At 36.0% G+C, this 144,179-nt stretch overlaps 4 protein-coding genes across 6 annotated transcripts; all 4 read right to left on the bottom strand.

The window, feature by feature from the left end:
* Nucleotides 1–17,537: 17,537 nt before the first annotated feature.
* On the bottom strand, nt 17,538–23,815 carry LOC140158518 (peptidyl-prolyl cis-trans isomerase B-like). Its single transcript, XM_072181637.1, has 5 exons — nt 23,644–23,815; nt 22,203–22,509; nt 20,603–20,696; nt 19,888–20,072; nt 17,538–19,478 (listed from the first exon to the last, which is right to left on the bottom strand). Exons 2-5 carry the CDS (start codon nt 22,500–22,502, stop codon nt 19,302–19,304), a joined length of 756 nt encoding a protein of 251 aa, XP_072037738.1. The 5' UTR covers nt 22,503–22,509; nt 23,644–23,815; the 3' UTR covers nt 17,538–19,301.
* A 7,408-nt stretch (nt 23,816–31,223) lies between these two features.
* LOC140158517 (peptidyl-prolyl cis-trans isomerase B-like) lies at nt 31,224–36,597 on the bottom strand. Its single transcript, XM_072181636.1, has 5 exons — nt 36,446–36,597; nt 35,019–35,325; nt 33,595–33,688; nt 32,429–32,613; nt 31,224–32,178 (listed from the first exon to the last, which is right to left on the bottom strand). The coding sequence occupies exons 2-5, from the start codon at nt 35,316–35,318 to the stop codon at nt 31,966–31,968; spliced, it is 792 nt and encodes a 263-aa protein (XP_072037737.1). The 5' UTR covers nt 35,319–35,325; nt 36,446–36,597; the 3' UTR covers nt 31,224–31,965.
* Nucleotides 36,598–42,009: 5,412 nt separating this feature from the next.
* LOC140158515 (peptidyl-prolyl cis-trans isomerase B-like) lies at nt 42,010–47,524 on the bottom strand. The gene is made up of 5 exons (XM_072181635.1): nt 47,406–47,524; nt 46,100–46,437; nt 44,974–45,067; nt 43,982–44,166; nt 42,010–42,726 (listed from the first exon to the last, which is right to left on the bottom strand). Exons 2-5 carry the CDS (start codon nt 46,412–46,414, stop codon nt 42,541–42,543), a joined length of 780 nt encoding a protein of 259 aa, XP_072037736.1. The 5' UTR covers nt 46,415–46,437; nt 47,406–47,524; the 3' UTR covers nt 42,010–42,540.
* Nucleotides 47,525–61,272: 13,748 nt separating this feature from the next.
* LOC140158514 (arrestin domain-containing protein 3-like) lies at nt 61,273–134,295 on the bottom strand. Of its 3 annotated transcripts, none has more exons than XM_072181632.1 (10): nt 133,900–134,295; nt 125,294–125,402; nt 91,132–91,210; nt 89,443–89,590; nt 79,682–79,784; nt 76,644–76,900; nt 75,407–75,572; nt 74,485–74,544; nt 66,925–67,073; nt 61,273–62,302 (listed from the first exon to the last, which is right to left on the bottom strand). In XM_072181632.1, the coding sequence occupies exons 1-10, from the start codon at nt 134,170–134,172 to the stop codon at nt 62,240–62,242; spliced, it is 1,407 nt and encodes a 468-aa protein (XP_072037733.1). In that variant the 5' UTR covers nt 134,173–134,295; the 3' UTR covers nt 61,273–62,239. The 3 variants fall into 3 exon arrangements, with proteins under 3 accessions (XP_072037733.1, XP_072037735.1, XP_072037734.1); XM_072181634.1 differs by lacking the exon at nt 74,485–74,544 and adding an exon at nt 68,272–68,286; XM_072181633.1 differs by having other exon boundaries at nt 75,413–75,572.
* Nucleotides 134,296–144,179: the final 9,884 nt, after the last annotated feature.

Raw genomic sequence — 144,179 nt, 5'->3', positions numbered from 1 at the left:
ATAATTTGCTTGAAAAACAACCGGAGCCCAATACGTAACAAAAAAATGAATAGAGCCCAATACGTAACAAAAACCACTACAGAGGGAGGGAGTATGAATAAAGTAATTTTAATCAAATTTTAGTTTTGTTACGTATTGGGCGGGATGAATTATTTTTTTTTTTTTTTGTTCTAGGTAGAAGAGGTTGAGCCCAATACGTATCAAATTGATACGTACTGGGATTTTGTTACGTACTGGGCTCTTACAGACGTGTCTGGCACGTTCTAGACTTCTCCGTAGTCCACTTGCCAATTGTGCACTACTCTGGCTATTACATTAAGCTTAAAACTCTGATTTAATTAATGAGTGCACAATTGATCCACCAGTCCTTCAACTGCTTACGCACAGTCATCGGGTTGTGCTTGCAGGTGAACGGCCATTTTGTTCCGCCATGTTTAATAGTTTCGTGATCGGGGCCAAGGGACTTAGGCTATGTTTTGTTGTAGTATGTGTGCATTAAGGCGCGTGGGGCACACAGCTAAGGTAAACCGTCTGTGTAGTGACAATAATTATGTATACATAGGGCCATAATGTATACCCTATGTATACAATAATTATGTATACATAGGGCCTAATGATTTTACATTTAGATAATATCACAATGTTTAAAAAATGTAATGTGCTAACCTAAAATCTCCAAAAGCTACAATAATCTGCTGCGTATGAAAAAGACATTATTTTAAGATTGCCAAGCTTTTGTGTGTGGGAATGGTGGCTGAGCACTCTTATTTAATAAGATAAAAGTCTTAGAATACTAACCATACTAACCATAAGACAATAATGTCCTTGATTGAATTCGTTTTGACGAACCTGGATTGGTACTCATCTGAGTCATCTCAGTGGTTCAAAATATCGGATGGACATGAAATAAGGTCTGATTGGTCGGCTGCATTCCTTGTAAGGCATATAACAAAGAGTACAACCAATCATGATGCTTCACGTGACACATTAAACATTGGATACTGACAAACGACATGCTCTATTATTGTTGGTTCTCCAAAATAAAATCAGTTTGATTCACGCGGGCGGCGATTGGCACATGCATCGTATGCGAGAACGCTCTATGCAAAATCAGGCAGCCTGGTGTAAAGTAACGATTTTTTTGCGAGAAAAGACACTACGCAGAGCGTTATTGTTTAACGCATGTGACGACGGCAAATTATAACATTTGATTCAGTTCAGCTGTTGGCAAAGCAAAGATTTTCAATATTAAAAGTCTTTATTCAACGTTGAGATAGAAACTAAGATAGTAACTAGTAAATTTGTTTGGCAGAATGGTTATCAAAAACTGATTAACCTTAAATGTACGAGTAAAGGTTTTCGTGTCTCCTCAAAATCAGACGAAAGGATATCACTGCTTTGGGTGGGTGAAACATTGTATCAGTCATTATCATCATCCGCAAGAAAGTTAGTCAACATACGTAAGTAATCGTTTACCAAAACCAGCATCGTGAGACAAATCGAAAGGTATAACGGTGTCTGAAACAGTCATTATGGATTCAGAGGATATTTCGACACAGTGCCAGAAGTACTTGCCATTAAACATCTCCATGTACTTCGCAACTTCGCCAGGGAAAGCTTTCTTTTTCACAACCATATTTCCTATTGTTACCACCATCGGTGTTTTGGTCAATTTCTCGTTTTTCTTCGTCATCTATCGAATCAAAGAAATGCAAACTGTGACCAACTTTTATCTTGGTAACCTAGCCGCTGCTGATGTCGCTCTTTTAGTTACCTGTGGAGTCCAGTATATCGTAACGGGTATAAACTCTCCGCGATTCACGATTAATTACTCATCTCGAACCTCGGCTAGCTGTATTATCACGACCGTACTCGGGTATGGATCTTATTTCGCATCGGTGTTTTTCGTCACCACAGTAATGTTTGAGCGATACATGGCGATATGTCACCCCTTAAAGCATCGCATGATTCGGGGCAAGGGAAGAGCTCTTAAGACGACCGTATTGACTTGGTTGATGTCATTAGCTATGGGATCATTTGGAGCTTTCAACTCCAATCTAACGACGTACTGTGCAGAATGGCTCGACGATACAGGTAGTATCCAAGTTGATGTCATCCCAGTTTGTGATCCGTATCCCATTGCTTATATCATGAATCGCGTCCTTATTTTCATGGATTGTGTTCAATTCATCGTAGCTCTTGTATTAGGCGGATACATGATGGTTCGTATTATACAAACTTTAAGCAACAGAAACGTCGCAGGAGGAGATAGCAAAGATGCAGCCGCCGCTTCAATTGAAAAAGCCCGAAACCAAGTGGCAAGAATGCTCATTATCAACGCAGTCATATTTTTCATATGTTTGGTTCCATTTGAAATCTATAACCTTGACTTCTTTTATCAATACTTCAATCCAGACCAAACCTATCTCATTCAAAACCCAACTGTGTATTTGATTATTGGATGGGGAGGTCGTACAACAATGCTGTTGAATTCGACCATCAACCCGATTCTGTATAATATGACGAATAGCCGATATAGAGAATCATCGAAGAAGGCTTTTGGTTGTGGGAGCGCGCCGATTAAAAAAAGCAACATACAAACTGTAGCGACAATAAAAACTGATGTAAAATGAGCACCATTCGACCATTAACCCGATTCTGTATAATATGACGAATAGCCGATATAGAGAATCATCGAAGAAGGCTTTTGGTTGTGGGAGCGCGCCGATTAAAAAAAGCAACATACAAACTGTAGCGACAATAAAAACTGATGTAAAATGAGCACCATTCGACCATCAACCCGATTCTGTATAATATGACGAATAGCCGATATAGAGAATCATCGAAGAAGGCTTTTGGTTGTGGGAGCGCGCCGATTAAAAAAAGCAACATACAAACTGTAGCGACAATAAAAACTGATGTAAAATGAGCACCATTAAGATACACGACACCTTTTATTTCGTGATATATGACCTAGGTCTGAGATGGAAAGATTTAGTATCAGGTTGAATAATAATATTAAGTAGTAAGTCTAGCCTATTGTTTTTAAAAAGTAATTCTGTTTGTAATTCCATTATATTCAAAGTGCTTGGTTATAGCGAAGGTAAGCCCTCATCAACTAAATTATCTTAATAACTTTATATTGTATATTAGAATTATTAAATTATTTGGACGACTTTTTCGTTAATTGCGTAACACACACCCTCCATGTTTCACTTGAAGTGTACTCACGAATTGTTATTATACACACACACCACCCACCCCACCCCACACAAACACCTCCCCCCGCACTCACCCCACACACCCACCCCCTAAGCTGCATCCCCTGTTTGTCAAAATATCGTAAATATCGACAAAATATACACCCATCCCCAACACCCACGCCCACCCGCACCCCAGCCACTTCATAATACACACACAATACAAAGAGCTAGCACGCAAGGTAAAAGCAATGTTGCAAGTAATGAAGACTTTCCATGTTCCGGATCGCCTGCTTATCAAAATCACTGAAGTACGTACAGGTGCACTAAAAGTCTCACTACCATTTCTTACGCTTAGAACGATTGTACATGTAGTTAACAACAACAAACAAGGAAGATTTAGATACTAGTATTTGCATTGTGTTTAATTATTGACATAGGCATATTAATAGTTTCTTTTTTAACCCTCCCATTATTTTCTAAAATCAACATTTCTGTGGAAAGTAAATGATTAGTATCTTAAAAATTCAAATGTTTTTATCAAGCATAGAAAATGATTGGTTTCTTGCTGCCAATTTCGTCAAAGTGACTTACTTCAGTAAAACCAATCTTATAGCTTCTTATGTAACTTATACCTATAGCAGTAATCTTTTAAACTCAGCCTGTGGGGGAATGATGATCGAAAGTGCACATTTGTTGATAAAAATACGATTAAAGTTGAAGTTGAAGCCTTTGACACATTGTACGGCCATTAATTTTTTCCCATTAAAAAATCTGCATCATCTGACAATTTCGAGGTTCACATGTAGGAATATAATTTTTGTGTAACTTGTAGGCTATCAAAAGATATTTATGACTTCGCATTATTTTATTATCTATCACCACCAGTTTTCGGTATTAAACTGTGACTTTTCTCGGTTTTAATACTGCTTTCGGTTTGAGCATATCACCCTCTGAGCTCCTCTGTTCAGTGCCCTCTGTTATGGTATTGAAACGGGGGGAGCTGTAGGCCTCAATCTAGATTTTTAAGCTTACCTAATTTATTATGTCGTCGCATTGTATTCGTTTATTGGGATTTCCGTCATGCAATGTCAGGACTTCCTGGCCCAAATTGATGCCAAAATCGCATCGTTTATTTAATTTCCATGCATGTACGAAGCTAAATTGTCCACGTAAACAGTCCGATCCAAGGAAAATGGGGTTCTATCGGCACAAAATACGCCAATTTTACCTCGTGGATCGGCTGACATTTTGGTCCATTTCCAGTATAAAACATGGTTCAAATTCTTAGATTTTCTATATTTTTATTCTTCAGCAATTCAGGTTTCTGCTGATATGGTGCCCAATTTTGGAGGTGCAACCATTGTTTTAAAATTCTGCCAAATTTCAATGTTTACTTTTGGAAAAGACGCCATTTTCGTCCTTTTCGTCGTCGTGACTTCTTCACATTCGGCGAGGGGTTTCCCAAATAACAGTGCGAATTCGTAATACTTTGTTTCACATTAAATTATTATATTCATAAGAAAGCAGCTTCTCCCCAGTTTTGGAAACTAGGTCAGTTTTATAGATTAATGAAGAATTAGTAAAATTATAGTTAGAAATAAAAGCAATTTAAAGAATTACTAATTACTAGGATTACCAGGAATTTTCAATCATAAAAACACTTAATACGTCATAACAAATTATTGCCCAATCAGCTTTCAGTACGTCATTCCTCCAATTTTTCTAGGCCAATCAGCTTGAGGCATTCTCAAAAGAAAGAAAATTGTTCACTGTTCAAATTACTTTCGACCAGAGCAGACGTGTAAAGAGCAAACTCGTGAAATTTATCGTCTGCACTCAAATTTTGATATACTGTATTTTCCAACTTTGAGGTTAGCAATTTAGCATGTAGGCCTAATCCCCAAGCTCTTGTTGGGTGATTCGAGGGAGTCTTGGAATGGTATGGATGCTGCAGTCCCGCCGGTTTACGCCGGTGGGGTCTCTGGGGAGAAAATACCGTTCCGGGATTCCAGCTTGACTCGATATGCCCAAATCCCTGAGCTTCGGGGTCATAAGCCACTCGGCAAGAGCTTCTTTTAGGAATCAGAACGACGGACATTATCTTTTTATACTAGGCTATTTTTATATCTATTTCATTTTCCAAATTAATCATATTGTAAGTATTTCCTGTGCGATAGAGTCACAGGAAATCCATTCGGTAACTTTCTGAATCGTGTACAGAGTTCGCCATTTTGTCAAATGGTACCCGGTTCAAGCAATGGCTCCTTTAGCTCGTACGAATTAGGTCGGAGCCTTGCGAGGTTAATTGCTCACGGGGATCACCCAAGTCCCATGGTTACTGAATGGTTTATCATAGAAACCGAGTCCGTCGTTCTCTCCTGTCCCATTCCCAAAGTAAACAAAGAATAAGATTCCCCAAAAGAAAGAAAGAACAATGAACAATTCCAAATAAATAAATAACTATCACATGAATTGCAAGTCAGTTTTTATATCAACTTTCCCCTTGTTATGTGCTCATTCGATTGAGAGAATTTGCGACTTGTTTGCATACACTTTTGGTATGTTATTTTTAGAATGTGATTCACGTGATATGAATCAGCTGATTGAAGCTGAAAAACAAGCCAAAATAATCCCGTAATGTTCAGCTGATAAGCAGTGACCCACAAATATGCAATTTAAGTGATATTTATGAAAGTTCTTATTTCTTTACAAAACAACAAGAAATAAGGTAGCGGCCTTCCCCCAAAATTCTAAAAGTCATGAATTGACCTTTTATTTATAAAATTGGGCAATAATACATTAGTGTTATGACAAAAACTCTTCTTGTGCAGTCAGTCTCTGTAGAAATTGAAAAGGCGAATAAAAGCGTATATTTCACATATTTATCTTTCACATTATATATACGACAACCGTATTACGGTACGTAATCTCAGTTGTCAGTTACTTCGTGTTAGTGTCAGGTAATAAAAACAATAAGTGTTATAAACCAACAAATTAATGGTGTTATAAAACAATGAGGTGTTATGAACCGAAATAAGGTTCAACAAAGGTTAAATGTTACGTAATCAGGTTAAAGGTTTCATAACAGGTTTCAAACAGTCAAACTAGGTTATTTAAACGAACAGTTCAATTCGAAGTGCCGTGCAGATTAGATCTTCGATTCGCTCGTCCATTCGTTCGTACCTGTTCCAGAACTTGGAGATTGCTGATTCGCCTGACGCTCGACGGTTTGTATGATTTCTTTATTTCTACCCCCAAAATTTAGGCCAGGTCAATTCCATATTTGGTTATCTTTTGCATTGGGTCCTTTATGGCCGCTACCAAGAAACGCTACCCTGTATATAAATTTGAGCCATCGAAATGTAGCTTTAAGATTTATTGGTTTATTTTATTCTATTTCCTGTTTAGGTCACATACTTGCCAGGCCTATAGAGGCGCCCGTTACTTTCATTACAGTATCGTCTGACTGTTTCATTTTACCTGGACACTTGATTCATTTTTCACGGAAGCTTTTATGTTTCTATTCACTCATGAAATATTGGTTCGTGTTAATTTATCATTAGTTATGAATTTCTTGATTTTGTTTACAAGTGAACTCAGTCATGTGTATCATGATTGAGGGGAGTTTGACCAGCTGTTTTAAGTAGGTCAGACCTCTTCAATCATGATATCCATGGCAGGGTCCTCTGGCATGGTTTATGAAAAATTATAATTTTATATTATTTGATTTATGTTATGTTATCTCATAATGCCATTGGTTTACCTGACAAGTTGTGGTTTATTTTACATCCTTATATAACTACCTTGTTTGACATGGTCTCTTATGCTTTCATGTTTCAATTCACTCATGAAATGTTGGTTCGTGTTAATTTATCATTTGTTTATTAATTTCTTGATTATAAATATAAGTGAACTCAGTCATGTGTATCATGATTGAGGGGAGTTTGACCAGCTGTTTTAAGTAGGTCAGACCTCTTCAATCGTGGTATCCATGACATGGTCCTCTGGCTTGGTTTATGAAAAATTATATCTTTATATCATTTGATTTATGTTATGTTATCTCATAATGCCATTGGTTTACCTGACAGGTTGTGGTTTATTTTACATCCTTATATAACTACCTTGTTTGACATGGTATCTTATGCATATGTTTCTTTCAACTCATAAAATGTTGTCAATTTTATCATGAGTTTATTAATTTCTGGATTTTGTTTACAAGTGAACTCAGTCATGTGTATCATGATTGAGGGAGTTTGACCAGCTGTTTTAAGTAGATCAGACCTCTTCAATCGTGGTATCCATGGCAGGGTCCTCTGGCATGGTTTATGAAAAAAGTTTATTTTATATTATTTAATTTGTGTTATATTATCTCATAATGCCATTGGTTTACCTGACAAGTTGTGGTTTAATTAACATCCTTAAATAACTACCTCGTATGACATGGTCTCTTATGTTTTCATGTTTCAATTCACTCATGAAATGTTGCTTCATGTTAATTTATCATTAGTTTATTAATTGCTTTGATTTTGTTTACAAGTGAACTCAGTCATGTGTATCATGATTGAGGGGAGTTTGACCAGCTGTTTTTAGTAGGTCAGACCTCTTCAATCATGGTATCCATGACGGGGTCCTCTGGCATGGTTGATGAAAAATTATATCTTTATATTATTTGATTTGTGTCATATTATCTCATACTGACATTGGTTTCAGGATTGATTGATGATTGTCATGCTGTTTTATGTATGTCAAGGTATCCAGAGCTTTGTCACATTTAAATTATTTTGTGATTTTGTGATATTGTGAGCTTAGAGCAATCCTTCGTTTTTCATCACTTGGATTGCTCATCCATAATCTTTGTAAATTATATTATTTTGGATTATATTAGTACTTTAGTCCAAATTGGTTTACATTATTTGTTTGTTTTGTTATTCTTTTTTGTAATATTTTTGGTGATAACAATAGTGTTTAATAGCCTATATTTATATTTTCTTATATATATTATGTCAAGTGCACATAATTTTTGTATTATTTGTTCCAACTGTATTAATATAAATGATATAAGTTTTTCTTGTACAATATGTAACTCATTTGGTCATGATGAATGCATTAGAAGTGATAGACAAGACCCAGCTTCAAATTACTGGAATTGTAGGGAATGTATCATTCGAACTAGTTTCCCATTCAACCATTTCAATAATGATGATGACTTCAATAATGCTATTCAAGGCTTTGATTCAATTGCTGAACATGATCAAATAGATATTGATATCACTAATAGCTTTGATCACCTCTGCTTTAATCCACTTCGACAAGATGATGATTTTAATGCGGCTAGTTGTGATATAGATCCACCAAAAAAACGTTGACAACGTAAAGAAAGCAGCAAGTTTAAAAAGCCCCCACCTCGGCTCACTTTTTGAAACTTGGTCCCATTTGTAAAAGATACTGATTTAATTTTTGTCATAATTATCAACTTAAATTATTTCCAGAAGTGTTATGTATCTTTAATGTGCCGATGCGATATTAAGTTGTTAGCATAATTCTGGAACGATCAGAAAGGTTATTATGTTGTTCTTGGCCAATATCCTATATATGTTTTCTTTTATAATAATTATTAAGTTCATGGCCAATGATTGAATTAAACGAATAACAAAATAATAGGCATGTTAATGGCAATGATGCTGTTGTTTAAACGTTAAAACCACCGATTTGCTGTTGATATTCAAAATGGGACCAAGTTTAAAAAAGTGAGCCGAGGTGGGGGCTTTTTAAACTTGCTGCTTTCTTACGTTGTCAACGTTTTTTTGGTGGATTTTCTTTCTTTTTATGAATGTAGCCAAGCAGCTCTAAGCTTGGAAAGTCATCGGGTTACGAAGTACTCCATAAAACGAATAAAACGAAAAATAGATGTTTGAAATGATGTTATCCTTGATTTATGACAGTAAATAATTTAATAAAACTTTATCAGCCGTTTATTTTTAAAACTTGCTGGTCACAGCTACCGCGTGACTGTAATGTTAATAGGGATACATACATTTTAATATACTTTAATTATTCAAGGCAACTAAGAAATGTAAATATGAACAACACATACCCAATGTTGACGATGCCAGCGAGACACAGAGTCAGTCAGATTTACTTAAAATTGAAACTATGTAGCAAGGCTTATACTACGGAAGCGTCTTAGTGCCACGACTTAGCAAGATAATTATGTTTTAATGATTGTGGTTTTTGTAACCATGCGGGGCAATCTAGTTGGATATCCAAATTTCGCGGTTGATAGTTCTTTGTAGCCCTAGTTGGATTCCCCTATTAAGCGGCGGTTGTTGGCGGTCTTTCGCGGTTTGTAGTTTTAATTTCCCTCATTCTTCGCGGTATGTGGTTTTTGAAGACCTGCGGGGGCAATCTAGCTGGATGTCTCTATTGAGCGGCGGTTGTTGGTTGTCTTTCGAAGTTTGTGGTTTTAATTTGTATGATATCCAAATTGCGCGGTTTGTGGTTCTTTGTAGCCCTGCGGGCCAATCTAGTTGGATATCCCTAGTGAGCGGCGTTTTTTGGCGTTCTTTCGCGGGTTGTGGTTTAAATTTCTCTACTTGTTAAGGCCCTGGCCTCTATCGGTGGCTAATTTGTCTTTTAAACTGGTTGGATATCCATATTTCGCGGTTTGTGGTTCTTTGTTGCCCTGCGGGGCAATCTACTTTGACATCCCTATTGAGCGGCGGTTGTTGGCGGTCTTTCGCGATTTGTGGTTTTTAATTTCCCTCATTCTTCAAGCCCTGCAGTCTCTAGGGGGTAATTTGAATAAACAATTTCACCGAGAATAAAACATCTTGCTTTGATAAAAAAAATAATATCACAATAGCACCAGATGTTTAAAATTATGTTATCCTTGATGAACGAAAATTAATTGTTTAATAAAAGATTGTAAAAAAAAATATGTTGGTCATCGGATTTCGAACTCCAGTCCCCGGAATAGGAGTCTAAGTCATTTACCATTAGACCACGGGACTCGGCTGTGAAATAGCGTGTCGATGTACAATATTTATTATATGAATTGATGTGTCGTCCGAAAAGAACAAAAGAATTGTGAAAAACTTGGATTTTTTGGCGAATGGGGTTCGGAATTTGTATGTACGGTATTTCAGAAATTGCTAGGGTATAATTGGAAGTGAATCTGAAAAAGTAGTGTGAAGGTGATAACCAGGTAGACCTGTAGTAGTGTCTAAAAATTCTGGATCAGTATGATTTGCCACTAATTTTCGCTATGAAATACCGCGTGAAATGGAAGCAAAAATATTAGAGTAACGCGGTAGCCGTGACCAGCAAGTTTTAAAAAAAAAAAGACTGATAAAGAAGACTAATAACAGATGCTCCCGCGAGACTATATTTACAGCTAACATTAAAACACTTGACATCTATTGTTCGATGTTATTTTTCGCTGGGTACAAAATGCGGCTATTAAAAGAAGTAAATGTTATTTACTGTCCCAGGTGTAATATCTTGACAACTCATTAATTCAAAAAGGGCCACCAATCCTACAGTCAATCATTGTTCGTAATAAACAAATATTTTTGCTTCCATTTCACGCGGTAGTTCATAGCGAAAATTAGTTGCAAATCATACTGATCCAGAATTTTTAGACACTGCTACAGGTCTACCTGGTTATCACCTTCACACTACTTTTTCAGATTCACTTCCAATTATACCCTAGCAATTTCTGAAATACCGTACATACAAATTCCGAACCCCATTCGCCAAAAAATCAAGTTTTTCACAATTCTTTTGTTCTTTTCGGACGACACATCAATTCATATAATAAATATTGTACATCGACACGCTATTTCGCAGCCGAGTCTCGTGGTGTAATGGTTAAGGCATTGAACTCCTAATCCGGGGACTCGAGTTCGAAATCCGATGACCAACTTATTTTTTCAATATTTTACTAAACAATAATTTTATTGTCATTAATCAAGGATAACACAATTTTAATCATCCAGTGCTATTAGGATATTTTATTTTATCAAAGCAAGATGTTACCAATATTTTTCTCATTTTTAGTTCTGTCCTACCACGGGGCGATTCGCATGATAATAGGACAATAAAACATGTGATATGTATGAATGGTTGTTGAATCGATCTAGAGACCTGTCCCTTTGTCATCTTCAGCTATCGTAGAACTGTATTCCAACATGACTGTCATTTCAATTGTTATACCGTTCTGGTTGGTTTATTGCATACACTCTATAGGTGTGAAAAATTATTATAGTATGGAAGGCCAGCAGGGACAAAAATGTATCCAAAAAGATACAACCAAATATGGAAGGCCACTAAAGTCATAGTTAGAATTAGCAAAGCGGCAAAAATACCCAAATGCCTATTAAAAGGAGGGACTGTCCCCACCACAGACACACGGACCCCCCGATAGAGAGCAGGGCTTGAAGAATGAGGGAAATTAAAACTACAAACCGCGAAAGACCGCCAACAACCGCCGCTTAATAGGGAAATCCAACTAGATTGCCCCGCATGTCTACAAAGAACTATCAACCGCGAAATTTGGATATCCAACTAGATTGCCCCGCAGGGCTACAAAACCACAATCATGGTTGGCATGAAGAATGAGGGAAATTAAAACTACAAACCGCGAAAGACCGCCAACAACCGCCGCTTAATAGGAAATCCAACTAGATTGCCCGCAGGGCTACAAAGAACTATCAACCGCGAAATTTGGATATCCAACTAGATTGCCCCGCAGGGCTACAAAAACTACAATCATTAAAACATAATTATCTTGCTAAGTCGTGGCACTTAGACGCTTCCGTAGTATAAGCCTTGCATTTCTCAGCTTCAATTTGAAGTAAATCGCACTGACTCTGTGTCTCGCTGGCATCGTCAACATTGGGTATGTGTTGTTCATATTTACATTTTCTTAGTTGCCTTGAATAAAGTTTATTAAAATGTATATGTATCGCTATTAACATTACAGTCACGCGGTAGCTGTGACCAGCAAGTTTTAAAAATAAACGGCTGATAAAGTTTTATTAAATTATTTACTGTCATAAATCAAGGATAACATATAATTTCAAACATCTATGTTTCGTTTTATTCGTTTTATGGAGTACTTCGTAACCCGATGACTTTCCAAACTTAAAGCTGCTTGGCTACATTCATAAAAAGAAATAAAATCCACCAAAAAACGTTGACAACGTAAAGAAAGCAGCAAGTTTAAAAAGCCCCACCTCGGCTCACTTTTTGAAACTTGGTCCCATTTTGAATATCAACAGCAAATCGGTGTTTTTAACGTTTAAACATTAGCATCATTGCCATTAACATGCCTACTTATTATAAAACAAAACATATATAGGATATTGGCCAAGAACAACATAATAACCTTTCTGATCGTTCCAGAATGCTAACAACTTAATATCGCATCGGCACATTAAAGATACATAACACTTCTGGAAATGTTTTAAGTTGATAATTATGACAAAGTTTAAATCGGTATCTTTTACAAATGGGACCAAGTTTCAAAAGTGAGCCGAGGTGGGGGCTTTTTAAACTTGCTGCTTTCTTTACGTTGTCAACGTTTTTTTGGTGGATTTGTTTATTACGAACAATGATTGACTGTAGGATTGGTGGCCCTTTTGGAATTAATGAGTTGTCAAGATATTACACCTGGGACTGTAAATAACATTTAGCATGGTTTTTAATAGCCGCATTTTGTACCCAGCGAAAAATAACATCGAACAATAGATGTCAAGTGTTTTAATGTTAGCTGTAAATATAGTCTCGCGGGAGCATCTGTTATTAGTCTTCTTTATCAGTCTTTTTTTTTAAACTTGCTGGTCACGGCTACCGCGTGACTCTAATTGTCAAATTTGTGAATCAAATTTGCAATTTGACTTTGTTGATCCTGAGAATGGTGACCTAACTGTAAGTCCAAATTAGTGAGCACTTCAGAATTGTTCAATTTTACATTATACTCTTTGTGCTCCAGCTCCTGTGACATCAGATCATCTTTATTCTTGTCTACATTGGCGATTTTGTCTACATCGGCATGTTTGTCTACATTATCAGCAGGTTTTACTGTACACACAGGTTTTCAAATGCCACTGTCACTTCTTTCAACATACTCTTTGAGCATATTTACGTGGCATAACTACCCGCTGCTCTTGCATCTACCAGGAGTCTTGATAATATAGTCTACTTCACCCACTATTGAGACTCTACCTCACATGGGTCATGATATCTATATAGCTTGTAATGGGTGTGCTGGAATTGGAAACAGTACTAGAACTTTGTCACCTTGTTTGAACACTCTTCCTCTTGCATGTTGATCATAGGCCTACCATTGTTTCATTTTGGCCAGACCCTGTTTCAAGTTTTCTTTGGCGATATCAGTCGCTCTGTTGAGGCGGCAAATTTAAAACTGAGATAAAGGCAGATATATGGAGCAAAAAACAATGTTTGTATAAGGTAATAATTAAAGTAACTCAATTTTCAGAAATACCTGCTTTGGCCTCCACGGACCAGAAACGCGCGAAAATGTTCACGGTTCTACAGTCCATGCTCAGATGAAACAAAGTGCGATCCTAATAATTTAGTTCAATCTATTAAACCAGGAATAAAAGTTTTAAAGTAATAACCATAAAAGTTAAACAGAATTTGTAATATCACACGTCGTCATCAATTTCCAAGTCAATTAATTAATAGATCTTATGTAATATGAAACTTTACAATTTAATTTTACATGTCTAGAATGTTGACAATAGGCTTTTATCAGTGTTATCACCGGCATCATGGCCAATGAAAAACGGTGCATATCTTTCATCAAGCGCTAAATCCTTTAGTACTGTTTTATTACATAGTCATAAACAATAGCATATAATTATAAAAGACTGGCTCTGTCTAGGAACACTAATGCATTAGGAATTAACTGTTTGGATAAGAATAAGAGAAATACATGTATTTGATTGAATGATCTCCGCATCCACAAAAACATTTCATCTATTAGATGAAATTGCAATGAAGTTACAAACATACGTTAATAAATGTTTTTATAACATAGGATTCCGTGGTCACATAATTAGTCACCGGCCTTCAATGCATTGGTCTTTTCAATATTTTTTCTTCTCGAAACAGAAATGCTTTTTTTTTGTTTTTGTTCCATTGTTAAGAAAGTATTTGTCATTTTGAAAAAACATTAATGTTTTGGTTTTTTAGCAATTAGGCGGCATGTCTTTCAGTGTTTTGTAATGCAATCGGCCCAATCACTCAAATTAAAATGAACAAAAATAGAGATAACGTACCCGCAGGGCAATAGGATTAATGAGATTGGAAAACCGAAAGCTTGAAAAGCCTCCATATTATCTTAAAACTCTTTCACAAGGAAAGATTCCCCGCATCAATGAACATGATGTAATCAAAATGTATCATCAAAAGGAGTTAAAATATAAACAACGCCATTTGTCATAACGCCATAATCTTTTTTGATAATGGGCTATTCCAGAAAATAGATGTACACCCCCTATATAGAGGAGTTCGGATTTCCGGACTTTTTGTCCAATCGTGACTGATGGAAATCCAGACTTTTAAAGTGTCCAAAGGTTAAAAAATCCGGCAGAAAAATTGTTCAAAATCAGAAATCCTCAATTTTCATAACCTGATTATGTTTGCAATTTTGGAAAGGTGATCATTAGCGTAGACACAACTAAATTCCTGTGCTCTATATAACGGGGGAATCCCCAAAACATAAAATAAATAGCGCCATTAATTGGTGATATATATATATATATATATATATATTGGAGTATTCATCAGATACATATTAGCAAAGGTACGGTGAGGGCAATCCCAAAATGAATGATTCTCATGCAGAGGTGTTTTCTGGAACGATCAGAAAGGTTATTATGTTGTTCTTGGCCAATATCCTATATATGTTTTCTTTTATAATAATTATTAAGTTCATGGCCAATGATTGAATTAAACGAATAACAAATAGGCATGTTAATGGCAATGATGCTGTTGTTTAAACGTTAAAACCACCGATTTGCTGTTGATATTTAAAATGGGACCAAGTTTTAAAAAAGTGAGCCGAGGTGGGGGCTTTTTAAACTTGCTGCTTTCTTTACGTTGTCAACGTTTTTTGGTGGATTTTCTTTCTTTTTATGAATGTAGCCAAGCAGCTCTAAGCTTGGAAAGTAATCGGGTTACGAAGTACTCCATAAAACGAATAAAACGAAAAATAGATGTTTGAAATGATGTTATCCTTGATTTATGACAGTAAATAATTTAATAAAACTTTATCAGCCGTTTATTTTTAAAACTTGCTGGTCACAGCTACCGCGTGACTGTAATGTTAATAGGGATACATACATTTTAATATACTTTAATTATTCAAGGCAACTAAGAAATGTAAATATGAACAACACATACCCAATGTTGACGATGCCAGCGAGACACAGAGTCAGTCAGATTTACTTAAAATTGAAACTATGTAGCAAGGCTTATACTACGGAAGCGTCTTAGTGCCACGACTTAGCAAGATAATTATGTTTTAATGATTGTGGTTTTTGTAACCATGCGGGGCAATCTAGTTGGATATCCAAATTTCGCGGTTGATAGTTCTTTGTAGCCCTAGTTGGATTCCCCTATTAAGCGGCGGTTGTTGGCGGTCTTTCGCGGTTTGTAGTTTTAATTTCCCTCATTCTTCGCGGTATGTGGTTTTTGAAGCCCTGCGGGCCAATCTAGCTGGATGTCTCTATTGAGCGGCGGTTGTTGGTTGTCTTTCGAAGTTTGTGGTTTTAATTTGTATGATATCCAAATTGCGCGGTTTGTGGTTCTTTGTAGCCCTGCGGGCCAATCTAGTTGGATATCCCTAGTGAGCGGCGTTTTTTGGCGTTCTTTCGCGGGTTGTGGTTTAAATTTCTCTACTTGTAAAATAACATGTGTTGCCAAGACAGTGGTCTCTTTTGCCATGTATCACTCTGGGCTGGTACAAGTAACTTATTCCACTTGTGGCCTGAAGGCCACTCGTGGAATAACTATTACTTGTAATCTTTTGGCCATGGACCAAAGTACCTACCAAGTTGTTTTGCTCCAAGATTGTCCTGCAATAAATATGACTGAGTCTGATATACTGTAATTATCTAGGATGATAACAGAAAGTACCCTCCTATAAGATCTTTGACAGTTCACTGACATGCACATATCTTGGATTGACAGGCTCTGTCACTATGAACCACAATGGCCTCATCCCAATGGCATAGTTCAATAACCTCAATTAAACAATCATAGTGCAAAATTTGACCTCAGGTTGCAGAGTATGAGTTTTGGTACCCACATTTTCAAAGTTCATTCAATGAATGTACAAATGTATTGGGGTTAAAGAACTGTACCCCTGATAGATGAGCATGTTGTGGATCCTAGTGTGTGGACGAATACCAGAGCCAATATTCAGTCCTAACCCGAGCAGAATTTCAATCTTCAAAAGTCATCGTACTTGTAAATAAGACACAATTCAAAATAAAATTGTTGTTGTTTCTTTTTCTTTTCGTTCACAAAATTCACAAAACTAAACTGATAACTAAAATGAAAAGACTACAACTAAAAGTACACTCGTAAATCTCTATTTAGGTATACTACGGGGTGTAGAATGTAACACGAACAAAACATAGGGATATATCCGGGGTATATATTAGCACCCTAATAAAATGGATGAAAAGGGTTCATTCATTGTCGATGAAAAAGCAGTTTGCGTCTTTAAGAGCCGTTGTCACATCTCATCAACATGACCAATGGGCATGATGGAGAAACGTTAACTTGGCGAAACGTCCACAGTAATTGAATTTCTTGAATCAGAAAAATTGAACTTCGAATGCTTCAGTTGTTGTAATCTACATGATTTTCATTTCTTTATTGATCGATAAAACTATTTAGTACCTTGTCTAAGTTTGTAAAATTCTATACCCTATGTTTTCGTGCGAGTGCCAATCTACTTTAAAATTCTACAACAATACATCTAGCTACATATTATTTCTTTGGCTTCGCTGCATATGGCGTAGTCTGTGAAGTAATGGTATGAAACAAGGAAACAAACAAATTGTTGCTTGTTATATGTACTGTAAGGACATTATAGTTAGATTTGTTTTCAAAAGGACCTAAGTGGCATCAAGTCAAGTTTGATTGAAACCTTTGTAACTATTAAGAAATAGGCAAAGTGCGTTTTTACGCACCTTCTTTTTCCGCAGAGTAATAAGTATTGCAGAACCATAATATGACAATTCAATGCAGAACTCTATCATGTCTATAGCAAAAAATTAAAAATTTCTCGGTGCATTCAAAGGTGATTATTCGTAGCTTCCCAGCAAACACAAAACATTTTCGACATCATTCGCAAACGGTTATAAAAGGTTGTCAGAAAACGTTTAAATGTCGGGTTATATAAAGGGTATATTAATGGTATAAAACGTTTTCATAACATTAAATAACATTTGTTGGTAATTTACTGCACAGCAAACACAAATGTTTTACAGGAAACATTTAAATGTCGGGTTATATAAAGGGTATAAAAAAGTTTTAATAGCATTCCAAAAACATTTTTGAAAACTCATTCTAAACAGAATGTTATTTTGGGGTTGAAAAAATATTTTGCAACAAATGTTTGCCCAAAATATTTACAATAACGTTTTTAAAATGTTTTCACGACCTTTATATAACCCGACATTTAAATGTTATTAAAACGTTTTGTAAAAAACATTTTAAGAACATTTCTGTGTTTGCTGGGTGCAAATATTTTAACATAATGCTATTTAAGTGTTGACAAAATATTTGGCCAAAAATGTTTGCAAAAATCGTTTACAATGACATTTCGAAAACATTTTAAAAATATTGTTGTAGTGTGTTTTCATACAAAACGTTTTAAAACGATTTCATGACCTTTATATAACCCGACATTTTAATGTTATTAAAACGTTTTTACCTAAACCAAAACCCAAAATATAACTTATTTAAAACGTTTTAAAAACGTTTTTGTGTTTGCTGGGTTAATTGTTGAAAATATATCCATTCATTGTTTCAGCAACGTATAAATATATAGTTGTATCTCGTAAGCTGTAATTAATCCAGTTTTGAGTATATTTCCAACATTATTATCGCTTACTTTATATAAGGATGTTTACAAATTACAATATTGATTCTGTGCTACAAATGGGCTATTCTCGTTGAAATTCATACGCCCCCTAACTAATACATCTTAATCTCCCACACATGGCTGTAGATTTCAAATGGGGTCACCCATTCAAGTTACCCCATTTGAAATTCGCACTCCCTAAGTGGGAGATTAAGGTTGAACAAATTTTAATCTTTACCCAGAGCATAAACGTTGAAAAAACCCAGTGCATCTGGCCGGATTCGAACCGGCGACCTTCGTATTACTAGCACGAGATTAAGGTTATATTTTCCATGGGGGGTGTATGAATTTCAAATGGAATAGCCTATTGACTCATTTTGTTTGATTGCGGGTCACATTTTTTGGGAGAAATGAAATGAATTCTTTCATGGTTGCAGACTATTTTGGTCTTTATAACCACTTTTATTGGGTCTTAAATAATTACTAAATTCAATCGAAGACCCCAGTGGAAGAAGAACTCAAGTGTTCATAACATAGTTGTAACATAAATATGATTCCAGGCTTTTTTTAAATACTTCAAAAAATGAAGTATTTAGAAATACTAAATTAGCTTGCATACATTTAGAAATCAAACTAAGTTGGCCAAAGTAAAAGTATTATGAAGACTGAACAATTATCACTACTTTTCAAACACAATGAATAGAACATGAGGTTTCTTGGAACAGGACCTCTTAAAATTAACCCGACATTTTCAAAGAACTAAATATTTACACTTGAGTACTTCTCCCGCTAGACTCTTCAATTTGACATTGCACGTAACTTTATCTGATACAACTGGGTTCGATTCCCGGTTAAGGATTCGATCCCGAGATTCGATAAAATTCCGTATATCCATGACCTTCGTGTACAAAGTCTGATAAACTCAGATCATTATGTTCACTTCGAGCTCTTCTTTCCCTTCTTGTCTTTGGTCATCTTGCCTTTCTTGCCTTTCTCTTTTCTTCTCTTTTCTTGCTCTCTGTTTCCTCAGGATTTTCTAGCAAATAAGGCTCTTTCACGGACATGACTCCGCAATTGACAATTTCAACTGGAACGGTCGGGAAGGCAAAATCATCTGTTTCAACTTCTGCAATCTCTTCCACTACATCCTGTAAAAACATATTAAGATAATAAGTGAGCGGTTGATTGATTTATTTATTGATTGGTTGGTTGATTGATTGATACTTGATTGAGATTGATTGATTGATTGATTCGTTGATATGTTGATTGATTGATTGATTGATTGATTGAATTGGTGTTTAATTGATTGATTGATTAATTGATATTTTGATTGATGCTTGATTGAGATTGATTGACTAACCGATTGACTAATTGATTGATTGATTGATTGACTGATTAATTGATTGATTGACTAATTAATTGATCGATTGATTGATTGACGGATTGATTGATTGATTGACTGATTAATTGATTGATTGATTGACTAATTAATTAATTGATTGATTGATTGATTGATTGATTGATTGATTGATTGTGTATAATATTTACTGTACTTACCATTCCTTCCACGACCTTGCCAAAGACAACGTGTTTGCCATCCAACCATCTTGCCGTTGTCAAAAGAATGATGAACTGAGAATTGTTACTATCGGGTCCAGCGTTAGCCATAGCAACCCATCCAGGGCCCCAGTGACTGAGGTAGAAGTTCTCATCAGCGAAGTATTGACCATAGATGCTACGTCCTGTAGAACGGAGAGATTTGCACGAATTTATGTTTATGGTTTAAATTTTTTTTAAATGTAATATTTTATTGCACATAGACCCTAGAAATTCCTTCTCCTTCTAGAATCTACGGTTTGACTGGTTGTGTTGTAATGGGCTATTCAATTTAAAATCCGCACCCCCTGTTGAAGATTTGACAGCTATCTCAATTCCAATTGTACCCAGTTGGAAATATTTGCTACTTTTATGTTAATTTGTTATTGAAATTGATCAAATCCAGTTTAATTTTGCCCAATCACACATCACATTCGACAAATTTGTTTGGAATTCCAAAATAGTCCACACATTTCCCCCTTTTCTTGACGGAAAATGGTTGGATCTGGAATAGATAAAAGGTTGGTCTTAACCCTGGAATTATGGAAACTTTTGGGCCTCATAACTGCTAAATTGTTGGTCTACAGCATATAAAAGTATACATAATTAGAATGACAAAGAAATTTTTTCTAAACACTAGATATAAATTTAACCAGTTTTGGTAAATTTTACTTACCTCCTGTGCCATCATTTTCCACAACATCGCCCATCTGAATGACAAAATCCTGCACAATACGATGAACTATTGTGTTGTTGTATGTCAAAGCTTTCTGCAAAATAATCAAAAACAAACAAAAAAAACAGTGACTTTCAATAGTTGGGATTTTTTTTGCATCATTTCCTTTCTGAAAATGATACTTTTATATACTTCTCATCATTATATTTAGAGATACAACAATATCTAAATTATTGAGTCAAGGAAGGTATGCAGACTTTAGTAAACATAAATTTTCAATTTGTAATAAATTGGAAATAGTTACACGGGTATTTTGTTTGTCTTATTTCACACACAAACACCCCCCCCACCCCATCCATACACACACCAAATAACATGTGTTTTTTTCTACCCGCCACTGAGTACAGTCTAATATCTTAAAAGAGCTCTGCTCTGGATTCGGTAAATCGACTTATCGGTTTATCGACAGGCCTACAGGATCGACTGTAGCACTATTTTAATAAGTTACAGTGATATTTTTTCTTGGTAGAGAACGTTTCAAAATTTCAAAATGATATTTTGTTATTTACTGTACCTTATATCAAATTCTTTATTCCCAGCAAACACACAAACGTTTTTAAAACGTTTTAAATAAGTTATATTTTGGGTTTTGGTTTAGGTAAAAACATTTTAATAACATTAAAATGTCGGGTTATACTAAAGGTCATGAAATCGTTTTAAAACGTTTTGTATGAAAACACACTACAAAAATATTTTTAAAATGTTTTCAAAATGCCATTGTAAACTATTTTTGCAAACATTTTTGGCCAAATATTTTGTCAACACTTAAATAACATTGTGTTAAAATATTTGCACCAGGCAAACACAGAAATGTTCTTAAAATGTTTTTTACAAAATGTTTTAATAACATTTAAATGTCGGGTTATATAAAGGTCATAAAAACATTTTAAAAACGTTATTGTAAATATTTTTCGCGAATATTTTTTGCAAAATATTTTTTAACCCCAAAATAACATTCTGTTTAAAATGATTTGCATCAAGTTTTCAAAAATGTTTTTGGAATGTTATTAAAACGTTTTTATACCATTTATATAACCCGACATTTAAATGTTTTCTGTAAAACATTTGTATTTGCTGTGCAGTAAATTACCAACAAATGTTTTTTAATGTTATGAAAACGTTTTATACCATTAATGTACCCTTTAACCCGACATTTAAACGTTTTCTGACAATCTTTTATAACCTTTTGCGAATGGTGTCTAAAACGTTTTGTGTTTGCTGGGTTAACACCTAACTGTAAATAAAGAAAGCAATAGGCATATCCATTCAACTTTGTGGTGAAAATGCGTGTTGTTGTTGTTGTTGTTTTGGGTGTTTTTGTTTTGTATTCTTAAACAATCAAGTTCAAAGACTTGTATGGTTTAATTTCAGTCGATTCATTCTGATTTTTGACGAAGAACTCTGTTATTCTCTTTCATGATAATGGTTTGAAAATTAATGTTGCAGTAGTTCGAAAAGGGGATTAGGATTACCTATTATTATTCATCAGATTAATGAAGTGCTGATTTTCCTAAGAAGTTTTTGAAACAAATAGACTCACATCGTTTCTGAAATTTCCTCGTGCCAAAGCTGCAAAATTCTGCACCGTCACGGGACAAGCTTCACCAAAAAGACCAATAACAATCCTGCCAATTGGTTCATCATCGATGGCCATATCAAAGAAAACTTTCTTGGTGACAAGAAAATCATTTTCTTTATCTTGGTCGGATCGGTTGTCGGATTTACTCTTTCTCTTCTTTCCACGGCGTGTGAAAGGCATAGCGGGGTATTGGGCGGCGCCCAACTCGGCTAGCGCGACGAGCAGGAGGAGAGAAGTCCCCAGAATGGAAATAGTCGACATTTTGATACTGTGAAAAAAAAAATCATAAAATATACAATAATTCAAAAGGTTATTTTATAATGATTATAATATACACACAAACTTGTAAGTCATTCTTACCTCATATACCTTTCCCGGTACTTTTCAGATTGCACTATAATTTATTTAATCTCCCTTCGAAAATGTCCGGGAATTCCCCATACGATGACCATCTGATTTGTTTATATATGTTTGTTTGTTTGTTTATTTCTTTTTTTGTTTTGTGTGTGGTTTTTTTTAACGCTGACAACATTTAATTCTGTTTCACCGTTCGATCAAAATTTGTTCATAATTTGATCGAGCAATCATCACTATACAACTACTGACAAATAATTACAGTTAAAAGAATCTAAAATTAGGCTGTGTCAAACTGTGAATTCTTTTCCAAATATAAAATCGATTACATGTTACACACATTAATGCAAAATTTGGTTTTTAAACATAACACCTAAACGTACTCTTGGAGTTACTTTGAACTGTTTTTGTGCTAATTTTACACTTAAAAGTTTACATTTTTTATCGAGGGAGTCGCACCCGCATCCCCTCCCCCTGGACTACGGGTTTGAGTGAATCACAACAATAAACGATCCTTGCCCATCTGAAACTCTGCATATTGTATTTCCTAAAGCTGAAAACCTTTAAAAATCACACCATGAATCGGATTCATTAAGGGCTCAGATAGCGACGTCTTTACGTATTTTTGTGGGAACTGAGCGCACATCACACCAAATTGCATTTTGAATACGAGAATATGATATCAAATAATTTTGATTTTTTTTTAAATTTGCGATATAATACTACTTTGAAGAGTATTGAAAATTGACATTTTTGACATTTAACAGTCCTTTTAAGTTCATGTAGCTGGGAGGAAAAGCCGTCCATCAAAAATATCAATTTTTAATAATATGCCATAGAATTTGTATTATTATATCGCGATTTTTTTTTTTTAATCAAAATAATTTGATATCAGAAGGACATATTTCGTATTTGCAATTCTGTGTGTCTGATGTGCTCTCAGGGCCCTTAAAAATGTGCAAAGGTGGATGACCGCCCCTTACATACAAAATATATATTTTTAAGACATCAAACCCCGGCATCAAACACAAACATTATATAGACTTACCTTGATAAGAGAACTGTGCTTATATATCCAAATGAGAGAACTGGTAGAAAAAGATGAAGTGAGCACAGTCTGCTACAAATCGAAGCTTTTATTTAGAAAATTGACTTAATGAAGCAACTAATCATCGTCGGTGGAGAGCCAACAAAAGTCCTCCAAGCTGCCACCAGTCTCATCATTGGGTAACATCTTGTCTAACAAACAGTCCTCGAAGTAAACTTTATAAATCTAATGATATGTACTTAAAGATGGAAAATTTTGACCTTTCGTATATTAATTATTGTTAAAAGACATAAAATTGTTCAGGTTGTGTTCTGTACCTATCACATTGAGGCCCGTATCAAAGTAATAGACGAGCCAATTAAAGTAAAATAATGGGTGCATTTGGACAAAATTGGAACACCAATGTGTTTGACTCTAACACCCTCCTGAACAACATATTCAAAAAGACAAAAAGAGAATGCTGGAAAAATTCTAATTTCCATTAAACAAAAGTGGCCGCTAATGCAGGGCTCAAATTTCAAAATTTCATATTCTATGTGAAAAAAACCATACTAATGTAATCCACTCATTATTAGGATTCAGAAAAAGTATAGTTTGATCTATCTCCAATGTACAGTTCTTAAGTTATATGCCTAAAGGTCAAATTTCAAATCTTGGTCCCCACCATTGTCCACAGGGGTAAAAAAAAATCAAAAAATGCTCCGATTTTTTGATCAAAGTTGTCTCATATTATTCCGGATATTACTATATTCTACTCACAGTTATTCAAAATTAATTATACACTTTTTTCTCTTAATTGTCCTTTATACGTTTTCCTTAAGTTGTATAATAAGTTGTAACAAAAGTATTTATAGTATTAGGTAAACATGTCACTTATTAATTGTATTAAATTTTAGTTGGTCGTCAAGGTAATTTCTTATGCTACTACATAAAGCTTTGTTTCATTAAAATCGGTGGTCTACAAGCGAAAGATATGGCCAATTGTCTGATTATGTAAAGTAGTCCTAAAACAGCTTGGGCCCCTTTTCTGTCTTTATGTAGAAAAGTGACTATAAGTGAATTAAGTTGAATCATGAACCATCTGGTCGGTGCTCTTATAAGATGGGTAATTTTAAACAATGGGGCATTGGAAGTGATATTTTAATTTATGATTTTGAAATAATTAGCACACTAAATTAGTAAATTGAAGGGTAGACAAAATGAAAATAAAACAGAGCAAATGCAAAAAACAAAGGGACTAAGATTCCACAATTAAATGAGGCTTATGAACTGGTTGCCTTTAATTAATAGGTGTTCTATCGACTTCTATCCGGATATCCCTTATACTTATATAGGGAAAACATGAAGGCAATGTCCTAAACTTAAGAGAGAAAGTAAAGGGAATGTCTTAAACTTAAAAGAAAATAAACTACTAGTAAAGGGATGCTGTTATATGGGAATGTCTTGAACAACTTAGGGGAGACAGTTAGGGATCCTAGCATCCTCTTTTTATGACATTTTTCAATAGATATCCACGAAAAAAGCTTATTACCAAAATTTCAGTTGATTCCGATTTTGCGTTTGCGAGTTATGCATGTTATGTGTATTACACTGCTCCATAGGCCACTGTTGTAATTTCGTTCTGGTATACCAGAACGAAATTCAAATTTCCCGATATCTTTGCTAAACGAATTAATCTGCAAGAAATATTTTGTACATAAACATCATGTAGCCAGAGGTTTCCATTCCAGTGATATAAAAATCTCAACATTTTTTTTAGAAAAGTGGGGGGATGATGCTGTGGATCACGAAATACCCTTTTAAGGGACTATAATCTAAACTTGATAAAAGAAGTCAATTGAGACTGAAGAGATTAAATTTTAGTGTGATTTAAAATGGAAAATCTAGGATAAATTTCAATCAAGAATATAGCTAGAATGAATCACGGTATTTTGAATTATGTCATCTGAAGTCCTTATAAGATGTTTCAACACAAGGGACGTTTTTTAGTTTTATATTCATTTATACTGAAATCTTAATATTTCTGTTATATATATGACATACAAGATGAACCACTTAGTGAAATATTTGTTAACTAGTGGCAAATGGTGGTCATAGACCACAAACCTAGCTGGGGCGTGTTGGTGTTGTGGGGGTATCTGACCCCTGCAAAATGTTCCAAAAATGTTCCCCTGGTCATGAGGTCACCGAGTTTGAGTCCCATACTCCTTACAGATGTCCAGAAAATGCAATTTTAAGATTTGACCCCAGATGACCTTTGACCTGACCCCTGCAAAGTGTTCCAACATGGTCCCCTGATCATTAAGTTTGTTGTCACCAAGTTTGAGCCCCGTACCCCTTACAGATGTCCAGGAAATGCGTTTAAAAAATGTGACCTCTGCATGACCTTTGATCTGACCCCCGCAAAATATTCCCCTGGTCATGAGATTTATTGTAACCGAGTTTGAGCCCCATACCCCTAATGCAATTGAAAGATTGACCCCAATTCTGTGTTATATAGGCGTGTGGTATAGCTGATGCATATGTGCAAATGACGTCATTGTGCTATTTAACAGTTTAATATGTGGCAGAAGAAGCATTTTGTTTTGAAGTTATTTGGTTAAATACCAGAAATGCCCCTTTAATGATCTTTGACCCCAATTCTGTTTAGACCCTATGGGCACTGGACATAGTCGATACATATGTGCAAGTTCATGAGTTACGTCATTGTAGGGTGTAATATGTAGGAGGAGAAGCATTTTGAAACAGTACTGAGCTGGGGGTGTAAAAGGTAATAATTTCAGAAAGTACGGAGTGCAAACAAAAATGAAATTGCATCAAAAATTATTGCGAATATTCGCAATCTGAAATGTTATTGTGTTTATTCGCAATGTTATTGCGAATATTTGCAATAATTTTTAACACATTTTTTTTTTTTTTGGGAGGGGGCACTAATATGCTTCCGTAGATTTGTGTAAGTTTTATACAAAAAATACATTTAGTTTTATCATACTTATGTCATGAACGTTTGAAAATAGGAATCTAAGTTTTGTTTTGTTTTGAATTAGATTGGTGTAGAAGTTTTTGCAGGTATTAAGGGTGGGGTATGAGCGTTTGGACAGTATTTTTGTGGGACATGAGAGCACATCAGATATGTCGAATTGCATTATGAATACGAATGACCTTTCAATATCAAATAATTTAGAATTTTTGAAATTCGCGATATAATACACATTTTATGATTCAAATTGATATTTTTGATATTTAACAGTCCTCGAAGTAAACTTTATAAATCTAATGATATGTACTTAAAAAGTGAATGTAGCTGGGATGAAAGCCGACGATCAATTGAAAATTTTGACCGTTCGTAGGCCTATTGAAAATATGGAATTTTTTCCCAAAATCACCAAAATAAAATTAGGTCTTTTGGGGACAAAAATGTATATCTTCAATATGAAAGGTCAAAATTTTCAATTGATCGTCGGCTGTTCATCTCAGCTATACATACACTGGTAAGTACATTTATTTTATTTAATAGATTTATTAAGTTTACTTCGAGGACTGTTATGTTATGTTATATATCAAAACTTGAAAAAATATATAATTTGATTATTTTACATCATCAGGACATTCTTCGTACTAATATTCAGAATACAATTCGATATGTCTGATGTGCTTCATACCAGACAAAATATCCTGTTTTTGGAGATTTTTTTTAAATTTGGCTAAAATCATGTAAAATCAGTCGTTTTGGGGCCAAATTAATGAATTTGGGCTGAAATTTTTTTAAATTATCTTTGAAAAAAATCTTCGGATTTTTTTTTTTTTCAGATTTGTCAGATTTGGGTGAAAAACGCCGACCGATTATTTTATATCATCAGGACATTCTTCGTATTCAGTATACAATTCGATATGTCTGATGTGCTTCATACCAGACAAAAACAATCCCGTGTTTTTGGAGATTTATTTTTTAATTTGGCTAAAATCAGTCGTTTTGGGGCCAAATTAATTAATTTGGGCTGATTTTTTTTTAAATTATCTTTGCAAAAAATCTTCGGATTTTTTTCAGATTTGTCAGATTTGGGTGAAAAACGACGATCGATTGACCCTACTTAAAGGCCCATTCAGATTCAGTGATGCAAATTGTAATGCAAAATTTGGCACAAAAAAAAAAAAGAAGAAAACTTCAGAATTGACTAAGTTGACTAAAGTAACTACCAAATTGTTTTGCTCCAAAATTGCCCTAAAGCTAAAAACAAACCTATCACGAAAGTAATTTACTTACTCTCTTTGTTTTGGGAGTAAAAACTGATTTTATGGCAGTATGAAACATTTTTATTCATAAGCTTTAAATAAATATGGAAACGAAGTGCATTTTTTACAGTACACTACAAAAACAGTGTTTAGAAAGTGATGGCAAGAATGTGTTTAGAAACGTTATGTTTAGAATATGAATGTCAGATGTTTAGAAATTAAGCACAATTACTGACCAACGTTCAGAAATTTGACACATGAATGTCTTTACAAAGTGATGGCAAAAATGTGTTTAGAGAAGTGTTTAATCGCTAAACAGTGTTTTTGTAATGTATTTAAAAATGAAATTAAGCAGTAACAGTATTAAAGGAATTCCTTTTTTTTTTCTTCTTCTTTTTTCCATTTTTGTTTGCTGCAAACTATATGATATGTAACGATCTATAATTATTTATTAATTTTACGTGGTTATACAAGCTTGATTCCCTCGAATATGATGAAAGTGGCCCAATCCTCTTTCTAGACCCTTTAGATAATCGGACATAATTTTTGAACCCGAGTATTAAATGAATCCAACGAAACTGCTTCTGATAGCCTGAATTACTTATTAAAGCAGGAATAATAATGTCAAATGCGCTTTCAGTTAGTTTTGGTCGAAAGTACAATTGTATACTTTTTTGGTTACAGTCTGTGGAAAAGGTGCCCTACAAATGTGTGCCCAAAATCGTTTGTCCTCCTTTTTGATCTGCTAAAATTTTGGGTCTGCAAAAAAGTGCTCGACACTCAGAATATTCTTCCTCGAGCTACACTCCCACTTCGAAGGTGACGCGTATCTGTCTTAAAATACCCCCTATTTCAGCGTCGCCGTCACCCAAAGACCCATATTCGTTTACGAACACATGCTCGGTCACCCTAAGAAATTTGAAGCCATTTAGAACTAGAAATTCAATGTTCGAGGTTTCTTTGGCACTGTTTCGGCTCTCACCCAAAAGTTTCATTTAAAAAAGTCATGTTTTCACCCAATGACCCCATATATTTTTACATTTTGCTCTCACCGATGCCAAAAATCATGCTCTCACCCAATTACTCCATATTTTTTGTTCTCACCGAATGCCCCTTGCATTTGCCATGCTCACTGTGAAAGTGTCAGCCCTACACCTATATCACACTTATATATCCATTTCATATTGAAGTGCCTCGACTGCCTCCCCCCGGTAACCGTCTTATAATGGGCTTATAATACAACAAATTAGGGAAGTGAATCGAAATTCCTAAAAATGAGAAATATTACCGTTGACCATTCATGATAACAGGACAATGACTGTATTTTTAGGAAAGGATATCCACCCACGATATCAACATACTACGCAGCTCCGTCGTATAGCTTTTAATTAACACGAACTTGTAATCTTTTGGCCATGGACCAAAGTACCTACCAAGTTGTTTTGCTCCCAGATTGTCCTGCAATAAATATGACTGAGTCTGATATACTGTAATTATCTAGGATGATAACAGAAAGTACTCTTCTATAAGATTTTGACAGTTCACTGACATGCACATATCTTGGATTGACAGGCTCTGTGGACGAATACCAGAGCCAATGTTTCTTAACCCAAGCAGAATTTCAATCTGTTCATAAGTCATCGTACTTGTAAATAAGACACAATTCAAAAATAAAATTGTTGTTGTTTCTTTTTCTTTTCGTTCACAAAATTCACAAAACTAAACTGATAACTAAAATGAAAAGACTAACTAAAAGTACACTCGTAAATCTCTATTTAGGTATACTACGGCATGTATAGAATGCAACACGAACAAAACTCCATAAGGTATATATTAGCACCCTAATCAACTGGATGCAAAAAGGTTCAATCATTGTCGATGAAAAAGCATTTTGCGTCTGTAAGAGCCCGTTGTTACATCTCATCAACATGACCAATGGACATGATGGAGAAACGTCCACAGTTATTAAATTTGTTGAATCAGAAAATATGAACCTCCAATGCTTCAGTTGTTGTAATTTGCATGATTTTCATTTCTTGATCAAACTATTTCATGATTTAGTACCTTTTCTAAGTTTGTAAAATTCTATACCCTATGTTTTCGTGCGAGTGTCAATCTACTTTAAAATTCTACAACAATACATCTAGCTACATAATATTTCTTTGGCTTCGCTGCATATGGCGTAGTAGTCTGTGAAGTAATGATATGAAATAAGGAAACAAACAAATTGTTGCTTGTTATGTACTGTAAGGACATTATAGTTAGATTTGTTTTCAAAAGGACCTAAGTGGCATCAAGTCAAGTTTGATTGAAACCTTTGGAACTAAAAAGAAATAGACAAAATATGTTTTCACGCACTTTCTTTTTCAGCCGGGTAATAAGTGTTGCAGAACCATAAATTTGTTTCAACAAAATATGACAATTCAATGCAGAACTCTATCATGACTATATAGCAAAAAATGAAAAGGTTCTCGCTTATGTAGTGCAATAAAGGCAAGGGAGATTATTCGTAGCTTAACTTGTTGAAAATATATGTCTATTCATTTTTCATTGTTTCAGCAACGTATAAATAATTGTATCTCGGAAACCGTAATTAATCAAGTTTTGAATAAAATTCCAACATATTATCGCTTACTCCCAGCAAACACAAAACGTTTTCGACATCATTCGCAAAAGGTTATAAAAGGTTGTCAGAAAACGTTTAAATGTCGGGTTATATAAAAGGTATATTAAGAGTATAAAACGTTTTTATAACCTTACAAAACATTTTTGATAATCTACTGCTCAGCAAACAAAAATGTTTTACAGAAAACGTTTAAATGTCGGGTTATATAAAGGGTATAAAAACGTTTTAATAACATTCCAAAAACATTCTTGAAAACTTGATACAAAACATTCTAAACAGAATGTTATTTTGGGAGTTGAAAAATATTTTGCGAAAAATGTTTGCCCAAAATATTTGCAATAACGTTTTAAAAACGTTTTCATGACCTTTATATAACCCGACATTTAAATGTTATTAAAAGGTTTTGAAAAAACATTTTAAGAACATTTCTGTGTTTGCTGGGTTCAAATATTTTAACATAATGTTATTTAAGTATTGACAAAATATTTGGCAACAATGTTAACAAAAATAGTTTAAAATAACATTGTTTGAAAACATTTAAAAAATATTGCTGTAGTGTGTTTTCATACAAAACGTTTTAAAACGTTATCATGACCTTTATATAACCCGACATTTTAATGTTATTAAAACGTTTTTACCTAAACCAAAAGCCAAAATATAACATATTTAAAACGTTTTTAAAACGTTTTTGTGTTTGCTGGGCTTTTTATAAGGATGTTTACAAATTACAATTTTGATTCTGGGCTACAAACGGGCTATTCTAGTTGAAATTCATACACCCCATATCATCTTAATTTCCCACACAGGGGTGTAGATTTCGAATTGAGTCACCCATTCAAGTTATCCCATTTGAAATTCGTATTCCCTAAGTGATTGAAGTCATGTCTTCCATAGGGGGTGTATGGATTTCAAATAGAATAGCCCATTGATTCATTTTGCTTGATTGCGCGTCACATTTTTTGGGAGGAATCAAATGGATTCTTTCATGGTTGCAGACTATTTTGGTCTTTATAACCATTTTTGCTGGGTCTTAAATAATTACTAAATTCAATCGAATACCCCAGTGGAAGAAGAACTCAAGTGTTCATAACATAGTTGTAACATAAATATGATTCCAGTTTTTAAATACTTCATTAGCTTGCATACATTTAGAAATCAAACTAAGTTGGACAAAGTCAAAGTATTATGAAGACTGCACAATTATCACTACTTTTCAAACACAATGAATAGAACATGAGGTTTCTGGGAACAGGACCTCTTAAAATTAACCCGACATTTTCAAAGAACTAAATATTTACACTTGAGTACTTCTCCCACTTCAATCTTCCATTTGATATTGCACGTAATTTTATCTAATACAACTGGGTTCGATTCCCGGTTAAGGATTCGATCCCGGGATTCGATAAAATTCCGTATATCCATGACCTTCGTGTACAAAGTCTTATAAACTCAGATCATTATGTTCACTTCTTGCTCTTCTTCTCCTTCTTGTCTTTGGTCATTCTTGCCTTTCTCGCCTTTCTCTTTTCTTCTCTTTTCTTGCTTTCTGTTTCCTCGGGATTTTCTATCAAATAAGGCTCTTTCACGGACATGACTCCGCAATTGATAATTTCAACTGGAACGGTCGGGAAGGCAAAATCATCTGTTTCAACTTCTGCAATCTCTTCCACCACATCCTGTAAAAATATAAATATTCAGATAATAAGTGAGCGATTGGACGATTGATTGATTGATTGAGTGATTGATTGATGATTGCTTGAGATTGATTGATTAGTTGATTGGTTGATTAGTTGATGTTGATTGATTGATTGAGTTTGTGATTGATTGAGTTTGTGATTGAGTTTGTGATTGATTGATTGATTGATTGATTGATTGATTGATTGATTGATTGATTGATTGACTGTGTATAATATTTACTGTACTTACCATTCCTTCCACGACCTTGCCAAAGACAACGTGTTTGCCATCTAGCCATCTAGCCGTTGTCAGAAGAATGATGAACTGAGAATTGTTACTATCGGGTCCAGCGTTGGCCATAGCAACCCATCCAGGGCCCCAGTGACTGAGGTAGAAGTTCTCATCGGCAAAATATTGACCATAGATGCTACGTCCTGTAGAACGGAAAAATGTGCACGAATTTATGTTTATGATTAAAATGCACTTATATTAGACAAATCTGTTTAAATTCCATAATAGTGCACATATTTTCCACTTTTTCTTGATGAAAAATAAATGGTTGGATCTTGGATCTGGAATAAATCAAGGTTGGTCTTAACCCTGGGGTTATGCAAAATTTTGGGCCTCATAACTGCTAAATTATTGGTCTTAAAGCATATAAAAGTAAATGTGATTGAAAAATGCTAAATTTTGCACACAGAAAAGACGTTAAAAAGCCTGGTTTTTGCCAAAATTTCAACCATTTTTGTTGAAGTTTATCGAAGGTAAAATTTCGCCCAAATTTCAACCATTTTTGTTGAAGTTTATCGAAAGTAAATAAATGAACGGGTCCTAGATATGTATTATCTAGTTTTTAAAAATAAATGCAAAATTAATGTGTTGGATTTTTTTATCAGTCATTTTGCCCAACAAAATTTGGGTAAAAAAACCGGTTTAAATCTGGGAGTTTTTTACAAAACCGAGCATTTTTGCCCATATTCATTGTTTGACCTCACAATTATATAGAATCTTTGTCTTTGACATTCTAAATAGGCCTAAGTATACTTTTGTACAATTTACACTAACAATTTAGAAGTTATGAGGCCCAAACGTTTCCACAATTCAAGGATTAAGACCAACTTTTAACTGTTCCAAATTATTCGACAAAATGTGTGATTTTCAAATAACATGGCTGTTAATAAAGTAGTTTTAAGAAAACTCAACAGAATTGAGGTGTGAGTAGTACCTTAATTAGTGAAATAAATGCATGTGTTGAACTTTTCCCAATGTTGGTGTAACTTTTCAAAAAATATTATACTGTTTATGTACAGAAATAAAGTTGAAGTCAAAATTGTTTAAAAGAAATGTTTTTTGTCTTGGAATGTATTATTATTTGAGGTAAATTGTGACACCGTGGTATGGTCAACTTTACTTACCTCCTGTGCCGTCATTTTCCACGACATCGCCCATCTGAATGACGAAATCCTGCACAATACGATGAACTATTGTGTTGTTGTATGTCAAAGCTTTCTGCAAAATAATCAAAACGGAACATATTTGTTATATTTCAATTTAATTTCTGGTGAAAAATACAACAACCCAGTGACTTTCAATTGCAAGAGCAGCTTTACACGTATGGAATAAACTAGACAGCAACATAAGGGATCTAAAATGAGCGTTTATTGCGTTTCGACAGTATTTTTGTAGACATGAGAGCACCTCAGACCTATCGAATTGCATTCTGAATACGAAGCATGTCTTTCTGATATCAAATTATTTTCAATTTTGAAAATCACAATATAATACAAATTTTATGACAAATTATAAAATTTGATATTTTTCAAATTTTGATATATAACAGTCCTCGAAGTAAATTATATAAATCTAATGATATATTCTTAAAGTGTATGTAGCAGGAGGAAAAGCCGACGATCAATTGAAAATTTTGACCTTTCATATTGAAGATATGGATTTTTTCCCAAAAGACCTCTTTTTTTTTGGTGTTTTGGGAAATAAAATCCATATCTTCAATACGAAAGGTCAAAATTTTCAATTGATCGTCGGCTTTTCATCCCACCTACATACACTTTAAGTATAAATCATCAGATTTATAAAGTTTACTTCAAGTACTGTTAAATATCAAAAATATCAATTTTAATGATTTGCCATAAAATGTGTATTAAATTGCGAATTTCAAAAATCAAAATTATTTGATATCAGAAGGACATTCTTCGTATTCAGAATGCAATTCGATATGTCTGATGTGCTCTAATGTCCCAAAATAAATACTGTCCAAACGTTCATACCCCAGCCCTTAAGGTATCAGTTATTTTCACCCCTATATGAGGTGTTAAGTTAAATCAGAGCTAAAGGGTATTGGCTGCTGGTTTTAATTTTGACATTTTTTTTTGTTTAGGATAGGGATGAATATAACTGCTAATTATTTTACTGTCTGTAAGAAGAACTATGCATACTCTGTACGCACCCTAAAAGTGACATCGTTTTAAGTCACAATGTTTTTAACATCTCTACATCCTCGGGATCGACTGCGGCACTATTTTAATAATATACAGTGGTATTCTTTCTTTGTAGTGAACATCTCCAAATTTCAAAAAGATACAGCACCGGTTTTGTTACATCATCAAATTCTTTATTTACACCTAAAGCAATATCCATTAAACTTTGGGGTGAAATGCGTGCTGTTATTTTTGTTGTTTTTGTTTTGTATTCTTAAACAATCAATTTCAAAGACTTGTATGGTTTAATTTCAGTCGATGCATTCTCTTTCATGATCATGGTTTAAAAAATTAATGCTGCAGTAGTTCTATTATTATTCATATCAGAAAAATTATAGACTCACATCGTTTCTGAAATTTCCTCGTGCCAAAGCTGCAAAATTCTGCACCGTCACGGGACAAGCTTCACCAAATAGACCAATAACAATCCTGCCAATTGGTTCATCATCGATGGCCATATCAAAGAAAACTTTCTTGGTGACAAGAAAATCATTTTCCTTATCTTGATTGGAACGGTTGTCGGATTTACTCTTTCTCTTCTTTCCACGGCGTGTGAAAGGCATAGCGGGGTATTGGGCGGCGCCCAACTCGGCTAGCGCGACGAGCAGGAGGAGAGAGGTCCCCAGAATGGAAATAGTTGACATTTTGATACTATGAAGAAAAAAAAATCACAAAATATACATTAATTCAAAAGGTTACATTATAATGATTATAATATACACACAAACTTGTAAGTCATTCTTACCTCGTATACTTTTCCCGGGTTTTTTTTTCAGATGGCATTTGGCACTATATTAACTCTCCCTTCAAAAATATTCGGGCAGAAGACAAAAAAAAAAAGACAGTCATACCATCTGATTTGTTTATGTATTTACTTGTTTGTTTTTGTTTATTTAATTCTGTTTCACTATTCTATTAAAATTTGTTCATAAATTGCTGGAGCAATCATTATACACAACTAGTCAAAAATAATTACAGTCAAAAGAATCTAAATTTAGACTATGTCAAAATGGGAATCATTTTCTAAAATACAATTCGATTACATGTTACACATTAATGCAAAATTTGGTTTCCTTTTGTAAATTTACTGTTTCTAATTTGGACCTTCCTGGGTACAATGTTACATTTTACCCTGAAAAGTGAATCTTTTTTTTTATCGAGGGAGTCACAGTCGCACCCGCATCCACTCCCCCTGGACTACGGGACTGAGTGAATCACAACAATAAACGATTCTTGCCCATCTGAAACATTGCATATTGTATTTCCTAAAGCTGAAAACCTTTAAAAATCACACCATGAATCGGATTCATTAAGGGCTCAGATAGCGACGTCTTTACGTATTTTTGTGGGAACTGAGAGCACATCACACCAAATTGCATTTTGAATACGAGAATATGATATCAAATAATTTTGATTTTTTTTAATTTGCGATATAATACTACTTTGAAGAGTATTGAAAATTGACATTTTTGAAAACAGTCCTTTTAAGTTCATGTAGCTGGGAGTAAAAGCCGTCCATCAAAAATATCAATTTTTAATAATATGCCATAGAATTTGTATTATTAATATTATATCGCGAATTTTTTTTATTTTTTTAATCAAAATAATTTGATATCAGAAGGACATATTTCGTATTTGCAATTCTGTGTGTCTGATGTGCTCTCAGGGCCCACAAAAATGTGCAAAGGTGGGTGACCGCCCCTTACATACAAAATATATATTTTTAAGACATCAAACCCCGGCATCAAACACAAACATTATATAGACTTACCTTGATAAGAGAACTGTGCTTATATATCCAAATGAGAGAACTGGTAGAAAAAGATGAAGTGAGCACAGTCTGCTACAAATCAAAGCTTTTATTTAGAAAATTGACTTAATGAAGCAACTAATCATCGTCGATGGAGAGCCAACAAAAGTCCTCCAAGCTGCCACCAGTCTCATCATTGGGTAACATCTTGTCGGGAGGGCACTTACTACTTCCACGTTGTTAAAAACACGATGGTATTGATTCGATATCCTGTGGAACAAAGAACAACGTGGCATCAAGAAAAACGTGTACATTAGAACACAGATAATTATACAAAATATTGTTGATGATAAATTTAGTATGTTACAAGAACACATTTTTTACTTGTACATAGGCCTATGTGTGCGATTTGAGATATTCATTCACTTTTTAAGTGATCGGATAGCGACGTTTGCACAGTATTTTTGTGGGACTCGAGAGAAATCAGACACACCAAAATGCATTCTTAATACGAGGAATATCCTTCTGATATACAATCATTTTGATTTGTTGAAATTCACGATAGAATACAAATTTTATGGCAAATTATTAAAAATTTATATTTTTGACATTTAGCAGTCCTCGAAGTAAGCTTTATAAATCTAATGATATGTACTAAAGTTTTAAAATTTTGACCTTCTGTATTTAAGACATAAAATTGTTCAGATTGTGTTTTGTACTTATCACGTTAAGGCCCCACCAAAGTAATAGACGAGTTAATTCAATTAAAATAATGGTTGCATTTGGACAAAATTGGAACACCAATGTGTTTGTTTGACTATAACACCCTCCTGAACAAGTTAACAACATATCCAAAAGGACAAATAGAGAATACTGGAAAAATTCTAATTTGCATTAAACAAAAGTGGCCGCTAATGCAGGGCTCAAATTTCAAAATTTCATATTCTAGGTAAAAAAAACCATACTAATGTAATCCTCTCATTATTAGGATTCAGAAAAAGTATAGTTTGATCTATCTCCGATGTACAGTTCTTAAGTTATAGGCCTAAAGGTCAAATGTCAAATTTTTTTTACAGGGGTAAACAATTTTTTTAAATGCTCCGATTTTTGATCAAAGTTGTCTCATATTATTCCGGATATTACTATATTCTACTCACAGTTATTCAAAATTAATTTACACTTTTTTTCTCTTAATTGTCCTTTATACGTTTTCCTTAAGTTGTATATAGGTTGTAACAAAAGTATTTATAGTATTAGGTAAACATGTCACTTAATAATTGTATTAAATTTTACTTGGTCGTCAAGGTAATTTCTTATGCTACTACATACAGCTTTGTCTCATTAAAATCGGTGGTCTACAAGCGAAATATATGGCCAATTGTCTGATTATGTAAAGTAGTCCTAAAACAGCTTGGGCCCCTTTTCTGTCTTTGTGTAGATAAGTGAATTAAGTTGAATCATGAACCATCTGGTCGGTGCTCTTATAAGATGGGTAATTTTAAACAATGGAGCATTGGAAGTGATATTTTAATTTATGATTTTGAAATAATTAGCACACTAAATTGAAGGGTAGACAAAATGAAAATAAAACAGAGCAAATGCAAAAAACAAAGGGACTAAGATTCCACAATTAAATGAGGCTTATGAACTGGTTGCCTTTAATTAATAGGTGTTCTATCGACTTCTATCCGGATATCCCTTAAACTTATATAGGGAAAACATGAAGGCAATGTCTTAAACTTAAGAGAGAAAGTAAAGGGAATGTCTTAAACTTAGAAGAAAATAAACTACTAGTAAAGGGGTGCTGTTATATGGGAATGTCTTGAACAACTTAGGGGAGACAGTTAGGGGTCCTAGCATCCTCTTTTTATGACATTTTTCAATAGATATCCACGAAAAAAGCTTATTACCAAAATTTCAGTTGATTCCGATTTTGCGTTTGCGAGTTATGCATGTTATGTGTATTACACTGCTCCATAGGCCACTGTTGTAATTTCGTTCTGGTATACCAGAACGAAATTCAAATTCCACGGTATCTTTGCTAGTAAACGACTCAATCAGCAAGAAATCGTTGGTACATAAACATCATGTAGCCAGAGGTTTCTTCCAGTGATATACAAATCTCAACATTTTTTAGAAAAGTGGGGGATGATGCTGTGGATCACGAAATGCCCTTTTAAGGACTATAATCTAAACTTGATAAAAGAAGTCAATTGAGACTGAAGAGATTAAATTTTAGTGTGATTTAAAATGGAAAATCTAGGATAAATTTCAATCAAGAATATAGCTAGAATGAATCACGGTATTTTGAATTATGTCATCTGAAGTCCTTATAAGATGTTTCAACACAAGGGACGTTTTTTAGTTTTATATTCATTTATACTGAAATCTTAATATTTCTGTTATATATATGACATACAAGATGAACCACTTAGTGAAATATTTGTTAATTGGTGGCAAATGGTGGTCATAGACCACAAACCTAGCTGGGGCGTGTTGGTGTTGTGGGGGTATCTGACCCCTGCAAAATGTTCCAAAAATGTTCCCCTGGTCATGAGGTCACCGAGTATGAGTCCCATACTCTTTACAGATGTCCAGAAAATGCAATTTTAAGATTTGACCCCAGATGACCTTTGACCTGATCCCTGCAAAGTGTTCCAACATGGTCCCCTGATCATTAAGTTTGTTGTCACCAAGTTTGAGCCCCGTATCCCTTACAGATGTCCAGGAAATGCGTTTAAAAAATTTGACCTCTGCATGACCTTTGATCTGACCCCCGCAAAATGTTCCCCTGGTCATGAGATTTATTGTAACCGAGTTTGAGCCCCATACCCCTTACAGATGTCCAGATAATGCAATTGAAAGATTGACCCCAATTATGTGTTATATAGGCGTGTAGTATAGCCGATGCACATGTGCAAATGACGTCATTGTGCTATTTAACAGTTTAATATGTGGCAGAAGAAGCATTTTGTTTTGAAGTTATTTGGTTAAATACCAGAAATGCCCCTTTAATGATCTTTGACCCCAATTCTGTTTAGACCCTATGGGCACTGGACATGGTCGATACATATCATGATATGTGCAAGTTCATGAGTTACGTCATTGTAGGGTGTAATATGTAGGAGGAGTAGCATTTTGAAACAGTACTGAGTACCTAGCTGGGGGTGTAAAAGGTAATAATTTCAGAAAGTACGGAAGCATTATTAGTGCAAACAAAAATGAAATTGCATCAAAAATTATTGCGAATATTTGCAATGTGAAATGTTATTGTGTTTACTCGCAATGTTATTGCGAATATTTGCAATAATTTTTAACACATTTTTTAAATATTTTTTGGGAGGGGGCACTAATATGCTTCCGTAGATTTGTGTAAGTTTTATACAAAAATTACATTTAGTTTTATCATACTTATGTCATGAACGTTTGAAAATAGGAATCTAAGTTTTGTTTTGTTTTGAATTAGATTGGTGTAGAAGTTTTTGCAGGTATTAAGGGTGGGGTATGAGCATTTGGACAGTGTGGGACATGAGAGCACATCAGACATGTCGAATTGCATTCTGAATACGAATGTCCTTTCAATATCAAATAATTTAGAATTTTTGAAATTCGCGATATAATACACATTTTATGATTCAAATTGATATTTTTGATATTTAACAGTCCTCGAAGTAAACTTTATAAATCTAATGACATGTACTTAAAAAGTGAATGTAGCTGGGATGAAAGCCGACGATCAATTGAAAATTTTGACCGTTCGTAGGCCTATTGAAAATATGGATTTTTTCCCAAAATCACCAAAATAAAATTAGGTCTTTTGGGGACAAAAATGTATATCTTCAATATGAAAGGTCAAAATTTTCAATTGATCGTCGGCTGTTCATCTCAGCTATACACTGGTACGTACATTTATTTTATTTAATAGATTTATTAAGTTTACTTCGAGGACTGTTATGTTATGTTATATATCAAAACTTTAAAAATATATAATTTGATTATTTTACATCATCAGGACATTCTTCGTACTAATATTCAGAATACAATTCGATATGTCTGATGTGCTTCATACCAGACAAAATATCCCGTTTTTTGGAGATTATTTTTAATTTGGCTAAAATCATGTAAAATCAGTTTTGGGGCCAAATTAATGAATTTGGGCTGAAATTTTTTAAAATTATCTTTGCAAAAAATCTTCGGATTTTTTTTTTCAGATTTGTCAGATTTGGGTGAAAAACGCCGACCGATTATTTTATATCATCAGGACATTCTTCGTATTCAGAATACAATTCGATATGTCTGATGTGCTTCATACCAGACAAAAACAATCCCGTGTTTTGAAGATTTTTTTTTTAAATTTGGCTAATATCAGTCGTTTTGGGGCCAAATTAATTAATTTGGGCTGATTTTTTTAAAAATTATCTTTGCAAAAAATCTTCGGATTTTTTTCAGATTTGGGTGAAAAACGCCGATCGATTGACCCTACTTAAAGGCCCATTCAGATTCAGTGAGTCCAGTGATGCAAATTGTAATGCAAAATTGGCACAAAAAGAAACAAAACGAAGAAAACTTCAGAATTGACTAAGTTGAAGCCCCATTCAAATACATGTAGCTAATTTATAAATATAAATTACAGATTCATGTAAAATGCCTTGTCTCAAATACATAGCTTTCGACTGAACCACTTGCAGGTTATTATTAGCACATCTATGCTTTGAAAAAGGTACCAAAATCAGAATTTTGATGATTTTTACGATCATCCAGATGACCAAATCACAGAATGGGCCTTTAAAAGGTCCGCCCGTAGAACAGGGTTTTTTTCGTCGCCTTTAAGTTTTTTTTAAGTAGGCCTAGATTGGTGTAGGTTTCAGAATAAGTTGACAAAATGTAATGTAGCTTGTAGGTATTCAATCTTAAACATGTCTACAAATAATCCCTTTCGTAACCCAAACCCTAGAGAACATCTGAAGTTCACATAAAACTACAGTTTCACAAACAACGCAAACACAAATTCTTTTATAGTCAAATAGCCATTTATTTATTGAAGCCCTGCTTATCTTTTCATTTCATCTTGCTTCTATACAAATTGCATCAAAAATGTTTGTTACATAAGTAAATTAGAAAATTACATTAGAAAATTTATTTTAAAACATTGCTAGTATTCTAAACTTACTCCAAATATCATGTAAATTAAACCCCTTTTATCATGTGAGCATCCATGATGTATAAAATAATTCGGACATGAAATGCTTACATAATTACAACAATTACATGATCTTTATACACGATCTGATCTGTTCAGAATTCTAACAATTATTATTTATTATTATTGATACTAAAACCTATAAAATATATATTAATCTTATTCAAATACATATAGCATATTCTAATGGTAATCATTGTTAACAAACACCAATATGATCATGTTGATATAAATAATTCGGTATCATTTCTCTTTCTCTGATATCTGATGGTGGCGGTATAAAGGTTTTTTATAAGGATATCAACCAAGACCAAGACCAAGACGTATCCAAGTGCACGCATGACAATATTGATGTATTTGTTGGTAAAATTTGTCTTTTAAAAAAAAAATTTAATGTTGATGCATGGTCAAACACGGTAAACACCTATTTCAGATATATTACCAAAATTTACCGTAAAAATAATACACTGTAAATACAGTTTCACAGTTTCTAGAGATTAACACTTTTCTTTTAATCGATTTGTAAAAAATTTCAGAACTCAAGTTTTGATGGTTTGTGTTTAGTAATTCAACAAATCGATTCAAGAAAAGTGTTTAATCTTTATAGACATTGTTTTTACAATGATAATATCCTTAATCCCGTCATGTGTATTTTTTACATTCTTTTTATATTTAGCATTGAGAGTCGCTTTGAAGTTGCACTGAGTGATTTCCTCAATTGATTAATTACAAAAAGTTGCTTTAATATTAAATTTATTTGAAAAACAAAATATTAGCTTATAGTTCTGAAAGAATCAAATCAAATTTTAATTTTAAGAACTTGTTTCATTAATTAGTATTAAACATATCTTTCAAAACAGGTCAAAATTTATTGAAAACAATTTTCAGCTTAACCTTAATAAATGACTATAAGTTTTTATTCCTTCTTGTTTGCCTTTCTTTTCGATCTTCTTTCCCTTCTTTCTTTCTTCTCTACATCATCAGGGTTATCGAGTTTGAATGGCTCCTTTACTGATATGATGCCACAGTCGACTATTTGAATGGGTACCGTCGGGAAAGCAAAATCATCGGTGTCCACATCGGCCATATCCAAGACAACATCCTAAAAGAGATAAAAAGAAACCAGAACAGTCGATTTTATTTTTAAATAACCGATTATCTATGGTAATGGTCTGTTTCTCACCCTTTCTTTACAACATACTTTGAATAAATGGGTCGTCCACGGCTGATAAAACGCAAACAGAACACATTAATGAGAACACTTATTAATATTTGAGAGAAAATGAATTTTGTCCAAAAGGCTTTCTTAAATAAAATTCTGATTCTGATTCTGATTTTTTAAATATTTACCGCTATGAGGAGCTTTAGATGCTTGTTTCTTGAAAATCAAAGGACTGAATATATGCAGTGCACGTGTTTGACGATATCTCCATGGTTTGACCATAAATATGAATGTACACTCTCTTAAGGGAACTGGAATGAGCGTTTTGAGCGTTTCGACAGTATTTTTTGTGGGACATGAGAGCACATCAGACCTATCGAATTGCATTCTGAATACGAAGAATGTCTTTCTGATATCAAATAATTTTCATTTTATGAAAATCACGATATAATACAAATTTTATGACAAATTAATAAAATTTGATATTTTTCACATTTTTGAGATATAACAGTCCTCGAAGTAAATTTTATAAATTTAATGATATATTCTTAAAGTGTACGTAGCTGGGAGGAAAAGCCGATGATCAATTGAAAATTTTGACATTTCATATTGAAGATATGGATTTTTTTCCCAAAAGGACCTAATTTTTTTGGTGTTTTGGGAAAAAATCCATAGCTTCAATACGAAAGGTCAAAATTTTCAATTGATCGTCGGCTTTTCATCCCACCTACATACACTTCAAATATAAATCATCAGATTTATAAAGTTTACTTCGAGTACTGTTAAATATCAAAAATATCAATTTTAATGATTTGCCATAAAATGTGTATTAAATTGCGAATTTCAAAAATCAAAATTATTTGATATCAGAAGGACATTCTTCGAATTCAGAATGCAATTCGATAGGTCTGATGTGCTCTAATGTCCCACAATAAATACTGTCCAAACGTTCATACCCTTCCTTAACTATTATCTTGCTACATGCAAAAGACCTTATCAATAATAATATGTTCAATGGTTCTTTAACTATTTTAATTTCCGAGTGTTGTTGTAGAAACTAAATGTAGCTACAAGGACAACACAAATTTATATACACCAACTTTTAATAGTCATTTTAAATACAGTTAAGAGCAAGATTAAAATCCAAACAAAAAGTAATAATGTACAATGCACATGTACATAATGTTTTCCTTACCATTCCTTCCAAGATCTTTCCAAAGACAACGTGTTTCCCATCCAACCATCTGGCTTTGCTTAGAAGAATGATGAACTGGGAATTGTTACTGTCAGGTCCAGAGTTAGCCATGGCAACCCATCCAGGGCCCCAATGACGAAGGTAGAAGTTCTCATCAGCGAAGTATTGACCATAGATGCTACGTCCTGTAGGAAAGAGACAAAAAAAATAGAATAAATTAGCCTACTTGGAATGTATTTTTGAATTAGAGTTTTCCTTTTACCGCGATAGCTTTTGATACATCATGTTCCAGGAGGATACAATTTTTAGCGAAACAGTGCCTCAAATTCGGAGGTTGAAAGCAAGCTCGTTCACATCCCAGCAAACACATAATATTTGTAACTCGCAAAAGTTTAGAACAGGTTGTCAGAAAAAGTTCAAATATCGGGTTATATAAAGGGTATATAAAGGGTATAAAACGTAACATAACATTAAAAAACGTTTTTTGAACTTACTGCAAATATTCTAACATAATGTTATTTATGTGTTGACAAAATATTTTTGCCAAAACTGTTTGCAAAAGATATGTAACAATAACATTTTGAAAACATTTAAAAAATATTTTTGTAGTGTGTTCTCTTTCAAAACGTTTGAAACGTTTTCATGACCTTTATAACCTGACATTTAATGTTATTAAAATGTTTTTACCAAAGCCAAAAATCCAAAATATAACCTGTTGAAACGTTTTAAAAACGCTGTATATTTGCTGGGATAATAGTCGGGACTCGAGAGGTCGGGACTGGGAGTGATAACTCTTAGTCTAGTTTTCTGATCCGCTCTCCTTCAATCATTTCTAAATGCCCCCATGCATGATGTAGCAACAACATTAACAACAGTAAGTCATAGATTAATAATAAGACGAGCTATAGGATTGTGTCATTATACATCCAACATTAAATAATTTCCAAGATTTTGATTAATTAGGCCTAAATGAATATACATCATTTTCTCACCTCCTGATCCGTCCATTTCCACGACATCGCCCATCTGAATGACGAAATCCTGCACAAGACGATGAACTATTGTGTTGTTGTATGATAATTTCTTCTGTAAAACAAAATAAAGATACATGAACACATGATTCTCGCTGATATTGCAAAAAAGAGATATCACTAGAAATGGCAATATCTATAGTTAACTATTATAAAAAGAAGAAAATCTGTAATGTGTAGCTCAATGTTTTTGTTTTTCGACTTAATAGTTTCAGAAAATATCGGGAATCAATTAGATTTGCTTGGTAAAATCACACAGCATAACGCTTTAAGACCATAATGTGCGATTTCCGTCAAATTTTAATTGTGGTATGCTTTACCAAAATGCTGCAATAATATAGTAATAACTACCGGGGCTCGAACAGCGACGTTTTCACGTATTTTTTGTGGGATCTGAGAACACATCAGACATATCGAATTGCATTTTGAATGCGAGGAATGTCCTTCTGATATCAAATAATTTTGATTTAAAAAAAATTGCAACATAATACACTTTTTATGGCAAATGATTAAAAAAATCCAATGATATGTACTTCAAATGTATGTAGCTGATGGGATGAAAAGCCGTCCATCATATGAAAATTTTGACCTTTCGTATTGAAGGTATAGATTTTATTCCCCGAAACACCAAACAAAAAATTTAGGTCTTTTTGGGAATTTGCCATAAAATTTGTATTATATCGCGATTTTTAAAAAAATCAAAATTATTTGATATCAGAAGGACATTCCTCGTTTTCAGAATGCAATTCGATATGTCTGATGTGTTCTCAGGTCCCACAATAAAAGTAGTGTGCAAACGTTGCTACCCGATTCCTTAAAGTCATAACTTTCGGTGTAAGTTGAGACATGTGTTAAGATTGCAAATATGCCAAAAACTCATAATTAAAAAAAAATTAACCAATTTCATATTATACGATCGTACATTCAATCTTCATAGATAAATAATTTTGCAAACGATACAATTTTCTGCTGCTATGCTATAGGCTTGAGACTTTGCTTCAAGTTGGGAATTGGCCAGACCAGCAATTATGTGCAGAAAATCGTTATTCATTCTACTTTCTAAACCAATCAAAGTTATGGCACTTACGTCATTTTTAAAATTCCCTCTTGTTAAAGCTGCGAAATTCTGCACCGTCACAGGACAAGTCTCTCCGAATAAACCGATGACAATTCTACCAATTGGTTCATCGTCTATAGCGATGTCAAAGAATGCCTTCTTGGTGACGAGGAGGTCGTTTTCCTTATCGTGTCCGTCATTCCAGGGTTGCTTCTTCTTACCAGCTCGCTTTGTGGCATATGGCATAGTAGGGTATTGGGCGGCGCCCAATTCTGCTAAGATCATGACGACCAGGAGAAAGGAAGTTCCAAGAATGGACAAGGTGACAGTAGTTTTGTTGGCCATTGCGTAGACCGCTGTTTTCTATCCTATAATATAATAAAACAAATCGGTAAGGTTATTTTTTATTTTATAGTAAGAGCGATAAACGAAACTTCAACAACCTAAGTCTATGTGATTGAACATAAACGTGCATTTGGCACTACAGGGTGATTTAAAATGAACTGTACCCAACTTAACCCATTTTTTATATATATTCGCGGAGATTGTACATATCAAAAAACTATCATAGAAAGCAGTGATAAGCGTTCTGTAGTAGAAATTTTGAATCTTGATTATAAGTGGTTTTAGTCAGAAGATATCGCATTTTCAATTTATCATCTCATTTTTAGACCAACACATGGAACTAAGTTTATCCGTGTTCTCTACCGCAGTAACAAAATTTGTGTGTTTTAAAAATGTACTTAAAAAAAACCATTTGAGGTAAAGACATGATTTTTTCACCAATAATAAGAAACATACTATCCTGTTACAGCTTACTAACACAAATTATTTAAATGTCGGTAAGTATTTTATTTTACTTTTTGAATTTGGGTACAGTTCATTTTAAATCAACCTGTATTCTGTCTTGTCAAATTATAAAGTGTCCTAACACAAAAATGCCAATTAAAAAAGAGGAGTTGTTCAAATCTGCATATATCCTGCAGGTTAATTTGAGTGACTTATTTTACCATACATATTAAAATGGACTAAACTTTTATTGTATAAAATGAAATATATAAACAACCAGAATGAGTATTTCAATTTGTTGCTTTCTACCGAAGACAGCTAATAAGAGCAATAGATAAAACAAAATGTAATAGACCTATATCGGTACTTAACTACGTAAAAATGTGGAACTGGATACTAGTTTTAAAGTAGCTTTATGTTTTAGTTTTTTTAATATGTTTTAGTTTTTTGATATACGACTTCAAACATTCAAATCAGACTCCATTACTTTTTAATACTAAGCAGTAACGTCCCTTACGTTAAAATAAACCAGCAAATTGCGACTTACCTTGAGATGAAAGATGGATAGATATATAAGTATGAGATTGGTATGACAGCAGAAGAGCGTTACCGGCTTCCACAAATGAAAGCTTACAACCAAGTGCCACTCCTTGTCCCACGCTGCAGCTTTTATGGCCTCTCAGTGCCAGTAATTACCGGTCTTCAGATGTAGTGTTTCAACCAACTGAAGCCATGACAGCTGTCGCCTCGTCGATGAGACAAGCGACATCTTGTGGGGATTGCTTACCACGTTGCTGAAAACACGGTGGTAAGATGAACGTGGCTTTGTCCTCAAAGATAGGATAATTCTACTATAATGAGTTTCTTATGAATCAAACGTGTCCGGGGTCCACTCTGTAATCATATTACACTTTTTACAACAAAATTAATAATAATCCACTTATTGTTTCATTTTTTATGTTTACATTACACGAAATCGTCCTCAATGGTATACCATGATGGTATGGTGAACGTGTTTTTATTCTCAGCCCAAACATGTTGGGACATTTATTCTAACGTAACTAATTTTATTGTAAAATGGTATTACGATCTTATGAAATTTTTCCTTGGTAGTTTATTGCCCTTTCTGGACATACCACTACTTGATGAAAAGTGATGAAACTAAAAGTGTGATGCGATCAAGCAAAATCCGTCGAAACTCGGAAATATTGGTTTTGAGATAGCCAAACAAAGGAAATATTTCCTTCTGTTTTCTGTTGTTTTGGAAACTCTTAAGTTGCTCATATCTTTGGAAATGGTTGTTCAATTTCAATGGGGTTTTCTGCAAAATGCAGCTTTGTAAATACTTTTTACTATCCTATTTAGAAACTGAAAATTTAATATTTCCAAGTTCCGGCTGATTTTGCTTGATCGCATCACAAATATGACACTTTACTCGTGAAGTCTTCGAATGCGTGTTTTTTTTAAAACATTTCAAGCAACATCAAACACAATGACAGGAACAGAACGGATATAATAGGAGACAGAGAGACAGACCGATCTTATGGTGAAAGAGGACAAGAAGTATTATCCTGTTTTGTCACATAAAATGTAAAATATAGAACAGGCAATAAAAGTGAAATCATAACATTTGACAAATTTTTGGAACTAAAACATGCGTTTTGTTGGGTATTTTTGCAGGCTGTGACAATCAAGACTAAAGACTTGTACAAAGTCCAATCAGTCTACCACTCTCAATTATTGGCAAACGCATTTTTGATTCCATTTTATAATCAATTATTGAAAATTAACCTAAAATAGCAACATTAAGAATAATATCTTAGCATGAAGGGCTAAAAATTTTGAGTGCTGGGTCTCTTTGAATTTTGTGACTGCAAATATTGTAAGTTTTAGTGCCCTCTGCTCCTAAAATTCCAAAATATAAAAACAATTGACTTACACTGTCAGTTAGTTTCAACAAAGGATCATGATTGGGCAAGGTTTTATTTGGCAAAACAGAATACTATTTTTAAAATCTCAAACAAGTAGTGTTGCATTTTTCTAGAAATCAGGAGTAGAGGACAGATGAAGTGGGGTAAGCTCAACTGGGCAAAATCGTTTTTCTTCAACAACCATGTGTTTGCAATAGCTTTGTGATGAATATTAAAACAATTAAATCCCTAGATATAATAGATCTAATACAGGACTTTCATCATACAGGACTTTCATCATCTTTAAATAAAACACATACAACTAGTATTTATCATATTATTTATTTTATTTTGTAAACAATTGTCATCATACTAAAGACTGTACTTTGAAACAAGATAACAATTATATAACAATAATATTAAATATATGGTATATACGTATACAAAAATTAAAGGCCCCATACTTCATCTTTAGAAGTCTTATTAGGGATGTATATATATTAGATCTATCTATACAAACATACTATAATAAAGAAATTGACACAGAATTCCAGTTAGTTACCATGACTACCAGATACCACTTAAAGGAGTATTTTGTAATCCTATCATCCTCATTTTGTGATATTTTTCAGTAGATATCCACGAAAAAAGGCATCCCAAAATTTCAGATGATTCTGATTTTGCGAGTTATGTATGATTATGTGTATTACACTGCTCCATAGGCCACTGTTTTGTAGTTTTGTTATTACTACATATTTGACAATATTTTTTCTGAACGAATTAATTTACAAGAAACTTTTTTAAGATAAAGGGGGTGGTGGGTGGGATGAGGCTGTGGATCACGAAATACCCCTTTAATTAATACTACCATGTACAGGATATGTGTAATACTTGTGACAGTGCAATAAATGATTATTTTGAGTGATTAATTTCCATGACAATTGAAACATACTGTATTTTTTTGTGTATAAGACACAAGTTATCTGAGTTCTAAAGCAAACCATTGAATTATAGACCAGGAAAACTCACACTCTGCCAAGACAGGAGAAATAGTACACCTACAATTTGTTTTGCTCAAGCCTGGCCAACTTTGAATTTTTTTAAAGTACATCCTTGTTTCCAATGGGTATATAATGCCTTGTGCAAGTCAGTGACAGATGCTCAAGGTGAGTCTGTAATATCAGTTTGCATTTTATTGGACACATCTTTAATTGATGTTTATATACACACATGCATTTAAAGACACAGCATAAAATGCCAATTGCCAGATGTACACTATTTTGTTCCCCTACTTGACAATTCAATATGGCAGACTTCTCATAGCATTACATGTATACAGTTAAGAGGCTATGGGGTCAAAGTTCTCCTGGCCTACATTCTTTGGTTCATATGTGCTCTTAGAAAATTGTGCTTTGCTGTCCTCTATGTAGAATCCTTCAGAGAAAAGGTTCTTAAAAAAGAATCCTAAAATAGTTCTCTCTGGCCTTTCCTAAAACTTTGTCACATCTAAAATGGTTCATTTTGCAGTTCTTCATAGACCCACTTAAGGTTCTATATACAGGACAACTCAAAAAGTATTTTAGGTTCTACTTACAACTCTTTCTAAGAGTGTGTCATGTATGTGCTGGTAGTAAATATCCAAATAACTGACTTTCATTACAAATTTTGAAAATCAAACATCTTTGCTCGTATTTCAAACTAAAGTCATTGTTACAAGCTGCTTAAAACAATTTCATCTGAACATATTTCATATCAAAGTTGACTGTTACTGTGCAGACAACATGAAAATCAATCGAGTACAAAATGTCCACTTAATAGTTAGTACTTTAACATTAAACAGACTACTCATCTACTTCATAACATATATCAAGATAATAATACAAAATGGTACTTCATCTTAGAAATTCATTGTGTACAAAAATGGAAAATTTTGCTAGACATTTAAATGAATAAAGCTCCCAAAATTTGGTTTATTTTCAGATAAAAGATGTTACTTGTAAATTATACAAAACAAGTGGATGGATACAACAAAATCATATGTCATTCTTGTAAGCACTAACATGATTGTGTATAAGGAAGGTACTGTATTTACTCTGTTAAACCCTGCCCCATCAATTTTCCAGCAAAAATAGATCAATTTCGGCCATACAATGCTGAAATTAAGCTTGCGATGGTCCACACATAGTAATTGCCGCAATATGCCATAAATGACATCGCAAAATCTTGAAGTGAACCGGACGTTATTGACCCTAAGTTTATAGTCCGTCATAACGGTATGATTTTTAAGCTTACCCAACAATTTTTACAGCAATTAGCGTTGTAAAAAGACTTCTTATAAACACCCCCTATTTAAAAAATTGCCACACCCCCGGGAAGTTTAATAGAGTAAATACGGTATGTCCCTAATCAAATAAATCTACATTTTATATTTTTATGTCACTTATATCACAAAGTTCACTCATAACGTCCTACTTGCAAGATGCAACCAGACCTCTAACAAGTAACATATTTGACACAATTAGTCTTTAAATTAAAAGAGTTAATTACATTAAATTGAAAAAAAAAAAATGGTTGTACCAAAAAAATTAAATGATCAGAAACTGCATTTGCATTCTTTCTTTGTCTGTTCATGCAGGTTTTTTCACTGTCATCGGCAGTACAAGTGTGCAGTTGCCTGAACATTACTGAATAAGAAGATAATCATATGAATTACAAATGCCTATATAATATTAACCCCATGAGAACTACCTGCTGATTGGCCTAAAAGAAGTTTTCATTATTAATTGGACCAATCAGCAAAATTATCAGAATAATTTCACCACACAAAAAAATTGGGTGAATTTTTTGCAAGGCTCCATTCTGATTGGTGATTAAAGTGAAGATATCATGTAATTGACCAATCAGAGACAATGTTAGATCGGCAGGTAGTGCTCAGGGGTTAAGACAGTTTTAACGTGTGTCTTACGACTGATTTTTTGATCTGAGGAAGCAATATATTAATGCTTTTTTTTAATGTCAATAAATAAGTCCAATCATTTAAATTTTTGAGTAGTGTACAATTCTATCTATAATAAACAGAACAAAATGAAACATTAACACAAAATAGCAACTGTTTAGACCCAAAGAAACAAAGTTACTTTCTAGCACCAAAATGAGCACAATGTGCACTTAATTATTACACTGCATCATAACAACGATACCAATTGAACAACATTATGTTGTCTTATTAAACATAAAAATGAAACATATAACTTGGTTTAGCACTAAACATACTCTGGTATATACACTCTCTATAGCAGCATTAAAGTATAGCAACATAATATGGTTCAGTACTAGCCATAAACTTGTACAGCAGTAATAATCGAATAATTATTGAAAATGATCTGATTTAGGTATGACACTAACTTTATCTGGTTCAGTGTTAATTAAACATAACTAGGTTTCATAGCTTGGTTTCAAGTTGGTTTAGCACTAACTGTAATCTGGTTTAGTGCTTCACATAATTTGTTCCAAACTAAACCTGATCTGGTTTAGTATTATTATGAACATATTGATTTAGCACTGAACATTTTGCTTTAGAACTAAACAAAGTAGTTTTTAGATACACTGTACATATACAATGAGATTAAATATTATATCAAAATTGTGTCCACCAAAGGATCATAATCACATCGTAACCAGTTGCATTTTTAAAGCAGGGCAAAAAGAAAAAGGAAAGAAGATAACTAGCTGCACAAATAATATGGTACAAAAGTCCATCAATATAATACAACTATAAACAGTGGTCCCATAGAAAAAAAAAAAAAATACATGTATATTATATGAAATAATGAGTACAATTATTAGATTACCAACAAAATGTATCAACCATTTATGCAGATATTTCAAATAAGCTGGTTCACTGAATATGCTACACAGCTTGCTGCTGCATACTAAATGCTCTCTGCATGATGTAGTGTCTGTCTTTGTTATGCAAATTGTCTTCAGCAATTTTCTAGATTTTTACAGAACACAATTTATTAACCAGCCTTTCATGCAACAATCTTATGCTCATTATGCAAAATATTTAAAACAAAATGTCTCAATGCTTGAAAATAAACTGCACAACTAAAATGTTGATAAACATTTGTGTGTACACAGACAATACACAATGACAAATAGAATAATAATGCATGCAACAATCTCATCCCCTTCAAATGTTAGCAAACTTGAAAATTGAGTTATCAAATCAAATTGATTTTTTCTTACACACCAAATTGCATTCTGAATACAAGGAATGTCCTTCTGAGAACAATTCGAGATATAATACAAATTTCATAGCAAATTATTATCATTAGGTATACATATGGCTTCATTCCTTTGTCATACATGTATGTCTTCTTTAATATGTGACCCCTCGGCACAACTGAGCCCTGAAGTCGCCAATCATCATTTTTGAGATATTCAACCAAAATATTCTGCTTGAAATTAGCTTTAAAATGATGTATATCATGTCTATAGTACTTGACATTTAAGTAGTGAAAAATCAATAAAACAGTCAATAAATCCTTTGTTTCCTATTGTTTATTAATAAGTTCGATGGAGCATATCTTAATAGTGGCACTGGCGACATCCGGGCTCAGTTGTGCCGAGGGGTCACATATGGTATTGTTTTTCCACTCAATGAATTCTTGTTGTTTCTATCAATTAGTGGCAGCATCAAATACCAGAATCTACAGATGAATTTTTTTTAAACAAGTATTACCTGCTCTTCATGTAATAAATAATACTCATAAGCAAAATATGGCGTGTTCTCACCAATTGTATGTTGGCCTACAAAATGAAAACATTTTACCTCGAGATGGTATTATTTTGTTTCAATGAAAATAAAGTAGGTAGTTTTTTAGCACCTCAATTCAAATTGTTGTTTTTTGGTACCTTAGTACGTTTTGGTTTTGGAGGTCTATAATATCACTGATTGACTAATTCATACACTTAATATTTTGTATTTACATAACATGACATGTTAGGATGGGAATGCAATCTATAATCTACTTATAAACTTGGCAAAAGATGTTTGGTCATAGGAGTTTAGGCAAGGTCTTGTAATTTGCATATCCACACAGACTGTGCCAGATGTTGGCAACATCTTGCTCATTTTAAACAAAGTTAATGATGGCACAATCTTAAATTATGTTAATTGAAAGCCCAAAAGGCTGATTTTAAATTAATTCTGACTCTTGAAATATACACAAGAGCAGCTAAAGCAAAATTTGCATATTGCTTATTTTTATTGCAATAATCAATTGGCACAAAATAAAATTCCATAGAAAATATTTCTCCTTTCTTAAAATGAGCAAGATGTAACTATTATGTCTGTAGCACAACCTGCGATATTGGCTGATCCAGATGAAATGCTGAAAAATGTTGTATATCAGAAGCTACTAGTGAAAAGTCAGCAATTCTACTCTTGTTTATAAAGACATTGTGTCTGGAAACATTTACATTTTACTGGCATCGAATGACCATTAAAATAATTATTAGCGAGTAATCAGACACAAAATTTCGGAATTCTCATCTTTCTATTCAAGTTATTATTATTATTATTATTACAATATCATTATTATTATTATTATCTGGAATAGCCAAACATGGAAAAGAGGGTACAAACAGGCAATGTTGGCACAATTAAAATATAGTACATCAATATTACACACTAAATATGGCAAGTTAGTATACTTGTACAATTAACCCCTGCCACCAGATGGGTTGCTAGTTCTGTTATTAGGAAAAAAAGAGGAAAAATAAGAGAATAATGTCCCTGGCATGGTACCTGGTTTCTCACTCTCATTTTGTATACAAAAATTTAAAGTATTGTTCTCAAATAGGCTGACCAATCTGGTTTCAACTGGACACAAACCCAACATATTTTTCTTCTCAAGTCCTTTGTTAAAATATACAATTCTGTCAAGTTTGAATAAAGTAATTTTCTTGGTTCCATAAAATATTGTCTTTATATTTTGGATTATGTATATGTGTTTTTGTACAAGATATTGAGGAACAATATATATTTTATTATGAATAGTTTATCATTTAATTTGTTACATATAACATCATTGGGCAGGAAAAAAACACATGTGTGTCATTGGCCCCTGAACATGCTTAAAGCAAAACCTCCTATGTAACTGGTTGGCAGTTTTGTTTTAAACATGTTCAGGGGCCACAAACACATCAGAGATTTTTCCTGCCCAATGACCATAATCAAGTTATAGTCATGGAAATGAATAATTCTCAATCAGCTGCTGGCCCATTCCATGTCAACTCCAGGGATGTGCACCGCAGCACCTCTTCAATTTTTTTCTTTTTCTGTGTGGTGGTAGATATTGATGATAAAGTACAATCCCGAAAATTTGAGCTTCATACTCCATTTAGTTTTCCCGGGCATCAATTTGAAATTTAGTTGAAGTCATCGTAAAACTAAAGTGTAATATCTTGAGAAATGTTGGAGGTCCATAAATGTAAAAGGGAACCCTTTAAAACTGTGAAAAGTATGTATCCTGGGGTACTTTTTAGTGTAGAATCCAAATCTGCTATCAGAAAACTTGTAAATCCTTTACTTTAAAAGATATAGGACCCTCAATAGGCAACGTCGTCCATCCAGGACCAACTTTGGGGGGTCAGAACTCCAAAAGTTGGTTTTCCAAAAATTTTAAGCGTCAATTTTTTGCCAGTCAGAGCCCTTTGGTAGGACATTACTCTTATCAATATTGGTCATATTAGAATTGCATTTAGCTGAGCCCTATACCCATTTTAAAACCACTTTTTTTACAAGTTTTCTGATAGCCTGAAAACCAATGTCAGACCAAAAAGTACCCCACCATCAACTTTTCAAAGTATGTTGAAGATATGTTCTTGGACAACATTTATGGACCTCCAATTGGCTTTAGTTCTTGATGGCTTCAACACATTAGTACGCTTGCCTTCTCCATAAAGTTGTACATGAAATCATGATGCCATGGAAAATCAAAATGGAGTATGAAGCTCAAATTTTCAGGTTTTTTCTTTCACGACACGGCCTCCCCCCACATATAAAAAGAAAAAAATTGAGGCGGTGCTGCGGTGCTCATCCCTGGAGTTGACATGGAATGGGCCTGCTTTGTTGTATTCCTATTGCTGGTTTATATGCCAGAATCCTTTCCAGAAGGCCCTTGCCATTTTCAATAGATCTACCAATTGTGCTATTCCATTTAAAATCCACACTACCCCTGTGGAAGATTTTGGAAATATCTTCCACAGGTGGAGTATGAATTTCAAATGGAATTAGCACATTAACCAATTCTATTTGAAACTCACCCTCCCTCTGTGGAAGATTCAGCTTGAATCTTTCTCAGAGGGTGTATGAGCTGTATGAGCTGCCAAATGTGCTAAATCTATTTGAAATTCATACTCCCCCGTGGAAGATATTTCCAAAATCGTCCACATGGGTTGTGTGGATTTTAAATGGAACAGCCCAATTCATCCTTTTCAATGCATCAATAATACCAAAAACTATAAGACAGTTTCGTCTTTCTCCATGTTACTGCAATGTTTTCACAAAACCCAGCAAACAACTTTTGCTATAAAATAAAACCATGTTTCATGATCATTTATCATACAAACATAAACTGTTCATCATCTACTTTGCATATTATTATTTTTTCAATGATCACCATAGTAATTAACCACACTGCCACACACACAACATATTCTGAATGAAACAGCTTATAAATTCAATAAGCTTTATTACTTCAAAAAAGAAGTAATTTCCACACAAGCTGTTTTTGATCAATATCTGCTCAAATCTGGTATTCTTGTGAAGCTTGCAGTTTATGACCATATTAAAGCTACTATGTACAATCTCAAAATCATGAAATTGGTTAATTTTTTCAAACCAGATTTTTTTGGCAAAATTGTAATGTTTACACATGTCCCAACTTCACCTAAATGGATTTGGCCAAATTTGTTGATGTTTGCAGATAAACAGAGCAATTTTGACATACAATGTCATAATTCACACATTAAGTCCCCCATAGCACTCCATGTTTAACGCAGCAATCTGTGTAATTCATACATGTAGTATATCAGATGTCTTGCTCATAACATGACTATTCACTGTTACAAAGCTTGTTACCATGGTTACACATCTAGAAAACACAAACCAATATAGTACTTATAATATATCACTTGTAGTACACTTGATAATACTTATAAATAGATAAATAGATAACATATAAAAGACGACCACCATGACTATATAACTCCTACAAATAGAAAACAAGATAACCCAGATACAAAAACCATATCATACTAATATCATTTCTGGTAACCAGCCAGAATTATGCCAATAAAAAGTATTTACAATGAAACTTTTCCCTCTCAAATATGAGAGATGAGATATATTAATTAAGGGCAAGTTATTCACAAATCTTATTCCTCTCTATGTTTATTTACAAACTTCACAGACATAGTATTCATCTATGGATATAAATTAGTATATAAATATCTATATTTCAGTCTCTTTTGTCATTTTTACACATTTTCTTTTGTAACTTTTCCATTTCACCTGCTTTTTTACTTCAAATCTTTGATATAAATATTAATTTATGTTATTGACACGTTCCTTCCTTGGAAGATTAAACCACTATGGGTCAGCTAAAGCCTTAGAAACCATGCATTGTCAACAAAAGACATATAATGTCCTGATGCTTAACAGGACTCAACTTGCAAACGTGGACTAAATATTAAGAAACTGAGTTGGGTAAATTATGCGATATTAGCTTATCTGTTAATTCAGACATTCATAAACATTAAAGTTGTGAGTCGTCATCTATATTTCTGTACTAAGCATGCAAATAAAAGAAAACTTCAATGAGTCGCTTTCTGTGGAAATAAATCACCAAAAGTCCACCTTTTAATTTTGAATCAATTTCAGTTTGCAATGTCTCAGATTACAGAATGATGCAATACTACATAATTGACCCATTTCAGTTTCTTCATCATTATGCCTTGAGGGTGTATAACATAGCCTTGAAAAGTAATTGGAACTGTAATTATTTTTTTTTTTTTTTGCTTGCCGTAGTTTTATGTTTCATGCCCTTCTCTACTGCTGATTCACTTCAAATATTGTTTCTTCTCAACAATGAAAACATCATAGTAGATGATGATGAGCTAAAAGTCAATAAGAAATAAGGCATGTTGGCGATACATCACAGGTAATCCATAATGACTGGTTCTTCCTTGAGTGAATTCTGCACTATTCATTATCAACATCCAATGTTGAATAAATTTAACTTTGAAAGTTCTTCCCGATGTCTACCAGTGCAGCAGGCCATTCCACTTTCCATTTGTTCAAGCAATTTATTTCTAAGAAACAGTGTCAGTAGTTAACAGTTCAACAGAATTCCTACCTTCCGCTCATCTAAGCTTCATATGTGTCTGTTTTTCCATATATATATAATAAACTCGCCTATTTATGTCCATATTATAAGCACCTAGTATTTCCCAGTGTCTTTCCTATAGTTACAGTTTGTTGCTAAGAAAAAAATTAGCACACACAAATAATACTAAATAATATTTAAAATTAAAACTTGCATCACATAAATAACACAAATATATATGGTGTGATCAAGCAAAATCAGTCTGAAGTCGGTCATATTCAATTTTCTTGTTGGATTGTAACAAGCATTTGCAGAGCTACATTTTGCAGCAAACCCCGTAGAAATTGGACAACTGGTTCAAAAGATATGAACAGTAAATGGGGTACTACACCCCTGTCCAAATTTGTGCCTATTTTTGCATTTTTCTTAAAAATTATAGCACATTGGGGGACAAGTAAGATATGTATATTATAGGGGCAAGGACTACAACTGCTGCACTGCCAATTTTATTTCAGCACAGACAACAGTTGTAGAGTTACAGCCAAAAATGAGGGAAAACCAATATTTGATCAATAAATCAATAACTACTTGCTTTGAGTTGTTGAATTTTCAGTACAGTAGTTGTAGTCCTTGCCCTAGTATAATATGCATATCTTACTTGTCACCAATGTGCAAAAATAGGCACCAAATTGGCCAGGGGTGTAGTAACCCCTTAAAGAGTTTCCAAAACAATAGGAAACAAAAGAAAATATTTCCTTTGTTTGGCTATACCTCAAGATCAATATTTCCGACTGATTTTGCTTGATCACATCACATATAGACCTCAGTTTTAATATTCAGATGATATTGTTTAAGGGACATGCATGTATTTGGCACTACTGATCTAACTTTTCATTTTTTTCCATGTTTAAATGATTACCCTCATAGTTTATCACTCTTTTAATAAATACATTACAAAACTATTTTCATCAAATCAACCTATTTATGCCCATTAGGCAGTGAGGCAATATGATCTTGTACAGAAAATTGAAAATCTCTGCAAGTCCCTTCAAATAATATCAAACTTTGAGGCTAAATATGAACACTAATAAAATCAAGGTATTGATGTTACAAAGACACTTAACAGTACAGCAATATAATGTAACAAAGTACAGCATTGTTCTTGAGTACAAAATATGATGAAAAACAAGAGTAGTAAACCTACACTATAATACAGAATAGACCATTTCAGTAATTCCCAAAAGCTTTGGCAAAGCCCAAAATACTTCATCATCAACATACTTAACACCCTCATGGTTACTGTGTATTATAATGTATGGAGGACAGGTAAGTGTAGTGGTCTTCTCACTCACTTCTCATCGCTGTGGCCTGGGTTCAATTCCCAGCATTGCCACATGTGAGTTCTTCCTCCTGCTTCTAAAATCGACCTAGTCCCATATCCCTGTCCCATCATATTCGGTTGGCATCCCTTTAATATAGTAGGCTCTGAGCATTATTGGGCTTTGTCTGGCTTCGGCCGAATGTTATAAATAAATGAAGTAGACATAGTTTGCAAAGGATTCTGACAATTACTGAAAAGGTCAATTGGCATCTGGTATAAACAATGTTTAAACATCAAATATTTGTATGCACCTGGGTGACATTCCATCCATATAAGATTATGTATGGGTGAATGTATCGTTTTTCAATACCATATGTCTGTACAATATCACACATAAGCCTTCAAAGAAATATGTACACACACACACCCACAACTTCCTCATTTTGTATCATTGTATTACAACAAATGCACATTCAAAAAACAAACAACACATCACTGATGTACCAGGGGCTTCTTAAATATGTTACAACCACAGAGGAGAAAGAAACAGAGCGCGGACAACCAGTCAAAGTCTCAGCATCACCCGATAATGAGGGCAGATTGTTCCATGAAATGCGACAGGTGAGACTGCTACGCAATTACCGCATATTTTCACGGTCTATCGCGTAATCGCAAAAGCACACAATTCTATCGCGTATACGCGAAGGCACGCAGCGCTGGCATAATTGTTAGACACGGCACGATCGAACAATCGGCCCTCATGAATATGCGAGAACTTACATCATATAATACACTGGGACTTTGACTGGTTGTACGCGCTCTGTTTCTTTCTCCTCTGTGGTTACAACCACTAAAATGTGATGCAGCATATCAAAAGGGGGGACTTTGCAGGTGAAGCCAATTTTGAGTTCAGTATTTCTGCTTTGAAAGCATTTTGCAAGCTTTAAACTGACACCTCATTTGCTAAAATTGAACACAGCATTCATATTTTATAAGTGAAAAAGCACCCCAAATTCTTATTATTTTCCTTATATTTTTCTCTCTTCTTCAATATATATCTTGAAAAGCAATGAAAAGTACCCCTTTTGATATGCTGCATCACAAATTATGTAACATATACCTATCAGGGAGTTGAAGACTGCCCCCTGGAGTTGAATAATTTTATGTGAAACAGCTAAATACCAAGCAACATGAGTAATGTTGAGGGCAGTATTATCTCTCGTTGTTTGAAGTTGCACCTTTGCTTGCTCATACTGTTTTTGTTTTGTTTCAATGAGTTGCATATGATCTATGTAGACTGTGTAAATACAATAACATTGATTTATTATGCCATCAATGTATTTGTTATGGATTGGTGCATTGGGATGGGAGTAACATTGCTCTCAATTTGGCAAATTAATTTGTACAGTACATCTCTGAATATCTTCTTGATTATATATATCAACTTATGCAGTACTACAATATGTTGCCACATCAATCCCTGCTCTCTTCTCTTTCTTGACATGCAGCAATTGGTTTCATTTTCTGCAGCTGATACCTACTTTACAATTTGACAGTTGAACACAAGAAGGTCTGTTTGTTATCACTTACAACCTCCTTCCACAGGCGTAGATCCCGTGGGATAAATCCCCAATATTTTGCCAGGGGGATGGTCCATACAATCATCCCCAATGTTGACGCCTGAATATGGGTTTCTGACCAAATTAACCTCATATTTGCCCATTTTGGACTCCAAATGTTTCGCGCGCTTCTCACACATTTGTACCATAAACTTATTTGATCGCCTCCTTCCATTCAACAGATGAATTCAAATTGTCAGGAAGTATCTACTGATTGTGAATATAAGTACAAATGCCTAAAATCTGAGACCATTTTATGGCCTCAGCCTAAAATAATAGATCAAATGTTTCTGTTTACAGATGATTAAAGAAAGAAAGATGATTCTCACAGGATTTATGAAACAAATGTCTACGTCACTTGTAAATAAACAATAACAATAAATAAGAAAATACAAAAATTCATTGAAGGCATTTCCAATATCATTTGGGAGTTATTTGCTGTGTGCAGAGCATATGTATGACCTATGCATATGAACTTTGGCCTGCTTAGCAATCACAGCAACATGACCAAGCAGTGCTAGAAATAAGGTGGACCTTTGGGCACATAACTGCAATAATCACCACCAGGCCCGCTGATACTCTACCAAGCTGACCAGGTCAGGCCCACAAAGTTCTGATACCGAAGTCGGCAAGATATATTATAAGATATTCATAATAATATTAGGCAGGCCACTGCCGACACACCTTAAGAATATCTACTTGAAAATTCCTGAAACTGTGTTTTTTCCATTTATCAAGTTTTATTCGGGCCCAACAAAATATAAGGTCAAGGGCCTGCAGAAATTTGTGCTTATTTCTAGCACTCTGACCAACTGACCCTTTACAAGTACATCTGATTTTCAATTCCACAAAACCTAGCATATTTTCATGTACATTGTGTATGGTTACAGACTCATGGCAACCAGCACATTGGCAATCTCTCAAAGATTATGACAATTCTGTAATTGTTCAAATAATCATGCAAGAAAGTCTAGCCATTAATGTTGCAGTAACCGAACAGGTGAATCTCTCTGGTAAGCAACAGAGTCATTCCTCTGGTATCCTGATGCTGTACTTCTAGCCCCCCTGTGGTCCGAATCAGAATGGGTTCTTCTCAACGGCAAACATGATGTTGTGGTTGCCGAGCTCCTTCGTTGTCAAGAGACACCAACAGGTGTGTAGGTCTCTATACCTTGTGACAAGGATGCATTTGGGTCCATCTGAAATGAAATAAAATTGAGCATCAAACAGGATTTTTCATTTGAGATTGGCTGTACATTTACTGGCAAGAAAAGAACACGAGAAATAAGAAGAAAAATCCTCCCTCCCTCAAATTGGCATCCCTTGATACCTTACCATACCTGGTAGTACATCATTCATAGACACTATACCATTTTTGTGGCAGTGCTGCCAACGCCTTAAGGCAGCTGTTTCACTTGCACATCTATGCGGTGCCTTTAAGCTTGTGCGAATGCTAGTGATTTGAGACTACACTCAAATAAATGTGCACTGATGTCACTGCACAACAGGGTGGAAAATGGTATGCATATCGTTGTTGGGCAGGAAAAAACCTCCTATATGTACTTGTGGCACCTGAACATGTTTAAAACAAAACTGCCAACAGATTACATAAGAGGTTTTGCTTTAAACATGTTCAAGGGCCAATGACACACAAGAGGTTTTTCCTGCCCAACGATGATATGCAGATCCTCCATCTCCATTGAATAAAGTTGGAAAGGCATCCGATGAGGCATCACTCATATTACTGGCCATAGGAAAAAAGTCACTAATATTATTTGGTAACATTTTTGTAATAAAAGATCCAAAAAGCAGTTCTATAAAGGGGATAGAAAGGAGAAAAAATAATATTCAAACATAGTATCCATTTTCAAACTTTTACCAATTTTAGTGAACGAGGCTTAGTGTCAAAACCACTTCATGTACAAAGTCAATGGGGTTTCTTAATGATAAAAAATGGCATCACTCAAAAACGCTTTGTTGGCTAAAATTAAAATTTGGCAGGCAAGTTTTTCACACACAATTACACATCCTGTATCATTTTAAACCAAATCTGTGCATGACACCGTAGCTGCTGTTTCTACCTTAATGCTCCAAATGCTTTGTTGAATTTGTTAATAAAATTGTGTGCCCCCTTTTGAAAACAATTCTGGCAATGCTACAGCTCATTGTACCACTATGCTCAAACATCTACTTAATTATCATACTTTTAAGCTGTATAAAAATAGTGTGGAAAGATAAGAGTCAACTCTGAAGTTCAAAGTGAAATCAATACATAATTGCTAATAAAGTGTAACTTGTGACATCATTTTACACCGATGGTATTCTGTTGGTCAGAGTGTTATCATATCTTGGCTATTCCATGCTATTTCTCAACCTCCCTCTGAGACTGGAGTGAAAGATTGCTGTTGCGGCGAATGAGAAAGTTAACAGAATTTGAAACAGCAGCCTAGCTAATCTTTTCATGAAAAAGGTTCAACTTGTAACATATCTACTTTGATATTCTCTCAACTTCTGCTCAAGAAAATGTAAATTGATTGTGTCAAACTGAAAATAAACAAAAACTGTAATTTGCCTATACACGCCAATGCAAAGTCTCACTCCAGATTCGGGGAATAAGAGAGATGGAGCAAAAGCCAGATGTCCAACCAACAGAATACTAAAACATATAAGCGACCATTCTTTAAGAATAATGGTCTATATCTAAATGTGTGATCTACCTAAACTGTACTGAAGAGAAAAGAAATTAGGCTGACAAAACTGAAACACAAACAGGGTACACAAGTCACAAAACAAATAATCTACATATAAAACATTACTGAGCTCAAAAGTTGCTTTGTTAAAATGGGGTTCTTGAAACTTAAGAGAATAAATATGCACCTGTGTTGGTGGTCGTTTTTGCGTTTGGCAAAATTTCCAACATAAAGGACTTTGGTGGTGAAATTTCTAATGATAATTTAAAAAAATGTTTTTATTACAAAACAAAATATATTTGTATGTTATTTTTCATGACTTCAACATTTTTTTAACTTTGTTGGGAAATAATTCTTCTTGGAAATTACAACTAATGTAGCTGATTGAACTCTTTCAATAGTTCATTACAAATTATACAGAACTGCATTTTTACTACCATAAACAGAAAGTCAAAGTCAACTTTAAAGCTCTTATTGTGCAACAGTTGGATGTGTTGAAAGTACAGAAAACAGACAAAGGGCCAATAAACCGTGGGGTTACGTACACCTGACGCGTAACGCACAGACGATGGGGGCTGTTGTAAGCGGGGCTGGAAAAAACATACATGGAAACAACATTACATAAACATTTTCAAAACAACAGGAATGTCTTGGTGGTGAATTTACGTATTGACATATCTATAGAGTGCACAACTTATAAGTTCCCCCCTACATACTTTTTAGAATAAATCGAACAATACTTGACGAAATGCAACTATGTAAAAAGGTATCGGTAGCCTTATTTGTTTTACACATGTGGACCAAATTATAGCGTCACACGTCATTGCATTCAGTCACAATGGGTTATTATGTAAAAGAAAAGACCGTTTTTAACAGTGTTAAAAGTTGCATCTGAGTCCATAGGAGTCAACTCTCAAACAATACAGTAGGCCAGGAATATTCATGTGTTTGTTAAAGAAAAACTCAATCTTTGGTTTTCAAAAGCAAAGCAGTTGTTTAAATATTTTCTTTTTTAAATGATAAATGGCTGAATTAGGCAGGATATGTACTGCAGTGAGAAAAGACCATACATCGCCAGTTCATCACTTAAAAAAAGTCACATTTTAATCATGCCACGCTTGTCCGATTTCCTTCAGGGTCGAGCAATATGTTTGCTGGATAAAAATGTACCAGTGAAAGAAATTGCTCATCGTATGGGAGTTGTGCCTAATGCAATTCGAAAATTGAAAACAAAATTTCAGGTGACAGGAGAAGTAAAAAATCAGCCGAGAGCACCTCGCTGACGTGTCACGCCTGTTCGTCAGAAGATATCAATAGTAAATCTGGCTGAAACCAGCAACGGATCCGGACTTTCGTAGACAGCATGCGCTGACGTTGTAATGCACTTGTTAACAGTGTAGGAGGACACATTTCCTACTGCACATCTTAGACGTTGAGTTTTATTTCCATTATAAACTCATGAACAGGCCTGACATACTGTATTGTTTGAAATTTGACTCCTATGGACTCAGGTGCAACTTTTAAAACTGCCTTTGTTTTTACATAATAAACCATTGTGACCGAACGCAATCATGTGTGACACTACAAATTGGTCCAGATTTGTAAAACAAATAAGGTTACTCATATCTTTTTACAATTTTACATTTCGTTAAATAATTTTTGATTCATTTCAAAAAGTATTAGGGGGAACTTATAAGTTGTGCACTCTATATTATAATTTCCCAAATGGGCTATATCAGTTGAAATCCAAACACCCCTTATGGAAGACATAACCTTAATCTACCACACAGGGGGTGTAGATTTTAAATGAAGTCACCCATTTAGGTAACCCTATTTGAAATTCACACTCTCTGTGTGGGAGATATAAAGTCATGTCTTCCATAGGGGGTTCAAGGGTTTATTCATACTCAAAAAATGCTCCTCCCCCTTTTGACATCATAATTCTTCAAATACTAAAATCAAAGCTAAATACTGAAAAGCAATACTAGTTGCTAATTGGCAGCTCTGTACACCCATTAACCAGTGTATTCATGTAGCAAACATTTTCATCAACAATGCAGTTAAGTCTTTGTGACTCTGAGTCATACACAAATGTATGGCAGCTAAATGGACATATGTCTTTGTGCCACTGAGCCAATCATATTCTAGCTAACATAACATGCGTGCATCTTTGTGCCACTAAGCCATTAAAATAATGCAACTTTGCTGATAACACACAATAGTATTCCAAATTTCAATTATTTTATTACTCTATTTCAGTCTAGAAATCAACAAACTATAATTTCATTATCAAAATTTATTTTTAATGCTCATAAAATCAGGCAAACTCTTTTGCCCCCTGGTGATGGGTAAATATATTGTACTGTACTTTATTGTATTGTAAGGCCGAAGGCCTATATATACTGTGAAATAAAATCTCTCCATATGGAGAGAACTGAACTGAAGTAGGTGCACATTTGCTAAGATGCCATGTATTGGTCCATTTGTACATTTGCCAAGTAATGCCACAGATACATTATTTCCCATATCCATTACAGGATTTCCAACAATAAAAGTCTACATTCAACCCTGTGAAATATTCATGGCATGGTGCTAGAAGTCTACATTTCTTCACCATCTTTACTTCATACTTCTAATTTCACTTTCATAAATGGTGAACTACGGCTATATACTGTAGAGATTCATCAGGTTTGTTATTGTTCAAATATTACAGATTGTTTTTTACAAAACCAAAAAATTTGTGGTGAAATGATGGTAAAAACTCACCAACTGACGATTCATCCGTCTAGGTCAGTCGGATTTCTTCAGAGTTGTGAAGCTCTGCTACTGTGCGAACTAGTGTTGCCAATTCTCGAGTCGCTTTGTAGCAGAGGGTTGTAGAGATTGCTCAGGTTGTAGGTGACCTTGTCTCAGTTCATGGTGTTATTCATTCATCTCCACCTGATCCATATGGATTCCTTTATCCATCGCTTGATACGTACCTCCTCCTTATCAATAACTCTTGACTCCCTGAAGAAATCCAACTGAACAAGACGGATGAAACGTCAGTTGGTGAGTTTTTACCATCATTTCACCACAAATTTTTTGGTTTTGTACAAAAACAATCTGTAATATTTTACAGCTATACTTACAACTGAATAAGGTGGTGGTGGTTGCCTGAATTCGTAATTCGGGACGTATGTGTACATAGGTGTAAAAAGTGTATCACCCATCATATCACCCGTTTCGTCGTCTCGTATATCCACAGCACCAAAAACACATTCTGCATAACTAGGGGGCGCTGTAAAACAAAAGATATGGTAGAAAATTAGCAACTTTTAGGACATCTAGTTTGGTGAGAGTCATTGTACATTACAGACGATGACAAAGAGCAATAAGATACCAACCAACCATCCAAGAATTGAATCAGGCACCTTCACATAAGATTCTGACCAAAGCTGTAACAATTTGGGAAAACAAAGGTTGTAAACAATAACTATCCCATAGCTACATGTATGGTGCAGATATTTAGCAATAAATATTTGGATTGTTAGGCCAATCAACAATTACAGAAACACTTGTAGAATCAAATTCAATCACATGCTGTGTAAGACCAACTGCTGTAAAGGATGCAACAAACTGAGTGATGCTACAAATATCAAAATATTTCAAAAACCTGGGCTTGGGCATCCTAAAAAGATAAAGTTGCACATTGAATTCTCAAAAATATTTGCATGCAACACACCAGAATTTCTGTTAAAATGTTTTAAACTTGATCAAATTTGCCATCACGCTTTCAGAATGCACCCACATATTAATAAGAACCATATTCCAAGCAAATTTGCAACATGCCTGCCCTTTGCATGGAGACTTGCTTGTTGCATATGAGGGCATGTTGTTCTATTGTTCATGCCTATCAAATCACATGTGGTAACGCATGCCCCTATATTGCCACCAAAGTTACCACAGAAATCAGAATACAAAGTTCATTTTTCAAAACCATTTTGATATTTTTCACTGACCTGACACTTTTGAGTTCTTCAGAATGAGCTATGTCCACACACCTGCTCCGACGAATTTCAGCCTGTAGAGGGCACACTACTCCCGGAGATGATTTTGTCATAGATGTGACTTAGAAAATGGGCCCCCTCGTCTCTGTTCATGACTTGCGGGGATTTCTTCTTTATCCAGATGAATTCTATGTGTGGACATAGCTCACTCTGAAGAAGAATGTCGCCCATGACGCTCGAAACTGTCAGGTCAGTGAAAAATATTGGTTTTGAAAAATGAAATTTGTATTCTGATTTTCTGCAAACCTGATGAATTTATATACGGACTTACCACAGAAATGGTATAAAATGTGTGGTGATGGAGAGTGAGCGTGGAAAATTTGAGGCAAAAACACCCAGTATAAACCTTGCTAAGTGGAAGAAATTGGAAAAAAAGTACAGGGAGATGGAAAATTTAATGTAGCATGCATTTTGTGTGAGAAAACTTACCATAATTTGGTGGTACTGATGTGAATAAAAATGGAAAGAGAAGAAGAGAAAGATGAAAATAGGGTGAGTATATATATATATGAATAAATACAAGATGTGTGCATGAAGAGAGATGGGTATATATAACAGAATTAGAGTAAGAGAACCAGGACTCCCTATACCGCCACACACAATCGCGCCGTCAGATATGGGTAGAAAATTAGGGGTATTCGGGTCCTTGCCGATGGTGCTCGGAGAAGCGTCTTGGTCCTCGTGTGCAGGTCGTATCAAGTGTGTCTCTCAAATGCTCTCATCATCCATGTCACGCTTGCATGACAACGAATGCCTTGAGTACATTCCAAGGGAAAACAAATACCCCAATTTTTACTCCATGTATCAAGATGAAGGTTAAGTTCTGGTTCTCCTTCTCTAATTCTGTGGTTTATATAAACATAGATAAGGTAAGCTGACAATATTATTTATAAAGCCTACCCAGTCGCACTGCAGTTTTTAGCGGGATCCCGCAAATGGGGCGTACCTCATCCCATTTTTTCACACTTCTGTAAGTAGCAATTAGCACCTCTTGAGTTTTCCGATAAAATCAATGGTCACTGATAGTAGTGGCACCAGTCGCGGTACACCGCAGTACGACGGACTTCTGCACTAGTGCACATTGAATAAACAATGTTCATTGTTTACTCTGGTTTATAATCATGGGTCAATATAACTATAAACAGATTTTAGGGAGTGGTGGTGAATGTGTGATAATGGATGAATATAACTGTTTACTGTTACAGTATTAACCAGCTATTGTTGATGGTATTGGTAGCTAGTGATTTTTGCTTTACGGGCGGCACTAGTATTGTGTTAGCATGGTGCTGTGTGCGATGTATTAAATTCGTGTTTTAGCTCTGTTTTGGCATGTTTGGGGGTTTATAAGATATGTCCGAAAATTGGGTTTGATACTTTGAATTACCGGTTGTATTAATACTACTAATACAAATATATGGGGGGGGGTCATAATTTTTTGGAAAGATGACCAAAATTAATGGAGGGAGTCACAAAAAGACTGGTTTCAATACAATTGTAACCTGTTAACATGGTTATTGGGGTAAGGAGTAGGCCTATCGGTGCTGGTTGGTGGGGGTCATTTTGCCGAAATAGGGGGGGACGCAATTTTATTGACGCTAACTTTTGGAAAAGTTGGGACAACCCCCCCCCTCCCCCGAAGAAAATGATAGCCTCTTATCTATGAGCTGAACAATAATAATTATGAGCCCGAGGGGGGATTTCCAAACGGCTTGCCAAAAATCAACCCCCCCCCCCTCAGCCTGCCAAAAATGCTTGCCTTTCCTCTCCAATTCCAATTTATTTTGCATCTATTTACTTTCTCAATAATAATTTCAATTTTTATGGGCCTTATAAATGATAAAGATCTGATAATTAATCATTATTTACAGATATCGGCACGTGCATGCATCTCCCGAATTTTATATACACGCATGACCGTTATCACAGATTTATCAATATTCAGTTTCTTCTTGTTTCTTTTTTGTACAATATTTTTCCTGTTTGTCTCACAATATCGCCAATATCATAACCAATAGGCCAACCAATATCTAGAGCATTCGAATATGTGGATTGGAATTAAAATTTAGAGCACAAAAAAGAAAATTTCGAAAGTTAACGTGTTAATACATATTTTGCGGGAAATGGTGCCGACAGGCATGATTAATAATTAATGAGCTCTGAAACTTCTAATCTCTACGCAATAACATCGCGCTATGAGTTTATTTTTTCTCATTCATTCATCAAAAATGACCACGTGACCATTAATACGCCGTGATCTCGTGTTGGAAGCATGTTTTGGGCGGGGCCTGATGTAGTTGGCCCCTGGATTTTTTTTAAATATACGAACAGGTGGAACTTTTTGTGACTGAAGTAAATACTAGTAAATAGGTCTAAGGAATCTAACTGTGCTTCTCAAGCATGCGTTTTAAAATAAAGGCTCTGACATTTCGATTGCGGCCAAATATAATAATGTCATTGAAAGAAAATCGAATTGGCCAAAATACTACAGATTGTAGGCTAAATGTTTTTGATTTGAACTGGCCGGCAAAACGAAAATCGAAGTGGCAAATGCAATGCAGATTATTATAATATTATTGACTTGTGGCTGCCAAATCCAATGTGTGAACTGCCAAATCCCATGCAATTGATTTAATCTGGCAATTAGGATAGAGTTGTAAACACGGCTGCCAAATCCAATGTGTGAACTGCCAAATCCCATGTAATTGATTTAATCTCGCAATTAGGATAGAGTTGTAAACACGGTCGCGTGCCCGGTCAATCGAGAACAATTCAAACACTTCAGTGGTAAACAGAATTAACAGATTAGCTCATTATACCATTGAATGCTCAAACAATGTTAATTGGGGCGGCGATTCAATCAGGAGGTGTATCGGCGATCAGATCTTCACAACCTACGAAATGGATAATTTGAAAAAATACTGGAAACAAGGAAATACTGTACATTGTCACAAACGTTTTCAGGACTATAATTATTTTTATTAATGAAGCTTGGTTGATCATATACATGAAATTGATACGACTCGATTAAAGAAGTAAGACTTTGAAGCATGTTTTAGATCGCCCAATGTTTTCATTTATCATGTAAAGGGGGAAAACCCGACTCTGTGCGAAGCGCTTTTCAAATATACTAATTAAAATTTTAATAAGTACATTTTAAGAAGTTTAAGCGCATATAAAATTATATAAAAAACAGATTTTTCTCTCTTGGGAAGATTTAAGAAACTTAAGAAGTTTAAGCGCATATAAAATTATATAAAAAACAGATTTTTTCTCTCTTAGGAAGATTTATTATAAATATGGACTATACTTTTCAGCATAACTTCTGATTCTGATATCGTAGAAAAACATATGCAGGGAATGCTTGCACCCTCCTTTCTAGAAATACCGCGAAACTGGGAAAGATTGCCCTTTCGCACGTGTAGTGGGGTGTATGAAAACACGAGGCGATTGTGCAGATTTTTAATGCGGAAAAGGGGATTGCCGTCATGCCGTGTATTGCATGCGACGAGCGACTAATGTTTTCAGGACAGTTATCTGAAGTTTTCGCGGTATAAAAACAGTTCTATAACCCATGCAACATTACCATGAGGAATGTTATAATTATGTTACTATTAGGCTCATTTATTGGTGTGTTGAGATCGAAAACCTTTCTAGATTATACCCAGGGTCTATGGTTAAACCATTTTTACCAATTTACCAGCGATTTTAAAATGAGTCATATTTTCAGTGTCATTTTTTAATAAAGAAATCAGTAGCCCAGAATGGCTCCCAATCGGCTTTTAAAAAGCTATAATCCAAAAGCTTCAACCCCGCCAGGCCATATCGCCTACCAGTTATATGTTAATTAACAATATAAACATGATTTAAGATAAGAGTTTCAAATCAGTGACTTTAGGTAGGCCTATGTAAATAGATCGGTGCTGGAAGCTTACCGCGGTAGGCTTCGTATTGAGTTGATGCGATGGTGTTTATTGATCAGTCTCACACTTTTCGGTGATAAAACAGATTAGCTGATAACAACTAATTGTGTCGGCGGCTGCGGTATAAAAACAATAGATGCGGCGCGTCCGTTCTACTGCAGGAAACCTTATAAATAATATTGTCAGCTTACCTAAGTTGGCTACAATTAATGAGTTTAAACAACACAAATGCAAGCAACATGACATAGGAGCAACATAATTATCATAATCAATTCATTCATATGTGTCTGGTTTATCACCATGCAAATTTAAGAAGTCAAGAACATGTCATAAATTGCTTTCAAATGAGTATCATGAATGAAAAAGGACTTTACATAAAATGTTAGAAACCTTGATAGTGTCTCAATCGCAGGAATTTGCCCGAGATCATGGTATCCAAGGCTAAAAACGTCTTGTGACAATCAGAAAGATTCTGTTGGGCACAGTATGACAGTATGTGATTACATACTTTGATGACCCCATTAACAAAGTCTAGCTCTGCCCCAAAATTTCCCCTAAAAAGAATACCTTATGGTATTAAGAATAGATATGGTTATGTGCTTCTGATGAGTGAGGCCCTATGGCCTTATGAAACAGATCTGTCAAGTAATATGATGTAACTGTATCAACACAAGTCCAAATTAATTATTTAGCTCCCATTACGGTTGAGCACTTTACCTTTGGATGATTTCAACCATCTTGGGTGTATATCTTGGATTTATCTATTTACCTTATGGACTCAAATTAAAAATATATGTTGAAAAGGTTACCCAAAATAAGTTCAACACAATGAAATAACTAATATTTTTCTTGAAAATCAGTGTTTTGTCACCATTAGATGCATATAGGTTATGGTACTTCTTGCTTTCTCAGTCACCAAACAACATCATCTTTTCATTGTTTTTGTTTGCACGTATGCGTAAAGTTTACTTCTATGTTACCCAAAACCCCTGGGGAAAATTACATCCCTGAGGATACCAAAATTCTTGTGAAAATCTTTGTTAGTTACAACAAAAAAGGGGTTAGAAATTTATCAACTGTGAGGAGAAATTACAGCTTAAATGAATTAAGGAAACGTTGGGTCAAAATACCAATAGACCATTTCAGTAGCTGCCAAAAGCCTTTGCTGCAAATTTAACCCACTCCCAACTGCATCATGCAATATGGTCGCAAAGCTGCTACACCTGCTTTGAAACAATTAGTGAACAATTGGATAAATTTGCAAATGCTTTTGGAATACCAAAAAGGATGTGTGATATCTATGGCAGCCATCTTAGTGGTATACCCAGGGGTATGTATGAGTGACATAATCCCTACACCAAGCACAAGAGTGATATGTATGACTCGGTATGACTTTATACCGGTACTAAGGAAAACATAGTTGCCCTATATCCCTAATATAAACCATGTAGTATTTGTAGTGCACCAAACTTTTGATTATGGGGATGAGAGAAATGAAAAGGGAAATATGCTTTGTCATTTGCAACTCACCAATAAAGTGGCATGATTTGCACGTGTAATAATAGAGGCTGCCAAAATATTCACCCCTTAAGATGACCATGGAAAGAAAAATGATTGTTGACCAGGTCTGGAGTCCCAGAGGTCACAGGATGATTAATTTTTCCTTGGCCAACTGAACTGATTGAGGGAACAAAAATCATTTAACCTCCACTACAAACCTCTATCAAGCAATTTAGTGATTACTGACAAGTCAGTGCTTCATTTTAATTAAAGCTGGCTGAAACCTTCACCGAACGCACAAAGATGATAGAAAGTGTCAAATGAAAATAGCTCATTTGCTAACTAAAGAAGTGTTTTATTAGTTCAATTAATTTAGACACTCATTTTCATGATAATTAAAGACAGCTTACGATAAAACAATTCAAAGCAAGTGTCTTTAGTTAATTGAAGCCAAAATAAGATGAAATTGTATTATAATGGATATTAAAAAGTTTGATCAAAATACACATTTTGTTTTACTAAATTACAACCCACATGTGTTAATATAATAAACATATACTGGTGAAATGCAAAGAATAAAATTGTGCATGATTATAATAATGATTTTGATTAATATATACAAAGATATATGACAAGCGAAAGTGAAAGTATGATAATTTAATTTAAGGAGGAAATAAATGAATGGATAAACAAATAATAGTCAACACAGCCAGAATCCTTACTGAAGGGGTTACCATTTTTGCCTTGAAAATTAGTATTAGATGCATCCATACCATACATAGCCCTAAATTCTATAAATCAGTCAAAATTACACCGTTCTTTCAAAAAATATTTTTTAATCACAAGTTAATTCTTTTAATTTGGTAGTCTTAGTTGTAATTGCAAAACAAATAATGACATCTCTTTGTTTCCGCCAATTACTTTTTTCTGTATTCTGGACTATCAAAATTTATGCAACGAAAGAAACTTTATCCATAACTAAGAAGCAAAAATCTTGGACTCTATACATATTATAATGTGTCCCAGAACAGAAAACCAACAAAGGCACATGTCCTCTCCCTGCTGATCTCCAATAATACTAAACTCCTAAAATTCTGTTTTTAATTTTGTAAAACTTGTAAAGAATTGGTAATAACTATAGTGTAACTGAGTAGGCATTGGTAAACCCTACATGCAAGGAAACTGGTTGTGCTTAATATAAATCTGCATATAATATACATACAGGACTGGGATGGTGGCTGGGAAGGTTGCTGGGAAGGTTGCTGCGAAGGTTCTTGCTCCGCTGCAATTCGAAAAATTAAAACAGCATTAAAATTTGTTTTAAATTAAATAATATAGAGGTTTTATCATTTTGGTTTAATCATTGTTTTGCTGGTTTATTAAATTATATTCCTTTTACAATTCAATTTTATTATCTTTTTGAGCCACGTCAATATAAATTTACAATTACTTTTCAAATTAATGACTTTTATTTTACAGCAAAAATAAGAAAATAATGAGGAACATAGCAATATTTTGGTTCTGTTTATGGCACATAGTGGTTGTATCTTTCACATCTAGTGTTAAAATCATTTCGTAGAAAGCTTTGGGGAACACCTGCAGTTGAAGAAAATTACACATTGTTCACAATTTCGATATTATAATTTTACATAATTTGCAGTTGCAATTTGCTTAAGTTGCAAGTTAAAGACCCATTCAGTGATTTGCTCATCCGAATGATCGTAAAAATCATCCAAAATTTTGGTATTTTTGTCATTGACATAGAAGCGCTAACATATCCTGTTAGTGGTTTATCTGAAAGCCATGTATCTAAGACAAAATAAGGCATTTTACATTTATTTTTATTTTTTTAGAATGGGACTTCAACTTCGCCAATACTGCTGTTTTCTTCGTTTTTCATTTAAAAAATACCAAATGACAATTTAAATGACTTATCCTTCACTTTTAAGCAATTTATAAATGAATTTATTTTTTACATTAAGCTGGGATCACTGAATGGGGCTTTAATTGTATCGTAATGGAGTTTGGGTTTCATGAAAAAGAGGTGCAATTGGGGAAACTTGAAAACTATGACTTAATGTTGAGGTCCAATCTGAAGGGGCATTTCAAATTATTTTACTTTTTGTTGTCAAATATATCATTACCTTCACCTATTGTTGTTCCTCCAAACATTGCAGAGAAATTAAGCTCCATACCACCAAGTGACATGGGGTCAAAGGGTGTGTAAGGGGGCGCTCTAAGCGGTACCGTGCCAACCACGACAGGTAGATGGAGGTAGAGGTTCATTGCACCAGTGATGTCCAAGCATATCTGTAATGATACAATGTAACTGTAGTAGTGAGTATTGTGGAGTTTGTCAATTGAAAAAGTGAAACCATAAGCATCAAGGTAAATGAAAAATAATAAAGGAGACAGCCAGAAAAAGTGACCTGCCTGCGAATCGAACCCAGGACCTCAGGTTTACGAGACCTGTGCCTTAACCACTTGGCCATGAGAGCTTCATGATTAGGCTGGTTGTAATTCGAATCTATAAATTATCTCCTCCCCGCAAATAGCCCATAGTATCTAGGGCTGTAAATGCGAGAAATAAATTGCCATCCTCCCTGGGAGGAAATATAATACGGAAAAGAGTGGCATTTATTTATTCATATTTTCCTAAATCAGTTTTTATTGAAATTTTTTTTTTCAACCAAGATGTTTAAAAAATGCTGAAATTTCCATGCTGTCTTGTGTAAGTAAGCTTACAACTGTCCACCCGTGATCGGTGCTGGTCAAAAATGACATCACAAAACCCGGAAATGAGCCAGTTCAACCGAAAGTCATTGATCCTACTTATATAGTTTGTCACTTCGCCATGATTTTTAAGTTTACCTAACCATTTTTTCAGGATTTATTATGGTAAAAATTACCTCTAACAAATGCCCCCTTTTGGAAAATGTAACGCCCCGTGGTGTTTAATAGAGTAATACAGTACTTCAAAAAAGTTCAACAATCCTGTTCCCTTGAAACTCCAATATTACACAAATGTCGTCACTGGGCGGGAAAAACCTCATATGTACTTTTGGCCCTTGAACATGAATAAAGCCTTGTAGGTGTAGACTTTATATTGAAGAGGTTGTTTCATCCATGTTCAAGGGCCAAAAGTACATGCAAGAAACACCCCATATTTACTTTTGGCCCTTGAAAATGGATAAAGCCTTGTAGATGTAGACTTTATATTGAATGGTTTGCTTCATCTGTGTTCAAGGGCAAAAAGTACATATGAGGTTTTGCCCGCCCAGTGACGATGTGTAGCTTCTTACAATCTAATTGGTAATTTCAATATAAAGCACAACATTGTAACACTGATGTATGCTACAAACACTACAGAAAATAACTTACAGTAAGAAAGTATTCTAATTTAATGATGCCACAATTGGTCAGAGTTGGGGTGATAGGAGGTATTTTCAATAGCTTGTTGCTCCAAGTTTCTGTCCTCCTCCCTCTGATTGTGTTTCCTTGTAGCGTAGCTACGGCATTCCGTACGGATCTTGATTTACCATCTGCAAAGAATGTGGTCCGCTGATAGAGTGTGGCTCTTGGTTTAATCCGCCGGCCAGATTGGTTTTGAAACTCTGATGATATAGCTATTGATTCTCCTACATAAAAACAAACAAACAAACAAATATTTAAGTGGCAAAACATGGAAAAGTAGTTCATAGAGACATGTGTTATAGGCATATATACAAGCCATTACATCATCTGCCCTCCTGATAACCAAAGGGAATTCATACTCCCCCTGTGGAATTCCCCAAAATCTTTCACAGAGGCAGTGTGGATTTTAAATGGAACAGCTCATTGTACATATGTATATGACTTTGTACTTGGTAAGAAATTCATCATCTTGTGATCCAGTAAGTGCTTTTTGTGTCCAGATTTTCTTATCTGGGATTTGAATCTTTGCTTATTGAAAACATGTAGGATAATAAATATATTACCACCTTGTTCTAAAGGTTAATTTATGCCAAATAACATCTTAATTCTCTGAAATAATTGGCACAATATCATTACCATGATTATATCAATCCTATAGGAAAGAAAAGGTAACATATTCACTGCAGGTGAATATGACAAAAACATTTCACATTGTTCGCGAACAAAAATGCATTTAAAGTATTTCCCCAGGTTCCAACGTTCATATACACTTTTTGAGTTGAATGACAGCAAAATGTGTGCCATCCTGATAAATATACCAAGTGAGTTAATTAAAACAGAAAAGAAAATTTAGCATTGCGTAATTGATAATCCATAATAAGACCATTTTTCTCATATGAATTAGTTATTTCAAAAGAGGCTGCCAAAGTAATTTAGTGAAATTAAATAATACAAAATTAGAGGTAAATTAAATCAAATTGGTTTTTGTCAAAACCATTTAGAGCCAATTGGCATTGCATAGAGCCATCTAAATAACTAATCCACATTGACTAAATAAATTTCGGATTTACATTGCTGCTGGGTTTTTTTAATAAAATTTGAGATTTTTAAATTTATTTTAAATGATGATTTGGATTAAAATTTCCTTTTTCAAAATAAGAGTATTTGAAACCCCATAATGTGTGGCTGTGCAGTTGCTTGTTTGGCTGAAAAGGGATTAAAGGACCTGGGGGGGGGCACTTAACACAAATGACCATACGGGTATGCTCCCCCTGAAAGACCCCCCCCCTTTTGGATTTCGCTGCTCCAAAAGAACCCCTATATTTGACCAAAATAGAGCTCCTCATATTTCTGGGTTTTTTTAGGTGATTTTCAACCAAAAAGCCAAGAAAGACCCTTGATTTTGACTGTTCGCAGCTCCAAAAGTCCCCATTTTGCTTGTTCGCAGCTCCAAAAGACCCCCTTTTATCGACACGCCGTCAGCTCCCAAAGACCCACCCCCTCAAAATTCCGGGGGAGCATACCCACCAAAAATTTTTGATGTGCCCCCTGGGTTAAAGGAACCCATATTTCTTGCTTTAACTCATAATTATGCAAGTTTACCAGAGTATCTCTGATGTATATTATGTGGATCAATTCAGATAGAACTGGATCAAAATGTATTGTATTGATACCTCATATCATCCTCCATGAAAAGAACCATGCAGTATATTAGTGACTGGCAGTCAACTAAGGCTGTCTGCTTATTGCATTAATTCATTTAATCTAATTGAACTAAAATTACCTAGGCCTGCATGTATATATACATAAGTGCCCTGAGATATAAGCAGGTGAATCAGGGCAACCACATTACAGCCATACAATATTGCATGATCTAATAAAAGATCGCAAGTAATCGTACTAGAAATTTCTAGTCAAGCTGAAATGTAGTGATCCAGGGTGAAATGGGGGAGGGTGCTCCGATTTGGAACTGAAGCTTAATGCGGCCCATGCACAATCAATTTGATAGATCAATATTGGGGACCCTAGATGCAGGACTGGATACAAAATAATATTTCTCTTCAATATTATTGAAGAGATCTAATCTAGTTTGATTTTGAAAGATGGTTGGACAATAAAATCACTGCTATTGTTCATGTATACTAACAGTGCACAATGGTAGATTTTGTGTCCACTCTAGTATCCAAGTGTTTTGATATAGTGTTTGATATTGATCAATCAAATTGATTGTGTATGGACAGCATAAGGGACAAAAAGTGCTCAGATAACTGATTCTGATGAAACTAAAAATCGTGAAAATTAGATATCCAATTAAATACTGTATAAGTGGTAATTTTCGCGTACAGTTATTTTCGCGATTTGGAGTGAGAGACACATTTTCGCGAATGTTATTTTCGCGATTGCCCAGTCCTCCCCTATACTTGTAATACATTATTGCATATATTCGCGGTTAGAGCTCTAAACGCGAAATTCGCGAAAATAAAACCCTCGCGAAAATTACCACTTATACAGTATTCCAAAATAAAAGTTAAAGAAGTTAAATAAAACTGAGTGGGGGTCTTAAAAAACTGCATCATGCTCTTCTGAGGTCCTTGCAGAACTGTCAAAAAAGTATGAACTGGGGGTTTGGACTAATACACCTACCTACCCTTTCGATATCATTGAGCGCCTTTCTTCTTGGAAAATGTCATCATATCATGCACGTATGATATTACAAAAGAAGTTAGACTCGAGAGTGCGGACTTCAAATAGCTCTATACCACCATATTAGATTGTCACCCGTGGGGACCAAATAAGTGTAACTAAGGCATTTATCAACAAATGCCTAAACCTGAGCATTACAAAGGTCTGTGTATATAACACTTGCCACACATTATCATCACAATGTGATACACATGGAGCACAATTAAGCATTAATGTTAGCTCAGGAAGTACACTGTTTTGGTCTGGGTGATACCCAAATATGGCAGGCAGAGCATTGACTCTCAAGCCTTAATCTTCCTTACCAGGGCAGTAGCCTTTCCTATCTGTCTTGATGGACATACTTATGTTGCCTGCAACACAAAGTCCACAACACACTGTCTTCTCTTGGAACCCTGTCTGTGGAGCCTGTAGAAGAATTAAACAAAAAATAAAGCTTATTCAGTCATTTTATAGGAACGGAAGGAAGGAAGACAGGAAGAAGAAGAAGAGCAAAAGTTGTTTTTCCTGCTCTGGTTTTGAACCACCGACCCTCAGCTGCCAACAACCAGACTGGGGACAGCAAACCCTGTGTGTGGACGTTGCCCAGCTAATAGTTTTGTACATTATGCAGTTTGTGAGGATTATTCCTTCGCCTAACATGGGATGCATAGTCTCGCAGTTGTTTCATGAAATAGTGTCATGTATGGTCCTAGTGGCATGCGCAGCACATTGAAAGTGGGGGGACCAGGTTGTTCAGTTCCCCCGAATGGAGTCTTGATTAGGAGTGTAAGGTGCGGGCGAAATCAGTCATTTCGGGCGCCGAAATGACTGATTTCCCCCGAATTGCCAACAAAAGTGGGGGGCCGTGGCCCCCTTCCCCCCCTTTGCGCACGCCACTGTATGGTCCAGTAGCATTAGGGTTAAATTAGATTGAGCCTGTCGGGTTTACTCTACCAGTGAATTTGAAGCCATCCACACAGAGATTTGATTACAACTATTTGTACCCCTTTACACTATAGTTAAAGCCATAATGTACGATCTTATAAAATAAAATTGGTAAAATGTTTTCAAACCTGATTTTTTTGCATATTTGTAATGTTTACACATGTCCCAACTTGCACCTAAATGGAATCTGCCAAATTTGTTGTCTTTGTAGGTCAACAGAGCAAAGTTCGACATATTAACATAATTTAAAAATTATGATAATATGTCCTCCCATAGAACTGCATGTCAAATGGCCAAAATAACCAGTGGGGTTTCTTTCACTTTACCTTGTTATTTCAACTTAAAATGGACAGCAACCATTCCCGGCAGTTATTACTAATATTATTTCAATATTTTGAATGAAGAATAAAAAAATTAAAATTTGATGGAAATCGTATATTAAGGCTTTAAATCAGTATCAAATAGGCATGCAGGCCTCATACCAGGATGAACTGAAACCGAACAACACTAATGCAACAGATGCAGTGATGTGTGACGCATGCATATACTTAAAAAATGAGCATAAGCCCGGATATTACATTTACACGGAGAAGGAAGTAAAAACTAACAATTGCCAGCTATCTGGAGCTGATTACACTATACCTCTGGTACTAAATTGGATAGCGGCCCAGACAAATTGATTTGGCCACTGCAGAGTTTCATTCTTGCCAACTTGGTAATGAAGTTACATTACCACATAGTAGTATTTAGGGCACTTCCAGGAATGACCTTAAATTACCTGTACATTATTTAGCCCCTTGTTATGCTCACACCTCCCTATCTCTACAGCCTAGAGTCATCGCATTCAACTCTGATCAAAGAATGTATAAGAATAAATAGTGCAAAAATGTTTGCAGATAGAATGATAAATCAGTATCACACTATAGGCTCAAAGCCAACACTTACAAAGCATAAATATTGGAAAGGTGTCAAAAAGCCAAGCCAGGGGAGCTAAATCCTGTAAATTCTGAATTGGAAGTCAGTGTGTTGAGGGTTCACTATATTATTATCATATTATTTTGTTCCCTATTTCCAAAACAAAAACACTTGGTAATAGCATAAATATTGGAAATGTGTCACAGTACCAAACCAAGGGAGCCATATGTGCCCTGCATTCTGCATTGAAGTGTTACACTGTTTAGAACACCGAACAAACTTTTATGGGGGTAACATTAGGTTGGGTAAACTTTGCCCATTATTATGTTTTGATGAATCCAAGTGTGTGAAAATAGTGTATCCAAAACATGATAATGATAAAATTGGATGCTTTATGCCCAATATTTATTGGTCTCGCTATGAGTTTCAATTATTGGACTCGACTACGTCTCGTCCAACATTTTTAAACTCAGAGCTCGACCAATCAATATGGGCTCAATCAATCCAATTTTATATCAACATTGGGTAAAAATACACAGGTTGAGTAAAAGGAAGGGATGTCATCCAGCAGTTGGGTCAATCAGATTTACTTATTAGTTGAGTAAAAAAAAAGTAAACTTTGTATTCTCTGTATAAATTTGCATGTTTTTAATTGTACAGCACTTTGAGATATCCTTTTGTAAGAAATAATTTATTAACATCACAGAATGTACATTCTTAATTTTTTGATGCTATATAGAAGTTGTGAATGTTGAATTGGGTAAAGACAATATATTACCAAAAAAAATTGACAAAATTTAACCCCTTAATGTAGTAAAATAATTACCAAATATATTGGGTAAAATAATGTTACCCAACAAATTGGTATTATTTTTACCCCAATTCTGGGTAACCTTTACCCCACTGGGGTTGAGAAAAAGTGATGTTCATATAGTACCTAGTGGTTCGGTAAAGTAAAAATTTGCCCAAGTTGTGTACAAATTTACCCACCCATTCTAACAGTGTAAGGGCTCATTGTATATTCACTATCATAATGTTTTGCTCCATATTTCCAAACTGAAATTTCAAGCTGTGATATAATATTATGCAAGTCTTTTAGCTTTGGTAATATAAAGTTCTTTGAATTGAAATCATAAATAAAAATAACTCCCTGCATACATAGTAGTGTTACACTTACAAACAATTAACTTTTAGAAACATACACACAATAGAGAGAGAGAGAGAGAAATACAACCCAAATTATAAAGTTGCAAATTGCAATAATATTATACTATAGATATTACAAATTAAATTAGTTCTAAATGACAATATGATTTTTGTTTATGTCGAGCATATCTAGGCATTAACAGCTGAAATCTAGGAGATTACATTGACGAAACTTCGGCCAGGCACAAGTGACCTGGTGAAGGGGGTCGCCATAGATAGCTGGTTGGGGTATTTCTACAGGACAGGCAAGTGTAGCCGACAAATGGGCATTACCCGGATCGGAACCGACTGTAACGATGTTTTTTATCATGGATCATCTGCCCTGCCATTACCAGATGAACCACAGGGAGAGCGGAGATTCTTTTTTTGGTCCTGCAGGGAATTGAACCCAGGACCTCATGCACCTAAGGCAAAGACCTTAACCAGTGTGCCATGCTGCACCCTATTTGTAACATTTAATCATGTGTATTACTAGTATAGGGTTGTGGGTTAGGGTTAATAATTTCAAACACAATTTTATCCCAGAAAATTTGAGATTCAAAATCACTTAATGTCCCTTTAAGCTGAATTAATTGGACCAACTGAGGTATCGGAATACACAATATATATTTCCTTTATTATATTAAGAGCTCTTAATTTCTTATTGCGTCTAAATTTGTCAGTAATTGCCTCTATTTTCAGTGCAACGGTAGACTTTTCATGGGCATAATATTACTTTACACACTGGGAAATTTGAGAAGGCTATGGATAACACTACATGTATATTTTATTTATGTCACCAATGCATCTTGTTTGATCTGAAATAAATATATATTAAAAGAACTGGTATAAAGATAAGATGCAAGTTCAAATGAATCCGGTCCATGGAGATGATATAAATTATTGAGACTTTGCCAAAGCTTTAACGCCATAGCAACAAGCCTGCAGAGAATATGGCATTGTGGGAATATTTTTCACAAGGTATAGCTGTCAAATGTGGAATGCACCATAGGGTGTGATCTGGCTATCAAAGATATTTCAATTCAATATTATCAACTCTTTCATTGGTTTATTTTAAACTTAATTTATATCAGAATTAAGGAATCTGTGTAGTGTTTTTTGATAAGAATGCAAATTCTGAGAATTGTGCCTCTTTCTCTTTCATGTGCAGAGACTTGCAGGTTTAATCATCATCTTTATTTCTTTAGGCCTATGCATTCAATTCATTTAGACAGAAAGTTTTTAATTGTTTATCTGTCATAATCATGAACTAAAGTCTTTTTCATATGACTATGTTTTCTGGCAAATTCTAAATTTGAATATTTATGTCAAAATCTATTCCATCATTGGCCAATTTTTAATTGAGTCACCAAACCCCATTTCTAACAGTGTTTGAGCTCAAATAGGGTTCAGAAATTTGATTTGATTTGAGTTTCAAAATAATTAACACTAGTCAATTTCATTTAAAAAACATGCTCCCTCTGTGGAAGATATTTTCAAAATCTACCACATTGGTAATATGGATTTTAAGAGGAAAGGCCTATTGCTGAAGGCCCATTGCTAATGTTTAACCTGCTTTGCCTATGCTGTTATACACCATTTTGATGTCTTGTATTACGCTTTAAAATTAGATTGGTTCAAGTCATCACTGAACACGAATCCATGTTGCTAAGCAACCACAGAATCATGGCAGGATGATTTGACAATATTGTAACCTATTTCCATCATGGGAGGAGGATTTGACACCATTGTAGCCTATTTTTACACAACATCTTCCTACAAAACTTGTTTTCCCTCCAGAATTTCAGCAATAATCATTACATTTCTTACATTTCTCATTTTGCATGTTTTGTAAAATCAATAACTGTTTGTCATTAATCAACCTAGAAAGTCAAATCCAATTTCAAAATGATCAAAATAGAATACTACTAGGACCACAGGATGTTATAAATATCAAGGTCTTGTGTGCTGCTGTTAAAACTGACACTCCTTTCTGCTAAAAATAACCACCAAATTGTTACAAGACCTGATAATTTTATCAGAAATATTAGCATGAAAATAATCTCAATTGAAATGTCAAGGCCTGTTAAATATCACACAGTATACAATATAGTCAAATGCATGATTATTGGACAGGAAGCCATTTTTTCATTTTAAAAATCAAATTGGACTGAATGTCTGTCACCATTTGAGTTAATGGGATGGTAGTGGTGACACGTTTGGTGCTGTGCAAAATTGTTAATTCTGTAATTTCTCTGCATTCTAATTAGGTTATGTGGGTAGAATAAGGCTTTCACCATCCTAGGACATGATGGTACCTAATTATTACACTTGGAGAGAAGTGAGGAACAGCCAAAAATTATTCTTTACCATAAATCTACCATCAACCTCTTACATAAAACAATCATAAACAAAAAAACTAGTAAACAAACAAAATTGCTACTCACAAAGCTAAATTGATAAAAACCAGGCTTAATTCGCAATAAAACTACCTTTATCCATCCATCATACTTGATGTGCATACACACACCAAGTATCCATTTATACAATCCATGTATTCATTCAACAAGCATTATGGATTCCAGTAATTTATCTGTACTGGTACCCTAACCACTCGAGTATAAGCCCACCTCCAGCTATAAGCCCACCCCTATTTTTCAAAACATTCTGGGAACAAGGGTGCACTCGGTTATAAGCCCAGTTGTAATTTTGACTAAGTTCTTAAATTAAATCAGTGCTTTTCTCTCACATTTAAGAACAAATATAAAAGAATATCAGTTGATAATTAACATTCCATGCTTATAATTAAAAAAAACATTGACATAGATGATAGAAATTACTGGCAAATCAGGCATATACGAGGGGGTATCAAAAAGTTTTAGAAATCGCCAAGAAGTGAAAGAGCTATATCAATGAAATTTTGTCAGTACAATCACTGGTCCTTATGTACACTACGGTGCAAAAATGGTCTCATAAGTATGTTTACTTTTTTACAGGAGCTAGATGTCACTACCTGCCTATGTAACCGCATAACCAGCAAAATGGAGAAAAATGAGGCATGCAGCATGATTAAGTTCCATTTTAAGGGTTACAGTGCCCAGAAAATCTGTGATGAAATAAAATTCCTTTTCCAAAAGCGACAGTGACATATCACAATCACCACCGAAGATAACTTTCATTTCATCATCAATTTTCTAGGCACTGCAACCCTTCAAAAGCAAGATCTTAATAATGCTGCTTGCCTCAATTTTCTCAATCTTGCCGTTTATGCGCAGTAACTGGGGCAGCGGGTTATCAGCATCTAGTGCCACCTGTAAAAAAAGTAAACATACTTTTGAGACCATTTTGAACCATAATGTACATAAGGACCAGTGATTGCACTGACAAAATTTCGCTGATATAGCTCTTTCACTTCTGGGCGATTTCTAAAACTTTTTGATACCCCCTCGTACATATGGGGATGATTGTTCTAATTTTTAAATTCAAGTAGGCCTACTAGCCCCTCCCCGGTTATAAGCCCACCCCCATTTTTGAAGTGAAATCTGCCATCGGGGGGGGGGGGCTTATACCAGAGTGGTTTACAGTAATAACAAAGTGCTTATAACTTTGTCAAATGTTGGTGGTGCAAGTAGTTTTATGCTAAAAAAAGCATGGCCTAATGGCTGGGGTACTTGCCTTTGGTGCACAAGGTTCCGGGTTCAATTCCTTATTTTCGCTTTGATAATTTTCCACTATATGTATATAATTTCTTTATTATATTAAATTTCATATTGTAAATGTAAACATTTATTCCCAAACTTATGTATAATTGCGATCTCGTTATTGGCTTTATAGAATGTTTACTGAGAAAATGGAAATATCCAAATCTAAAGGGACCTGAACCCATGCCATCATGATTATCAGATTAACCTAGAGCTAAACTGAAACAGGCTACATCCAAACGATAATGTTCAAATCTTTCTCACATGAAAATGATAACATTAAACACCATTTTTGACGACTACCATATTTCATCAAATAAACGCCCGGGGTGTTACATTTTCCAAACGGGGCGTTTATTCAAGGTCAATTTTAGAACGATAATTCCCGTTAAAATCATTAGGTAAACTTAAAACTCACGCTAAAATGACGAACTATGAACTAGAAACACTGACTTCTGGTTCACTTCCAGGTTTCCAATCCAGATTTTTGCCAAAAAGTGACGCTATTATCGACCATGTATGCAACTTGGTAAGCTTACTACACAAGATAGCATGGAAATATCGTGCATTTTTGAAACATCTTGGTTGAAAAAAGTGGTGGGGTGTTTATTTGAGGGGGGGGCGACTATTTGACTAAATATGGTATATATGCAGCATATTATTACCAGCATGTATTCATATTATTACAAATTCAAATATTACAAGTAATTATTACTCAACAAATGTTTTTTTATTGATCAATCATATTACATAATGTTATATCAATCCCTACCAATCTTCCATCTGGTTTCAGCATTTATTTGTTTCAATATTATGCTTGACTAATTTGATTTCATTTCAATGCCAGTAAATGTTATAATTAAGCTGTAATTTGTATTTTCAATATTCATATTTGGCAATAAAATAATACCCTAATCAGTCTTTTTTCAGAATAAATCATGCACAATTATTGCATTGCCCTAACATCTGACCATTTTCAATTGCAGAATCAAACCACTTCATATACTCAGCGATATTATTGTTATATATTTTATTAAATAACCATTAACCATTAACCATTCTATAATGTCTCAATAATCTGTCTACAGACCAGTGTTACCAATGCAGTGAATATGAAGCCCAATTGGGCTATTTCTGTATGTATCTGAAGAGACTTTTGCTTCCTAGAACCACATAAGCTAATGAAATGATGTGGCGACAACTTGTGACTTTCACAGCTATCTTTTATCAAGGATCATCCATGAAAAATAAATGGTGCATGTTTCTCAGAAGTTAGATTGAGCGAACTTGGGACATGTATTCTATGGGAAATTCCCTACATTGAATTGTCATTTATTGGGGAACAAAGAGTGTACCCTCTGAACTTTTGGGAGAAAGGCCTGAAATATATTGAAAATTGGCATCAGAAGGAATAATGGCTTGCATATGTAGGTTTAGAGCATGATATTGGTACAAAGCATTACAAAGCAGAATGGAAACACTAAAATATTCAAAGTTGCTGGGTGCATGGCATGCAAACAACAACAAAGCTATAAGTAGGTACACTGTTTTTTTATTCATGAGCGACACACATGCAGTTGACAGTATTCCTGTTCTCTTCAGTGACCTGACTGCATCACAGCATATACGGTGCCATATATAATTGAGGATTTAATAAAATCATCAGATAAACCTGTCTTCCTTATTTAAGGACAGTGTAAAACATAGTGGCCTTTTATAGAACAATGTGATGCACAATACCCGTTCCCCATTTCATAAACCGGATCGTTTTCGCCTAGTTTGCACCATGTGTATCAAGTTTATAGGCAATTTAGGCAACACTGACACTGACTGACTCCAAGATGGGAGAAAATTATCTGTGCGTATCAAAGAGGTTATACTGCAGCCTTGTTTAATTTGATTATTATGTCTGGCTGTTGCATCTCAAAACTTACTGCTCTTATATATAAAATTAAAGGGGCATGCTGAGTGAGATTTATTTATGGTCAAACTATTTGCAGCCGCCTTCCTCCACCAATTGGAGGATTAGCAATTTAAAAGATTAGCAATTTAAAAGATTGGCAATTTAAAAGATCTTATGCTTCCATTTAAAAATAAATCTATAGACCTTTATTATGAGAGGCCTATACTGTATTTTGACTTTATGTCCAACTTTGCTCTGTTGACCTACAAACCATTTAGGTGCAAGTTTGGACATGTGTAAACATTACAAATATACTAAAATATAAGGTTTGAAAAAATTTACCAATTTCATATTATAGGACCATACAGTATGGCTTTAATATTTTGAACAGCCATCACTATTGTTGGCAATTATCATTGCCTCCACATGTGCAAATCATTACGCCTTGACGTTAGTAGTCCAAACATTGGCCAAATGGGCTAGTTAGGCACCGCCAATTACTGCACTGTTTTCACTGGCTTTAGTCGGTGTTAGATAAACATTAGACTAATTATCCACTCAATACTTAGGTAATAGAGTAACTGAGAAGAAGATGGCTATAGATGATGACATCAAGCAAAATGAGTGTGGATGGACAGCAGGTGTGGTAATCTACACAAGACAGTTAAACAGCATCAATGCGGTACCTCCCAAATCTAGATCAATGTAAATTGGTGTGGCACACTTTGGAACTACCTACAGAGTGCAAATTTCATGCAGTATTATTTGAAAAAAAACTATAACAAGTATGTTATGCAATGGGTATTCCAAAAAGCCATGAACACAGTGGGTGACTTCACACGAGATGGGACCTGCATTAAAACGTTTCAATGCAATCTCTTAGGATGCGCATTCACAGTAGAAAGTGTCTACATGGTGCACGAATCCGAATCCAGTGAGCTTGTTTCTTGTAAGTATGTTACAGTGCGTGTGGGGCACCCATGGCGCGATTGATGCCATGAGCATGCAGGGCACTTTTGATGCGATGCCACCTTCACGCACATGAGGAGTTCACATTGAAATGCATCCCAGGAATTGGTTTTACTGCGGATCAGACCTCTTCGTGTGGAGTCACCCATCAGGCTACTGTAGAAGTGGAAATTTTTGCGCTACATTTATTTTCACACTTTTCGCATTCTATGCTGCTACTGCAAAAATAACAAGATGCAAATATATTGCTTTTGTGTATATAGGCCAATGTAAGAAAACTTAGAATAGCAAATTTAAACCAAGGGAAACAATTCAAAATTGGCAAAATGCAAAAAATTTCCACTTTTACAGTATGCCAATGTTTCTGTAATATTGCAGACTACAAAAGCACCACATCATTGTGCATCAATGTGCATCTACTCTCCGGTGTATACTGCCCCAATTTAAAAAAATCCCTGCACCTTACCAATAAAGCTGATGTGTTGATGTCTATATGGTCAATGACTGTGAAAGCTCTCTTTGTTTTACTGTTAAATCCCCACGGCTTGTCAACTTCTGCCTTCAACCAGTATCGTATGCGCCCATATTTACCCTCAAATGACGTCGCTACTCTCCTGCAGTCAAACAAAACGAAGACAATAGCTTAAGCTTACACATCAATTGTAAGATGATCCTGTATTATAAAGGAGTTATACAGCTGGGCATTGATATTGAGCACTATATTCATACATACATTCAAAATTAACGATTATATTTCACTACATACAGCTCTCTATATCCTTATTTTGTTTTCAAACAATTATTCTCATGGGCAAACTGTAAGGGGATAAACCATAAGATTAATGAAACACTACACTGTAATGAACTAAACTAGTTTTGTAAGGAAAGGAAGGGTAAGGAATATTGATTAGGTAGAACTAGCCCTGTTCGCAAACTGTGATGCCTCTCAAATAGCAAGGGAAGCGACACTACAGGTATCAGAGTCCAAGCAAAGAGTCTGTGCAAGTATGCTATTAACACTGATGTTATTTTTATCCACTTCTGGTTTCACTACAGACAGATGGAGGCATCCGTAATAAAACTAGTAGATGTTTAAAAGGCCTCTCTAATCATTTGGTTTTTTTTATCTAAGTTTCATTTCAAAACTTGCAATGTCACTATCATTCATAGATATGTGCGTATTACAATGTTTCATTGTAGCATTAGGTGCTCATTTTAGTAGCTAACGTAAATTAAATTGAATACATTTGTGTACGTCCATATCAAAAAGATGCACTTGTCAGCTGCTTCATGTGTCTTTTTTTCATCTTATAGCTAGGAATAAATACCAGACTCATCTCAAGTGGTTGACAATTCAAATCATCCCCAAGTCACATGGATTAAGAATACAGAGAACATTCCTAAACCATGTGACTTGATTTGAAGTGACTTCCACTTGAGATGAGCTTGGTATTTATTCCTAGCTATTATGTTAAAAGAGACACATGTAGCAGCTGACAAGTGCATCGTTTTGATATGGATGAACACATTTATACTCACTCTGAGCCAAAATATTGTAATAGATAAATTCATATAAATATGTATGCAGTTGTTCAGATAGCAGCTTTGTGGTCCTTTTGGTGTATAATTAATAAACACATTGCCATTTATACGTTGCTGTAGACCACCTGGTGAGTCTGTGTGTTAATTAGCGTACACATTATTTTACATGACAGCAGACATTGTCATTTTGATTGTTCACATGCGTGTAAATGTTTTGTTGATTCTGTGTACAGAGAATGGCATTCACATGATTAAAGTCATAAGGCAAGTTGAAGCAGTGTCCGAACTTGCCGTGTTTGTGCTCAAATATTGAGAAAAATTGTAATGAGTTTTATTTTTCCTCCATGTGTATAATTTTTCCTGGGAGGTGAAAATAGTGAAAACTTTTGTTTTGGCCTTTTATTTGTCATAACTCAATAACTGTAATACATATGAAAATATAAATGTGATCAATGATGTGGCTTCCTTAACTCATTTCCTATAAGATCAATGTATTAGCCTGCAAAAATAAACTGCATAAAAGCAAAATTACCGAAACTGAAAAAAAAAAGCCTGAAGGCTACAACTCATCTTAAACATCTCATTATTTAAACATGCCATCATTAATTCTTACCCATAAGGAATTTGAAAGCTGAATCTAAGCTCATGGTGACCTGCACGTAGCACTGGATTGCTACCTCCTTCATGTTCATCTGTAAAAATATGCAAGAACAAAAGCAAAAGGATTAATTACATCATACTCATCAATAGGAAAACATACAAGCAATTTGAATTTGTTTCTCTTCATTGGCATACCACACGGGGAGTTTGGGGCTTCAGCCTACCAGATTTATGAAATGTGAATGTATTTTGTTTGGGTACATTTCAGCCACACAGACCTTGGGTGACCTACTAGAAGTAGGTCAACCTATTCATCACAGGAATAAAAGTTCTTAGCTCTTATCCATGTAACTATGACTTACAGTTCTTGAGAAATTAACATTTTATGCTTCAAAACACAAATGGTATTGAACTTCAATTTGATGATTCATGTAATCATTTAATGTACTTATTACACCAGACAGAGGTAACTTCTACTATGAACTTACTTCCAAATGTATCCTTGTAATTGTTAGATATTGCAATTACCATAATATTTTCCTCAATGCATGATCACCCCCACACATCCCAACTTGCACACACAAGGACCTTATGCAAAATTAAGCCCCAAACCGTAGACCCACTTCACTTTTTACTATCCAACCGATAGGATCCTACACTGGCAAATGAGGCATGTATATGCATTTTTACGCTGTTTTCAAAACACTGGTAAGGAAAGGGAACTGAGAACATCCTGGGCATTCTCAGTTACTCTGTTATATTTGTACATGTACCCTGACATGTACATCCTCCTTGTACATGAAAATTACATTAACAAAGGTCATAAATCCAGTTTACTATCTCAGGGAAGAGACATCAATCATAGGGAATGGATTAATTATGTTTGTTTGCATCTAGGGAGAGATACTGAGACAACAATGTACAAGATTTATTGCTAGAAGAATGAAATATGAGACAGGAACCTTCCCCTATGATGGTGGCGTGTCTTTGGCATTTCAGAATATATTAGGTGAAAATACTCATAACTGCATCATATTTCTGATAACTCAACACTAAAAATTCCAACTTTGAAGAAAACAAGATGAGGTGTAACCATGGAAATGAAACAAGAGCAAGTTTATATTCTGATCAGCTCATAATAGGTGGGACTCATAACATCGTGGATATAGAAGGGAGTGCACACAGCCAGGCACACCCCTATGCGAACTGCGCTTTATGTATTGCATGACTGATGCACGCTTTTGTGAATTTAAGCGGGCGTAAGTTGGGACTTTATTGACTCGCGCAGGGCCTAAAACCGAATAATTCTCTCCTATTACGAGTTGATCATAGTATAGATGTTTGTTTTTGTTTCACACATACCCAGCTTGTAATGTCAATATATTTTTACACCTAACCCCTATCACAATACATACGATGGCCATGTTATGTTGTAAAATAACAATGGTAAAACAATCTTAATCATAAAGATTTGAGTGTTAATCAGAAAAATGTACCAGTACTTCAGGTAACAGGGTTTAATATATATGTACATGGTATATTGCTTTTAAGCTGTAAATGTGTGTTAACTTCAAACACAATTTTTACAATGCATCACTACAGAATTAATCACCACTGAGCCTTTTAATAATTATTAATTGATAGTTGTTATATAGTTTTCATGGTATATTTAAAAGCAACTTTTTCCCAGTCTGCCTAATCATGAAGCTCCCGTGGCCAAGTGGTTACGGCGCTGGTCTTGTAAACCAGAGGTCCTGGGTTCAATTGCTGGGCGGGATCACTTTTCCTCCTTTCCTCCTTCCACTATTTCCTCCTTAAATCATTGCTCGACGGCGAAACTGATAAAATTGCATCATAGCAACTTTTTCTCTGAATTCATTAGACAATACCAATGTGGAATGATAATCTTTTATAACCAAGCTACTCTAATTCAGTTACTTCAAAACACATTTAAAATATGCAGTAACCTACAGCAATATCGTTGCGAAGTAACTCAGCTGACACAGGAAGTTTATTAAACATTTAAAAATGTCAATGAAAAGACGGTAGAGCCGTAAGCAGATCCCTCTAAGTAAACGTCATTATCAAAGACAAATTAGTCCCAAACAAAAATGTTTGGTAGACTCATAACCGGTGCGATCTTACCTTTCCGATGTTGATTAAGATACTTCTTGCATCGATCCCGAGATGCGGAAAAAACCAATAGTCATTTTGTCCCACATAAATGAATAAATAACAAAACCCCGATCCCCGGTGGACTCACCCAAAAGGTGACGTCACACCATATGATCGCCCTTATCCGACTTGGGATCCCCTACTCGGACCAAACTTGTAGGGGTGGCGAGGTCCGGGATAATCAACATCGGAAAGGTAAGATCGCACCGGTTATGAGTCTACCAAACATTTTTGTTTGGGACTAGACTCAGTACACCGGTCGATCTTACCGCTTCCGATGTTGATTAAGATACTTCTTGCATCAACATCTGAAAAATCGATCTAGCAAGTAACCGACGGATGGAGGAACAAGATTGGTCAGCATCTGATCAGGGATCGGGAGCGGGTAACGATGGTTTTCGCGAGGTCAGAAATTATTTTCCCCCAACGGTCGGGAAACAAAAAAGACCACGCGATCACAGACATAAACCTCCTTACTTAATAAGTTTGGTGGTTAAGAATAGCGACACTGGTTCTTACCATGCTGAGTATTCTGTATAGTCTGAAAACCTGGTACCAGTACACCACCGTGACATTATGATCGCCAACAATGTCCCGGTAAACCTCCCGCCCGTCTCTGATTACTAACATAAACGGAAGTATCGTAGAGAAGGGCGAAGGTGGCTTCCGGGACACCGCCTGCTAGATCTCCTCAAGGGACAACCAACGGTATACCCAAGATGATGAGATAGCTCGTGTCGAGTGGGTCGTGGGACGCGAAACCTTCGCGATCCCCCGGACCCCACCAACACCTGGACCAGCCATTGCGACAGCGGCTGGACCGAAAGGCTCTGTAAGGGTGATGAATGCGGTCGTGAGTCCTCGCAAGGCTTGTGTTCGAAGAAATAGTGCTGCAGCGCCTTATCGGACACCCCAGCCTATCTTTGGCTTCAGCCAACCTTGCCCAACCCTGGGGATTGGAGAGGGACGAATGTCGGTATGCACCGCGCCCGTCAGAATCACGAGAACAGAGCGCCGAAACAGTGTCGCTCCAGTGTTTGTGAACACGGAAGCTAACCTCGAGCCCGTGTGCAACTCAGCACCGCCGTCCCGAAGCCAACGCCAAACCGAAAGCCATCTTGAGAGTTACGATTTAAGCGACGCTTTTGACGGAAGGTCAAAAGGGTGACCCTTAAAGTAATCTAAGACTGTGTTGGGATCCCTAGGAGGATCACTTTCCGCTTTGGTAGACACTGCTGAACATACCGTCGAGGCGTAGACTAATAAGGTAACCATCGGCTATGATAGTCGACCCGCTCGAAACCTCGGTGAATGGAGAGGACAGCTGACTTATAGCTGGCCCCAGTGGCCCGCTGAAGTCTTGCTTGGAACTTTTCTGTCAGAAACTCCGAACTAGCAGCACAGAGGCTCTAGCGGAGAGCTATTTGTCTCATTGCACCAAGCGTAGTATGGAGCCAGACTCTGGCTATACGTGCGGAGGGTAGACTTCCGTCTAGCCCGGCGATGAGAAAAACAGCTTCTGATGAAAAGTATCCCTCCGCTGCGTGTTCCCTGGTAAGGGCCATGCAGCTAACTGCAGGTGCTCTAGTGATAGACTGGTACCTCCGCTCCGGCATCCGGAGTAGATCTGGTACTGGGAGTGCCAGCGGCCTTGCCGCTAGCAGAATGACAATGCAGTCTTCCCACCCGATCTTGGCCACCACCCTCATGAGTAGTGAGATCGGAGGGACTGCATAAGCTGTCATCCTCCCCAGTCTATGGACAGAGCGTCCACGGTGAATGCTTGGGGTCCGCGACCCTTGAGCAGTACACCGGCAGTGGATGATTGCGATGAGATGCGAACAGATCTTTCGAGGGTGGTACATCCCCTTGAAGATCGCCTGAGCGACCTCTTGGAGCAAGGGACCATTCTGCTGGTCCCGACACCTTCCTCGTGACAGATTGTGCGCGAGGATGCTGGTGACGCCTGCGATGTGTATCGCTCTCATCGTAGTCTGCCTGGACTTGCACCACCCTATCAGGTGTCGTGCATGCAGGCTCAATCGTGGTGGCCCGGAGTCCCCTTGTCTGTTGGGGTAGGCTACCACGGTTGTGTTATCCGTCAGGACAACGGTATGTGATTCCACGATCACCTCCTCGTAAGCGAGGGAGGTTGATGTGAAACTCTGTCTCTATGGCCCCCATAGGCCCGAGACGGAGTCTCCGTGGATGTGGACCCCCAGCCCCGCTTTTGACGCTATGGTCGCCACTACGTGACATACCGGGGTGCAGGAACCTGACACCCTGGGTCAAATTGGGCTGATGGGTCCACCACCAGAGTTCCTCTCGCGCGATCTCCGACAACGGAACCGCGAGGGATACTGGTGACGACTGGGCCTGCAAGCAGGCTAGAAGGTGTAGTTGGGTAAGCCTAACGTAGAAACGGCAGTACAGTACGAGGTCTACCATACTGGCCATTAGGCCTACCACCTTCATCCATGCCACAGCGGGTTTTGCCCGAGACTCGCCAAGAGTCAGGCACACCGCACCATGTTCGCCACCCGCTCGGTGAGAGCACCGCCAACCCTCCGTGAGGGTGATCTGGGCCCCTACAAATAGTGGTGTTCATGGGACCACGCTGGACTTTTTGAGCTGATCAAAAATCCAGGGTCCCGCACCCTACGGACTATCAACCCCATGAGACCCGTAGTCTTCAGTGGAGTGCGTCCGTCCGATATGAGCCAAACGTCCAGGTAGCAACTGATGTTGACACCCTGTGCTTCAGGTACGCTGCCACCGCTCTGACCAAGAGTGTTAAACACCCTGGGAGAGATGGACAGGCGCGATGGCCGGTATCAAAACTGGTAATTTTGATCCTGTACCTAGAAGCGCAGATGCCTCCGATCTTGAGAGGCGATTGGCATATGCAGATAGGCGTCCGAGAGATCTAGCGATGTTGTTCCCATGCCCCTGATGGGGCAGGCTAGCACCGAGGCGAGAGTCCCCATTCTGAACCTCTTGGGCCTGAAGAACGTGTTCAACGGCCTGCGGTTCCGGATGGGGCTCCTGTCGCCGGTCTTCCTTGGAGCCAATGGCTCCAAGATCACCCGTAGAACGGGGGTAGACCGGACAATCGCCCGCCTTCGTGAGAAGCTGTGTGATCCCTGTCAGTAGTGCCCGACGCTGGGGGCCGTCTGACGGCACTACTGTGGACCTCTGAAATGTGCAGACGAATGTGGGGAGACTGGGTTGCCAGTCTGTAACCCCCACTCACCACTGACCATACCCAGGCGCTCAAAGAGATGGTTTCCCACCTCTGGGTGAAAGCCATAAGCGGTCGCCCACTGGGAGATCCCCTGTGGAAAAACCGCTGAGCCCCCCAGGAATGCTCTGCCTAGCTTCCCTTGGAAGAGCGCTTGCTCTTCTTCGGGCTTGCCAGCTGTTCCTGTGCTACCCTTGCGCCTCCCAGAAATGGGTGCTGCAGAGGTAGTGGGCTCGGTACTGTTGGTGGTGCACGGCCTGCTGAAGTCGGAGCTCCTACCCATGGTAAGGGCAGTTTCCGACCTCTTCAGAGTGCTCCGTTGGTAGCTTCTTTGCACGGTCCTCCACCGTGGCGCAGAAGCATCCAAAGAGAAAAAGGGACCCTGCCTTTCCATCGCGTTGAGCGATTGGAGTGGCAGGCCCCTCCCCCCCCGGCGCTGAGTGGACACCCTATGGGCTAGGCCCATGGAGCTCTCGTTGAGGCTAGCTGTTAGCACCGCTAATAGGCTCACCTCGCGGAAGAGCTCAGATGTTGTCTGAGCGTGATACGCTTGACGACATCTGGGTCCCTCTCGGATCCCCTCAGGTAGGTCTCGTGGTCCTCCCGCGTTACACGCAGAGGAAGCGTGCAAGCACGCGGCGCCATAGCTCTACTGAGCTCGACAGCCCCACGATATCTACCCGTGAGGTTTGCCGGGAATGAGAGTGCAGGCGCCCCTGTGAGGAAGCAGCAGCTGAGCATCCTACTGAAAGGATCCCTGGTCCTCCTCCATGGACTCCCCCTTAGGGGTGTCCGGAGGAAGATCAGTGCTGTTGCTCCCCTCGCGGGGCAGCGGGGAAGGAGACTGTAGTGATGTCACTACCGGACTCAGCTTCCGACTCCTTTCCTCGCCCCACAGTATCCGTGATCATGCTCTGATGATGACGGTAACTGAGGACGGGCATCTGAAAGCGGGTAAGAAGGCATAACCACTGTGTGGCTCGCCGACTACCTGCCAGCAGAAGAGGGAGTACTCCCGCAAGACCCTGAGGTATCCGCCATGGCACCACTGGGTCCGCATGCTCTCGCAGCCGCCGTCCTAGCGCTTAGCAGCACGGGCCTACCCTGATCAAGATCTGGGTTAGCCCCATGCCGGCTGGCCTGGTCAACAGCTGATGATGGTACTGCGTGGCCATCGCTAGGCGACACTTGCCACGGTGCTAGGCCGTGGAAGAAACACCCTGCGGCGGGTACCACGGGCATACCCCGCCGCAGCTGACCCTGAAAGGATCCGCCACCAGGGTAACCCCATGGTACTGCAGTACCAGCACCGCCTCCCCCCTTGTTGCCACAGAGACTGTGGCGACTAAGGCGGTTGCTGCGGTACCGGTGCGGTATCAGCGTGGTACCCGTGAGGGTTCCCAACTGTGGACCGCTGTACCCTCGCCACACTGCGCTCCCTGTTTGGGGATCAAGCTGTGTGCTGGCGTGGTACCGGCGCTGTACTAGCGTAGGTGCCCGTGAGGGCTCCCCGGCTGTGTACCACTGTACCCATGCCTCACTGCGTTCCCCGCAAGGATCAAGCCGCAGTGTATGGGTACCCGCTATACCGGCTGTCCCTTGGCTAGAGGGAGCTTGCCTAGTACCACGGGTAGCTGAGCGTGCAGATACCCCGATCAATCACCTCGCCACCTGAATAGGCAGCGTCAATCAATGGAGCTATGCCCTGTTGATTTGACAGTGATCGATCAAGAGAGGTAATTGACCCATTGACGGTAATGGATCACCCACGCCCGCTGGCTCTCGAGGACATAAGTGGGTTGTTGATCAGCTAGGCTGTTCAAGCTACTTACTGTACCCTCTAGAGCTTCGCCCAAGGTCGCTGTGTGTGGCGGACCACTCACGGCAGCTATGGGCGGGTGCATAGCGGCTACCACTGAAGTCAAGCCGTAGCTCGTCTTTGTAGCTGCCACCGAATGCACCTGGGTCGCTGTCCCGTGAGAGACTGCGAGCCCAACCCCTGAATAATCGCCAGCCAGTCCCTGTGGACAGCCAGCAGCTATTCTAGGGCCCAGGGTATCACTCGGCGGTCCCGCCATGGAACGCTGCCGTGTGACAACCCCAGTTGGTTCTGCTAAGACTACACCCACAGCGTTAGCAGCGGTATCGTCTCTGCTGAACCCATGCATGCTAGGGTTCAACCCAGGCAAGCCCGGGTACCCTTGCATGCTGCCCGTCGCTGGCTACTACTGTGGCTGTTTGAGCCCGTGAGACATGCCTGCAACAGACGGGTGTCCTCCTGCTAAAAACCCGTGAGGATTTTCGCTAGAGGGCTGGTATCCTCCTGCTACAAAACCCGCTAGGGTTTTCGCTGGTGGTTACCGCTCTGCTGCCTGCTACTTTGCTCCGACGTATAGTCAGTGCTTTCGCTGGCTGCTGAGCCTTTGGACGCGCTTAGCAGTCCCGAAGGAACCGCCTGCTTGTCCGGGACCGGAGCCCCTTAAGCAGACCTGCCATGACCCATAGGGGCTGTCACAGCAGAATCTACCGTGACGACTGGTATCCTCCTGCTGCAAAACCCGCTAGGGTTTCCGCTGGTGGTTACCGCTCTGCTGCCTGCTACTTTGCTCCGACGTATAGTCAGTGCTTTCGCTGGCTGCTGAGCCTTTGACGCCGCTTAGCAGTCCCGAAGGAACCGCCTGCTTTTCCGGGACCGGAGCCCCTTAAGCAGACCTGCCATGACACATAGGGGCTGTCACAGCAGAATCCACCGTATCGACCATACCAGTGCCCTTGGTAGATTTCTTCTTCGTCTTATGGCGATGACGGAGCCTATCCCAATCGTCAAGCTGGAACTCGGAGAGTCCTAAGCAAAAGAAAGACATCTAGAAGATCGTGAGCACTCCCCGTGGGTGAAACAGAGCGGGTGTGGGTCCCGCCCGTCACCAGGGAAGGGCAAGCCCGACAGGGCCGAGGCGAAGCGAGGAGAAAGGGAGGGGGCTACCCCCCCAACACGCGACTCAAGCCCAGTAAGCAAACCTGAGCACGGAGGCTGGTCGCTAACGTTAGTGGTAAAGTAAGGACTGGCTAACTTTATTACTAAAATGTCAGACGGGTCCCTACCAATCCCCACCGTATGAATATCTGATTAACTCGCCTTTATTGGACGGTAATGAAGACATAACGATAGAGTAATCACCCTAACATAGCAACAATAACCTACCGTACATGAAATACAATGTGTATGTACAAACATCTATTGTAACTTACAGGCTGCAATGGTTGTTTTACGTGGGAAACAAAATGAATGGCGCCAACGAGCGGCCATTTTGAATTGCTCGTGTGTCCCGTATATAAACGGAGGCACGATATGTAGCTAAGTTTTGGATTGCTTTTTTGTCTCTTTTTTGCCTGAAAATGCCGTCCAAACTATCCTCAGTCGAACAATACCGGTTTGGTTTTACCTAAGGTGTGAAACTACAACCAGTATATCTCGCCTTTGGTCGAGAAATTGATACACAGTGCTATGAACAATCGATAGGCACGCCTGTGTCAGTCGGAGACCAAGGAGGATAAGGGCGATCATATGGTGTGACGCACCTTTTGGGTGAGTCCACCGGGGGATCGGGGGTTTTTGTTATTTATTCATTTATGTGGGACAAAATGACTATTGGTTTTTTCCGCATCTCGGGATCGATGCAAGAAGTATCTTAATCAACATCGGAAACGGTAAGATCGACCGGTGTACTGAGTCTGATCTGCCAGTGTTTTATGTAAAATTTGAGAAAATATACTAAATATACTTTCTTTCTTTATCGTACCTGCAATTAGTAGTGGCAATAGTCTGCATTATAAATTCATGTTTAATTGCAGTGTTACATGTTGTTTTCTTTCTTTAAATAAAGTACATTTTCTGTCATAGAGCTAAATTGGTAAATTGTTGGATCTTTAACATTTAGAAGATATTTAAAGCTAGCTTATGTATAATGTATGCATTATCTGTGAATGATACATGTAACATGATATTTAGCATTATTGGTGCAAGAAGGTGGAACTTTTTTACACTACATTGTAGCTTGTTTGATAGTTAGGGTAGATAGCTAATAGCATCAGTATTCAGTTTTAAGTTAGTTATAGTATTTCTACAAGTACACTATGGTTATCACAGTACCGGTGCAGCCGGTCCCTGTGTGAGTGGTCAGGCTTTTGTTATATGTGTCTATGACTTCATCAGTTTCACTGATGTCAACTGATTTTGAGTTTACATAAACACACATTGTATTAGATCACATGCTATAAATAGAACCATGTTCATGTAAAACTGTCTATTATGAAGATGGCATCAACTTTACCTGGGAAAGATATGCATAACCTACATGCTATTTACTGCAGTCAGTATAAAAGCTATACTATCAAGTAGATTAATTAGTAAATAATGCAGTGCGTAAAATGTGTCCCACCCTTCTCAGCTTTCAAGGTTTGTAAAAAAAAGAACAAAACATATTTGCAAAATGACCTCAAGTGACCCCTAGATGACTTTTGACCACAAACCTGATGACATCACACATATTTCAATGTACCAAAGGGTCATTATTGAAGATACCATAAATGTGTTATTTTTATGTTAACCATAAGCACTATTGATTGAAGATAGATTGCTATCTACTGAAGACAGCACATGTACGTTTTATGTTTGAGTTACATAATATCTGCTGAAGATAAGAGGCTAGAAATGGCATTCACAGATAAAATGTGTACTTTATGCACAGAATTCTAATATACACAAGAACCGGTCATCCCTATACCGATGCGTGGCCGCAAACGTAACCGTCCCGGCTGAAAAATGAATCAAAAAGGTACGGCAAGAATTTTTCGCATCACGTACGTCGAAGTTCACTTTTCAATGTGCAAACAGTAGTTAGGATAATGAAAACGACTGGTAAGCAAGTCTACTAAATGACCTCAAAATCTGAAGAGAAAAAAATGGCGGACCTTCGCCGGACCCTTACCAGAACTAATACAGCATATTTAGCCATTGTCAACATGGGGTCATCGCCAAGAATATTTTCCTTAAATAAAAAACTAACACCTCCGCTATATGGTATTTCACGATATAACATTAATGGAAAGAAAGGTGCAAATGTTTTTCGTGTTTCGAATCTGACAAGTGACAAGCTCTAATGACGTCATGATGTAAACAACGTAATCGTCATTAATAATTAATTAGGTAAACCCAAATATGGAGGTATCCAAAAATATGCTAATTAGAAGTTCAACGAAATAGAATACGATCCTGGTATCCAATTCTATGCAAATGAGTTGAAGGAGGTTATGTGAACATGTACACTAATTCTCATCTAGCTTTACTAAAAGATCTTTGACTTTATGCTACTTCAAGTATTACTGAAGGTAGCATAGGTTATACATGTTACAAATGCTATCTACTGAAGATAGCACATGTTTTTTATGTTTGGTTTCATAATGAAGATAACAGGCTACAAATGGTATATAGCACATATAAAATGTGTACTTTATGTTACTTATTGATATTATGCAAGGTTAAAAGTATTATTGACGATCATAGCATATGAGGTTACAAATGCTATCTACTGCAGACAGCATATAGGTTTATGTTTTATGTTTGAGTTACATAATGTCTACTGCAGACTAGAAATGGTATTTCATGTTAATTTATGCTACTGAAGATGATGTACAATGGTTACAAATGTTACAACTGCCATCTACTGAAGATAGCAAAAGTTTTTATGTTTGGTAACATACTATACTATTTATATGGTATTTATCACCTATAAAATGTGTACTTTATGTTACTAGTTGATATCATGTAAGGTTTCAATGTATTAATGACGATTATAGCCTATGCTATCTACTGAAGACAGCATATAGGTTTTATATTTGAGTTACACAATATCTACTTAAGAAAACAAGCCAGAAATGGTATTTACCAAAGACATGATGTGTACCCTATATTACTAAAAGTATAACTGAAGAGAGCATAAAGGTACAAATACTATCTACTGAAGATAATACATCTAACATGTGAAGAGTAACAGGTGGTTTGTTTAAAACAAAAACAAAACAAAAAACACAGTGACTTATAGTGCGCTGTGCACAGACACAACGCCAAGATGTTGATCCACAAGCCTCAGCACACTTTACAGGTTTCATTGACAGGATTTCATTGCCTCAGCACACTCTACAGGTTTCATTTACAGGTTTCATTGCCACAGCACACTTCAAGTTTCATTGACAAGTTTCATTGCCTCAGCACACTTGACAGGTTTCATTGACAGGTTTCATTGCCTCAGCACACTCTACAGGTTTCATTTACAGGTTTCATTGCCACAGCACACTTCAAGTTTCATTGACAAGTTTCATTGCCACAGCACACTTTTATAGGTTTCATTTACAAGTTTCATTGCCTCAGCACACTTGACAGGTTTCATTGACAGGTTTCATTGACAGGTTTCATTGCCATAATCCACTGACATTAAGGCACCACATATAAATTGGTCCTATGGAGCAGATAAAATTCTATGTTATCTACTGAAGATGGCATGATATGTGCTACTAACCAATGACAGCATGTCCACTTCATGCTCAATGAAGTATTATCTGAAAATAGCACATAAATGCCAATACCTAAGATCATTTCTAGTAGATATCACATTTTACATGGCCACATACTCCTTATAATTATGTTCTACTTCATTCAATCAGGCAGTGTTAAGTGCAGACACATGACTTTATGGTATACAGATGGCATCTTTATTATAAACAGATTTAAATTATGTCAGAATATCATCTGTGTGTTGACTGTCTTGGCAAATCTATGGTGATACACCCTTGTATTATGTCTAATGTGAAAAACACATGTCACTATGAACAGTACTTAGAAATCAAACTATGCTACTGAGTCACTGATTGTATAAATACTGTAAAATTACTATTTCAAAGACACTGGCACATATGTTCCATGGATATCATGGAATTACATCCGCATTTGGTTGATATTGCTCACATGTTTTATGTAAAATCCATTTATTTTTATGTCAGGCACTAAGCACCCTCTTTATTTATCTAATGCCCTGATTACTATATTGATAGTAATGTTCAATTTTATAAATGCTTACTTTAGCAAAGCTTTATTACTCTATAGAAATTTCCAAGAGTCCTTTCACATTTTAAGAATCAGTTCACCTATTGTTTTCGACTGTGGTTTAGAAATTTCTATCATGCAATTATGTTTAATCACATGACTTCATTGAAATTTTGCTTCTAACAGGCCAATTTAATTGTACATGTAAATCATTGTATATAGTCAACACTCCGTGCCAAGCCTAATGCAGTTTTAGGTCATTAATGGCAACACCTGTATGAAAAAGAGGAAATATTGATATAGAGTTTATACACAACAAATATGGGGAAAATAGATAATTGTGAGAGTTACTCCATGTACTGAATCCTTCAAGCTCTTTACGGGTCTATAACACAGATTTATGCAATAATAGTGGGAAAACATCACACAATATCTATTTCAGTTTATTTTCTTGTCAGCTCAACAATTACAATACAAACAGACTGATAAGGCCCTTGAAACTTGATTTCCTGTTTCAAGTCACTTTTTTCAGCTCATAATGAGGCAACCTTTTCATTATTCATTATTTTGGCAATTTCCCTTTCTCACAAAAATTAACCCCTTCGGCGCCACCCATACATGTACATGTATACATTATGTAGGCCATAGTAATCTGTGGGGTTTAAATTCTTTTAACTCCTTTTAAATATGATAGCACTTATTTTAACAGAAAGTCAAACCCCACCCCCACCTTTTTTTTCAAATGAGTTTTTGCATGCTCAATATCTGCCTTTGGTTGAACTGATAAACTTCCCAAAATCTGGAGCAAATAGGGAAATGAATAGGGGATCACCAAACACTGAATTGTTTATTTCCTGTTTTCAAAATGATTTTGCAACCTGTTTTCACTGCAAAGAACACTAAAATATTTAGAAAAAGTATCCTTAAGTACAATTTTACCAAATAATGATTTTTTTTATAGATTCTTGGTTCACAAATGCAGGCGATATTTTATTACGTGGGCAGTCGACGGGAAACAGGAAATCAAGTTTCAAGGTACTAATCAAGCTAAGCTTAAACTATAACAAAACAGTAAATGCTCCACTAAAAACAATGGGACAGTTTAATTAAATAGATTCAATCAGATATTGGACACCTGTAACTGGGATTTTAATTACTTCTATTCAACAGCATTCTTTATACAGTATTTATATCATTTAGTAAACAACTAGGAAAGACATCAGCCGCATCCCAATAAGTTTGGCGGTAACATCAGTCATCACCAAAGATAATGCAATAAAACAAAATGTCAGATTTTGTATTTCATAGATTGCTTTAACGCTTGCCATTTAAATTGCTAAGTTATAACGCATTTATGATTATTCCAAAAATTGTCAAATGTCAATTAATTTTACAGTGTTTTGCTTTAGTGAATCTCTGATTTCTCTTTTAAACATGATTGATACGTTGCATATCAACAGACTGCTTTAATCATCATTTCCTTAATTTCATACTACCAAGATTAATTGCATGACCTTTCCTTCAACATTTATGTTCCTATAATATATCTTCTCTATGCAATATGTATACAAATAGTACTGCAGTGCATAATCACGATGACACTCTATCTATACTAATGACATGCTATGCATTTGGTAAGCTTATATTCTGGGCTTATATTTAGCAATTTTGCCTTAGTGAAGGAAGCAAGGAAGGAAGAAAGAACAAAAGTTGTTTTCCCCACCAGGGATTTGACCCACTGACCCCTTCTTCTTCTTCTTCGTGGTATGTGACAACGGACCTAAGTCCATGTGGAGCCACAGTAAGGGTAACGTGGTCATGGACTAGTTTGGGCTCTTTGCCGGATGTGATCTAGAACTCGGGTCTTAAAAGAGTTGATTGAGCTGCTGTTGATAATGTTGTCGGGTAGTCGGGTCCAGTCTTTTGTTGTCCAGGGAAGAAATGAAAATTTAAATGCGTCTGTCCTACAATGGGTCTGGTTAAGTTGTTGACTGTTGCCAGTTGTTGAACGGCGAGATCCTCTAACTGCTAGTGGAGTTAACAATTTCAGAATAGCTGATTCCCCCAATTGAATTTTTGTTTCATAAGCACAAGTCTGGTAGTTTCACGTCTGTGTTGCACCCCGCGGGTGGCAACCAGTAGTGAATTTCAGGGGCAAGGAAAATCCACAAAATCCCATAAAATTTGGAATTATTTGCTCAAAGAGTGGAAATATTTTTGCCTGGGGAGCAAGTGAGTGAATGGCCCCATGACTCCTGACACCACCTCTGCCAGCTCTAATTTGCATACCGTATTTCCTCGAATAGTCGCTCCCTTCAAATAAAGACCCCCCAGCAGTTTTTGTGATGAAAATAACCCTTAAACTAACACCTTCCTCTGAACAAATGGCCCAATTTTAAATGTTTTTTGTCTGCAATACTACAAATTTCACCTGAAAAGTTCATGAAAACAGTGTGTAAAATATCATAACACTTGCATTTTTCAATGGCCGCAACTGAGTAGCCATCAGATTGTAAACCCGGAAGTGAACCGGAAGTCATTGATCCTAAGTTCATAGTTCATAAGTTTTAAGCTTAATTACCTAATAATTTTAATGGGAATTATTGTTTTAGAAATGGCCTCTAATAAACGCCCCCTTTTGGAAAATGCAACGTCATTGGGGGCATTTAATTGAGGAAATACGGTATTTAAATCTTTTGTTACAGGAATCAAGTGATGGATAGGCTGTATAATCTCTCTGCTAGGACATGACTGACTGCTAACAAATTATCAAGCTTCATAATATTGATGTTAATGTAATAAATAATATATAGTTCATATTTCCATATCTGCCAGCCAGCTAGCAGTGTCCTAGTGGTCAATATGGAATACTTGACCAGCTATGATATAATAAATCTACATTATGACTGATTAGGTTGACAAGACTGAAGGTCAATTAAGCTTATAAGTCAACTTTCATCATCATCAATTAAGGGCAACTTCAGGCATACAAGAAGTGCCATAAAGGCTGAGTATTAACACTGAGAGCATTCCAGGACACAGGCTGTCTCAACATGAAGATAGCCTATGTTAAATGCTATCTACTGAAGATAACCTATGTTAAATGCTATCTACTGAAGATAGCCTATGTTAAATGCTATCTACTGAAGATAGCCCATGTTAAATGCTATCTACTGAAGATAGCCTATGTTAAATGCTATCTACTGAAGATAGCCTATGTTAAATGCTATCTACTGAAGATAGCCTATGTTAAATGCTATCTACTGAAGATAGCCTATGTTAAATGCTATCTACTGAAGATAGCCTATGTTAAATGCTATCTACTGAAGATAACCTATGTTAAATGCTATCTACTGAAGATAGGCCATGTTAAAATGCTATCCACTGAAGATAGCCTATGTTAAATGCGATCTACTGAAGAATGTCTATGTTAAATGCTATCTACTGAAGATAGCCTATGTTAAATGCTATCTCCTGAAGATAGCCTATGTCAAATGATATCTACTGAAGATAGTCTATGTTAAATGTTATCTACTGAAGATAGCCTATGTTAAATGCTATCTATTAAAGATAGCCCATGTTAAAATGCTATCCACTGAAGATAGCCTATGTTAAATGCTATCTACTGAAGATAGCCTATGTTAAATGCTATCTACTGACGATAGCCTATGTTAAATGCTATCTACTGAAGATAGCCTATGTTGAATGCTATCTACTGAAGATAGCCTATGTTAAATGCTATCTACTGAAGATAGCCTATGTTAAATGCTATCTACTGAAGATATCCTATGTTAAATGCTATCTACTGAAGATAGCTTTAAATGCTGTCTACTGAAGATAGCCTATGTTAAATGCTATCTACTGAATATAGCCTATGTTAAATGCTGTCTACTGAAGACAACATTTACAGGCACATGCAGACAATACACATTTTTCATTTTGATTGTTTGAGTTTGTTGAGTTAATCACTTTTTCCCGATTCATTACATAGTTTGCTTTGCATAGTTTGCTAGCTATTCTTTACAGTTAACTCCAAAATTGATGTGTACCACTTATTTTGATAAGCTATACTAGGTGAATTAAACAATATTATGAATTTCCCGGTTTTAATTTTTTTGTAGGATATGTAAATAGCTATCACAATTCTTCAGCAATGTGTTGCTGATATGCGGTTTACAAGGTTTGGGAGTATCGCAGAAGTGACTGGATCACATGAGATGAGTTGTTTGTTTGAGTAAAACTTGATCATTCTTTAGGTTTGCATTTGCTATAATTATAATCTATTTAACAAACTACAGTATGCTGAATATTAGATTTGATATTAGGCCTGCACGACTAAATCGCCAATAGTCGAGGTCGTGACTACAACAAATGAAGAGCTTTGTTTCGAAACCCCTTACATCCATTTTGGCTGAAATTGAGTTATTGATATGACATTAAAGTGTGGGTAAAAATACACATTTTGGTGGTTGTTTGACCTTCATACCACTTTCCCTTCCGGAGATATGGTATATTTCCCGTTTGGGAAATCTTAGGGAATTTCCGGAAATCTGAACATAAAATTAATATAGAATTGTTTTGCTTTTGTCTTTAGTTGTATACTAGTAGCATGGAATGTTCTTTACCTATTAAAACCAAAGGGAACTGTTTTTGGGTCACTATTTTTGAAAAAATCATTTTAATTAACAAAAGGTGTGGCTTCGAAATACTCAAAAATGCCATTTTCCCTTAATTTAATTAAAAATTCATAATTAAAAAAGTAAATGAGATATTTCAATTTTTCTTTTTGATTTGGAAAGCATTAGTCAAGTTACATAAAGTAGCGCAAACAAATGGGCTCAAATATGATTGCAAAGGTGGTTTCTAGAAAAGGGGTAAATTTGTTTTGTTGCAAAAGCCCTTACATCCACAAAAGGCACGATATAAAAGATATAATAAAAATAGGAAGGCTTCAAAATTGTACCAAACCTATTCTTTTAGTTTCTATTCATCAACACTTTATCCAAACCCAAATTGAATCAAATCGAACCAGTAATACTTGCACAATTAAAAAAAGCTGTTTTTCTCAAAAAGTCAAAAGTGGATGTAAGGGGTTTTGCAACAAAGCTCTTCAAATGATTGGTGACTATTCCTGAAAGTTCAACAATTGAAGTAAAGACAAAAAAAGTGCTAAAATTTGTCTAAAACTTGTGCTACCGCCTTGAAAATCTTTGTGAAAGGTAGTTAAAACTTAACCTATTACTCCTTCCTGTGTATATTTGTAATGTAATCGGCCGACTCTTTACTGCACAAAGAATGTATGATTTTAAGTGTATTCTGAACAAACAAAAATTAAGCTTGAACTTCAAGCAAAGTTTTACCTTTGATAGTCGCCAATAGTCGTAGAAGCGACTATTTGTGTGGCGATTTGTTGACGACTAAAAAAGCCTATGTTGTGCAACCCTAATTGATATATGGCAGAAAATAATCCATTTCAGAAGAAGTTCAACATATAAACACAAACATTTCAGGGAATAATGCCTCATTTTGCTTAACCTCACCTCACATTCTTATTCTCAAATGGTGTCTGCAAAAATAATGCTGAAGAAGTGTGGCAGCTATTTTCATATCCTGCAAACAAAACTCTACTTAAGTTACATATGCAGTATAACAATCAATAGACCAATGGAGACATCAGTACCTGCCATGAGACAACACAGAAGCCTATAAACAAGCCTGGGTTAACTACACTTCTGATGAGGTGCTAAGACTGAGAAAAATGATAGCTTGTTGACACTGATGAGGGAAGACTAAAATAAATAAACCTACATCCGATCTTTGATGGTTCCCTGCGACTTTTAGTCTCTCACTTGGTAGCCTCCCACTAAGCACCAAAGATACAGGTAGTGATTAGGTATTTTACATGCTAATCCATGCAGTTTCAATGTGTGAAATTTGCATTTACTGTGAAGTAATTGAGCATCAAGGAATGCCAACAGAATGTCAATTACTAGCATAGCACTGTCAGGGTGTAGACGTGTAGACGGTATTTCACTGGTCAAAATTTTGACAGCTACATGTTACATTAAAAGTGGAATTATTTTGCAATTGGTTTTGAACCCCATTTCAATTTCAAATGTTTTATCTTAAATTTGGCTAATTTCAAATTTTCCACATAAACAAACAAATGTGCACATTTTAAAATTTTGTGCAAGTTAGAGCACGAAAGGCATTGGTAATTAAATGATTTCTGCTTTTCAAGATTTAAGGAACAAACTTAATGAAAGAAACTAGTTTTATTGGAGAGGGAGAAGGTTTAATTCTATACACTTCAAAACCATTGAATGATATTTTGACCCAATTCCAATTTCATGTGTGAGGGTGTCAGCCTTGTAACAAAACTAAACATGCCTTCTTCAATGTTTTCTGCCGGGGAGGGTCTTCAAAATATATTGTACGGGGATATGCCACACAGACTTTCAGATGCTGATTTTCTCTATACCTACTTTTTGCCGTTTTTGCTACCCATCAGTACACCAATTTTCAACAAAAAGCACCTAAAATATCACCCAAATTTGTCCTAATTGGGCAATTTTAAGGCCATGTTTGTCTTCACTGACAACCCACCCACCGATATATCAAAATCGCTGAAAGGGTACCCCAAAAACGTGGCACATCCCTGTATACCTTCAACCAGGAAAAGACTCCCTCCCGCGTTTTCTGTTCTCATATGATCAAACTCACAATGCCTACAGTCTCTGTCAGTCTGAGTACCAAAGGTGAAGGCCCAAGATGCAAGGTACATACTACCACTGCAACATCACTGCAACATCATGTCAGGATGTCTATTAATAGTAGTTGTACATCTATAAGTATAATACATCAGTGTAAATCAGTGTACATGTCTATATGGAATGCAAGATATTTTGTCACTATATGGAAGATACAGGTATCCTCATTGTGGAGGATGACACGTATCATATATCAAGCATGCCATGTCAGTGCAATAAAGCTTTATGTGCAATGACTGATTTAGTTGTTGAATTTGTGAATCTGATAGATCAACTTGACTTTCATTATGTACAGATATGGCAATATTTTCTGTAGGTTAATCTCCATTTTTAGCAAAATTATTCACTGAAAACTCATGATGTATGATTGGACAGACAACCAAAGGGAGAAAGAGAGAGAGATAGGGGGAGAGAGACAGACAGACACTGACAAACAGACTGATGGAGGAGAGAGGGAACATTTAGATGTGATAAAGAGATGCAAGAGCAAAGTGAGAGGGGAAGAAAGAGGAAAGAGAGATAATTCAACAAGGTAGTAGGTACAAGTACAACTATTTTGAATAGGAGAATGGAAAAGCATAAAAATAGACAGAAAGTCTGAGGTGAAGGCGATGGAGATATAGGGAGATAGATAGACCCTGTTTACACAGAGAAAGTCAATTTAAATTATAACATCAAATTCAGATTGTGACCAAAGATTAGTATTTGTTTGTTGACGGGTGTTCATACGGTAGTCCACTTCAAAACCAATTGTGATTTTGACTTTTGCACCATTTGCTTATATGCTCCAAATGACCATTTAATAGTGATCTTGATTTTAATTGTGTGTTTGTTTACGCTGGAAAGGTCGAGTTTGAATTCGATAAAAGGTCGTCATTAGAAGTGGACTTCAAAATTCAAAACACAATGACTATGTTTACACACAAATAAATTCCAGTTCATATTCGACTAAAGTAGATTTCAGGGTCTGTGTAAACAGTGTCATAGATGTTTCACACGGAATGTCTGGAATTTTCAGAAATAAAGTGAGGAAAAAGAAAGAAAAGTGATAGACAAAGCAAGAAATAAAGAATGAGAGAAAGAAAAAGAGGGTTAGCAGTGAGAAATAGAGAATGAGAAAAAAAATGAGAGGGTTACCGAGCGAGAGAGAATGCAAGAGAGAATGCAAGAGAGCTAGCGAGAGACAAGCGAGTTCATTGCAATCAGGTCAATATATTTCCTATAGTCATATTGTTGTCTTCATCTAGGGCGATATACACTACTTCCTTCCTTGATTTCCTGCTTCATGATTTAATAACAACAATACTGCTTTCCTACATTGTATCAATAAAGATATGAATCTGTACAATCCAACCCCTGGTACAGTGGTAGTGCTATAAAAGCTACAATTTGTCTTATGGTATGCATGTTTTAAATGCCTTTCTCAAAAGGTGGTGTTGTGGGAGCAGGTCACAGCTATATTCTTGTTGCTGTTTATAATGTAATGCTGAATTTTGATACAACACAGGGATAAAGACTAGATAGAAAATGTGACGTTGAAGTGGAGTGTTTAAACAAAAAGTGTTAAAACACTTTTTGTGCACTTCCAAGCTAGCGCAAAATTTATAACATGCAAAAAGGTGTATTTTTAATTGTATGTAGATCTAGATTTGAAAGCTCAAAATTATGAATTAAAAATCAAGCAGAATGGTTCAAAGTGGACAAATTGCGAACAATTCCACTTTTATACTAGTGTGCTGGACTTGCATGCCCTACATGTATGATCAAACGAAGAGTTCTGATGCAAAACTCAATAAACACCATTTTCAAACTTGCGTTAAGGCTACCAACATCTGCCCTAATGCTAGCGTCGCGATAAAAATTGACATCCTACTTTCAAAAATCCAATTTATATTTTTGAAAATATGATCAAAAACAGCACAAATCAAAAACAAAATGGATACATATATCGATTTTTGCATGTGAAGTCTTCGAATGTGATGTGACATAGCGCTGGAAAAGATGTGAAAATTAAATTTGAAATATGTCCAAAACAAGAATGTTATACTTCTGTTTTGTTTCAGTATCATTACCTCTCTTCTTGTTTCATGGTCATTATTAACTGGCTTCATTTTACCTCAGAAACCTATGAATCCATTTTGATGCAGTTTTATATTCCTCTTGTGTGTCATTTTGTAAATTAAGAATTAGCGCATATCAGCTAATGATTGAAAAGGGTTGTCATTTTAATATTAAGCCTGAAGATAGGATTTGTAAGTTATGTGATAGTAATGATGTTGAAGATGAGTTTCACTTTGTTATAAAATGTTCTTTTTACAATGACTTGTAAGATTGCTTGATAATTTTAGAAGCATCCATGACTTTGACCATGTTGACAGTCTATCTGATAGAGATATCTTTATACTTATAATATTATGAGTGTAGGACTATGATACCATTCATCAGGTTATTCAGTTTGTAAACTCATCTTTTGATAAACATATTATGCATGATATTTAATCATTTTGTTATAGTTTAATTATTATTTACTTTTACTTATTTGTATCAGTTACAATGTATTTGATCATATCGTATTGTAAGATGCATATCAAATAAATAAATCTTGAATCTTGTACTGTTTACATACAATGCGTTAATCAATTATACCTGAAAGAACTCAACATTTGACTCATTTTGCTTGATCGCATTAATAATTATACCAAAGATAAATCAAGACATTATGATCATATCATGAATGCTTGCTTACATCAATTACCCTATCACACATGGTCAATCAAATTCAGCTTGCTATTTGTATCCTTGATGTCCATGATGTGGAAATGATTTTATAATTTCTTTGCCATTTCACTTGATATGATTTCTGTACTTTGGGGTTAATTTTGGGGTTAATTTGATTTTGATTGTGATAAAAAACGATCGGCAGAATATAATATAAATATTTTATAATCAGAAAGGCGAGTGGAAAGATGCATGAGAGAGACGAAGACAGTTAATAAAGGATGAGACAGAGAATCAGAAAGGTTAAGCAAAGAGACAGACAAAGATAGACAAAGAAAGAAGGTCAAAGAGGAAGACAGAGAAAGAAAAGAAAGGAGAGAAGAAATAAAAAGAAAGAAAGGGATCAGAAAAAAGAGATAGGAATAGAGCATAGTGCATGCCTATTCTTAATTGATTTACCATCAAAGGGAGAGCTATATTAAGATGACAATAAATCCAGCTGATACTACAGCTTTTTCTTCCCACTTAGTCGCAATGTCTAAATTAAAATCAAAATACCTTAATTCCATGGCAACTATAATTCACAAATTGTAATAATCCTTTCGTTACCTCAACTGAGCATTTTGTTCCAAATCTTACCAGTTAAGCAAATACCATCTTTATAAAGATTATGTTGGTGACAATTAAATTACACAAAAATGAAATGTAAACCTTTTGAAATTTTGTGAATTTTACATGCATGCAAAATTAAGCACTATCAAGTCCCCTCTGACATTTAACACTTGCAGACCATTTTGAATACAACATTATCTTTCCATTTGTGCACACTGAGCATTTCAAAAGGAAAGCAGGTAAATCAAAATAAGAGAAAATGAGACTTAGTTAAAAGTGACACTGGTATGTGAGAGTCAAGGGTGTGAATAACACACATATTTATGGACACACATATTAGAAGATTAATGGAACAAGATCATTAAGACATTAAAGTGCTGATTATGTTCTAATTAGGATTTATCTCATTTGATTTGAACACATGCCTTGTTGCATGTCTATGATGGATGAGTGTATAGGAGGGGTAGCGCAAGCACAGAAATGCAAAGGGTCCAATTTAATTTTTCTGGACCCTTTGGTACCTGCAAAACCAATATTTAAGCATTCCAATGAGAATTTAAGGAGTCCATTTGTCCGAAATTCTAAACTTTAGAACTGGTCAAATATTCCAGTGAAATTATCAGTGTTGTTGGCTATGGCGATTCAGAAGATTTACTGATCTTTTTATTTTTCTATTTTTAATCGACGATTCTTATACTGATTTATGCCTCCGTGCATTGTAAAATTAAAGAGTCCATACAGTTTTTATCGGACCCTTTGGTCACTTTCAACTTGTGATTTAAGGAGTCCAAAATGGCCAAAATAAAAAAATAAGGAGTCCCTGCATGGACACGTAGACTCCTTAATTATGCAACTCCTGGAGAGAAGTGAGAAGTGAGATGGAGTGAAAGAACTTACTGTATTGAGGGGAATTGGGAAGAAAATGACAAAAAGGGATAGACAGCAAAACAAGTATACAAATTTTCATCAAGATGTGCACATTTCATGGGAGCTAAGCAGCCTCAAATCTCTTGTGTTCGCTCAATACAGTGGCGTAAACATGTGCACTTAAAGACACCGCATAGATGCACATGCGAAACAGCTGCCTCAACGCGTTGACGTCACTGCCACATCAGGGGAAAATTGTATACAATTACATTGAAAGGTAGAGAATAAGAAACTGAAAGAAGAGGGAAAAAGAATAAACATAAGAAGGGAGATAGAGGATACAAAGAATGAGATAGAGAGGGGAGAAGAGAGAGAGACTGTAAACACACACACACACCCACACACAGAGAGAGAGGGTAGAGAGAGGGGTAGAGACAAAGGTAGTAACGGGGGATAGAGGAAGAAGACAAAATAGAAAATGAGCAACTGCTAATGGAAAGAGACAGAGCGAGAGCGTGAGGAAAGTAAGAGAGACATGAAAAAACATATAGTGATATGTATTTTCAACAATGCTGGAAAGCAGTGCTATGAAAACATAAAAGTCAAGGGTGCTTTCGCTTTCTTTTTTTCTGTCTTCTTACTTTTTACTTTTGCAAATTTTCACAACAGACCCAACCGGCCCTGAACAGTAAAATGTTATCTTGAATGTACATTGCTAAACTAATAAAACATGATCAGCTTCAATTTTATTCATCTCATTGTAATTGTAAATCCACTTTTGTAGGACTGGCAGCTGTACATCCCTGTATTATGTATGTGCTTATCATATTACCTTTTTGGTCCAAGTTTTCAATACCATGACAAGATAATACAAATCTCACAGCCCCGCAGCCAAATCTATACACGCTAAAATTACATAATTGTTGTGGTGTGCATTTCTACGAAGTTGAATGTCCCCTATGGTGATTAATATTGTCAACAACAGCAGGAGTAGAGTAAAAACAGCTTCTTTCAGTAATATTTTACATAAAAGCTACACCTCATAGCTCATCATTGGCAAATCTAAACATCTCAAAAAAAGTAACTAACCCCCCTTAAATAATGGCCATTAATCAAAAAGGGGGCTATTGTATTGCAAATCTGTAAAATGTGTTGGAAGCAGAATTTATTTCTGCGCATTTTGACACCTCATTTGATACGATAACCCAGAAAACAATAAAACACCGGTCAATTTAATGTAGTAAGGTCCAGATTTGAAAGTTGCACTTACATACAAATTTTTACAATACAAAAACACTCAGATATCATTACACAGATTTCCTTCCATTACACTGAATGCAAAATCAATAGAATTTACTGCATCTTTCAAATCTTGGACTACATTGATTTAAATGTACGCTGTGACGTCAATATTTAGTCAATTGCTACAAATGAGGTGTCAAAATGTGCAGCAATAAATTCTGCTTCCAACGCATTTGATAGATTTGTAATACAATTACCCGTTTTTGAATAATGGTCATTATTAAAGGGGGGGTCAGTTACTTTTTTTGAGATGTTTATGAAGCATACACCAAATTACATAAGAACAGCAGTGACAGAGAGGATTTCTTACACTTCCCACAATGCATTTCTTCCCTGTACTGATTTTGCTGTTCAGTACAACATGGATCAATACGCGGATTTAGGGTTTCTCTACAGGAAGTCAATTTGTGCCGAAATTCCTTCCCACAATGCAATATGTGTATTGCATAACAAAGAATATTGATTAACCTCCGAACTGTATCTATTGTTATGCAAAACGATTATAGCACTGTGGGATGGAATTTCGGCACAAATTGACTTCCTGTAGAGAAGCCCTAAATCCGTGTATAGTGACAAAAATACCTCAACTAACAGAGCTCATCCAGATCTTGCAACTGAGGTATTTCTTCTTGCTATTGACTAATGTTTCCCTGAAAAGCAAATCAGTACAGGGAAGAAATGTATGTGAATTGCAAGATATCATATCTGAGCAGTGTACATCTTCTGTGAGGTTAAGCATCACGGTATTCCTGCTATCGTAGATGCGGCTAAAAATAGCTGAAGATGAGTAGGTAACTGCTAAGTATCTTTATATAACAGTGCATGTTCAAAGGTTCAGCCCAAGGCAGCATCTCCCTACACTCAATTACATGAGCACAAAACTTCACTCTATCACAGACGATCTCAACTTGCAGGAGACTAAATGAAGTGTCGCAAGTCATTTTGTTGAGTGCAGACACCATCATACACAGTGTAAGGGGAGGAGGGGGGGGGGTTCTTAGAGGTACATAGATTGAATTGTCAAAGTTAATCTCTCATGAAGTGTATAAAATGTATTACAGTTTCTATTCATTTGTTTTTGCCATTCTGTCACCCAATGGCCCTGTCGTCCTTTTTGCAGCCATACACTGGTAAATAATTATAATATACAGGCACAAGAATGGCTTTTTTGAAAACTGCCTGAAAAAAACGTGGGAATTTGGCCTTATAGGCCCAAAACAGACTGAAAAAAATGCATAAATTTGGACAACAAAACTGCCTGAATGTAGGCATAACTGTTCCCATTTACCCATTTCTGTGCTTTGATCAATTTGTTGGTGGTTAGGCATGGTATTTCACACATAAATCTCTGCTTGTAACTGGAAGGTTGTTCATAATACTACACCCTAATCCGGGATCCTAAAACTGTCTACTGTAGATAGCTGCATTTTTAGAAATATATCTTCTAAGAAATAAGAATACCTAAATCATCCAGGTGGGAAGAAGACAATCAGCCAGTTACTGCTGCCTGATGATGGTAACTGATCATTACCACAAATATTTGCCAGGTAAATGAAAAATGTCCTTCATTAGTTTCTGTTAAAAGTTTCAAAACTACTTTTGTTTATTCAACTACTCAAACATATGAGCCTTCACTGCTGCAATATAGGCACATCTGATTTAGATAAGGTATAGACTATAATTGACCTTGCTCTAAACGTAGAAAAAATGAGATGAATTCAAAATAGAAACCAATATCCTCAAAACTCTTGATAAGTGGGTAAAACATTTGTAACTATATCATTACCATGTACCAATCATGTAAACATATAGGCAAGAACAAATAAACACCTTTTGATTATACCAAAAGACCATTAGGCTGCATAACTCATCCATATACATGTATGAACTAGACATTCTTTTTAAGGTTTTTTTTTCACTTCTACAGTGTTTGATTCTGACTGTAGCCGGCATGCATAGCTAGATGCATAAACAGATGAAGAACTTCCAACTGCCAAGTAGGCAATTTAGTTAAGTGTCTTTACTAACTCACATGTGATATCTGCAAACATAAATGTATACATGTACCTGCCATGGTATTTAGGTGTCTATTGAGCCACTCGTACACATTTTAAACTGTACTCAACAAAGAAAAAACCTGATTTCTCACATTTTGTATTTTGTCCAGTACTGCCTGTCAAAATACAATCAGGTGTTTTTGTTTTGTTTTTGTTGTTGTTGTTTTTTTGGCCCATGGCATCCTATATTATTGTAACTAGTTTTATTTAATGAAACCGAAGGTGGGTCAAAATAATATAGATGTTTTTTTGAGAGCATAGGAGATAGGTAATCTACATTTTAATCCTCCATCCCCAAGGAAACTAGTTTATTTTCCCTGGTTTGTTTACAATGTCTTCAACCTTGTGGACTGTTCCCTTTGAATTAGACCACTTCCAAAAGCAATAGTGATTTGGCCGGGGGATTTGGAGGGAAATTTATCTTCATGTGATCATAAAATACCCTTTTGTCATATAATTTAAAATGTTCTGTACTATTTTATAAAAGAAATTATTATTCTGTATTATGTTTACATGTATTTTGAATGGATGAAATAAAACTGAAACTGAAACATCAAAAATTGTGAGAAATAGTTCAGCCTTTAAACTTTCTGCTAAGGAGGCACATATCTTGTCACTTCCCATGGCAACACATCAAATAATTACCATAATGTTGCCAAAATCACAAGAAAATTTAAAATAAAGAGCAAAGAATTGTGCAGAGAGGCTTTTATAAATAATGTCATTCAATCCTGATCGCAATAGCATCAGAAAAAAATCCAATTATATTTTAATTCACTTTACTTGCTCATTGCTCCACACGCATGAAACCTCGGGATGAAACGTGTGAAAAGAGTTAAACATACATTATTATATCATCAAACGTTTATTGAAAATTTGTATTGATTTTACACTCCCCTCATATGCAGGAATAAATATCATGGATCTGGCAAACCAATATTGTCATTGATTGCGTCTGCCCCTATCTGACTCAACATAACGTATCGCACCTCCGTACCTTTGGGTGTATCGTCATGACTTCTCCCAAGCTTATCCAACATTTTCTGTGCTAACCACACTAAATATAGACCACACTAATTGCTGAAACTGGGGCACTATTATCCCATAGTAATATCTACTGCTGATGTCAATGCCAATATTCTCTCCTCATGCGTCTATCAATAAACCTAATTAATTCATGCGTATAAATTTACCTGATCAGTAAACTGTATTTTCATTTTATATGATCGTATAGCAATACTTGCGATCAAATATGTCTGAATGTTCAATTATTATATCATATCATTACATAACAGCTCTGGTTTTGCAAGAGTTAAACAATCAGACCGTGTCTCTGCTCAGATTCTCTCGAGGCTACGAGAGAAATGAATGATTACTGAATGCTTACCCTCTGGAATTTGGTTTGAAACCTGATAAAAAAAGAAATACACAAATGTGAAGGACAATTTTCTTCATGCATTGATCTCCCGAAGTCTCAAGTTTATTTTGCATGCTATATTTAGTTTCATATGTCTTTTTATAAAATGCTTTGTATAAGCTCCAGTGTATAGAATCCTCATGTGTTTTTTGTATAATTCACCTTTGAATGTTTGAAAGTTTAAAATTATGAGTTAAAGGAAGTATAACGAAGCCTTCATCATCCAAATCCTCCCACAACCACAGTGATTGTTTTCATCAAAGGGTCATATAAACCTTTAAATTGTTTAGTAATTATTTGTGTAAATGTTACATTTGAATAGGTGACATACAAACATGTTGTATTGTAACCTCACCTCAAGAACAACAAGATCAGAAAATGTGTTCATTTTGACATTTCATATGCAGCATTAGCAATCAAATAAATGAGCTGTATTAGGTTTTCTTTTTGGGTTTTTGTATCTCATTGCCACATTTGAGGCAAGGTTTGTGGCAAAGATAAAGTAGTATTAAACTTGTTGAGCTTTTCAGGTTTTTAAATACAAAATGCCTTTATATAAAGCTGGTGAGAAATTTCGAAGTTATATTTTTGGTTCATTAAATGTAACAAAAACAAAAATAGTGTAACCCACTCATACATAACACAGCTCTAGAAACCATAGGTTTGAATCCTTGCAATCATTTTATCAAGTACTGCACTTGACCTTGGCTGCCTCCCTCCACCCAGGTGAAATGGGAAGCTGTTAGGGATTAATCACAATAAGTGCAGCAAGGTTGAAGAACCTACAGTGATATAATAATAAAATAAAATGATTGTTATAACCTAATGGCAGCGGAGTAATTGTCCTGAAGTGTGCTGAGACTAATCAGGTGTATGAAACTATAAATAACCAACTCTGTAATTTTCTATGGGGAATATCTACTAAAACTGTAATTTTTGATGGCAAATTACTGCCTACAAAATGGCCTCTAACAGTAATAAAAACCTAATTTTCAAAACAATGATGTACTGCCCTGGCCCGGTGTCCTGGGATGCTTATTAGATAAAATACAGTACAATTCTTAACCTCTAAATGCTGAGTTAACAAAGCATAATACGTAGCTGGATAAAAAATAAATCCAGCTTTAAAAACGTCTGCATAGGCAAGATGAAATTAAAATGATGGTTTCCCGTATGCATGAAGACAGCGTCTTGTTTGGGTCATTAGCATTGCTACTGCTGATGTAGTGTTGACCTGATTTGTTCAGCAGGCAGGTACTGGGTGTGTGTGCGTGCAATTACTATCTGATACTATCAATACGTCTCAATCTAGGACGCCAGTTTAATACAGGTCTACAACGTTATCACAGAGAAAAAGAGAGACAGAGAGAGAGAGAGCTCTGTAAGATATAGGAAATAATCCCTGGCCATGAAGAATTTTGGCAAAAAAATGCACTTTTTCTAGTTTCTCTTATTTTAATAAAAATGGTCTCAGATTGCTCCATCTGCAAAACCATTTAAAAAAAGAATAGTTTGCCATATCTCAGGTCAAAATCCATTGAGCCCTGTTGACCTTGACCTATTTTATGATGTTACTTATGTAACAAAACATCCAAAACAATGCAATTCATTTTTGCCAAAGGAACAATTTGAGACCGACTGGATGAAAATTGGAGCATTTTTTAATTGTAGACATCTGAGGACCCCAAAATTTGACCTGTGACCTTTTTGCCTACAACCAGGGACAGGCGATTTGCGTCGAAAAAAATAGCAAATTGTGCGGAGATTGCACAGAACTTTTTTTCAGTGCAAATCATGTATCCCTGCCCATAGAAAAAAATAGCCAATTGCGCAGAGATTGCGCGGAAAAAAAATTCCACGCAAATCGCTGGTCCCTGCCTATACCTCAAGAACTGTATGTCGGAGATGTGTCAAACTATACTTTTTCTGAATCCTCATGATGAAAGCAATACATTGATACAACCAAGATTTGACCAACTTCTAAATTTCACCTCTTGCATAAGCAGCCTTTTCGGATTTTTGCAAATTAGGCACTTTTTCACTATTTTTGGGGGACTTTTGATGTGCTATTTAATATGCTTAAATCTTAAATGAATGGTGATTAATGGATTCTGTTGTTATTAGTGGTAGCTTAAACCCTTATTTTTCATAATTTGACTTAATTTGAATGGCCTAAATCCAAGTCTAAAGCCTTCTATTGTCTACATCATGTGAAGCGAGTGCAGCGATCAGAACATTTTGCTCCTGTTATCAAACACCTTACACCTTATCAGAGTATAATATTGAAAAGGTGCCCAAAAATATGTGCCAAAAATGTCAAAACCAATGTCACTAACAGCAAATTCACATGATGCATATCAAATAAACATCAGAATGAACTTACCATTCCCAATTGTACGCTAATAAAATGAATAATTTATGATAAATTCAATTAATATTTTATTTTTGGCATTAATGTGTCTGACAAATTCAATGCCATTACAAACCCACTCATTTCAATTACACTTTTTACAGGTACATGTATGACTTTGCATAATTTCATATTTATCAGGATTCCTAGTTCATAGTAAATTTGGCTTAACTGTATCTTGATATTTTTAGCTGTTTCCTGGATATTTTAACTGTGAGTGTGACATATATATCTGGATATTTGAGCTATAGAGCTGAATATTTATATAGCATTTTTCGAGATGTTTGTTTTTACCATTTGTTTCATTTTGCAGTTTGCATCAGCTATAACTTTTGGTCAAAATATTACACACACTTCTGTAGTGTAACCGCAAAAAGCATTAAATTAAATAAGGATCCTAAGGGCTCATATTGAAATCCCCTTCCACGTTCTCACACAGAAAGAAGGCAGGATTCCCCTCACTAAGCGCGCGCCTCAGGAAAGCTCGGTCATAAAACGGATGGATTATATGCATCAGTGATACACCCTGCCCAGGATTTTAACAAAAGAAAGCTAGCACAGGAAAGCTGCAGGATGGCGCACACCTTCCTGTGTAAGGGAATTTCAATATGAGCCCTAACACATTCTAACAACGTAGCAAAGTGATGAGTTGCAAATATTAGTTCCAGTATTAGATTTAATTTACAAAATAACATTCTAACATTGCTTTTAATTAACTCTGCTTTTGTACAATAATAAAGTAACCTCTGAAATGCACAGGTAAAACACTCCTGCTTCACAACACGAGGTTTATAATCTTTGAGTTATCACATTTGCAGGAAAGGTCTTTAAACTATAAATGGCACTGGATATATAAGACCATGTTGGCTAATAATAGCTTCTAATGTAATGAAGGGATGCCATTGCCAATGTTGCCAAGGTAAGGTTTCCCCACCACAATCAGGCGTTAGCATGCTATTTCACTATGTTATGCGAGTATACATTCTTGAAACCAAATGGGAAGAAGGTAGAATTGTGAGTTTCCAGGGAAAGTGTTCATTGTCCTCCTACACAAATGTTGGTCATGGAAATACACACAGTAGGGCCCTACATTACACATCATTGTTGTGCTAGCATCCAGGAGGAGGATGGGAGCCTTGTCAATCCGGGGGCACATCAAAAATTTGGGTATGTTCCCTGGAATTTTGAGGTGGTGGGTCTTTGGGAGCTGACAGCGTACCAGTAAAAGGGGGTCTTTTGGAGCTGCGAACATGGACTTTTGCAGCTGCGAACAGTCAAAATCAAGGGTCTTTCTTGGCTTTCTGGTTGAAAATCACCTGAAAAAACCTTTTAGAGCTGAAAATATCAAAATCAAGGGTCTTTCGGAGCTCTATTTTGGTCAAATAGAGGGGGTCTTTCGGAGCTGCGAAATCCAAAAAAGGGGTCTTTCAGGGGGAACATACCCGTATGGTCATTTGTGTTAAGTGCCCACCACCCCCAGTCCCCACCCCAACCCCCGGCTTGAATCATACCAATCATGACACCTGCCTCTCCAGGAGACCTGGGCCACTCAACTTTGGAAGTGATGGGTATATGTCAATACCTCCCTTTTTAAAGTCAAACTTATTTCTTATTTCCGCAAATTTGTATTGTGAATTTTGCAAATTTGGGAAAAATAGAATTTTTGGCACTAGGCTACCCAATGAGCCTCAAAAAAACATAACAACAGGTCTAACATGCAATGAAGTATAGCACTAGCAGTGTCTTGTGAAGATTGTTTTTGCCCCATCTGATACTTCACTTGTCTCCTTCCTTCTGTTTGTTTGGTTGTTTGTTTGTTTGTTTACTTTAGTTTGAATGTTGTTTATGTTGTTGAATGTTGGCCAACACACATTATTGATGAATAGTCTAGCAACACTGCACAGCCTGTCTATATCATTTAGTATTTCACTACAAAGCAGTGGCCTCTGATTCAATTTGATATCTACTACACTGCATCCATTTCAATTAATTATATACCCAGAAAGAAACACTCAATTCAATGAGAAAGCCAGGGATATTGTACTGTCCGTTTCTGGTCCATATTACAGTCAGGATTTTTATGGGTCACATGCAGATTTTTAAAATGGTACATTTGTATGGTGTACAAGGATATCCAGCATTTATATCTTTTTGGGTGCTTTATTTGTGAAGCTAAATGAGTCTGATGTCGATTAAAATCAAAATTCAGTTTTTGATTTTAATGCATGAGCCATTTTCAGAGTTTCATTTTGCTGAAAACCACATAATAATTAGACTTTTAAACCGTTCTAGAGATATGGCCATTTTAGTGTTGCTCAGAACAGTAAAATGTAAGTTGTATACTATTATTGGCTATATCTCAAAATCAATATTCCTGACATCCGACTCATTTTGCTTGATCACATCACATTTTGTGCCGGATAGGGAGAGGTACTTCAGTTTGGCTTCGGTAGAGAGTTGCTGTTGAGAATCTGAAAGGATATTCATCACTATACATCAATACATTAAAGTCAAAATTTTGCACAAATTTAACAAAAAGTTGTTAGTTTTTATAACCTTTCCCCAAAATTAAAAAAAAAAAAGATGCATCCATACACCAAAATTTGCGTGAAAAGGGGTCATTGACAGGGGCGAGCCAGCTTTTTTGGTCAGGGGTGGCAAAATAAAATATCGGGGGCACAGACAAAAAAAAATTCAGTTGCATCATACAATTCATAGAGACTGTATGTCTTCGAACTTCAAAAAAGGCTTTAATGGGAAGAGGTGCGTGCATACTCTGCGTAGCACGCAAAAATTTGGTATTTACACTATTTTTGCCCATTATCAGGATGGTAATGGCTTTATCTTTACAATGTGCGCATGTAGCATGCAAAAATTTTGTATTTTACATTATTTTGGCCCATGATCGGGCTGAATTTCGGTAGAAAAGGGGCTCTTTGCACCTTTTCTTTTCCTTTGCCCTCCTGATTTTCTCTTTCATTTTTTGTCAGAGGGGCACTTTTTTCTTTCATTTTTTGCTACGCTACTGGTCATTGATATACCAAAAGACCATATGACCCCATGTGTTTGTCCAAGCAAATCCTTGTATGGTCATTTGTACTGAGTACCCCTTCCCCCAGATTTTGGGGAAAAGTGGACCATTTTAGTGTGAGGGCCCAATTAAGTACAACAAAACAAAATAAGTTAATATTTACGCCCGAGCCAAATCCGGCACTTCAAGGCTCAAGCACTGATACCATTGCAAAGGCATAGGAAAATGGGTGTTTGGTCAGCTCTCAAGCATGTACATGTTAGCACTACTTTCAGGCTCTGTTGCTTTTATATACTACACGCTCGAAAAACATCTCGTGCCACGCACACGTTTGTGCGTAGTCGCTAAGCTTGACATGTGTTTGTCTCCCTTCTGGCTCCCGAATAAATAAAGTTGAGAACCACTGGTCTGGGTATGCCAATCATACATGGGAACTAAACCAAATCCAAGATTATCTCTTGGGACATTTTGCTAACCTTTTCCAAATAAGACCTGCTTCATGTAAAAGTATTCTTCCTCTGCATCATAGTATTTTGTATAGGAGCCTGTCTGATGACCACCACCTCTTGATTCACTCCAATGGACCTGCAAAGAATACATAAAAGAAGACAGTAAAGATAAGGCCTGTTTCATGTGAAATATTCCTCCTGTGCATCATAGTATTCAGCCTTTGCACGGATCCGTCATCTTGCTACCAAAACGAGGTCCTCCCTGCAAATGCATGCACAAAAAGTACATTTTTGTTTCTTGCACTTTTCTAGAAATGTGCCAGTTGCAAAGCGTGCGTGGCAACTAATTGACAGGCGAACGCACATGCAACATGCACTTTGTGGGTAGAATCTCGTTTTGAGATGACCATGTGATTGACGAATAGGAGCCTATCTGGTGATCACCACTCTTGATTCACTCCAATAGACCTACAAAGCAGTGGCGCAGCTTCATAAGGGTGGGGGCACTTTTCTCCAGTCCCAATCCATTTGAAAAGTGAGAAATCTCATATAAAATTGTGCCCCAATCAGGCCCATGCAGTTCCCCCCATCATGGTCGGTGCCCCCCTCTCCAATAGAGGCTGTCAGCCTTTCGCCATCTTGTGGGTACAAATGCTACGCGTGTTCATGCGCCGGACACTACGCGCAGGGGCGAGCTTGCCACGCCAGCAGCTGCTAGCTGTTATCATGCGTCATCACGCATGGAGATCGAACAACCATCGCTGCGTGTATCCACAAGATGGCGGCATATGACGTCACACTGACGGCCTCTATAGGATGACTCATGCGGCACCACTGCTACAAAGAGGAAGAAGATACATGATTTTCCAAATGAATTCACATGGGCATGCAATACTATGTGTAACCCCCCCCCCCCAACACACCCCATAAATACATCACACAGTAAAACATGCCCTACAAATACTAACACATTAAAACACCCTGAAATCATACAGCGTGTTTATACTGAGCGTACGGCTTTTTGACCCGCTATTTTCCGGGCACAAAATACCGATCATAATCCGCCACCGTTACCCAGCTTGTTTCTACTGAGACCAGAAAGCCGTGTCTCGCATTTATGCACGGCATTTTTTTCCTGTAAACCGAAGTACGGAAAACAGATTTGACGGTTAATTATATCCTAAATTTAAATGTCTCACGGATGGCAGCTCATGGCATATGACCTACAATCACAATTTAGTATTTTCGTAAAATCCAAATTGCATTAATTTACCAGTGGATCTAGTAATTGGCTATTATGATAATTAATTTACAGCTCATATATAACCAACTCATTAATTATAAAGATATAACCAACTCATTAACTAGGGGGCCTATAAAGAAGTAGGCCTAGACTAAGTAAAGTCATATCCATTTTACTTCATCAAGTTCATGCGAGTCACACATGTGTCCAGTGTATATAATATCGGAAAGAAGGAACCTACTAGCCTACATCATAGCCTAGGCCTAAGCTAGACTATACAAGTAGAATATAAATCGCGTTATTTTTGCAACACGCATGACCTCGACCCGGCAACCGATGACACGGCTCGTTTCTCCTGCGCAGATTACACGCTTTGATTCGGCATGATCCACCTCAAGAGGTGGATCACGAAAGGCGAGCACATGACCCGCATGACACGGCAACCGACATTACCCCAAGTCGTTTCTACTGGGCTCGTTACCCGCACGGCACGGCACGGAACGGCATGGCCCGAATTTTACCCTCAGTAGAAACACGCAGATAGACATAGACCTTATTTTACCTGATGACACCATGTTGATATTGGCTAAATATAGGCTGTATTTTAGCTTGAAAGGGTGACTATCCTTTCTTCACTTTTTTTTGTTACCCTGACTATAGTTCGTACTTTGAAAAGTGAACTTCAATGCATACATTGCGAAAATTCTTACCACCAGCAGCAATCATTTTTTGAGATTGCTGTATTTTTCTGATCATGTAGTTCAGCGGTATTTGAAAAACGAAGGGGTAAATGACATGATGCACTAGCTTAACTACCTTGTCTGACACGGGGTCTGACATCAACCCATCCTAGAGTTAAAACTGACACACGTGTTTGAGTTCCATTCACTTGCTGTGGATACACTTAGTAATAGCATGTCAATCACATGACTTACATAATTACATAGTAACTTTTACGTCCTCCTTTCAAAGTGTTTACAAAAGCACCCCTACACACACCCTCACGTACAAGCAGACATAACACAATACCTTCATATATTTCTGAATAGAAATCAGATTAACATATAAAAGCACATGATAGACAAATCGATGAGAATTTATTTTGGGATTGAGCTTTAGCCTGGGGCTCAGCGAGGGAGGTGGGCAAACGATATCATATCATAACTTGAATGGATCAAATGGGTCACTAAAGGTCTGCTTATTATGTTACATGCTGTGTGTGGTGATGTGCTGGCTGACACAACGATGAATGCTTTAAATATAAATATGTAGCCGTTGCATCCGATACAGTACAGATGTCAGACCTATGATCAAGATTTTTCTTTTAACTTGGATTGGAAGGCCAATTTCAAGAACCAGTACCGTACACTAATATTAGACAAATCTGCAGCCCTTGTATCCATTTTATGTGTGGCTTCCAAGTTCCAACCATAGCACCAATCTGGCTTGAAATGTGGGGGGGGACAATGAAATGTGGGGGGAGGTCATATATATCATTTTATACTGGCATTGTGTTCAGTGTGTACATAGGCTATTTACTTTTCAAATCTTGTGACAAATAGTGCTTGCTGATGCTTGTATAAGGTATTATAGACAAATTATTAGAATGCATGTGCACCAGTAGAAATGGCCCAGGCTGAATAAAATAAATAAACATATGAATGAATATTTTATTCCCTGGATTATTTTTGTTGGGACAAAATAATGATATAGTTTGACGCTTTGAAATACAGTTATGTTAATCATAATAAAGTTACAAAGTTAAAAAATAATATCGAAATATTGTAAAATCAAACTTTTCCCCTCATCAGTTGTATCAAAACAACATATTGAGGAAATTGATATGACAGATTTTTAAACTTTGATATGGAAAGATACCCCAGCCCTGTTGTCTCACCAGAGAAGATGAGCAGAAGTCTTTCTATCTGATGATTAAAAAAAACTCTAGATGATTACGAAAATGTTTTAAATAACTATTATCTACAAAAGTTTTATAACAATGTTTTATATAAAATGTTAACATAAAACATCTTCTGTTATGATGTGAAGGGTTAATATAAAAACAGGGAAAATCTGTTCCAACTGACCAGCAGAGAACGAAGGATAAGCAATAGATAAGATTACAATCAGGGAAAAATATGATACAACCTCCAATGGGGAATAACAAACGATAAACGTATAAAGTTAAAGACTCTTTTAATTTTGTTTATACGTTTTGTGTTATTCCCCCATTGGAAATCTATGTTAACTTTGTTTATACGTTTTGTGTTATTCCCCCATTGGAAATCGATGTTGTGTCATATTTTCCCTGTTTTTAATTACTTACTCATTCTTTCATTTCTCTTGACAATTTTTCATTTACCCGCCCTATTCCTTTTAAAGGAATTTTTATTACTGTTACAAGGGCTGCTTACAGCACATTCTATAAAACATACCCCTTGTGCCCATTTTCGACCATTCCCAATTTATGATAAAATTTTATCAAATATACCATATTTGTTCTATTGACCGCCCATGCCCCTATAACTAGTGCCCACCCATGACTTTACAACAAGCAAACTGTGATATTATTAACAGCCCATGGATGCAAATCTGGATGGTCTGAAACATTGACACACTGAAAATGATGGATGAATATTTTGGACCATTTTTTACATTACACAAAATTGATCAGAACAATTTGATGTAAAAAATAAGCGCCCACCCAAAATGACTTTGTTATGTGCCCTGGGCGGTTGATGTAACAAATATGGTACATGTACATGTACTATCATGGGGCCACATAGCCCCTGTGAGTTTTGGGTTTGATCGCATGGCATGTATTATGTGGGTGTGTGGTGTGCAGGGGTGTGTGGGGGTGCATGGTCTGCGGCATGTGCATGGGGGTAGTAGGTGTATGCAACTGGGAGAGAGTGTGAGGTATGTTTATTGAAATAAAATTATTGCACAGTAGTAAAAGTAGCATCAGAACTTGGAAGGTTTGCAGGAATTTAACCTTTTGATATGACAGACAACAACTTGTTGCACCTGACACCTCCAGGCTAGCATTTTCTGAATTATTGTAGCACAAAACAACACAAGACAGAACATTCACCTTAAAAAACTGGTTTGTTCAGGTTAGGCCTAAATGTAAAACTGAAACTTTGCCATTAAACAATATGAGTGATTGTGATCATTTGAAACTAAAACCAGGGAGACAACGCTACAAAGTAAACATTGAATTGTGACATGTGCTCACTTTAGTAGACTCAAGTGTAAATTTGTATGAGTGTACTTGATAAAACCTGGGGATAACAATACCATCTTGTGTGCTTTTGATTACAGACATTTAAAGAAAATGTCCTTGAATAATATGACCTTGAACGTGGCACACTTTTCATCATGTTCCTTTTACACTTTGGGAGACCATTCCATGTTCTAGTAATTTCTACATATTGTAGTTGTACCTTGGCCAGGTGCCATGTAGTATGCTTCAAACATGTGAAATCACACACGCTAGATCACATGTATGTATCGACAAACTTTTTTAACACCAATTTTCAGAAAGTGAAGAAAATTTATACAGTATATACCTATATATGCAAGTAATTGGGCTTATAAAAATGATGTACGATGTAAATTTGTGGATAATTCATACCCTCAGAAACATTCAAAAGACAGTGTATCTGAAACCAAAATAAGTATTCCTTGAATTAAGGTTACCGTATTCATTCCAATAAGTGCCCAAAATAACAAAGTCATTTTGTGTGAGTGTTTATTTTTTACCTCCAGGTTTACCTATTTTTTTTGTGAGGGGCATTTATTAGAGTCAAATTTACGTACGTTATAAAAGGGTCCCGAGACATTTTAGTAGCTTTTCTGATGTAGAAAATGTATTGCAAGTTTACACATGATGTGTAGTCCTCCAGCTATTTCACTGTATCAACGTCTATCTGTCACTTCAACATTAATGGTACCCTTTAGCAAATTGAAAATACCCTGGGTGGGCGCTTATTGGGGCATGGAATGAATACGGTACTTGGATTATCTGACCAAATACATTTGTATATGGCACAAGAGGCACGTTTTTTTTAAAACAATTTCATAGGGGCGCTGAATTAGGTTCAATGAAAAGACAAATAAATCAACCTGCCATATTTACTGCAAAAATGAGTTGGCTAGAAGGGACGGGTACAATGGTGCCCGGCCCCCAACTCAACACAAAAGTTGGCAACCATGAGAGTTACCAAATCTTTCAAAGACCCCCTTTGCAATGATTTTTCATCAAATTTACCCCCCTTTTTCATGCAAAATCGAGGACAAAATTTGGGGACAAACAACCCTTTTTTGTGGTTTTCAATGACTAGAATTTCAAACACCCCTTTTCAATGAATAGAATTTCAAACACCCCTTTTCAATGACTAGAATTTCAAACACCCCTTTTCAATGAATAGAATTTCAAACACCCCTTTTCAATGACACTAAATATTGACATAAAATTACCGGATTTTCCCAAATACCCCTTATCCAAATTTCACGGACAGTAAAAATTAAATACCCTTCTATTTTGCTGATTTCATGGTCAAATTTCGCGGACAAATTCGCAGTCCTCGCTACTGGTAAATAAATTACCCCTTTTCCGCGCTATTTGGCTGTATGGTTGCCAACCTTTGTGTTGAGTTGGGGGGGGCGGGCAATGGTGGGAGAAATGCACAAAGAGGGGGATAAAGAGAGCTGGGGAGGGAACCTGATAGAGCAATATATGTTTATAAATTACGTGTGGGGTGTGTGTGTGGGGGTGTATGAGAGAGATCAAGATGGGCAGAGAGCGAGATGGGGCAAGAGAAGAGAAGAGAGAAAAGAAGGGAAGGGAAAAGAGGGATGAGAGCCAATATTAATGAGGGAAGAGCTCATAAATGACAACCACAAGGAAGAGAAAAGAGAGACTGGAGAGAGTATAGAAAGTAATTGAGACTTTGTGCAACTTATTAAGGCATGAAGCCAGGGTGTCCAAAATGGTCAAAAATACCTTATTCTTCAAAATCAGGGTGATCACTTCCTATTCACTCCATTATAAAAATCAGAATTATAGGGTGTCCAAATTGAAAACAGGGCGTCCAAATGAAATGACACCTGGACACCCCTCTGGCTAATGCCTTGCTCCTACATGTATTTTTAAAATGCAAAAATTGTAATTTTTAAAACAAAATTGGTTCCTCAGTATCAGCTAACAGTATGCAGAAGAAATGTTGGCCATACTTGACATGCCAAAATATTTAGTAAATTAGTAGTTCCACTTGTACACCCTCACCTCCATACAAATTCAACCTCATGTACATGTATATTGAGTCGAGCCAACAAACATGAGATTTGTAATAGGTTTTTTTTTGGTCAATGTTGGATTGACGTTGGACCAACATCCAAGAGCGTTGGGCGCCTAGCCAAAATCATGATGTACCAACATCAAAAATCAATGTTGGGCCAAATTAAGGTACCAAAAGTCAAAATGGAGTTGGCCCACAATTGGCCAATGTACATGTTGCTATCTGGCTGGGATCAGTTGTATTGTCAGTTGAAGCGGAGCACTTTTTGCAACAATCAAAAAGATGTTTTATGACTTTTAAAAGATGATGAATAACATTAACAATCACACAATATTCGGGTATGTATGGTATATGAACGTTTTAACATGGGGTGCAGATCGGATATCATGATGCCCTCAATTCTGTTATTTTTCAATTAAATGATCGAGTGTCTTAACTTCTTGCTTGTAATGTCACAAATTAGCCAGAAACATAATGGCCCAGTTGTTCCTTCCTCATCATAGGGCCATGAACGCGGTACCATTTCAAAACAGGGCACCCTGAACTCATGTCACGGAGATGACGTCGCACTAACGGCTTCTATTTATAGGAAGAATTCAAAACACGGTGACAATAACACGGGCGATAACGGTCACAAATCTGGTTACATCCTTAAATGTGCTCAAAATTTATGAACATGCACCAAAAAGTGACCAAATATGTGTTGTTTTTAAAGTCTCATTAAAACACATTTTGAGTTTTTGTAAATACCTGATAGGATTGTACATATGTCTAGCATTCCACTGAACTCATTTGGCTTTATCATGGGGTATAGCCAGGGTTCAATTCAGTCAATTTTTTTTGCATAGCTGTTTGTGCAATGCAAAACACATGTTTGTATAGCAGTTTCCAAATTTTGCATAGCAGTTATTTTGCTATGCAAAAAAAGAAAAATGAGAAGAAGAAAAGAGAATGAGCAAATACCGACTGCGTGATGTTTTTGATTTTCGGGGAATTCCAGATCAACCAGATGTGTTTTGAGGTAAATGCGACGTGTCGCGGAATTTGGCTCGCAAATAGCGGTGCATTGGGGGACTTTTAAGGCAAATGCGACGTGAAATTTAGCTCAATTTTATGTATAGCACTTTTAGCGATGCATTTTGGAAAAGTGCATAGCAGTTGATGGAAATTGAATCGCAAAATGCGATGCGATACCATCGAATTCGACCACTGGGTATAGCAGTTCTTGGAATTAAAAAAGATAAAAAAATCGATTTAAATTTTTTAAATCGGATTTAAATCAAATAAATTGATTTTTTTGTTGTTGATTTTTTAAGTATAGGCCTACAAATGATTTCTGAAAATGATAAGAAAATTTTCCATTTTCATTGCAATTTGAAGCTCGATGGAAGAAGTCAATTATTATTATATGACATGGCAAGTTACATCATCAATCAAAATGACTCCCATATTCTAAAGGCAAAATATAGAGGAATGTTTGTCAGAGGATTGTTTGTCTCAGTGACTCAAAGCTATTGAAAAATCCCAACTGCACACATTTTTGGTTAGCTATAATGGTAATTGGGAATTCCCAAAATATGCAACATTTTAGGATGAAATATGCAAGATGCTGGACTTGGAAAATCCCACATGAAAAAATCTTTGTCATTTTTTTAATATTGAAAATCTGTGGTAATTTTAAGAACAAATAAACAAGGCCTATTCTTCATTGGTACTGGTAGCACTTATCTTATTGTAAACATCATATATATGTTGCGAGAAGATTAAAAATGCTTTCTGAATGATTAAATATTAAAATACAAGTTTAAAACATAATAAAAGCCAATAATTGAAAATTCCCAATACTCCCGCGCCCCCGGATATGGTAAGCATCAGTGTGCGGAGCATTCAATGGAAATCGTAGTGACGGAGGTGTGACTATGACTGTAAGTACCTCGGGCTATAAAATTATTATAGTATGATAAAACACTTAAAGTTGTTGCACTAACATCAATGACAGTGCAATGACAGTGTGAAAATGCAAACATTTTTATTAGCTTTTATTTTTAATAAATGAGTGTCGAGTACGATTTATTTTTTTACCATACCTTTGCAAGTCCTCTCATGTAGACACGAATCCCTCTCATTTTCATGTCTCCCCGTAACTCCACCACGACATGACCCGATACATATTCACCAGCAGAGTACACAGTTTTGTTGTTATCAAGTATAATGTGAAAATCCTTTAATTTGACCATATTGCCTGCAATATTATCGTTGGCAATGGCAGCAGCACTATCTCTATTCCGACGACTGGAGTCAGACTGCTGCCGTCGTCGTCGATTCGGATCCTGATATCTATAACGAGGTATAAACAACATCCAGAGGCCTGCCCCTTACTTGTTGTTTACCCAATCTGCTGCATTTTCTTTGCGAAATCACAGCTAGAAAAGGTAGAATACAACGACGATTTGGACATTCCAGAGGAAAATAGCGAAAGCTGTCATCATTACCTTGTTATTACAATTTGACCTTTGACATTGGGTGTAGCATCAGCCCCCGTGTGTGAACAATGTACACGTGTGTATGGCATTATTGTGGGCAGATATGTAAATTGGAGATGAGGTTATAGGATCCGTCAATTGATTGATTGGATGGATGGCGCCCTGATCATGGGTTTCGTGCAGGACAGCTGGTGCAGGGCTCTTGAACGAAATAGATTGATGTTTTTCTTTTGTTTTTCTTTATTCCCTGTGCTTGGAACTGGTAAAGGGAGAAAAGAAAAATAGATTGATGTTTTTAGAATTGCGATAGTGCAGCTATCTATTCAAGTGTTGCGATATTTTCTTTTGCTAGGCATGATAATTTATCCACGTCGTGTTTTTCTATCTATTGAAGATAACTCAAATGCATGTTGTCATTTTTGTCTCAAAGAGATAGCTTATTAATTCAGAACCGTGTTAGTGGTGCTATCTACTGAAGACAAAGACATTTCCAGTATGATGGTCAAAAATAAACATTTTAAAAGCAAGCACTAAATAAACATGTTTAAAGCAAGTCTTCAATGCTTGAAATTTTATTTGGATCTCCAGTAGATATAGGGTAGGTGCAGGTAATATGGGACAGCAGGTAATATGGGACACCTGTTTTCATTTTAACAAAAAGTAGCTTAGAGAAGGTAAACACTTTAAGTTGATTTGTTAAGTGTTTAGAGACATCAATTGTGCTTCTAGAAATGCAGTTTTGGAGTCTGTGTATCAAACTCTTGGAAATCAATGCCAAAAAGAGTGAAATTGCCCAAAAAATTATGTCGTTTTTTTGGCCTGATATAAAATCAATGACGTCACATTTTATGATTGTGTATCCAAAAACTCTGGTACTGAGGGGGCATTTGTCATTTTTTATGATCTTTAGGTGATGGGTGAAGCTTATCAGCAGGTCAAATTCCACTGACAAGTGGCACTTTCCTTTTATAAATGATTATTTTCTCTGATTTTCAACTGAATGGGTGCAGGTAATATGGGACACATAGGAAATTGTGAGCATTGTCAATGCGAAAAGCAAAACTATTTAGAAAATTGAATTTTCTTGTAGAAATTTGCATTTAACATTCAAAATCATGTAACAAAAATGTTTTTAGAACAAAAGAGTGATTTTCTGAACTTTTTGATTTTCACCATAGAGATAACACAGTGTCCCATATTACCTGCACATGCAGGTAATATGGGACACTTGACGATGACGTCATTTTGACGTCATAGCGTCCAAACAAACATAAAAACAAGGTAACATTGCCTGTTTTATTAATCTTAAAGGACAGGTTGTTCATCATAACAATCTCTTGTGGGCATATCTTCTTTAGTTTTTATGCAAATAAGCTAAACGTCCTTAATGGTCCCATATTACCTGCAGGTACCCTATATAGCACCAAGCATGTGTAGCAGGCCTAATTCTAAATATCAATCTATCTCGTTCAGAAAACAAAAATGACAACATAGGCCTGCATTTTATTTCTGCTATCTTCAGTAGATAAGAAACAAAGAAAACATATGAATTTAAAATTAAACCAAAACAAAATGTCGCAACATTTGAAATTTTAATTTGATCTTCAGAAGATAGCACACCAGTAACATGATTCTATAAAAATCGCTTTATCTCGTTCAGCAGATAAAAATGACAACATAGGCCTGCATTTTATTTCAGCTATCTTCAGTAGATAAGAAAGAAAACATATGAATTTAAAATTAAACCAAAACAAAATGTCGCAACATTTGAAATTTTAATTTGATTCTCAGTAGATATAGGCCTAGCACCAGTAGGCCTAATTCGATTCGAAAATATCACTCTATCTCGCGCACGGGACAATGACAACATAGGCCTGCATTTTATTTCAGCTGTATACCTATTCAGTAGATAGAACAAAAAACTACATGAGTTTAAAATTATAATCAAAAGAAAATGTCGCAACATTTGAAATTTTAATTTGATCTTCAGAAGATAGCACACCAGTAACATGATTCTATAAAAATCGCTTTATCTCGTTCAGCAGATAATAATGACAACCAACGGGCATTTAAATTTGAGCTATCTGCAGTTGATAGCAAAACTACGCAAATTCAACAAAAACCAACTGACATAAAACTGATAGAGAAATGCAAAGGCTTTATTTCAAAGTTTGTTTCAGCGTCGCACGGTATTCGGTTCTTGAGATATTTCAATTTTAATATTACCCATGTAAATCAATGCAGGAGCTTTATAGACACCGGCACCAGAATCGAGTAAATTACGGCATGTCTCGCCACAATTTCTTTTGAGTATGGTAAATTCGTGTTTTTACTATTACTACTGACGGTTGCTTCATTAAATTGATGGTGTAATTTTGGTCTCCAGTAGTTTATCTACTGAAGATCAAGTTAAAATATTCAAGCATCAGTTAAAATATTCATGCAGTTAGGTCTGCAGACTGAGTGGTGGACATTATTTTTTTTTTTTTTTACGAGAACGTCATGAGCGTAACGGATGCGCGGATAACGCGTGCAGCGTCAAATTATCGCGTTTTTTACGCAATCGCGCGCGACATTCGATCTATCATCTTCAGTAGAATAGCAAAACCATGGTGAGAAACAAGTTAACACTGAAAAACTTTTATTCACACTGACTTTTTCACAGTCAGAGTATTACTAATCAAAAGTTGCGCAACACGGTATTTTGTTTATTTCAATCAAGATATTTTTGATCATGAAACGTGTTTTAAAATGAGTTTTCCCGTTATAATAAATTCGTGCGCATTTGCTATCTACCGAAAATAGCTCAAATTTAATGCATTTTGTTATTCTTATCTCTTGAACGAAATAGATTGATGTTTTTAGAATTATGATAGTGGCGCTATCTATTCAAGATCAAAGCAAAATTTCTAAGTGTTGCGATATTTTCTTTTTGCTAGGCATGATAATGATCCACGTCGTGCTTTTCTATCTACTGAAGATAACTCAAAATTAATGCATGTTGTCATTTTTGTCTCAAAGAGATAGCTTATTAATTCAGGACCGTGTTAGTGGTGCTATCTACTGAAGACAAAGACATTTCCAGTATGATGGTCAAAAATAAACATTTTAAAAGCAAGCACTAAATAAACATGTTTAAAGCAAGTCTTCACTGCTTGAAATTTTATTTGGATCTCCAGTAAATATATATAGCACCAAGCATGTAGCAGGCCTAATTCTAAATATCAATCTATCTCGTTCAGGAAACAAAATGACAACATAGGCCTGCATTTTATTTCTGCTATCTTCAGTAGATAAGAAAGAAAACACATGAATTTCAAATTAAACCAAAACAAAATGTCGCAACATTTGAAATTTTAATTTGATTCTCAGTAGATATAGCACCAGTAGGCCTAATTCGATTCGAAAATATCACTCTATCTCGCGCACGGGACAATGACAACATAGGCCCGCATCTTATTTCAGCTGTATACCTATTCAGTAGATAGAACAAAAAACTACATGAATTTAAAATTATAAACCAAAAGAAAATGTCGCAACATTTGAAATTTTAATTTGATCTTCAGAAGATAGCACACCAGTAACATGATTCTATAAAAATCGCTTTATCTCGTTCAGCAGATAAAAATGACAACCAGCGAGCATTTAAATTTGAGCTATCTGCAGTTGATAGCAAAACTACGCAAATTCAACAAAAACCAAATGACATAAAACTGATAAAGAAATGCAAAGGCTTTATTTCAAAGTTTGTTTCAGCGTCGCACGGTATTCGGTTCTTGAGATATTTCAATTTTAATATTACCCATGTAAATCAATGCAGGAGCTTTATAGACACCGGCACCAGAATCGAGCAAATTACGGCATGTCTCGCCACAATTTCTTTTGAGTATGGTAAATTCGTGTTTTTACTATTACTACTGACGGTTGCTTCATTAAATTGATGGTGTAATTTTGGTCTCCAGTAGTTTATCTACTGAAGATCAAGTTAAAATATTCAAGCATCAGTTAAAATATTCATGCAGTTAGGTCTGCAGACTGAGTGGTGGACATTATTTTTTGAAAAAGAGTACGAGAACGTCATGAGCGTAACGGATGCGCGGATAACGCGTGCAGCGTCAAATTATCGCGTTTTTTACGCAATCGCGCGCGACATTCGATCTATCATCTTCAGTAGAATAGCAAAACCATGGTGAGAAACAAGTTAACACTGAAAAACTTTTATTCACACTGACTTTTCACAGTCAGAGTATTACTAATCAAAAGTTGCGCAACACGGTATTTTGTTTATTTCAATCAAGATATTTTTGATCATGAAACGTGTTTTAAAATGAGTTTTCCCGTTATAATAAATTCGTGCGCATTTGCTATCTACCGAAAATAGCTCAAATTTAATGCATTTTGTTATTCTTATCTCTTGAACGAAATAGATTGATGTTTTTAGAATTATGATAGTGGCGCTATCTATTCAAGATCAAAGCAAAATTTCTAAGTGTTGCGATATTTTCTTTTGCTAGGCATGATAATGATCCACGTCGTGCTTTTCTATCTACTGAAGATAACTCAAAATTAATGCATGTTGTCATTTTTGTCTCAAAGAGATAGCTTATTAATTCAGGACCGTGTTAGTGGTGCTATCTACTGAAGACAAAGACATTTCCAGTATGATGGTCAAAATAAACATTTTAAAAGCAAGCACTAAATAAACATGTTTAAAGCAAGTCTTCACTGCTTGAAATTTTATTTGGATCTCCAGTAAATATATATAGCACCAAGCATGTAGCAGGCCTAATTCTAAATATCAATCTATCTCGTTCAGGAAACAAAAATGACAACATAGGCCTGCATTTTATTTCTGCTATCTTCAGTAGATAAGAAAGAAAACACATGAATTTCAAATTAAACCAAAACAAAATGTCGCAACATTTGAAATTTTAATTTGATTCTCAGTAGATATAGCACCAGTAGGCCTAATTCGATTCGAAAATAGGCTATCTCGCGCACGGGACAATGACAACATAGGCCTGCATCTTATTTCAGCTGTATACCTATTCAGTAGATAGAACAAAAAACTACATGAGTTTAAAATTATAAACCAAAAGAAAATGTCGCAACATTTGAAATTTTAATTTGATCTTCAGAAGATAGCACACCAGTAACAAAAATGAGTAACATGATTCTATAAAAATCGCTTTATCTCGTTCAACAGATAAAAATGACAACCAGCGAGCATTTAAATTTGAGCTATCTGCAGTTGATAGCAAAACTACGCAAATTCAACAAAAACCAAATGACATAAAACTGATAGAGAAATGCAAAGGCTTTATTTCAAAGTTTGTTTCAGCGTCGCACGGTATTCGGTTCTTGAGATATTTTAATTTTAATAATACCCATGTAAATCAATGCAGGAGCTTTATAGACACCGGCACCAGAATCGAGCAAATTACGGCATGTCTCGCCACAATTTATTTGAGTATAAAGTTATGGTAAATTCATGTTTTTACTATTACTACTGACGGTAGCTTTATTAAATTGATGGTGTAATTTTGGTCTCCAGTAGTCTATCTACTGAAGATCAAGTTAAAATATGCAAGCATCAGTTAAAATATTCAAGCAGTTAGGTCTGCAGACTGAGTGGTGGACATTATTTTTGAAAAAGAGTACGAGAACGTCATGAGCGTAACGGATGCGCGGATAACGCGTGCAGCGTCAAATCATCGCGTTTTTTACGCAATCTCGCGCGACATTCGATCTATCATCTTCAGTAGAATAGCAAAACCATGGTGAGAAACAAGTTAATACTGAAAAACTTTTATTCACACTGACTTTTTCACAGTCAAAGTATTACTACTCACAAGTTGCGCAACACGGTATTTTGTTTATTTATTTCAATCAAGATATTTTTGCTCATGAAACGTGTTTTAAAATGAGTTTTCCCGTTATAATGAATTCGTGCGCATTTGCTATCTACCGAAGATAGCTCAAATTTAATGCATTTTGTTATTCTTATCTCTTGAACGAAATAGATTGATGTTTTTAGAATTATGATAGTGGCGCTATCTATTCAAGATCAAAGCAAAATTTCTAAGTGTTGCGATATTTTCTTTTGCTAGGCATGATAATGATCCACGTCGTGCTTTTCTATCTACTGAAGATAACTCAAATGCATGTTGTCATTTTTGTCTCAAAGAGATAGATTATTAATTCAGAACCGTGTTAGTGGTGCTATCTACTGAAGACAAAGACATTTCCAGTATGATGGTCAAAAATAAACATTTTAAAAGCAAGCACTAAATAAACATGTTTAAAGCAAGTCTTCACTGCTTGAAATTTTATTTGGATCTCCAGTAGATATATATAGCACCAAGCATGTAGCAGGCCTAATTCTAAATATCAATCTATCTCGTTCAGAAAACAAAAATGACAACATAGGCCTGCATTTTATTTCAGCTATCTTCAGTAGATAAGAAAGAAAACATATGAATTTCAAATTAAACCAAAACAAAATGTCGCAACATTTGACATTTTAATTTGATTCTCAGTAGATATAGCACCAGTAGGCCTAATTCGATTCGAAAATATCACTCTATCTCGCGCACGGGACAATGACAATATAGGCCTGCATTTTATTTCAGCTGTATACCTATTCAGTAGATAGAACAAAAAACTACATGAGTTTAAAATTATAAACCAAAAGAAAATGATATAGCACCAGTAGGCCTAATTCGATTCGAAAATATCACTCTATCTCGCGCACGGGACAATGACAACATAGGCCTGCATCTTATTTCAGCTGTATACCTATTAGTTAGGGGAAAAGTTCATGCGCCTGTCACACTACACCGAATAGGTCTTCCGTACAAGAAACGGATGTTATTTTAGTAAATCCGTTGTTGTTCGTCAATGATCGTTTTATGTTTCGTGTTGGGTGATGTTCGTTAAGTCCGTCGGCAAGTTTGTGCATGCACAAAACTTGAAACGGAGTGTACCGAATACACATGTTCGGTATTTATCCGATGTGTGTTCGTATGGTGCTGCATATTGCCGGAGTTTGTTCGCTCTCCTTTCGTTCATGTTCGTTCTTTGTTCGTTGCACTCGGCCCGTGTTCGTTGCAAACACGTTCCTGTGAGGCCTTCACCCCCCCAAATATTCGGTGTGACTGATGTACGTTGACCCAGTCCGTCTTAGTGTCACACTACACCGGATCGGTCTTCCGTACAAGAAACGGACGGTATTTTAGCAAATCCGTTAGTGTTCGTCAATGTTCGTTTTATGTTCTTCATATGTCCTGCTATTATCCGCCAAATGCGTTTCGTGTTAGGTGATGTTTGTTTACTCCGTCGACACTCCGTTTCAAGTTTTGTGCATGCACAAAACTTGAAACGGCGTGTGCCGGATACACATGTTCGGAAGTTGTCCGATGTGTGTTCGTACGATCCTGTATATATTGGATTGGTTTGTTCGTTATTCTTTCGTTTAGGAGGTTTCGCAGGTTTTTGTGCCGGATGTAGGCCTATGGCGAATATGTGCATCGATCATGGGGGGGGGGGGGGCTCTTTCTGAAGGGTGTGGGACGCAATATCAAATCCCCCAGTAGTTTTAGTAGTGACTAGTGACAAGTAGAAAAAAGGGGAAAGGAGAGAAAAAAAGAAGAAAAGAAAGTGAGAAAAATTGAACAGAGAAGAGAAAAAGTTAAATTGCACGTAATAAGGGACCGATCGTTATTTACGACAGGGGGGGGGATGGGTGTTTTGGCAAAAATATCGACAAAAAAATTCGCGTTCCCTCCTCGCGTCCGCTCAAAATTTTCGCGTTCCCCTTGTTTTCCAAATTTTCTCCATTTAAAATTTAACAATCCCCCTCCTGGTTCAACTAAAATTTCAGGTTCCCCCTCAAGATCACAAAAAAATTTGTGTTCCCCCCTAAATTTAACCATTCCCCCCTGCCATAAATAACGATCGCTCCCTAAGTAAGCCCATGCATGTAAGTAGTATTGGGGGAGGGGCACTTTCTGAAGGGTAGAGGACGCGATATCAAATTCCTACCAGTTTTAGTGATTGACAAGAAAGAAAAAAGAAGAGAAAAGGTTAAATTGTACGTTATTGAGTAGGCCCAGGATAGCAGTATAAGCCTAAGTATAGGCCTGTGATTATTATAGGCAGTGCTTAAAGGTGGGTCCTTGACCCAAAAGCCTGTGAAAATTACTGCCGGCCCGTCGATATGTAGGGCCCGTGACATTTTGTCACCAAAGTCAGTATTTAAGACGGACTTAGGTCTATTACTGACTCTCAACTTTCCTGCTTTAACATATCAATCCATGCATGCTTTACCTGAAATTACGAGTCCGAAGTCTTATATCTAAGTGTCAGTGGACCAGTGTAATATTTTAAATTTGGCAAATTCAGTTCGGGCCTTCTTTGTTTTTTGTTTAACATGTTCAAGGCAATAATAATTTTCAAAATTTTCCATTTTTAAAACTAAATTTTTACACAATAGGCCTAGGCCTAATAATGTAAATAGGCCCTACAGTCCCCATGCAAATGGCTTCAATTGGACCTTCATTTTGAAAAATGGACAAGTCTTCCTTTTTGCTTCTGCTATGGACATCCACGTGTTATTTTTGCTGAACCATGAAATGGTATCAGCCCATAATAGTGTATGTTACTTACTTGCTTACTTACTTACTTCCCTACTAACCATTTGGTCTGAAATGGAAATATCTTTAAATGCCACGAAGGTATGAACCCCCAAGTGGTGTCAAATGAAAGAGGAAGGAGTAAAGAATATAATAAAAATATTTCCCAACGTCAGAGGTTATCAAAGGGGTCACGGGGTCAAAAAAGGTCATTTTAACCGAAAATGCTCCAATTGAGCTGAAATTTATATGCAATGATCTTTATGACATTCTAAACATGTTTCAAAATATTTTAAAATTCATTTAAGGTCAGTAAGGGGTCAATAAAGGGGTCAAAGGTCAAGTTTTCAAAATGGTCCAATTGAGCTGAAATTTAAATGCAATGATCCTTATGACATTCTAAACATGTTCAAAATATTTTAAAATTCATTTAAGGTCATTAAGGGGTCATAAAGGGGTCAAAGGTCAAGTTTCAAAATGTTCCAAGTGAGCTGAAATTTAAATGCAATGATCCTTATGACATTCTAAATATGTTTAAAATAATTTATATTCAATTAATGTCATTAAGGGGTCAAAGGTCAAGTTTCCAAAAATGCTCCAATTGAGCTGATATTTAAATGCAATGATCCTTATGACATTCTATTTACTAAACATGTTTAAAATTCATTTAAGGTCATTAAGGGGTCATAAAGGGGTCATGTATACATGTACCACAATATACTGCCAATGCCCCATGGTTCAGCTATGGTGCGGTAACCGCTCTAGTTAAAACAATTGTTTATATTATACAATAATGGTGAAAATTTTTCAATGGCTTCAATTATAGGCTTTCGTTTCACCAATTTGCCGCTGTTTCAAACTAAAATAGTACCCAATAATAGTGCTAAAATTGATCCAAAAAAATGACAAATGGCTTCAATTGGGCCTTCATTGTCCAAAGGTTTCTCACCTCTTTTGCCCCCGGACGCTGGTTGCCCTGATATATAAGATTTGTAGCCCTTTTGTACTTATTAGCTAATATTTGACCATTTTCGTCAAAGTTTTTCCCCTTAAAAGTTGTCTTTCCCCACTTTGTTCACCCTCTGAAAAAGTGCTTGCTACGTCACTGCCTCTAAGGGGTCAAAAACCCCTCTCAAACACCCTCTCCTCCCCACTTTTCTGATAGGGTGGACGTCCCTGTTGGTGCCACATGCGACGGATTCGCCGGTCATTAGTCGGACGTTGAACGATTGAATATAAGACGCCTGCAGG

Source organism: Amphiura filiformis, chromosome 8 (assembly GCF_039555335.1).
Source record: "Amphiura filiformis chromosome 8, Afil_fr2py, whole genome shotgun sequence".
Classification (NCBI taxonomy): Eukaryota; Metazoa; Echinodermata; class Ophiuroidea; order Amphilepidida; family Amphiuridae; genus Amphiura; species Amphiura filiformis.
The sequence above is the reverse complement of the archived record's forward strand: the minus strand, read 5'-3'. Positions and strand labels throughout refer to the sequence as shown.

What these genes read in the sequence shown, in the direction of transcription:
- LOC140158514 (XM_072181632.1), bottom strand. Translation starts at nt 134,172, where the DNA reads ATGTTGTTTATACCTCGTTATAGATATCAGGATCCGAATCGACGACGA. An exon ending in GCAGGTCTTATTTGGAAAAG is followed by an intron (nt 91,211 to 125,293) that starts GTTAGCAAAATG and finishes ATATTTTTACAG; the next exon opens with ATGAACATGAAGGAGGTAGC. An exon ending in TCAACACATCAGCTTTATTG is followed by an intron (nt 79,785 to 89,442) that starts GTAAGGTGCAGG and finishes ATTCTTCTACAG; the next exon opens with GCTCCACAGACAGGGTTCCA.
- LOC140158518 (XM_072181637.1), bottom strand. Translation starts at nt 22,502, where the DNA reads ATGTCGACTATTTCCATTCTGGGGACTTCTCTCCTCCTGCTCGTCGCG. An exon ending in GAGGAAATTTCAGAAACGAT is followed by an intron (nt 20,697 to 22,202) that starts GTGAGTCTATTT and finishes ATTATTTTGCAG; the next exon opens with AAAGCTTTGACATACAACAA. An exon ending in GCAAGGTCGTGGAAGGAATG is followed by an intron (nt 19,479 to 19,887) that starts GTAAGTACAGTA and finishes ATGTTTTTACAG; the next exon opens with GATGTAGTGGAAGAGATTGC.
- LOC140158515 (XM_072181635.1), bottom strand. Translation starts at nt 46,414, where the DNA reads ATGGCCAACAAAACTACTGTCACCTTGTCCATTCTTGGAACTTCCTTT. An exon ending in GAGGGAATTTTAAAAATGAC is followed by an intron (nt 45,068 to 46,099) that starts GTAAGTGCCATA and finishes TTTGTTTTACAG; the next exon opens with AAGAAATTATCATACAACAA. An exon ending in GAAAGATCTTGGAAGGAATG is followed by an intron (nt 42,727 to 43,981) that starts GTAAGGAAAACA and finishes TATCTCTTTTAG; the next exon opens with GATGTTGTCTTGGATATGGC.
- LOC140158517 (XM_072181636.1), bottom strand. Translation starts at nt 35,318, where the DNA reads ATGTCAACTATTTCCATTCTGGGGACCTCTCTCCTCCTGCTCGTCGCG. An exon ending in GAGGAAATTTCAGAAACGAT is followed by an intron (nt 33,689 to 35,018) that starts GTGAGTCTATAA and finishes ATTATTTTGCAG; the next exon opens with AAAGCTTTGACATACAACAA. An exon ending in GGAAAATGACGGCACAGGAG is followed by an intron (nt 32,614 to 33,594) that starts GTAAGTAAAGTT and finishes TCCGTTCTACAG; the next exon opens with GACGTAGCATCTATGGTCAA.